General features: G+C 45.6%; 2 protein-coding genes across 3 annotated transcripts; both read right to left on the bottom strand.

Annotated features, from left to right (window-relative positions):
• Positions 1-14,839: 14,839 nt before the first annotated feature.
• Positions 14,840-70,891, bottom strand: LOC119433195 (dual specificity protein phosphatase CDC14C-like). Of its 2 annotated transcripts, none has more exons than XM_037700342.2 (12): positions 70,262-70,889; positions 62,176-62,348; positions 58,487-58,579; positions 55,462-55,541; positions 54,663-54,729; positions 52,995-53,145; positions 50,137-50,366; positions 48,405-48,544; positions 47,494-47,794; positions 45,382-45,509; positions 42,195-42,410; positions 14,840-29,529 (listed from the first exon to the last, which is right to left on the bottom strand). In XM_037700342.2, the coding sequence occupies exons 1-12, from the start codon at positions 70,311-70,313 to the stop codon at positions 29,490-29,492; spliced, it is 1,671 nt and encodes a 556-aa protein (XP_037556270.1). In that variant the 5' UTR covers positions 70,314-70,889; the 3' UTR covers positions 14,840-29,489. The 2 variants fall into 2 exon arrangements, with proteins under 2 accessions (XP_037556270.1, XP_049514992.1); XM_049659035.1 differs by lacking the exon at positions 14,840-29,529 and adding an exon at positions 38,537-39,459 and having other exon boundaries at positions 70,262-70,891.
• A 7,478-nt stretch (positions 70,892-78,369) lies between these two features.
• LOC119433515 (RNA exonuclease 1 homolog) lies at positions 78,370-118,343 on the bottom strand. The gene is made up of 16 exons (XM_037700757.2): positions 118,141-118,343; positions 110,938-111,067; positions 109,244-109,425; positions 106,638-108,247; positions 104,141-104,233; positions 102,327-102,434; positions 99,465-99,614; positions 98,500-98,634; positions 95,927-96,227; positions 90,590-90,733; positions 89,883-89,996; positions 88,790-88,863; positions 87,714-87,830; positions 85,470-85,585; positions 83,854-84,113; positions 78,370-79,715 (listed from the first exon to the last, which is right to left on the bottom strand). Exons 1-16 carry the CDS (start codon positions 118,238-118,240, stop codon positions 79,624-79,626), a joined length of 3,726 nt encoding a protein of 1,241 aa, XP_037556685.1. The 5' UTR covers positions 118,241-118,343; the 3' UTR covers positions 78,370-79,623.
• Between the last annotated feature and the right edge of the window lie 8,382 nt (positions 118,344-126,725).

Raw genomic sequence — 126,725 nt, forward strand, 5'->3', positions numbered from 1 at the left:
CTTGGTGTTGCTGCGCCACTTTTAGTCTCCTTGTACATAGTGTAAATAAACACCCTTTTCTGTAAATCTCCCCGTAACAATATTCACTACAGCAGACCCACCATATAGTCACAGCTTCGCTCTTCACAGTAGTGGGAGGGCTCTGAAATTTATGCCCCTAACACTTTTCCAGTCAACTTGTGTCGCTGGGTGTGGGTAATACGTGGTCTAATACATGGGTAGTGCATTGAGCTGCTGTGCCGGTGGATGAGGGTTCGAAAACAATCGTCGGACAAACTTGGGCCACTGCATACGTGTCACAAGGTATGTACCGCTCTTCAGTGAATCTCTTTGAGGCCAACTTGGGTAACTGACAATGTGTCACTATGTGGCGCACTTCAGCGACAAACAAACAAAAAATCTGCAGAACCCATCTCTCGATGACTATGGACGGTAATGCATTTAGCATGAATCAATATAGCAACGCAACGTACTGCCACCGTCGAAACGAGTTGCGTAAGAGGCGTGTGCTACAGCGGGACTCGTTTTTCGCGCTTCCCTAAGAACACTCGGCGCCATCTAGCACCGCCGCCGCTGAGCCTGAGCCTGAGCCTCCGAAATTTATGGCGAGCGGGTGCGTTCGAACGCCGAGAAACGCGTCACGCGGCAACCGGGCTTCTCTCTCGTGCTTCTTTCTAGACACCGTGCGACATCTAGTGGCGCTGCCGAGAAGTGTGCGCGTGGCCTCTGAGACGAAGAGCGTGGCACGCCGGTGCCTGCGAACGCTAATAATTGTTCCGTCGCTTACCGCACACCCAGTGGCGACTCGGTGACCCAACTTGACGAGAGTTTCATTAAAAAGCGGCACATACCCATGCAGTGCGCTTGTGGCGCAGCCTGCCAAAACGTCGCGTTGCTGTCCTTGAGGAACCCTTGTAACGTGGGAGCAATTTAAATGATCTTTTTTCGTCATTGTAGAGCGGCACATTCCTCATGGCACATACCTAGTTACCCAAGTTGGTGTCAAAGACGCTCATTGAATAGACCTCTTCCTGTTTACAAACAGTGTGACGTCACCGCGAGTGCCCCCTCCCATTTGACGCTTCACCCGAAAGGCGAAGCGTCAATTGCGATAGCGAATTATTAGAGAGCTATACGGAGTAAGGATAGTAGTTTTATCAGCTGTATAAACTTGGACATGCAGCAGCACCAGCAACGCGCAGAACTGTTGTCGACGCCGTCGGCGTTTTGCCCGCGTTCGCACCGAACGCGCGCGGCATTGGTGACTGTTGCCGGTGCCTCTGCGCGGCGGCTCGGAGGTTTTCGATGAGATCAGAACGGGACACTCGTCGAGCATCGTCGCAAGTGTTTACCACCTTCTCGCCTAGCAACGTTTTTATTTAATTACGCATTTGGTGCCGCAGCTGAACGTCGATCGCCTCCCATCTTCCCCTCCCGTCCCCCCACGGCCTTTCGCGCGACGGAAGTAGTTGCCTTTGCTCTCTCTTTGTGTGTGTGTGTGTGTGCGTGTGTGTGTGTGTGTGTGTGTGTGTGTGTGTGTGTGTGTGTGTGTGTGTGTGTGTGTGTGTGTGTGTGTGTGTGTGTGTGTGTGTGTGTGTGTGTGTGTGTGTGTGTGTGTGTGTGTGTGTGTGTGTGTGTGTGTGTGTGGTGTGTGTGTGTGTGTGTGTGTGTGTGTGTGTGTGTGTGTGTGTGTGTGTGTGTGTGTGTGTGTGTGTGTGTGTGTGTGCGCCCGCGTGCGTGCGTGCGTGCGTGCGCGCGCGCGATGATTGTAAAGGAGGAAAGAGATGCTTAATTCTGCATGTGCGAGTGTCGCTGTGTAACTTAGGGATGTTAAATACCATAACTTATTAAATTATCAGTCATGGTCATGCATGTACAAAGCAAAAGCATACATAAATACACAATCCGTTGCGCGTTAACTTCGCCGTGCATGTCTCATGCTTCCCTTATTTGCTGCTCTCAACTTGATAAGATCCAACTTTTGCATGTTTATGTGCATCATCACAGCAGAAATTTCGTGTGGTAAAGGTAACTATAAGAACAAAGAAAAAAAGAAAGTTCAATTTCACTTAAGACCCATGACATCTGCGTTAAAACGCAATAATTTCAGTGGTTTGCCTTCTGTGCATTACCCGTGGTGAAATGTGCGTATACACGCAGCTTCAGCAATTATCAAAACATGCTAGGGACTAATTTATAGCCATACATTTCAGTTAAAAGATTATGCTTAAACGAATGTCTTTTTATTTGGTTATTTTTTCTGCCCACAGCGCAGATGACCCCAAACTACATGCGCTCACTCCGATTCGTATACTCACACCTGTTAAAAATTTACAGGTGTTGATGTTCTATCGGCGCCTAATCACTGCGACTGGCCTTAATACACCCGACACGCGTCCACAGTCTCGCAAGCGAGATGTACTGTTCATCGCGTAGTACACCACACAAACGCGCACGCACGCACGCGCGCGCACGCACACATGCACACACACGCACAATGTGGTCCGTTCGTCTACGCAAAGATGAGCCGATATTGTGGCTGTTTTTCGCCGCGCACTTTACCAAACAACAAAAAATCACCGTCCAAGCACTCCGTACAGATGGTTAACCAGCGAAGCTGAAACGTGCGGCCCCGGTGTATATCACACTGGGTTAATCCCGACGGTTCATTAAAGTTTTTCTCAATTATTGATTACGTCTTTGTGTTTCTTAATGAGGTTACATACACTGAAAAAAAAACAGCGCAAGAAAGGCGAGGACATGGAAGAGCGACACGCACACAGCGCTGACTTGCAACAGTTTATTCATGAAGACATGAAGATCGCGTCTGAATCCGTGTCCGCGGCTCTCATGTCATCATGAACCAACTGTTGCAAGTCCGCGCTGTGTGCGTGTCTCCCTTTCAAGTCCCCGTCTTTTTTGCACAGTTTTTTTTTTTTTCAATGAATCACCAATCCGCCCAAGCTTCCACGCTAAATTACATACACGTTCGGCTGCGACGGAGAGAACGACGTCACTGACGCTATGCCCGAAGTCCGCCTTTGTCGCTTTGTCCTACACTCAGGGTTGGCGGCTCTTCGCTGACGTTTGGCCTCAACATCGCGCTCCCGCAACTCGGGGTCCACGGCTCTTCACTGACATTTCGCCTGGGCTTCGGAAGCCCTCACGCTAGAATCGGCACGTCGGCGACGAGTCTTTTCTCGAGCGTGTTCGCGACACCGTTGCTAAACGCAGCCTGCTCCTCGGCGGAACGCACCACGAGGGGCCTTCCCATTCGGGCGCCGTAACTGATCTGAGGCGAGGAGAGCGGCCCCGGGAGCCAGGCGTAGCGCGCGCCAACCCCCTTTCCTTCCCCGCGACATACCAAACGACCCTGATTGGTCGCGCGCGTCACGTGATACGGTACCGACGCAGATTCCTCGCACCTGCTTTCTTTCCTTCCTTCTTTCTTTATTTCTTGTCCCTGACTCATACCCGCTTATCCCTGGTTCATACCCATATATCTAATGCGGGTATGAGCCATAGTAGTTTAGCGTTGCATCTTTAGCCACCTTCTGCCGCCGATTCTTGGCCTATCCCCTTCAGTGGGTACGAGCCATGATGGAGGTTCATCATCATCATCGTCATCATCATCGTCGCCGGCGCAGGCTAGCGTATGCAAGCTTTGAAAAAAGGAAACGCGCGTCCGCGTGGCGCTCACCAACAGTAAGCACTGTGCTACTGCACCACGCAGAAAGCCGGCGGCGGCTGTGTTCTGCCAACCAGGGTCGCTGCACGTGCACCGGTGACGTCACGGTGTGACGTCGCCGCCGCGGTGTTACATACCCCAGGAGAGGTCTATTGACCCTTTTCGCGGAGCAGTTTTTTTTTTTTTTAGAGAAACGAGATGGCGCTCACGGCGGCGCGCCATACCTCTCCTCGGCGACCACGCACGAATACGAAACCATTACCGCTTCTACCTTGCTTCTGTGCGATCAGCTGTCGGAAATGCAACTGAGTTTTCGCTAACACACTGTGCTCCAATCATGCTAGATTGAATCATGTTGAAGGCGTGTGCAGTAGTTGGCTGCAAAAATAGTGACTGGCATGTTAATGAATAGAATGAATCCGTGTGGCCAAGTTCGCGGACCGCTGCTGCAACTGTCCGAACGTGTTACCGGCACTTCGTGATGTACGGCTTTCCTCGAGGAAACAGAAATTTGCTCATCCGCCAGCCTTGTATCGCTAACCTTCAAAGAAAGGGCTTCATCCCCAGATCGTCGGCAAGAGTGAGTACCACTAGTTAAACAATGACAAAGGGAGTAGCGCCACTTCCTGTCATAGTAAGTTTCGCGCATGTTATCTATACACATCTGTCCCAAATGGCAGGAAAACTTACGCCCACTCGATCGCTGACGTATCAAGAATAAGTGAATGGGCGCCCACTTGAATATATGCGCATTGTATACGCACAATAAATGACGGACTGCACCGATGGCGCTCGAATGGTCGAAGCTGAATGTTTCGTGGCGGTCCACAAGAGTAAGCGAGTTACTAGCTGTAATATATATTTTCTACAAGGTATTACAATGTACAAAACAGCTACGTTTCAAGCCTTGTGCGCAGCAAGAACAAATCTATCGCAACTGAGCACACCCGCGAGCGATTAGGCAGAAAATAATCAGGTAGTGGCCGCACCGAGGAACTTCAGTAAGTCACAAACTGACAACCCACTGCTTCAAATTATTTGCCGAATAAAGAACAAAGAGCAAAACACACTAATCCTGACTGAATTCATAATCGGAAAGCTTGGATACCTTCGAATACATATTTAGCACCGCTTTTAGAGCAAGCATCATATACGCTACTTGCGCCATTTGGACATAGCTTAATCAGCTCCGAAATCACTTTTGCATGTTCTCTGAAGCTGTAATCAAAGCTTCGTGTCGTCCACCTAGTCACTGTCTACGATATCTCTGAAAACAGAGGTTTTCTAAGCCGCACCGGCGTCATACACTTCCATTGTAGACAAGGAGGCAACGGAGGCAGTTGAGGCAAGCAATTGGCGCGTCACCACGTGATCAAACATGGCAGCGCCCAGGGGATCGCCGCGAAAAGGGTCAATAGCGGCAGACACCCAGGAACTCAAGTTGGCATCAAAAAGTCGCAGTTTCGTCCGAAAGGCGAAGCATCGATTGTGATAGCAATTTTGTGGAACGCTCCTGACACTGCCCAGGCGGCGCGGCGGCGCGGCGATCGTCAGCGCCTCTCGCAGCACCTTCCATCAAAACTGATACTGACGGACCACGCTGCTCAGGCTGCCCGCACGGATCTGCCAACGTGATCGCATGTCCACGCTTGTTTTGAAACGAACAAATGGCGCACATTTTGCTGTGTGGTTTCAAACCAATCTTAAAACCAGATGGTCGGATACGCCCTGCCATTCGCCTTAAGGTGGCGGTTCCGCTCCGGCGGCACGTGCCCCCCGTTCTCAGTGCTTTTGGAGCGGCCGTGGCGGCTTTTCTACTTGGGAAGTGGAGTGGTGGTATATACCATGAAGGGGCCTGATTCTTGTGGGTTCCAACTATATATTATATAAAGAAGTTTATTATTGTGATGTGGAAATGAATGTACAGGGACGGGCCTGAGATGCGTGGTTTTTGCGAACTGTGTCTCGGTTGTGGCCATGTTTGGGGGGAGTTGCTGCATTTGCTGTGTTGCGGCTTGCTGTGTGGCTTTAGGACGTATTTGTCTGTTTCCTGGACGCAGCAAAGTGATTTTGAATTTTTGCTTTTTGCATGGTTTGCTTTTGAAGATTGCCAAGTTTCGCGGATTTCTCTTGCGGGCGGCCCGGCAACTGCACGGTCGGGGAGGCTAGGTTTTGGATAGGTTGGAGTTCAGGGAATTTTCATCTGGTACGCGGGGTTTCATTGATGTACCTTCATTAGTTTTCCTAATAATGCGGCCGAAATCAAGTAATATTTAGAATTCTGGTTTTACTTTTGCCCATTTTTGCGGGAAGGTACTAAAGCTACGAAGCTGCGGTTTAAAACTAATAAAGGTACAAGAATGAAATTTTGCGTCCTGGGTGGAAGTTGCTGGAACTCTAGTTTGTCTAGAATTTGGTTTCCTTGAGCGTGTGCTTGCCGGGCTGTTTGCAACAGGGGTTTGCGATGCTTGGCGGTCTTCAAAGGCAAATTGTCCAAGGGGTAGGGGTTCAAAATTGTTTTGCTGCGTCTGGGAAACGGATGAGTGTGTCCTGAAGCTGCAGAGCAGGCTGCAATGCAGTGGGTGCGCTGGTTCCTTTTCGGTATGGTCACGGCTGGGACGCGGTTCGCGGGAACCATGTGTCTCATGCTTGTTCTTGAACATTTATTTCTAGATCAAATTATTCAATTTATTTATATTATATATGGCTGGAACCTGCAGGACTTTGGCTTTTATGACGTATACGACAACTTTGTATCCTAAGTGGAGGAGCCGTCACGGCTGCTCCGGGGGTGCTGAAGGCAGGGGACTCATGCCGCCGGAGTGGGACCGCCGCCTTAAAGGGGAAAAGCTCTATGCTGCCGGGCACGTTCGCATCGTGAAAGAAGTCGCCGTTGTCACCGTGCTAGCGAAGTGTCACTCTCAGCAAGGCAAACAAGCAAGTCTTTGACGCAGCAGTACCGCCTTCCCCACGCTTTTTTTTTTTTTTTTGTGTCTTCGATGTCTTGCACATTTTCCATCGTAAAACAGCGGTATGAGAACGCTCACCTGCAGGACGGCGGCACACGTGGTTCAGAAGTTTTGTATCACACGCGGCGATAACAACAACACGTTTGTCAGCTGGATTCCACACCGTCGACTTTGGATCAGTACCAGAGTTGCGCTTTCGCCGCTACAGGTGGCGCTGCCCTCGCCGGCAAAGGCAAACAAGCAAGTCTTTTATCTAAGCGAGTCGAGGTGCCATTTCAGCGCAGCAGGAGCAGCGTGCCAAAAAGATAAGTTTTGTTATTTTATATTTCACTTTTTGGTTTTTTTAGGAGGGTTAGCTTAGCCAAACAATCTTTATAAATTATTTTAATGCTTTCTCACTTTCTTGGTCTTCTCGCTTAGATAAAAGTAGGTAAAGAAATTTTTTTTTTTTTTTTCCACATCTACGCCTTGTTAGTACGAGATGATGGTTGGTACTAGGGGGAACCCACGCGTGCGTTGTTCTGAGTGCGAGCGTTCCTACGCGCTGGAAGAAACGCGGTTTAAATCAGCACGCGAAGCGAATGGCGCAGATTTTATCTGTAGGATGTGTGTGCTAGGGTCGCGGCTAGACCGCCTAGAGCAAGACAAGGATAAGTTAGCTAAGCGGGTTGGAAAGCTAGAAAAGGAACTTCAAATCGAGCAGAAGCAGAGGAAGAAGGCAGAAGAAAAGCTAGCTAACGCAGAAATCCAGCTGAGCGCCACCATTCTGCAAAGCAATGATGAACGCATCGAGGCGAGCACCACGAACGGAGCTGGCTCCGATGCGAGTGCAGAGACAGCCGAACCCGCCACGCCGGGAAGCAGTGGCGGAAACGTCAGTGATAATCACGAAGGGGATACCACTGACGCGGCCGGGGAAGAAAACAAAGCCAAGGGCAAGAATAAGAAAGGAGGGGAGGGCATTGTGACTTCGGGGGCAGCTTTCGGCGGTGAGGGGGAAGGAAAGCGTCGAGTTGTCTTTGTTGGGGATTCCAACATGCGTAAAGTAGAACCGGCGATAGCAGAGAGGGTAGGGGCAGACGAACGAGTCCAGGTTAGCGCGCTTCCGGGAAAGCCGATTAGAGAGGTGATCGCGAAGGCCAAGGAACGCATGTGGGACACTAGGGTGCCTCGATGCCCACCGCCGCCGTCCAGGGTGGAGACAACCCCGCTGGCGCCGCCATATTGTGTCACACGAGCTGAGACTCAGCTACGCTTGCGTTCATAAAGTGTTACTCGCGGCGCGCTTCCAAGTGCTTTGCCTTGATGAGGATTTTTTTATCGGTGTCCCATCTGCATATCTTTATAACCAATAGCCGTTAACTCGTCGAAGGTCGAAGACGTAAATGTATGGCGCCGGCAACATGCCCCAAGTTGCCTAATTCAATCACATTTAATATGCCGTGTGTATTTTTAAAATACGCACTTTTTTTTTGCGCTTCGATGCTTGGTATATAAGGTTTGCGACCCCCTGTGTGTGGAAGTTTTTCTTTTTCGCTGTTGTATTTTGGTTTACACGTCACGCCTCCTTTACCGTAGCCAGCCACTCGCGCACGGCGGTTAGTTTCCCTTGCAACGGCGTGCTCTTCGCGTTCGTTGCAATTACTTGACGATATCTACGCGCAATTTTGGCTTTTTTTGCCCACAAAACTGCGTGCTGACAGGATTAAGCTGGTGTAAAAATAACTGCGATGTGAAAATAAGGTTTAGTTAGTGCTGTAGAGAAAAATGTAACGTAACTTGTCTGTGTCAATCTTGCGTAGTACACACAAGAAATCAAACGATGCACAAAATACATTTACTTATAATGTCTAGTACAATCAATCATGAAAGACACATGTACATGAAAAATTATATGTATTGTGTGGCGCCTGAAGGTTACGTTGAAAGACGAGATAAAAAAAATTAATTCGCAAGGTAGGCTCGACACACAATTCGGGATAGAGAGATTTTTTTTTATTTATTCATTACATTGGGGGGGGGGGGGGGTTCAAGTGAGTACATCAACCTTATTACACACAATATAAATCGAAAACAAGAATGCAAACAAGAAAACGCAACCGCGGGTAATATTAATCAAGATATCCAGCCAGATATCCAGCCAGAATACATACATCAGCTACCATCGAATACGTCGCATCAGCCAAACACATCGATGGCGAGTACAGAACATTTCATAAATAACCATTAGAACACTGATAACTACATTGAAAAAATAAACAACACTGCATACATATCACGTACAAAAACCGTAAATGAAACTAAGACAGTCAAATACAGATTAGCAATGTTTTTCACTTCGAAAATATAGTCCATGATGATGTAGGGCTGTTGACTTTAACAGATGGCGCCCATCCTGTCGATTTCCCTCGTACTGGTCCTCTTCAAAGTGTTTCTAAGTACAGGTAAAACAACAAAAGTGATTATTGATATGAAAAGTTGCCTTGTAAATACAGAGAACCCATTACAGTGCTTAAAAATAAATTTTAGCAGAAGCAATGCTGTATTACCTCGCTTCACACGTTTCGAAGAAATGCACAGGCTACAACAGACACCATGCCAGAAAGCGCCGAAACATTTTGGTCCCATGATGCCCCTTAACTCTACTACACCTGAGCATACCGTGCACAGGCATTTAAAGACCGTCACAGTACCCACTACGATCGGGAATGAGCACGAATGACCATCGGCTTACGATCATCACGCTACAAATATGTACAAGTCTAAAAAATCAGCTATGTAACGTAACACCCTGAGGTCCGCAAGATATCTCCTGAGAAATCAGAGAAAATCACAATGTTTCGCTTACCACGTACAAAACAGCCGCTCTCCCCAGACGAAGCACTGCGTTCTTTAGTCCCAAATAACCAGTACCGAAAAAAGAAGAAAAAAAAAAAAGAAACAAGAGACACACACGATGTGTGCTTCCCGTGAAAAAGGAAAATAGGTGGCTTACGTGACGATTCGTAGCTAATGTAAGACTATTTCGCGGCTAAGCATCTCCGTCAGTCCTTAAAATAAGGGTACAGACTGCGCCCATCAAAACGAAAAAAGCCTATGCGACGCGCGCTCGCAAACCATACGCTACTCAGACAGCATCGGTGCAGTGCTTACTTAGTCGGAGCGAACGTAGGTACGTGAGCGAGGATCAGATAATACTTTCTTATTTAAATGAAAAACACGGTGCGGTAGTCTAAACATTCTTGACACTTACCTCGCAAATGCAGGAGTTATCCGTTGCCTTCCAGTGATCGCGCTTTACTTGGGCTTCCCATCTCTTCCGTCGCTCTGGGTCCCGGGGGAAGCGAAAACAACGCAGTCCTTTACGCGTCTATCCGGCCCACTTGGGAACATAACAGCCCGTCATGTCGACACGATGCACTTGATAGCTTGTCAGTCATGCGGCTGAACACTGTCTAGCAAGTAGAAGCGTCAGCGAAGCATCCGCGCGCACTGTGCCTCGAACTCAGCACCGGCACCAAGCAATCGCAACGGCTCGCTGTGACACAATATGGCGTCGCAGCGAGAAAGCGGCGGCGCGGGGGCGGTCAAAGGTTGGCACCACCCTGAACGGCGGCGCTGGCATCGAGGCACCCTATGGGACACAATGGAGGAGAGACACCTAGTGGTGATAATGGGCGGAGTGATTGACGTACTGAACGGACGAGGAGCAGGAATCACAAAGCAAATAGCCAAAGGGGTCACCGACCTGCGGAATGTTTCAAAAGAAGTACAAATCGCGGTGTGCACGGTGCCAGAGGTTGAAAGGCAGGGTTATAAAATTGAAAGGGCAGTTCTTGCAGTAAACAGGGAAATTTGGACTCTAGCTAAAGCAATGAATTTTACGGTCATTGACATCAACCGTGAAGTGCACCGAGCAGGCCGCGAAGGCGCTTTTGTGCGTGACGGGATACATTTTAGTGAAAGTGTAGCAACACCGGTCGGAAATCGATTCGCGGCACGAGCTGTAGCTTTTTTAGGCGGGCCCCAGGCAATCAGGAAGCAGGATTAAGTATTGAACATAGCGAAACACCAGTAAAGGGCAGAATTAGGCGACCAGGAGTCAGGAAAAGACGCAGAAAGGATAAGAATAGAGAAGGTAAAATTTGCTACATTAACATGCAGGGTGGTCGTAAGCAGGAAAAATGGCTGGAAATTCAAACGCAACTGAATGATGAAGCGATTAGTGTGTACGCCTTGACCGAAACGCATCTACGAGATTTGGAGCAGCCGCCTGTTATTGACAACTTTGTATGGGAAGGGTGCAACAGAATGACCGGGTCAAGGAAAGGCGGAGGCGTAGGCGTACTAATTAGGCGAGGTCTGAAGTGGCGAAGGGTAAACGAGACATGTAAAGAGCATTTATGGATTAGTGGTACATGGCAAGGTAAAAAGACGTGGCTGGGAGTAGCTTACCTGTGGACAGGTAGTGATAGCAGGGAAAAAAATAAGGAATTGGTCGATTGCATTAGAAGCGATATTAATGAGTTCAGTAACTCGGGCCAGGTGATATTAGTGGGAGATATGAACGCGCACATGGACGATTTAGACGGATATACTGATTACAACGGCTCTCTAGTGCTGGATTTGTGTGATGAACAGAACCTTATAGTAGTTAACAGGGAGAATAAGTGTCATGGACAGGTAACGTGGCAATGCGGAAACAGGCAGTCATGTATCGACTACGCCTTAGTCTCAGAAATGGTCTACGAACAACTGGACCAAATGATAATAGACGAAAATGGAAAAAATAGCCTGGGAAGCGATCATAGACGTTTAGCATTAAAGTTTGGGAGAGATACCAGCGCAGAACATGAACCAATAGCCTCAGAGTTTTTAAAAATGAATGACGAGCAAATAACAGAGATCGCAAACAACATAGAGAAGAAAATTGAGGCTTTTCCTACAGCAGTCTGGGAATATAAGGAACTGGTGGAGGTTATGCAGCATGAAATAAGGCGGACACGGCAATACAATTGTTGGATTGGAAAGAGGAAACCACGTAAGTGGTGGAACAAGGAAATTAAACAAGCTATAGAAGAGCGTAAAGAGGCATCTAGGGTTCATCGAGAAGCCAAAAAGTTGGGATTACAAGAAGAAGAGGTGCTCCTTAGATGGAATACGTACCGAGAAAAGAAAAGGGTTGCGAGTGAGCTCGTGCAAGAGAAAATTAAATGCGCAAGTGAACGTTGGGTGCATAACATTCACAAAAGAGACAAAGGCGCCCCAAAAAGATTCTGGAACCATATAAAAGCACTCGGAGCTCCAACTAGAAACTCGCAAACGGCTATAAGGGATGAAGACGGTAACATCTATGAAGGCGATGATGCGCTGCGGTACATCACAGACGTTATCAGGCATAACTTCGGTACGAGAAAAAGCGTAGTTCAGACAACAGATCCAGCAACAACAGAGAGGCCTGAGAGATCAAAATTCAGCATAGAAAGCTTTTATTGGAAAAAGGCAGCAGAAAATGTCCCTAACAACACGGCAGCAGGACCCGATGAAATCCCAATACAGCTAATCAAAAACCTCGGTCCAAAAAGCAAGGCACTGCTGACTAATGCCATAGAGCAAGTGATTAGAACAAAGAATATTCCCGTTGGATGGCGTGAAAGCAAGATGAATCTTATCTACAAAGGCAAAGGAGATAAGGATAAGACGAGCTCGTACAGGCCAGTTACAGTAACGTCGGTGATATATAGAATGGCAATGCAAGCCATAAAATTAGAACTGTCGAAGTGGGTGGAGGAAAACGGTGTATTGGGGGAACTACAGAATGGGTTCAGGCCAGGCAGACGCTTAGAAGACAATATGTTTGTACTAACTCAGTGCATAGAGATTTCAGTAGCTCAGAAAAGACCTTTATGGATAGCATTTCTAGATATTAAAGGAGCTTATGACAACGTAGACAGGGAATTGTTGTGGGATATTCTTCAATACGAAGGCATAGATGACGATTTCGTGGAGCTGCTGAGGGAGATATATCGAGACAACCAAGTACAAGTGGCATGGGAAGGCCGAAAAGGAAATGAAATGGTGGGAATTCACCAAGGATTGAAGCAAGGATGCCCTCTGTCACCATTGTTGTTCACGCTTTACGTCAAGGGCATAGAAAGACGACTGGAAAACAGCGAATTAGGTTTTGATTTATCCTACATGCGTAATGGACAAATGGTGCAACAGAAGATCCCTGGACTGATGTACGCAGACGACATTGTGCTACTAGCGGACAATAAAAAAGATTTACAGATACTTGCGAATATCTGTGGGAACGCAGCGACAAATCTAGGCCTTAAGTTTAGCACAGAGAAATCAGGGATTATGATCTTTAATGAGCACACGAGTAACTTCGTGGTGTCAATTCAACAGCAAGTAATACCCATAGTGAAGCAATATAAGTACCTCGGCGTACACATAAACGAAGGAAAGAATTACTCAATCAACCACCAAGATAATCTGAAAATAAAGGGGAAGCGGAATGCAGCATTAATGAAACACAGAGCACTGTGGGGCCACAATAAGTATGAGGTGGTGCGTGGAATCTGGAAAGGAGTAATGGTGCCAGCGCTAACATTCGCAAATGCCATTATATGCTTAAAATCGGATATATTGGCGGGTTTGGAAGTTAACCAAAGATCAGTAGGCCGGTTGGCTTTGGGAGCACACGGTAATACGACAAATGAGGCAGTGCATGGAGACATGGGTTGGGCCTCTTTTGAAGTCAGAGAAGCACAAAGCAAAATTAGTTTTGAAGAAAGGCTCAGGAACATGGATGAAAATAAATGGGCAGCTAAAGTGCACAAGTATCTCTACATGAAAAGCGTGGACACAGAATGGAGGAAGAGGTCAAGGAAGTTGGCAACCAAGTACAGGATAATCGAAACTGTAAATAGACAACCAGGGGTCATCAGAAAGAAAGTGAGAGAAATAGAGACCGTGAATTGGATGCAAAGAATGGAAACGAAAAGGACAATGGAGATTTACAAGAATGAGAAGAAAGAAATTAGAAGGGAAAATCTGTACGATAACACAAAGGGCAGTGCCTTGCTATTTGAGGCTCGAGCCGGTTGCCTAAGGACGAAAACATATCGGAACAAATATTCGGAATTAGATGAGACATGTGTATGCTGCAGTAAAGATCCAGAGACCACTCAGCACATCCTAATGGAATGTGACGGGATCCACCCAGCGAGAACCGTAGGTAACGTGCAACTCCCAGAAGCGCTTGGGTTTAAAGTGGAAGGGAACATAAACAGATCAGCCGTAGAGATCAGCAAGAGACGATTAGAGTACTGGTGGAAAAAAAGTAGGGAAAAGATGGATGCGACCTGATCTCTTAAAATCATAGGCAGCGGTACAAGGTAAATTTTTGAAAAAGAAAAATAATGATAGGTATACAAAAATGCAAGATAAAGAACATGTATAGTATACCTGATTAAATCAAGCAGGCTAGGTGACTATTTGTCGCCGCCCCGTTTCAAAGGGGATGCCAATAAATCATCATCATCATCATCAACTCCACTGTCAGGAGCGTATACGAAGTAAGGATAGTTTTATCGGCCGCGTAAACTTGCAAACATAGGCATACTAACTAAATTAACAAGCATGATGTCATGCGCGCACAAGCAAACACGAACGCATCTCATTCGATGACCGCGGAAACTCGCTGTCAAAACGCTGCAGTGAGTAAGGGCGGCAGCAGCAGCGAGCTAATCGACCTTCGTCCCGCCGCTTGCATCAACGCGAACTAAGCCGCGAAAACACAGCGCAGGGAGGAAGGACTCTGTCCCCGCTGCAGGTGGCTTTCCAAATACAGTCGCCCAGCGGGCGCGAGCGCGGCAATTAATATATTGGGAATATGCTGCTCCCTGAAGTTAATAAAAAAGTCGGTTTGATGTGCGATTCTACAGCTGGGGATTTGCAACATGTGATGCACTATATTGTCCACCTCACACTCTTCAGGCGGACATGTGCAGTACTGAACAGAAAGGTGTTTATTCTACGATGTACTCATATTTTTATACAGGTGAGATAATGGCAGCTTGTGCTGCACCCCTATGCCTAGAGAGTGTGGCACGCCAGGTCAAAATGGCATGCAAGACACGCCAGGACCAGAAATAAAGACAAGACCCCACGAGAGTGTTATTTAAAAAACTAAAATTTATTACACCGCTATAGTTTCTAAGACTCGAAAATCTAAAATAGTACACTTTCTTTCGTTCGCCTCCGGTATGCACAATATTACAAGACGATGCCTTCATACAAACATTGTACACGTATACGTACACGCATATTTATACGTAGCAAGAACAAGAAGAAGAAAACACGTAAACGACACGGCCACAAAGAGAAGCTGCCCAGCTGCTAATGATGAGTAAGTAGCTTGGCACACAACAAAGGGGATCAAGGGCAAAGACAACAGTTAAGGATGCACAACAGAGGTTGCTTAAACTAGCGGCCCTCTGATGGAACAACACTCGGTTTCTTTACAGCATCCACAAAAGTCACGTAACCGACACCGGCCCACAGGCAACACGTCACGTACGGCTTCTACACACTCACGAGTGATGCACTGACAAACGCGTGTTACTGTCCAACAACAGACATAATCGTTGTCCATTCACATGTGTGCACACTTTCAATAACGTAAGTTCCCATCCAGTTTCTACTGCTCCTCATTATGCACACCAAACAGGACACAGTTCCAACATCAAAGTGCGTTTCTACAAGTTCTCACAATATCTGACGAGTGTTTAGGTTCACACAAGCGACTCCTGTTGGGTTGTTTGATAAGGTGTGTTTAAATCACAGAATCATGTGCCATTTGCTTTGGTTGCACAGAGTTAAACATTAGAAATTGGATAAGAACATACAATTAAGGTTACAGGAAACCAGCGTGTACCTCTGAATAATTAGTGTTGTTATGAGTCAAGGTACAACTTTTTAGGTGAAGGCTGTCACGACGGCCATCTGTCAGGCACATAAATAAAACACAGATACAGCGGAAATAAATTTAACCGACCTTCAAATTTTGGCAAAGAACACAAAGGAGTTCTTTGCCTAAGAGGAGTTCTTTGCCTAAGCACATGGTTTACACGGCAGGCCTGGTGTGTCGTATGCACCACAGACAAAAAAAATACAGGGTGGATACCAGCAGCTAGCTACGACAAGATTGCTACACCAAAAAAAGAAAGACGAAAACGGGGTGTGTTTCCACTGCAGCCCATTAAACTGCCATTCATTTTCAGGAGCAATGGCATCGCCAGTGCTCGGGCTCGGTCCTCCTACAGTCTCCAATAGCAAGCATGTTACAGTGTTGTCCCCACAAACAAAGAAATAAGGCTATCAATTCGTACAGAGAAACCGTTGGCAAGAGGAGATGAACAAGCACAGAGCCCTGTTGCAAACAGTCTGCCCAAGAAAACTCACTTTATGACTAACAACCTATTTTGAAGCAACATTCCTTAGAAATAATGTCTAGCACAGCACCCTAGTGCTCGATAAATCGGGCCTCGGCAGAATACTGTGAGTTCGTCCACCAACCTCCCATTAGGTACATCAAAGAAGAACACAGAAAAATCCAAGGAACAGATTGCTCTAACAAACCCTCAGGACTTCACCGGCAGGACACTTAAAACGCCAGCTCCCTCTGTCAGCGTCTGTGTGTTTTAATCTCATCAAAATCTACACTGAAGCACTTTGAAAGAGCAAAATACAAAAACCAAAGAATGCAGACACTTTATGTATGAGCAAACCGGAAAAGGAGAAAACACTCTAATCTCAGCGTGGGCACTCCCTTGTTTCACTCACCGGGTTCCCAAATATGAATGCATCACAAATCAAGAAACACAAGACCACAATCAAACATGCTTGTAACTCATCACTTCTCTTTTGCTTCCTCTTTAAAACACATTTCTGAGATGGCTCTGTAAGTTGGCCCCTCACACTAATGGTGCAAGATTGAATGTGGCCACACTGGAAGACACGGTCTTCTTATGCGAAGCCAAATGCAGCCTTTCATTGCCATGGATCGGCTAGTCACAGTGTGAACAGCTTAAGTTATAATGCAGGAAAAACAACAAAAAAGGACACTCTAAGCCACCATCGCCAGTGCAAGCAAGGCCTAATGCAATCTTCATAGCTCACAGATTTATGCAGGATGCTACCCATTTCGCATCAATACAGGTGTGGCCTATGTGCCCTCAAAGAAGAGCACATTCACAGCACATATTCGTACTAAGCAGCATGAAATACCACAATGCAGAATTCAAAAGATGCAGTACTTGTGCGATTCTTTGTGTAGTGTGTTACATCACTTCCCACTGCCTCGACGAATCCAAGTTCCTTTGTCCAACTGTTGGCTCCAACCTGAGACATCCTTTGTTCGACCACTGTTCCATCACGTCAAGTCACCATCTCACTGTGAACCTCCTGTCTTGTTTGGATTTCCACAAACTATTTCTCTCTTGTTAGACAGTTCTAGTACTGTAGGGCTGTACTGTACTGTACTGTAGGGCTGTACTGTAGGGCTTTTTCGGCTTTTTACACAGACACATGCAACATGGCTACGGCCACGCTATACACATGTCCTCGATGAGACCTTTAGTAGAGCTCTCCACATGGCAAGTGTATGGCCAACACCAACTGCTGTGGCACTATCTGGTATATAGAAATCAAAGCACTCTCGCAGCAACGGCGGCATCTTTTGTTAGGCCTGGCAGCGTCAGAAGAAATGGCTTATCTCACTAAGCTGAAGCTCATTTTACCATAAACATTTTGTTGCTGCAATGAAAAGCAAGTAACAAGGCTAAATTCGGATTGAAGTGGGCAACCTCGGTGTTGCCATGTTGTTACACTAGCCACACTAACCATGCAAAGCCTGCAATACTAAATCCAAAAGTTGGCATGGGTATGTAACTTGCAAACCTCTTCGTAACGTTCGGCGGATGCGTATTTTGTACCATTATTTCAAAGCGTTTGCAAGGGTTTTGCATATGCTATACTAAAACTGTCTTTGACTGTCATTTATGGCTCAATGAATCTCTCTCAATAAAAAGCTCAATGACTATTCATGTCTCTCAATGAAACTTACTCACACTGCGACCAGTTTAACATAAAAAATGTCGTGAGAGAGCCCTCTACTTTGCCATACAAGCAAGTATCCCAACAAGTGGCACTTGTCAGCAGGAAAGCCTCGTTTCTGTTTAAAAAACACAGCTGGCTCAAACAGAAGAGCTTTAGAACCACGTTTTGTACCAACCATTAATATATTCAGTGTTACAAAGAGCAAATCAATATCAAAGTGCTCTAATCGTTGTCAATGTACAGCGTTTTTTCCTTACGGTGTACATTGACAACGATTAGAGCTTTGTGCTCTTTGCACATAAAGTGGTTTGAACAACTGTAATGAGGCTGTGTTTAGGACAGAAACGGGCTTCTAATTCTGCCAGAACCCAATAGGCTATCAGGCAGATGTTGGCCTTGTTTAGTCTTATTCAGTTGGGTTGACAACACCCTGATTAGCAGCTTGGCACATATAAAATACATGACAGCCATAAGCTTAAGTTGTACACTAATTGTTGGACTTAGTACTATAGACAAAGGTCATTAAAAAATGTTGACAAAATGCTGCCTGCAACATTAGCCGACACATATCCGAAAGATGGATGTAGCTTTCACATGTTCAGTTTGTGTCACGATAAACCAACACATATGCAGACAAGCAGTCAACTGTCAAGCAGGCCAGTGCTCATCAAGTCGATATGCGAGGGTTCACAATAACGTCTCTAAAGCCATGCCAGTGGCAAGTTGAAAACCTCAGTGTGCGCTTTATTGTTGAACAACATGACAAAGCAGACAGTGATGGAGATAAACGTCGGGACAAGAAGTTCCGCAATCTGGCACACAAACAATTACCTCGCCTACCTAGCAAGCATTGCTCGCTCCACAAACACTGAATTCCAAAAGTAGCCCTGGCTGATGACATCACCTTGGGAAAAACAGCAGGATCTCATTAACTGCATTCAAAGCCGAGTGTGTTCTGTTACTCAATAGAGCGATGAAGAAATGTATCGGGGAGCTGTACCATTGTTCTCAAAAGCCTTCAGGCTATACTACAATCTAGTTGTACAAAACAACGTAAATTCAACTAATGTTACCTCGATGCCAGTTTTCAACTGTTTCACGATACCTGTCATGGGGGCTCCATGGCTACAGCATCCTGGCTGCCATTTTGATTGTTGTTACAAACACATTCCGATAGGGAAGGATTCCAACAGCATAAAATATTTTTGTACTTAGATTAGAAAGCTTGTTAAAAATGTCAGATGGCTGAAATTAACCCAGAATCCCCCTTACGGCATCCTTTTATTCTATCTGTTGCTTTGGTGCGAGAAACTCCACAACTTAAAATTTTGCCTGATTCATAATTAAGCCATTTGTATATGTATTCAAACATATCCAAACATTTCTGTGCCTGTTTCTTTCATAACACTGACTCCGCCACAGAATTTCATAAAATCATGCCACACAGAAATGAGCTGCGAGTTTCTTATGTCAACAACACATAAGAATAAATATAAATGCATTCCTAGAAGCACTAATTGTAGAAACATTAATAAAATGACTCCCACGATCGCCGTAAGCTAATTCATTATGTCAGTAAATCACAAGCCCAAAGAAGCAGTTCATTACACTAGTAAACTGCAAGAAGGAGTAATTTAACACTGTACAGCCTTTGCACTAAAGACACTGGTACAATTTCCTAAATGTCTGCGAGATAAGCAAATAATGATGCAGCTGATGTGTTCCGGCATTGATGACTGTTTGATCACTCATCAAAGCTCATACCTGTCAACAATTTGGAAGCTTCAGAAATGTGTACTCAGCTAAGGTACTGCGTAGCAGCAACGACAGCTACACACCATAGTGACCAATACCAATTTGTGCAGCCATGGCAAATTCACATTATTCACCCGAAAAGGCCACATTAGCAGAAACTGCATGTTGTACGAATTAAAAAACTGGACATGATCAAACTAAACTCATTATCAAGATCAGCAAAAAATTAATGACTGGAAAGACGCAATTTAAAAGGTTAACCGAGGTGATGGAGATCATAGGCGATAATAATGTTGAGTGGATGGATATGCACTGTGGATGGAGACATCACATCAGTGATATGTGCGCACGACAAAGTCAAAATGGACCAGAGTGGAGCGAGAAACAAATATTCACTGCTAAAAATTTGCACATGCCTCCCAGACCTTAAATAGCAGCAAGAACTCAAGGTCGCAGAGGCTGTGCCCTGTTCGCCCTAAACTGAATACAAAAAAAGAAACTTGTAAAACTATTGGTGTGAAGATGACAATTGCAAACATGCTTTAAAAATCTGGCATTTTATGATAACATCACAAGAGTTGGCAGGTATGCCCTTGTATGTGAAGTTACAATTGGTAGAAGGCCTCCATAGTCATGAAGGATCGGCCTGTTTGGATATTGAAACACGTGGTAGCTACGGGGGAGATCCAAAATGGTAACTGAAAAACCAAAAAAAGAAAAGAAAAACTGAAGAACCCAATATGGCAAATATCCTGTTAGGTTAATTCTGCTGTAAACTGGGAACAAGTAAAAAAAAATCATTAAATTGTTGGTGTTATTACGAAAATCGTAATCAAGCTCTAAAAACCTGGCAGTTTACGATAAAATCTTAAAAACTGATGCATATGTAGTAGGCTAGCACTTACATGGAAGCGCAGCGCCAAATTAACAGATAACTCAAGGCATTGGAATGCTCAATATGGTGAGTCAATTCCATAGAAATCTACGTGGGTTTTCTTTGTGGCTTGGTGGTACCATTGGGTGGACAAGACAATTTTTCCTTTTCGCTGAAGAACTCTGGCCACAGCCACAAGAGCTTTCTACAAAAACCCCTAGAGGAAACTTTGGCGCTAGTGTCTATGGCGGCAGCAAGAACAACGGCTTATCCTGCTTGGGAATGGTGGTTAGTACACGGATTTGTCTAAATTTTGTACTTCTGGCTTCAAACGGCTTTGTCACATCTAATTGATGATTTTCGAACATCAGTATTGCACTATAAATGCAATGATTCGCAGCGATTATGTGTGTGTGTGCAGGAACCTGTTGCCTGCAGGCCTTTACAAAACTACGATTGCTTGGAAATTGAGAGAGAGAGGTGAAGTGCCATAAATAACGCGACAAGAACGTGTGAAGCCACAAGGACAAACATTAAACAAATCCATGCACCAGCCACCATTCCCGCGGTAGCTGCACGATCACAGCGCCACAGCTCCCTCTAGTTACTTTTGCAGGAAACTCTATGGCCACAGCAACACTCATCTAAGGACAGTCCCACAGATGCACTTCAGGGCCGAGATTTTATAGCGATGCCTTATGACTTATACCCCTGTCAAGCGGGCAAGTTAAGTGCACTTACGGGGAGTGTACTTCGGGACCTTGAGTGACACTTTAGGCTACGCGGTTCTAAACGGCAAAACAGAGTGCACTCGCAGTAAAAAAATGGCGACAGACTACGAGCGCATTTTGTGAAAACGTAGATTAAAAAGAAAAGTACTTCTAAAAAGTGATTGTCTTACATTGTATTATTAATTAAAACAAACTTAATCTATGTTTTTTCAACAAAAAACGAAAATATTTTTTATTTAAGAGTGTGGCAAGTCAATGCCGGCCAAGAAAAATGCCTAGCCAATCCAGAACGACATAGCGGCGTGCGACGAGGCGGCATTTGATCCTGCTCGAGCAGAATATGAACGCGTTTTAGGCTATTATTTGTGTGCAAGAGCTGTTCAACCACTAAAATGAACTTCTGTGTCCTTTCTTTATGTATTACATGTTATACCATTGAAACCGCTGGCGACGAAGCTACGCACTCGGCCAGCAAAGTGCATTCCGTGAACGCACTTTGCTGGCCGAGTGCGTAGCCTCGTCACCAGCGGTTTCAATGGTATAACATGTAATGCATAAAGAAAGGACACAGAAGTTCATTTTAGTGGTTGAACAGCTCTTGCGCACAAATAATAGCGTAAAACGCGTTCATATTCTGCTCGAGCAGGATCAAATGCCGCCTTGTTGCACGCCGCTATGTCGTTCTGGATTGGCTAGGCATTTTTCTTGGCCAGCATGGACTTGCCACACTCTTAAATAAAAAATATTTTCGTTTTTTTTTGAAAAAACAGATTAAGTTTGTTTTAATTAATAATACAATGTAAGACAATCACTTTTTAGAAGTACTTTTCTTTTTAATCTACGTTTTCACAAAATGCGCTCGTAGTCTGTCGCCATTTTTTTACTGCGAGTGCACTCTGTTTTCCCGTTTAGAACCGCGTAGCCTAAAGTGTCACTCAAGGTCCCGAAGTACACTCCCCGTAAGTGCACTTAACTTGCCCGCTTGACAGGGGTATTATTCTACACTAGTCTTATCATCCACCGCTCACGGCCGGCTGATCCCATTGATAACGCGAGCGGACCGTCGCTCTGACCACTGACAAAGCGCAATAAGGCATTATTACCTGAAAGGCATTGCTACTAAATACCGGCCCAGTGCTCGTATGACATTTTAGGCCTCACATGAATGGACGCCATAGATTGCTTTCTATGAAAGGCTGCCACCACTGAATGACCATAGACACACTACTCCCCTCACTGAAGAATCCAAACTACAATTAGCAACCTTATCGAGAAAGCCCGAGACAAGGAAAGGAGCAGAGAAGAGGTACTCGGCTTGACTTGAATCTCGCGAAAGACTAGAGCAAAGCCAATGGACAGAGAGAACCGGGACGCAATGTGTGAAACGAGGGAACCCTGTCTGCCTTTGGAAAACAATCGTCAATGGTTTCTGTGACCTGAAACTACAGATATGTTCTGTTTCTGGGTTCTACTGTGACCACAGGGATTAACGGAGAGCTTGTTCCAGCAGCTCTAGCCGCAACTTGCCCCGCACTTGGACGAATTTCATCGCTGGTTGGTGGCAATGTGCCAACAAGGTGAGAAATGTATAGAAATTTACAATGAGGCCCAAGAAAAATGAAGAAAAAATGGGGACAAATTTGAAAAAAAAAAAAAAGGCAGTTGCACGGTGCATCTGAGTGCTGAGTGAATCTGGTGAGGAAACCCTGTTTGTTGGTGTTTTTTGTTTGTTTGATGACAGATGTGAATTTCTACAAGAATGTTCCCATGCCTTCATCTCAAAAAGAAACGAAAAAAAATATAGTGAACGGAATTGTTCACAGGTGCTGTGTCACGCCTGTCAGCCACTCACAACACTGCGCCTAGAGAAGAAGTTAGCTGTGTCAGTTCTGAAACGCCTTTTTAATGGATCTACTCTGGTTCTGGTGATGCTCGAAGCCCGAAATGAATGAGATAGGCGCAGTACCACCCTCCTTTTGCTCTAGGCCTCTCAGTATGACCACTCACAGGATGGCACCGCCGCCAGCAATCTGTGACAATGGACAGTGCATCGCCTCCCTATGATTGGAAAATGATGCAGAATTCATGCTTTCAGGTAAGAGCCTTGCAATGGTTCAGGCGTTGTGGAGAAGTTCACAGCACTGGTAAACAAATAACCACACAATACAACAGGAGTTCCGAGGTAGCATGCACTACAGCAATGTAATCCAAAACATCCATCCAGTGGAAGTAGGTAACAAGGTTAGGAGAGGTGCATAAATTAGAGTTGCTGCACATCGCTTTGGCGTAATCCTAGCAACAACAGTCATCGAGGCATCTTTTAAGGTAGCACCACAACGGCAGCAGAACACTACAGAAGTGCTACCACTAGAGAAGCTAACCTCTGCATTCACAAACTCACCTCAGCTCGACACTCTTCCTCAACTCTGCCAAGTGCATGAAAGCGCTGGCTATCAACCCAAGCAGTCACCGAGCTTCAACAACACTCCTCGGCGATTCCCAAGATGAGGAGAGGAGTTGCTTAAGAAACACCCCTCCAATCCTGTGCCTTTGAGTAAACGCTAAAGAGTGCTATCACAAAACTATACTTCAAGAATCACTGAGAAGTGTTACTAAGGCACAGTGACCACTTCAATTTACGGGTTGCGCTGCCCTATGCAGAGTCAATGCAGAGTCATTGCAGAGTCAAGGCCACGTTGAAGCACATTCGTGAATACAGCCTCAAGCGTCACAGAAGTCAAGGCACCGCACACGACCGGTGGAGACTGCAGCATCTGTCTTTAAGAGCTAAGTGTTGCCTTTTCTTTTGCTTGTCTTTCAATGTGACATAAACAAAAGCAATGTATCAATCTTTTCCACCAACCAAGAACATAATGCCACCATGTTCTTCTCGGCTTTAATAACTGTGGACTACTTCAGCAGTTCAACTTGACGAGCCCATCATTTTTCCCCAATTCTTTCTTCCCATGCTGCAGTAGGAGTGTGTGTGAAGATAGCCACCTTCACAGAAAGGCCACAGGAGTGCCCCCGAATCACATGAAGCCAACAGACAATGAAACCAAGGCGAAAGGGCAGGGTAAATTACTAATTACTTGCTATTTACCCTATGCTCCCCTCGGTTTCCTTGTCTGTTGGCTTTGGACGATAGTGATTAACAAAAACTGGGCCCCTCGATTCCCCTTCTTCCCATTCAGGAGCGCCCCCTGGACATTTCTATGGGAGCACTGGCTTCCTCAGCCCACACTGCACGGGCACTTTTTTTTTCCTTTCTCGGCATAGATGACATGGACAGCACGTAGACAAAGGAAGGCACACACCTATAGAGACAACAGACAATGAGTAAAATAGTAAGAGACAAAGACAACAGCCTGAGGCAGAAATTTGCCACAAACAGCTACAATGCACAAGGCCTCCAATTCTACATTGACCCGGCAAAGAAGCCTGCCGCTGCTAGGAGAAAAATATGATACAAGTCACAGACCAACTAACTCGATTTAATAAATGAACATCGGTACAAAGTGGAGCTGCCATACTAATGCAGAATGGTTGATGACTGGCCTGGCCTGCAACCCTGCAAAGCACCGGATCTGGCGGAAATGAGATGTGTCCCGCAAAAAGTGGACAGCAAACTGATTTACAGCAGGCTTATTACTCAGTTGTTAGTCGACACACAAATTGTTAGTCCAACAATTTCATCCCACTGTCTGTCCTGAGCCATGACACCCACTCTTTCATGTGTCTTAACTCCTGTTTTGTCCTTAATTTGCTTTTTTGTTTGCTTATTTCTTGTTTGTTTTTGTTGTTTGTTTTTAGGAACCAGCCCTCCAACGAGCACCAACACAGTGCGTGGAACCCTCACTGTTTCATTCTAGTTGCCTCTTTAAAAAAAAGGGGGGCAAACTGGCCAAACCCGCTACCCTGCTGGGTCCTGCTATTCTGCCCCTGCAAGTACACTCTCTGGGCTGCCTGCATATTTGACCCATAGCCACTGTCCCAGATGGTGGTTGAGATTAATCTCTTTTCCAACACACGGAGGCAAGGGAAGGACACACTGATACAGAAGGCATGTTCTTCTGCTGCAGAGATAGCAGCGGCATGGTACAATGATCATATTGTGGCCCTGCTATGCCAAGCGCCTGCGTCAAGCAGCGCCCTCATCTGATCTGCAATGTCTCAGTGGAGGAACAACAAAATGAGTCGTGGGTGGCATATACAAATGACCCAAACAGTGAATCTCTCAATGTTATCTAAAGATGTGAAAGAAACAGGTGGTCTCTCAGTAACCCACATTGCAAAAGTGGGCAGTTAACAGTTGCCAACACCGTACTTTGTCCCATCGTAACTCGGCAAAGTGCAAAGGCTACAGGCGCAGTCAAGCAATGGAGCTTGCAACGGCGCATTACTCCCCCTGCTACGCTGAACCAAAGCAGGAGCTGTCGTCCGCTCCAAGAAGCGTCGTCTGCGTCGTACTTTCCGTCATTGGTGAACTACATGTTTTCAACCAAAGTGTTGCATGCTTGCCACCAACCGACTTTTACCACTTCAGAAAGGCCCTACCCACGCGGTCATCCTTACGCAAATACTATTAATTATGTAGTACCACTCATAAAAATATGGAGACATTCACACAACATATTACTCGCTTGTTGTCCCCCTGCACCAACATGCATATTTCTAAGCTAGAACCCCAGGCGGTGTCACGTGTAGGTCGAATGAAGTTATTTTTTTAAAGGAATTTTTACTTAATAGAAGCAACCTGCAAAAGCTGTCTGAAACAAAAATTTGTGGCTGTTAATGAAATAAAATCCATTAGCTCTCTCACACATGAAGTAAGAAGGTCCCACAGCCTTGCCTGTTTGCCGAGTCATGGTGAGACTGAGTATATCAGCCCCAAAGCATGAAATGAATGTGATGAGTGAAACATTATCTTCGGGACATCCACGCAGCAACAAGGATCAATGATTAGTATGGTTCTAGAAGCACCCTCAATCTGCTTAGGGCAACAGTATCAGCGTCATCGAGCTCACGAGCTCTCTGTCCGCTACAAGGACGGGAAGTGGTTGGGCGGGATGTAGCGAGGGTGAAGAGTGACAATGGATGATAAGTGACGATGGGTGATGAGGAAAACAAACCGGGAAGAATGGCACATCCAGGCTTCTCGGAACGACACACCTGAACGTGCCTGCAGACACTGTAAATGTGTCTGATATACATAAGTGGGCTCAAACGCCACAGCAATGCCACTGTTGCGAAATTGGCAGTGGCCTGCCTCCCAGCGCGTCCCTCAAAGCTCGCTTGTGAGATTCTGTTGCTGCTACTGCTGCTGTGTCAACTGAAACACACAATGCACTGGACGTTACTTGAAGGGCAATTTGAAGCAACGTTATTACTGCCTGGTAGCAAATAAAATTCATGCTAACAAACAAATCATTTCATTCTGCCTTGCCAATACAATACATTCTGCCTTGCCATAATTTACTTCAATCGGTTTTCTATTGCCGTGATGAAAACAAGGATGCAAGAGCCAAGACAGTATCAGTTACAGCGAAATGAATCTTTGTTCGCTTACAGCTCAAAGCATGCATTCATTCTAGTAGCAAAAATTAAAACACTCCGAAAGAGCAACTTGAAATGGCACATGCAGGTCGTCCATGCGTGACTTGGACAGCAGCTTGGCGTGGCTGTCCCACACAGCAGGCTTGCCAACATGCTGATCCCATGTGATCGCACAGATTGCAAAGCTGCACATTAACTGTGGTGCAAAGTATGTGTTTAATTTTTCATTGCTCACGTGCAACATATTGGCATGGCAAGCCGACAACGAGCCATCAAAATCATCGGGAGATTCTTTGCTGGCCTGTCAGAGGTATTGCGCTTGCCTTTCTCTCGCACGGACCTGACTGTGCCTAATTTTTTACAATGTCGGCATGTACACTTATAGCAAATACTGAATATGATGAAAGTATTTTCATGTCAGACGCAACTTCATTATAACAAGGTTTGACTGCACGAAACCTTCAGTGAATGGCTGCCCGAGCAAAGCAAGCATGAAAGAGCAGGCCTAGCTGGAACTGCACTGCATGCAGAGCTACTGCTATCACAGCAAGTCTGGGTGCATTTAGTCGCCTGACTAGCAGGAGTCACAGTACAGTGTGGAGTAACACAAACGACAGCACCCCTCTGGCGTGATTTTACCGTTCGTGCCTTAAGCTGTGACCAAACATCATCGACTGAGTTTGCTGACAAACTTCACATCATGAGTCAAGAAATGTTGCCAAATGGCATTCGATGTGCACAAATTCAGAGACAGAAAGGCCTGCTATATGTCGCTGCATGTCGTCAAGTGTCGCTCGATGCAATGTGATATCCAACAGTACATTGTTTGGTAGGGTCTCACTCCTTCTTGAGTGATATTTACGACTAATGACTCTCAGCATGACATTCAGCGCAACATTTTGTCTTATGTGCTCAAGAAACACACAATGCAAGAACAGTGCTTGTGTGGCAAGTTTCCACACGTTTTAGCACATCTGCTTCCGTCGCCTTAGCCAATCGACTCGCTCTGAAAGTGACACCACCGAAACCTGATCAACTGGGAACGTGGCCATTCCTAAGCTATGTGTCAGTGACACAGCAGCAGCACGTTTGTTTGCAACGAGGAGGCAGCACTTAAAAGGAAGAGTGGAGCCAACACCAGGTGGGAGTCACAGCCAACAGCTTTCACAGTATTGCAATTGGCTTCACGAAATAAAATCTCATTGTCAGTGTTTCACACAACACAAATAAAAACCACTGCAACGCAGCTTTAAACTAGTAAAACCAGTGGCGTTGCTCCGTACCATGTAACCAGTTCCTGGCCTCCGCCAAGGGAAAGCTGCAGTTCAACAGTAACAAGAGCAGCGAGATGGCTTAGCCCTGGGGCTGCAGTTTTGTGCAAATCAACTCAAGGCAATGTAAAGAAATCCACAACAGAGCAAGTGCATGTGTTAAACTCAATACCCAATTAACCGGACCTCTTCAAACTATGACAGGTTAATGAATGCAGGTGAACTAGGCTGTACAAGCCACAGCCCACAGGTACGGCGTCATTCTCTCTATTTCAAGACTTAGTTCCCCACCTCAAACTAAAAAAAAAAAAAATCTGTGCTATGGGCAATCAGCTACAGGGTTGAAAGTGTCTGGCAAAACTTCCAACAAACCAATTAGCAGCAAGTGCCCTTAGTGAGAATTAAAACCGCTACAGCGTATTACGACTGCACACTTTAGAACAAATGCCACGCATACTTCCAGGTGAAACTTAACTAAAAGTACTGGCATGAGGCCAAGAGGTGCAGAGCGAGCACCTCCAAGCACTCCCAGAATGCACCACTCCCTTTTTCTCGAGTTCAACTTAAGTTCAAGTTACACATGCAGCGCTTCCTGGAAAAAATAAAACTTCGTCCAGAGACTCGCAAAACATCTACCAGCATCACGGCACCAGTGTCTCGACTCTGGGCAACAATGCTGCACTCAATTCTGGTGAGATATGCACAGGAAGCGCCTGCCAGGACGCTGTCTAGTCATCATCATTGTTATTTTGTTTGCCCCAGAGCCAGCAATTCTTGCCCAGTAGGGCAGGCAGGCACGCCATGCTAGCATCTCCAAACTACAGGCAACAGAATGTTGTCACACCACTACTGCTTTGCCACTACCGGCACCATTATCACCTCTTCCAGCAATCTATCTGTACGTCTAGGGCACAATACACAGCTCGTACACAGGTACACTGGTGCACACAGCTGGTACTCTGGTGCACGGCTGGTACCCAGGTACCTAGGTGTCGGCTGGTATGAGCTGGTACCAGCTGTGCATTGGTACTAGATACAGCTGGCACAATGGTGACGGCAGAGCACTGGCAGTATGCTATCGTGCTCTAATGTTGCACTCGGTTTTGATGGGGTACATGTACGAAGATGCTCATTTGCGTACCCTCCAGTCACCTTCGCACTCTGCCGCAAGAACAATGGTTCTTGCCTGGAGCGTTAGATAGGCACGCCTCGCCATCCCTTCCGAACTCCAGGCAGTGTCGCACACACTACTCTGGTGAGGAGGTCTATGGGCGGGAAAGTACCTGCCAGTGACACTGCCTGGTTATGATCACACCGCATGCGACGGAACCGGTGATTCTATCCTGGAGGGGTGGACAGACATGGGCGTGTCGTGCTAGCAGCCGGCCGCGGAGGGGTTCGTCAGCGGTGGCTGGGGGTGGAGGGGTTGCATCTCTTGGGCCTCTTCCGGGGGGAGCGCCTGCTAGGGGGGCCGGGGGGCGCCTCCGCTGCCGCCCTCCGGAGGGCCGGCCCCCCTCGTCACCTGGGCATGCTGCCCGACGCCTGGCGGCCCGAGACGCTGAAAGACAAGTGCGCACAGTGTTCAACAGCACTATTATAACTACATACTATAATAAACAACGCTACTATAAATTAAAAAGTAAATGAGAAAATATAATATAAAGTGCAGAAAGAACAGAAAGGTCAACCCGAACGCAGCAGGAATTTCTACAAGCCACTATCCTTGATTTTATGCTTGGATGTAAGGTGAATACAAGGACAAGAGACAAAGTGAGAGCAAAAACGCGTGACACCATCTAATTGAGAGTTTTAGCTTGACTGCAAACACCTTACCATTTATGAATTACCAGGTTACTGGCAATTTAGAGGGCATTAGCAAAGCTGGTTGCAAAATCTTGTAACACTTTACCCAACTTCAATGCATTTCAAGAATTGTTGGGTCGTACGACTTCTCTTTGAAGGAATATCATAAAAGGACTTCATATTAATGACTATGTATGTCACAACTGTTACTGCAGCAGTGACTTTGCGCGCTCTCTGGTTATACGCTGTGCCACGAGATATTGCTACCAGCGTTGTTGCTGCCGTGTACCACACCGATGGCCAAGTTTTGCGCAAACGTTAATATGCTTACGGACAAGCTAAAGCCCTCTAATATCCTCTACACCCTTCCGTGCACTATGCCTCCTTTCCCTCCTTCAGCAACTAGTATGCAACACACCACTGCGTCTTCTCCCTCCCTTTGGACTGCTGCGCATCGTCCTGCACAGCTCTAGAATGCCCCTCCAACTCCGAGCAGCAGGTTGCCATGGAGTGTCGGCAGCACAGCTGTAGCAACTTATGAGCACGGACGGACGGACAGGAGACATAAGCCCCACGTTCAAGCTACAAGCTTGCTGTTGCAGAAAACAATTTAGAAGTGATGAAACATAAAGGTGTGATTGGCTTTTCTCTGTAAATAGTACTGTAGTTTACGACGAACTTTAGATCAACTAGGTATATAACGCCACCTGCCTCAAGTAGAATCTTACGACATTTCTGTCCCGATTTGAATTTTTCTGTTCATATTTCATTTCTCTATACTGGGCATGTTTGACTGCTCATTTCAGAGCACTCTGGCAGTGCTGCAAAAGTCGTGAAAAAGAGCTTTAAAAATGTACTATGAGACTGAGCAGGTCTAGTAGAGATAATCTGGATTTGCCATTGCCTGTAAATTGCATCTATGCTCACAGTAAAATGTAGTCACTGTCTTATAAGACTTTCGTAGTGTGGCCAGAGTCCTCTGAAACTACCAGCCAAATATACCCTACGACTGTTTTAGCTCAGTGCTTGAAGCTGCAGCGAGTCATGGCCTGATGTCACAATGAAAGGAAGCTGCGCCTCTGCGTTTTACAGAAACTTGACACAGCCCGCGGCAGTGCTCAGTCACTATTCCATATCCTGAGTCTCAGCTGCAGTGGCTTGTCTCTGAAGGTGGCTTTCACAGCGACAGCTGTTACGGACCCTTCAACGGGTCGACATGAGGTACATGTTATGAACGCAACCAGTATCAGCCACAGGATGAAAAAAAAAAAAAAAAAAAAACGTAATGCCTCAGAATTCGATCTCAGATTTCTTGCATGCTAGCCAAACACACAATTGCAACACTGTGCCAACTGCCACCTAGCGTGCCGAATGAAAACCAGAAGAATGTGACATCAGCCCTTGTTTGCTATGCAACATGTTGCTTTGTGAACACTAGCTGCATCTGTACTCAATGGACCGTGTGCTTCTGGACATGTTGATTATTTAGACTAGTGTTGAGAATTCTATACAAGTCTATATACGATTCTATATACACGGTTATATAGTTAGACTGTCACTGTCCGTCACATGTCTCGTGCTATAACCTCCCATATTTAGACAGTGCTCATTCAATCATTTCCAGACAATGATGGGCTAATAAAGGCCCTTTTGCATGAATGTAACAAAAGATTTTTGCCTTAAACTACCTGCTTAAGAAGACACCTCGTGTTTTATTTACAACTGCACTTTGAATGTAATTGACATTTCACAGCAAACAGCTGTCTTTGCTGCACTCAACCCCAATCGTGTCTGCTTTCTGCTTGTGCCTCGAAATGATTTGTAAATAAAGCTTCCTCACAATTTCTTTCACTAAAATCAAAGAAGTCACACCAAGACGCACAAGGGCAGTCAAAGCAACCATGATGAAATTGCATCATTAGATCACTTACTTTTACCCTGAGGCCAATATTCAAGCCAGAAGCAAAGGCTACTCGAAGCTTGACATTGCCCAAATGGACTAATCTTAAGTTTCCCTGTCCTACTATTGGCCTAAACATCCCTGTCAAATTATCATTTGGGGTCTCTGCGCAGTAGACCTCTATTAATTCGACTGTGGTTAATTCGATCTCCTGTTTAATTTGATTTTCTGGTTAATTCGATCCCGACCACATGAAGTCCCGGCTGGTGCCCATGTAATCCTATGGGCCCAAATTTTTGTTATTTCGACTCTAAAATAGGCCTTTGCCGGATAATTCGAACTTGGCCAGTCACTACAGACACACCTGATCCTTATGATGACTCCAATAGTGGCTCCTTTAGTGGCACTGTATGTCTCAGCGAAGCTTAACAGACAGTGAAATTGTTGGACACACATCATATCCCGTCAGAGAACACCTATTTTCGGCCTGCCTTAGGAAGATTTTCAAGCGATAACCGTAGCTCACAATGTCTGATTACGGTACTTGACCGATTCCAACTTACTTTTCTTTTCAGTAAAATTAGGCCAAAAATGGCCTGCACGATGCAACTGAATGCAAAACAAAAACCACCTTCCCAACATTTGTTAGGTTTTACGGCTTAACAAAGATGTATTGAGGCAAAGCTGACTTAAGAAAACCAGTCGCCATTGTGCGTCACATGTTAGACCCTCGGTCATATTTCTTGGCAAAACAACGGGTGTGCATTAGATTTGTACATTTTAACAGCGAAGCTGTTTAAGCCGGCCGTAATTTGTGGTTCGTATCAAGAAACTATCATCATCAGCAATGAAGAAAGAAATAAACTTTCTTGCCGAGGCGGGATTCGAACCCGCATACCCACGGTCCCAAGGCAAGCGTCGTAACCACTAGGCTATACAGCCACGCTTGCAAAACATGCATTTATGCGAACCATATGATTGCGTTCGAGCGTCATCGTCTTCGTCCATCCACAGCTGGCATGCACTCGTGCCAATGCTCTGCGAGGTGAAGAGGTTTTGTGCACTATGCTCGGGAGAGAGATAAAGAAAATGAGAGCTAGAGAGAGAGAGACGCATTCACGGAGCGGGTCGGCTGGAACGCGTTGTCGGCAATGGAACACGGTGTGGGTGTTGGAAGCTGCGCTATGCAACGCGCAGTGATGGCCGTAAGTCCGAGACGTGCGAAAAGAAAGTGTCATCATCATGAGTAATAAGATGAAAAGTTCGCGTGGCACTTCTGGAAAATGCTGGGCTACGATCGCCCAGCTTCGCTGTTTCAAGCGTGGTGTGGCCGAGTGCAAGGTTAGGCATTTCTTTTTTTTTTAGCTTTAATGTCATTTTTATGCTAGTTTTCTACTTTGGACACATAAAAAGCAGATGCACGTTTGTTTCGGGGGCATGTTAGAATCCAACAAATACTGCCAATCGGTTTGTTCTGGCATATTTTTTTTCTGCATCTTGTTCAATTCGACCCACCGGATAATTTCATAAATTTTGTCAGTTCTGTCAGGGACGAATCAACGGAAGTCTACTATATTTGACTTTTCTTTTCATGAAACAAAACGATTACCGAGTTCATTTCTATTTTCATTCTGTCTTTTTCTTTTTTTTCTCTCTCTCTGTCTAAGACTGTCCATTTTACTGAAATTAATTTATTAACCAATTCCTTTATTAATGTGCTGTTTCATTATTTGTTCTTAATACTTCTTCCATTATTTTGTTTCAGTTAGTCTCACAGCTTAATTACTTATTACTTTTTCCTTATTGCCAACTTTCATTTTAACTTCTTTCATTTGTCTCCCAAGAGTAATTATTTGTCTTACAATTTCTCCTACCGCCCGATTCTTAGCCTGTCCCACTTACCATATTTAAGGATCGTCATCATCATCAAAAGCCAGCGTGAAGGAATCAAATAAACACAACAAACCATAATGAAAGAAGTGAAGCAATAATGCCAGCTGTTTGTCGTCTGTGATGTGTGGCTGCTCAAAGTTGTGCAGACCTCCCCCAATTTTGTTTTCCCCTAGCCGGACAGATATGCCAGCCACTCAATGTCTTAGGGAAATTATAGGAAAATGGTGTAGGAAAGTAGTAGTGAGAAGAGGGGGGGGGGGGGGGGGAGTGATGAGCAGAATGAAGGAAAGGCAGACTGCAGAGCCGTCCAAAGATGTTACTACAATGCAAGCCGTGCAGACGCATCTGCCCAAACGCACACGCAACTGCACATTGAGGTCCTGTTGAAATACCTTAAAGGGACACTGTAGGTAAAAATTAGGTTGAGCTAGACCGAACAATTAGGGTGCAGTAACAAAGAATTTGTCATTCGTAGTGAGGACAGAGCTTTCGCAAGCGAGAAAACGACAAAAATAAGAAATCAGGGTGGCACCACCTGTATATAGACTACGGTACATCGCACGTAACGTCAGAACTGGCTGATTTACAGAGCACAGCGTGCAGGGAGGTTGCATGAGGATTATGTCAATTTGTCCGCTTTAGAGCAAGCGATTTAAATCGAAGAGCAGCAGCAAGACCTTCGTTGTCAATTTTCTAAGCAACACAAGTCATATTATTGGCACACAGAAAATGATGACAACCTTCTAGGTAAATAACCTATTGATCCAACTCCACCTTTCCTTTGGTGTCCCCTTAAACGAGCATACACATGAGGGACGGTTTCGCGGGGGATATATGGGTGGAGTCGTGTGACATCAGCCGCTGCAAAAGATTCCCTGTAGACATCCCCCGCTCATCACGGGTGAGGCAACCGGGGAGGGAAATCAGTGTTAGCAGACTACTCTGGCGGCTTCTACTCTCGACACCACTCTTAATTTCTACCAATTCACCTTGTTGTAAGCATCAGATGTAGTGTCCCAAAGGCACGAGAATCGTTCAACCAGCGAAAAAAACGAATAAAGTGGCATCATGTGTTTCTCTCTCTTGTGTATGTGTTTATGACTCCTCCTTAAAACCATAAATCCTTACTAACTCGCCAGCTTTCTGCCGAGTGTTTGCAAGGACACTTTTCAATTGGAATTAAAGCTTGGTCATACTGCCTAAAATAAGGCACTGACATTGTAAGCTGTCATGCCGAAAGAACATCGCAAACGTACATCATGTTGTTACCACTTCAATGTAGAGAGATGATGTGCACCATGACATGCACCCGCACAGGGCCTGGCGCATACATTATGGTAGCAGATTGTGCACAGATCACAGACCACCTACTGATATTCCCAGCAACCCCACCAAGTTTCATTTAGCCAGCTTCAATGGCTCTTTCAATAAATTTTCAGTGAAGCTGTAATACGTTGGAAAACGAAACTCGCTTTAAACAGAAATAACATATAAACGGAACAAGGGTACCAACTTTGGTTGGCCGCCCTTACGCACAATGTGGTTAAAAAGAAGCACTGACATTAAATTTTCGACTATTCATTCCTTGCGTTAAATGGAGGTCCTAGACCTCTAAACCCTAGAAAAATTAGTGGCAAGCCTCAGAGCAGCATTGATAATTTTACACAATAGGTTTTTTATAGCCAGTTTCGGTTTCGTTTTCAGGAGGATACCGTGTCGTGATGTCACGACACAGTATGCGGTAAAAGGGCATTGCAATGTTTTGACACTCGCTATGGCTCATCCGGTCACCTTGTGTGCTGCTACTCACTGTGACAGCCGATATAGCAGCATAGCAGAAGGCCGAGCGAGCCGAAACGAGTGCTAAAATGTCACAATGTCCCACTTCGACGTGACCATATACTGCGGTGGGACGTCACGACACAGTATCCTCCTAGGAAATGAAACCAACACTAGCTGTAGAAAAGCTATTATACAAGATTATCAACAGTGTTCCGAGCATTGTCACTATTTTTTCTAGGGTTTAGAGCTCTAGGACCTACATTAAACACAAAAAAAAATGAATAGTCAAAACTATCATGTCAGTACCCCCTTATATGAAACAGCTTTATTTGTGAACTCCGGCTAAATGGAAGAAGCGAGACTTCCACGCACTTCATATGCCGTCATACCACATGCAAAGCATGAAGAGTCTGAGAACCGTGTAAAATGGTGATTCTAAACAGCCATGAACATCAAAAACATCAGGCAGTTAAGATGCCATGGCGACAATGGCTGCCATGCAGTGTTCGTACTGCTTGTTTTCACGTCCCGTGCTTCGTGATAGCGCCAGTCAGAAAGAGAAGGCACAATGCACTCACACTAACTACAAAAATGGACATCATCAAAGGCATCAAGAGTGGCAGTGTCTCGCGTGCTAATGTCCTCATTGTCACGGATGAAGAAAAGATTAATGCAGCCTGGAATGGCAGCTTTATGAAGGACCCAGATGTGAATGCAAATATACCAACTCGAACAAACAGAAAAGGTACTGTTCCTGTGGCTGAAGCGTTGAAAAAGAAGGCAGCAGAATTTGTGCAGTGGTGCAACAGCAAAAATAGGATTTGGAGCAATTTTTGGAGCAGGAAAGTCTTGCTTTTGGAGCAGGAAAATCCAAATTAGGAGCAGGTTACGGAAAAAAAAAAGAACTCCGTTTTGGAGCTCTAAATCCCAAATTTGGAGCAGTTCCACAAAGAAGACTTACTCATAAAATGCCATAAAATTTACCCCGCATAATAAACGCACCCGCGAACTTTGCATTGGATTTCTGGGGAAAAAAAGTGCGTTCACATTAGCAGCGTAGGTGATGGCAGGGGCGCAATCGGAGATGGTTGTTCGGAGCGCGCGTTCAGTTTCACCGTGCACGGTTGACCTAGGCTGTGCCTGGCGAAATTTAACGTGCACTCCAAACAAATACGGCGAGGATCTTGTTGAGACCTCGATCACGCCCCAGCACTGCATGCAACTTTTTCCACCAAACATGTGGAAAATACACATGCATTTTTTAGAAAGTGGTTTCCTTTCGAGTATTTTTTATTTTTTTCCTGGGGATAGTCGAAATATGCAGCGACTGTTTGACAATCTATTGCCGTTTCGGCGGTGTACAGCGAAAATCAGCACCGTTTCATTAACAATGTGCCTGTTGCCGCATGGAACCGAACCCTTGATAGTTTTGTGCATTGCGTCGGCTACAAAGGTCATGCCGTCAGTGCCGAGTCGCTTTCTGTACAGTACAAGCGAGTTTCCCGTGGAGCATTCGTAACCGCTCCGCTCGTGACCGCGTGCACGAATACGGCGAGGATCTTGTTGAGTCAACGCGGCAATGGCGAACTGCTTTCGTTACTGCAAGCAAAGCGCACTCCTTGTCTCCGCGAGATTTTACTGCATATACAACACGCCGCACTGCAACCAGCAGCGAAAATATTCTTCAGCACCCACCATCAAACACGACGTCGTCTCGTCTGGGCATGTGTTTAGATACGGTGGCTAGCGTAGTTTAGATCCCGTCTGCGCTTTAGATCTCGTCTGCGCTTTAGATCTCGTCTGCGCTACTGGATCAGACTAGATCGGATGACGATGTCCAAGCTGCAGGTTGCTAACGCGGCCTTTGTTTCCCACTAAAACTAGCGTAACTGAGAAATTTAGCGGCTGGTCGGGTGTTTTGGCGCAGCGTGGCGCATTTTCACCATATATCACGGTTTTGGCACAGCTCAGCGCAAAAATACGAAATTGTATCAAAATGGCGCAATTGGCGCAGCTGTTGCACCCCTGTTTGTGTCTAAAATCGACGAACTGTTTATGTGCGAGCAATGATATTCGAAGAAGAGCACAATAACTATGGTTTGTTCACAGCAGTAAAATTAAACTCCTCCAAACTTTGAGAATGAAACAATTGTTTTTGATTTTTGTTTCATTAGCTTAAATGAAACTTCAGATAAACAGAATACTTTCTTCTATTCCTTTGAGTTCCATTTAAGCAGATTCTACTGCAGTATCAAACACTGTCTATTGCGCTTATTGCAATAAGCAGCTTCATTATTTCATTTCGTTGTCTTTTACATGGTTGTCTTTTAAAATGCCTCAGAACGAAAAATTAGTTGGCAGCCTTTTATGCAGAGCTGTGCTCTAGCTAAATATTATCTACTTGAACATTTTGTTACCGCCAAGGCTACAGGATGAAATTGAGAATGTGATGGAATCCTTTCAGGTCGGGATGGAACATGATGAAATAAAACCAGACACAAACCACAAAAGGTTTGGTAAGGTTAACGTTTCGGCTCCCACACGGGAGCATTCTTCACAAAATTGTTTTGCTAACAAGGCTCCCATATGGGAGCTAATAAATCTTTTGTGGTCGGTGTCCTTGTTTCATTTCATCAAGACTACAGGAGCGTTGTCACAATAGTATGAAGTGCAGATGTCCCAAACCATCTTGCCTGCTCGATGTTGCCAGCTTGGGTTGTGCTGTGCAAATTCAGATTGGAGCTTAATGTCTACTTGCAAGCTTACCCCACTCCATCCAGTAAGCGCAAAGACAAACCTGATAGGCGCACTTGAGTAGTTGAGAACTGTCTGCCCACAGAAACAGATGCCTCTTCTTCTAGTGCCTTCAGTCAAACCCCTGCACGTAATCTTAGGCCCGATCGTTGAACAAACATATGAACATACTAGCAGCAAGCTGACTGTGACAATTTGCCACCCGTCACCATGCTGGCCAGTGGCGAATTTTTCATGTCTACGGGTGTTATTTAGCAACTGAAGTTTGCTGCCAAGTTGACAAAAATTTATTCGCTGCGACTAAACAGCACTCAGAATGGCCTTATTGTCTGTTGGCTTCATGTAGTTGTAACTAATGAATTATCTATCCCCTTGGTTCTCCCCTGCCCCCCTTCCTGAATTCTCGCTCAATTAAGTAAATTAAGTGCCTTGTTTTATGCACCTGTGTTCCTCTCCAAGAGTGTGCACAACTTCTATGCACAAACTTTTAGTTTGATAAGTTAAGCTTCTATATATTCAACATGCTTATAGCAAATCATTGCATATTACAAAGTTAATTTAAAATTAAGAAATCCTTTTGTCAATAGGCATGTGTGCTTATAACGAATATTCGATATGACAAAGGTAGTGCATTCGAGTTTGAAGTTTATTGTCACGTCATAAGTATCGTAGCATATAAGTGTTACAGGAGGAGGTCCCAAAGTAAAAATTGTCAGGGGGTGGACCTCTCATCGGTACGGCATCAGCTGATTACAAGGTAGATGTGTTTAAAAGCAGCTGGCGTACAAATGAATAGAAACCATAATTGAAATGAGCAATACGAAAAGAATAGTGCAGTAAGCATAGATTCAAACACTTCAGTAAGGAATGTACATGCACTGAACAAAAAAAATGAGGGGAAAAGAAACAAGAAAGGAAAAGATGCTGAATATCGATTCCTTAGTTTGCGAGGAAGCGGCATTGGAAATGCGGATCAATAAATTGTAACAATACACAAATAAATAATCTACATGTTACACAAAAAGCACAAGTAACGTACAATATGCAAAACGTACGAAATAAATTTTAGACGAAATTGCTGCAATGTGTTTTATATGCACTCAGCCCAAGTCAGCTGCACCAGACTCGACTTGGCCTAAGCAGGAACTGGATTTTTCGGGCACGTTCAGTAATGTTTAGTAAGAGAGAAAAGAAAACAGCAGCAGCAAAAAAAAAAAAAAAAAGGGATTAAGGCAAGCAGGCACAGGTGAGGCAGGTGACAGGCCAGGCCAGCAGGAGGGGAGAGGAGGAGACAGGAAATTTTGAGAGAGGAGAAAGCAGGCCAGGTGGTGGAAAGGGCATCACATGTGGCCATGGCTGTGCAGAGACAAAGAAAGGCACGTGCAAAGTGAGAACCATGACACAGACTCAAAATTCTGCAAACAAGAGAGATATGCAGCTGTCAAGTTCTCCTGTATGGGCAAGTTGATGCAATGTAATCAAAAAGTTAAACAGCGCTGGTCCTGTGTGTGTGTCTGCCTGCTCTGCTCGGCTACTGTCACTGATAGCAGCCATTGCTTTGCGGGTGCAGCACCTGCAACTGCAGTGCCTCTGACAAAGATGACAAAGAAACCGCAAACAGAAAAACACATGCTTTTGTTCTTGGCCGGTCAGGACGCTGCAGCCATCGCTTCGCTTGCTGCTTTGCCTTTGCCTTTCCAAATGAAATGTGGGGACTACGGCACGCCTTGTCGGCTGCCATTACGTTGTCCTACGTGGGTTTATTCTTTAACTAGTCAACTGCGTGTGCCCCTCTTTTTGTTGCCCACCAAGCAAAATCTGCTGTCCACGCAACCACGCGGCAAACAGTGTAAACAGTTCAGGTATGACCTGGCCTCTGAAGTCACATGTATGTGCCAAATCTCATAGGCACAGCCACACGTTGGCTGCAATCTTGTCTGCTGTGCCAATGGCCACAAAGCCACCTTGCTGGACACAATAGAACGGCGGGTACTGATATTGGAAGCCATGCTATGTGCAACATTTCTCAATCAACAAGGCAGCATTGGGCTACGGATCTCGCTGGACAGGTGAGGAAGGCAGCAAGAAGGGGACATGCACAGTGTTCCAAGGCAGAGGTTGAAAGCTGACAAAGTATAATCTAGTAATGCTGCAGATAGTGAATCACACTTTCTTCTTTAACTGTGTAATTTGTGTTTTCTGTGTTCTCTCATTGGTTACTTCAATGTGCCTAGCTTTGCAGCCACAAATGCTGGATCTCTTTCTAATACTGGTTTCCCGTGTTTCATGGTCTACCATTCACTTATTCAGGAATTAGGCAGGACTACTACTGCAGCAGTAGAAGCAGTAAATACTACTTCCATGCTTCCTTTCATGCCTGTGTCGTGGCATGAAAGTAGGCCAGTTTTATGATTACAAAAAAGAACTGACTAGGAAATAAGAGGCTTCATTAGCCCTTTAATTACCAATCCCTGGCTGCACTTGTCCTTGCTCGTTGTACAGTAGAATCTCGGTGATACAATCAGGCCTGATAGAAATTTTTCAGAATCCCAGCCGAAGTCCATTAGCTTACAACGTGCTAAATTTTGAATGTTGCTTTTCGCGCCGCAGCAGATATGAATAATCGAGTCGCCGCATAATCCCCCGTGCTGTTAATGCCAGACACTGGCTGTTCTCAAGCTGGCAGAGCAGCTGCGCCAGTCGCATTACAGTTGCCAGGGCGACCTACATCATCCCGCCATGACCCCGCCCCCTCCTCCCTAAAAGAAAATGCTTTTGTTTTGTGCGGTATCATGCAACTTGCTGGCCATTTTTTGTAACTTTATCAGAAGCCAGCAATCACACATGACCCAGTCTTGCCACGTCAGCGAGATTGTGGCATTCGCTTCCATGGGTAGCCTTATCTCTGTATTCCATGCCTTCTTTCGTCTTCAGCACCTGATGACAATTAGAAACTTTTCTACCTTTTCACCAGTCATATCGAACAATACAAAGTAGTTTCGCCGCGACAATGGAAAGTTGACAGATTCCCTTATCTTGCACAAATCATGTCCTTATCACCATCAGGCAGCAGCTTGGACGCAGCCAATATAAGAAACTTGAGATAACCAGGCAGACCTTGCAATGTCGGCCTCGGAACACGCGATCAAAGTGCGGAGCTTGCTGTTGCCAACACGTGCGTGAAACAAGCGCATCAGTGATTCAAATCCACAATAGCCCATAAGAGAGCGCCCTGCGTGCCACGTGATGCAGTAATGAATCGCAACGCTAGTTTTCCCCTTTTCGTGCTCGCTTTTGTTGCATTTATTTCTGCATGGAGAAATACATCACTGCGAATAACTGAATCTCCGGTCTCGAGTGTTAACGGCGATACCAAGATGGCTATACTGTGTTAACAAACAGCCACACTCACGCGATCAGCAGTGAGATAGCACCTCCCGAAGCCAGATTTTGTTCCCAATTTCGAAAACAACACACTGAAAAATTGCCATTTTCTTGAATTCTGCTCCTTATTTCTTCCAAATATTTTGCCATGTGATAAAGGAAGGTTTTAGGATTGCAGAAACAAAGCTGAAAAATTTCAGGGACAGCCCATGTCATTGCTGTGTCCCCGCTTAATTTCCAGATCTTCTGCCTTTTAGGGTGATACGAATTTTTTGGAACAGTGCAAAAATTTGTATCATTGAGATTCTACGGTATCAACACTGTCAAGGACAAGCCATACTCATTCGGGCGACAGATTCCGCTACTTTGCTTGCCAAAGAAAAGCCGTGCTCATCAGCTCACTTCGTGTTATGCATTTCAGTTTCTGCACTTGAACACGTTCTTCCAAGGCTTTCAATTCCTTTTGTTATTGTCTCTTCAGACAATCAGATTCGAACATTCATTACACGCGTGCCGAGGGAAAGTCTTCGTTTCATGTCAGACGCCCTTCATTGACAGTTTGGGTCATTATAAGAGATAAAACCGCACATACAATGTATTTTTAAAAATTCGGATGCAATGTGGAATAATTTTCCAGGAATAAAATGTTTAACTTCGTACGCTTCTTTACAAAAGAACTCGGGAGTTGAGTTAGGAGACTGACTCACCTGCGGGCAGGAGGCGAAGTGGGGGAGCGGCGACGCCCCGTCGTGTTGACCGCTGCGGCGGGAGTGCGGCTTCCAGTGCGCAGGGACTTGACCGGGGAGGCATAGCCCACCGACGATGCAAATGGACCCCCCGGGGTCGACACGGGGGTGCCCCCGCTGCCTGCTATTTTCAGGGGCTGAGAGGAAGCTCGCCGCTGTGGACGGCCTTCTTCGCCACTGAAAGGCAAACGTTCGCACCCCCCTCTCAGCACACACTCTCTCCACTGTGTGCACGCACACAAACACCCATTTTGAACACTCGTGCTTCTCTTTATTTGCACATGCATATTTTTCTGAAAGCTTGCCCTAAGCATACACTTTTTGTGGGACACATACACACTTAACGATCTACCTTGCATCAAAGTGCATCGAAGCAGCGAAAAAGGATTAAAAAAATGGAAGGCAGAGGACCCCTCAGAGGGTTATTAATTATTAATAAAATTCTGGGGTTTTACAAGCCAAAACCGCAACCCGATTATGAGGCAAGCGATAGTGAGAAACTCCGGATCAAGTTTTGACCACCTCGGATTTTAAGTATACGAACATTTTAGCATTTCGACCCCATCGAAACGTGGCCACCACAGTCACTATAGAACCCACAACCTTGAGCTTAGCTGCGCAACACCATAGAACGACTAAGCTACCGCGGAGAGTACTCCAGGGCTATTGCACAGGCATTAACGAAACATCCACATCCGACTCACTCGGGGAAATGGTGTAAGAGAATGTGCCACAAGCTGGCAAGATAAAATGACGCATCACAATAAGAAATTCTCAGTGGATTTTGCCGACAAACGCATTCCGTAACGGTCATCCGTGCCACGGTGGTGTGGCTTGCACAGCAAAGACGTACAAGCTTTGTTCAGAGATGATGTACTCGAGCGATCACTTATGATGACACTATCACCTTCGCGAAGATCTCTCATGACTCGGCAGTGGACACAGCGAAGCAAGCCACCAAGAGCGCTCCTGGCACTGCGCAAAGTTAGCAAACTTGGCACATGCCCAAAAATGCTGTCAGCCACTGTCAGTCATGCGAAACCTAACCGTCAGTCCCGCGATACCTCGGTAAGTAATCGTATTCTTGATAGCGATAGCTTCTATTCAGCGAGACAGCTGACAACAACATGCCAAAGTGCAGAGAGGTAGACAAAGATAGGCTAGCTTTAAAGCTACATAAGAAGCTGTGCTTGCGGTCTATGAAATCTTGCACTGCCATAAGATGGCCAGTGAAGGTCCCATCAAAATGTTTCTTGCACAAATTTTTTTAAATCCTCTGCCGCTCCATTTTTCAACACCTTTTAGACATTTTTGCAAATAGAATTTATTTTTCGTAAAACTTGATTTGAAACTTGAAAAATTGTACGGGCCTAAATTTGAAAAGTTTACGAAAAATTTCAGGGAGTTCGCAGCTAGGCATTTGTGCTGCCTTAGGTGCCCCTTCAAAAAAATACTGACAGAAAAGTTGTTTTTATTGCTTTATTGCAGCGTCGTCGACCCAGTAACTATGCTACGGGGTCTCAATTACCCCAGAAAACAACAAGAAAATTAACTACATTACCTTTTAATGCAACCAGTTCATAACACACGCCAAGTAAACAGTCATCGCGTCATCGAAACCTGTTGCGTCAGTCTCGCGGTACCAGATACCACTGACACATACACACACACAAAATGACTGTGCCGTCATAAGCTGAGTGTCCATTCAGCACCAAGGCATTCTGGAATGAGGACGCCTCTCCAAAGCTGCATTTACATAATAAAGATGTTTATTTGCTCAGCACCTCCCGAGACAAGAGGGGAGAGTATGTCCCCCTACGTTGGCAGCTTAGGGTGATACAGTCATTCTACCGCCTTCACTCACCGCATTGAGCTGACTGACGGACTCTTAAGTTGTTTAAAATAACACGTGACTGCCGCCTCTGTTCTCGGTGATGTAATAAGACTCCTTTTTCATGCCCAAAGACCATGCTGCTCTTGATGAGAGTTTTGATTGGGTCATATAAAACGTACTGTAAGTAAGGAAATTGGATGATGGTAAGCGAATACTATGTGAAATTTTCTAACAGCAAATCAGTGTCCCATTTGATTAGGTCTTCAAACTGAATGGGCACTATTCGTAAATATGAATATCTTTCAAAGTGTTGTCGAACATGACAAAAAGTCAACTGTTCCCAATCAAACATAAAATTGGATAATTTAAGTTTATCCAAGCGCATTGGACAAGGACAACAGAATGGACACACACACCGCTGGAGATGTATTCTGGGCCATCAGGTGCCATCAGGCGCGCGCTTGATGGCACCTGATGGCAACCAGCTATCAGGCGCGCTGATTGGCTGGTTGAACAAAACCGGATGAGCCGATTGGCTGGTTAAGCACTGTCACGCGAAGGCGATAGTATCGCCGAAAGTGATCGTCCGAGAATACGTCCCCTGATTTGTGTCCACATTCTGATGTCCTTGTCGAATGGATTGGGAAAAACATGGATTATGCAGCACAACCTAGCCGTATGCTCAAACTTGGTTTAGAACTGGTATAATTATAATAAGGTATAAAATTATATAACTGGAGCCAAAGTACAATAAATCTTACACCCACCGGCATAGCATAGGCATAAAACATGTGACCTTATGTAGTGGAGCAGGCTATGCTGCTCAAGGACTTCACCGGCTATACAGTCAAACCTCGATATAACGAAGTTGAACTTGCTGCAAAAAACTTCATTATATCAAGAATTTTGTTATATCGAGGTTCCATTAATTCAATAGGACTAAGATGGGGAAGTAAAAATAGTTTGTTACATTGCGAATTTCGTTAAATTGAGGTTCGTTATATCGAGGTTTGACTGTACAGCAATCATTTGCATTCTTTAGAGTCCTGCGTTTGCGAACGAGCTGCTTATTTGCTTTCGTTATGAATAGAATAGAATGTGAACACCGTTTCATGTGTAATTTTGAAGTCGGCTGTTCATTATTCTATTCAATTCAGTTTCAAATATTACTATTCGCACACCCCTAGAATTGAAGCTTCATACCATGATTATGGAATCAGCAGCCACCTAAAAAAAGCAAGAGAAGTGGGACACAAGGTTTTTCACGTCACTACCTCCTTTCAAGAAACGCCCACAGAAGAGCTGGGCACTCACGTGAGCGGAGTGCCAGCCGTGAGGGAGCGTGGGTGTCTCCGCTGTGCCTTGATGCGCATAAGCTTGTCGCCCTGCGTCAGGTCCTCCTCAGAGTCGCCCGCCATCGTGTTGTTGTTGGCTCGGTCCACCTGCACAGCGAAACAAGACTCGCTGCTCAACGAGTCCAGCGGCATCGTCCAATGCTCAACATGAAGCTGCGTCACTCTTTGCCTACCAACACTGTTAAGAGGAAGCTTTGGCTAGGAAGCTCTATCTAAATACATGGTAACGGAGAAATCATTCTTCTCGACAACCACTGTGCCAGTTTTGATAAGGCTTGTTGCGTATAAAAGGAAAAGCTATAATCTAGCAGCTGTAGCAATTAGATTTCGGTTTGGTGTTCTCCAAATTGAATTTCCAATTCATGACACAAATATTCTTACAAAAATTCTTAAACATAGCAAAACTTCAAGAAAGTCTCCCAAAAACAATGTCACAACAGCATAAAATGCCATTTAATAATAGTATACATCTAAAGCGGATAAAATTGGCCTTTATAGTACACCGCTCTGAGATATGCAACTAATTTATGAGTATCACATGTGTCCACTTGAGATGCTCCAACAGACTAGCACGATATCTGTTTTTTGTGCAGGGTTATGAATTTGTAACTTTGTGCTTCCACTTTGTGAGGGCTTGCCAATTTTTGTAAAAAAAATTCGAGGTCCTAAATCAAATAGCCGTTGGGAATTTAGCTGCTTGCGATGATGCTGTATGATGATATTGCACAAGCGTGAGCAAGCAATTTTTCACTGCTTTTGACACAAGATTGTAGATTCCCTGCTGCATGCAGTGCAATAATGCTCGACTCACATGTTCACAGGGGCCACGTCAACAAATCAACAGCGCATTTTTTTACTATGTTGAAAAAGAGTTTCAGGGCACCTTCAATGGGTACCGACCTGCTTTCTTGAGTTATGGCAAGTTATTTTGGCTCCTATGACGCTTGCCAAGTCAACACTCATTTAAAGGTCAACTCCACTGAAATTTTAAAATGTAAAATTCCTGTTTCAGATAGCGTAGACAGAGCAGCCTCTGTGCAAAATGTTCCATTTTAAATGTGAGCGGATAAGTCTCAAGTTTTTGCTAAAGATGACAGTTTTACCAAATATACTCGTGTAAGGGCGGCACCCCAACTTGGCAGCCCAAAATTTGGAAAAAAAAAGATCCCAACAGAGAAGCAATCTAGTTCGGCGCCCCATGCCGCACGCGCACGCATCGGCAAATTTTCGCACGTTACGCACTTCCACATGCCGCTACTAGGTGGCGACAGCCATCTAGTAGTGGCATTTAGTATCTACAGCCATTAGCCCCCCAGAGACCCTTACACAGGACCAAACCAAAAGGTTTGGTCCTGTGTAAGGGCCGCACCTTGTCAAAATTGTGAATAAAAAGTGCGGCCCTTACACGAGTCTATACAATAATACTAAAACTGGCAAAAAAAAAATATATGATGTCATTACTGCTTGCAGGAAATGGCACACAATCCAAAACGTTGAGAACCACTGGGCCTCCCCGTCCTCAGCATGGCCTCCAAGATTAGATGTCCGCCTGCAGCAACATCTAATCTCGGAGGTGATGTACCAAGATATGCGTCACATCCGCTAGCCACCAGGTGCATGCATTTGTCTGCTGAGGTGCCATTTCAAGGCTGGTAATAAGAAAATTAGACCAGCCCTGCAGCTCTGCCACAATTGCTTCAATAATAACACGTTTTTCATTTATAACTAATTTAGTGAAATTTTGTAGCGGTTGCCTTTGAGGAGGAAGTTGGCAGTCACCTTAACATGCGCTAAAGATGATGAAGACGCCGGCACGCTCACGAGACATTCATTACATTACTTGACATCTCATCTCATTCGCATGCATTGCTACTTCCTATTACATCGCCAACGGCCTTTTCGAACTCCAAAAATTCTGACTTGTTGGTTATTCCGGACTTCACAAGTGCACTCGTCAGGGTTCCCATAGAGCTAGTGCATTTTCACAACCGACTTTTCGGACAAATTTAGGCCCAGGAGTTCAATTTTCCGCACTAAATAAACGCCACAACAGTCAGTCTCCAATGGTCACCTGCTGCTGCTGCTGTGTCCTCTTGTCGGTCAAGTGGAAGCGGCCCAGTATGTGGCTGACCGTGCCCTCGGTGTCCGACGGCATGGCGCGCCGGGGCGACCCGCGCCGGTTGTTGCTCGCCGTGGCCGGTGGGGACACACTGCGGTTGTGCGGCGACAGTGAGCGGCGTGCGCTGCCCGTGGTGGGCCCTGTGTTGCCATTGTTGTTGAGGTTGTTGGCGTGCTGCTGCTGCTGTTGCTGCTGGCTGCCGCTAAGCTGCGACCTGTGTAGGTCGCCCTGTAGCCACAGGTAGTGCTGCTTCCTGAAACGCACGGCCGCACACTTCCATCAGCACTGCGAACACGGTGCATGCTCAGCGTAGAGGCCAACTTTTACAGTGACACCTGCTATGGTCTTTTCTGCAGCTCAAAAACATGTTTAGTAATGGCTGTGGATGGACACAGCGCTGTGTCCCGTCCTTTCTGTCTATGTCTGTGTGTGGTTTGCACTGAAGTGTACATGAAACCATTCTTGTTGGCCTGTTCATGCGTCCAGGAATCTAGCCAGCTGGCTTTGATATCAGATGGCTGCTGCGTAATTTTTTGCCTAGAGAGCTCGTAACAGCTATCACGGTAAAATAATAGTCAGCTGTCAATAACAAAGAAGGTTAAGACAGAAAGCATGAGTCTCTTGGCTTGGCCGGTGAATTGCCAGCAGTTTAGTTAGCATTCCACACAAGAACAGCCTCGTACAAGTTGCGAAGGCAATTCTTGAGATAGGATCAGTGCAACGCAGGGCCACTATATTTAAGTTCAAGCCATTATATTGAGCAGCAAGAACTATTAATCAAGGCACATCCAAGCTGAAATGCATAGAAATAACTGCTTTAGGTCGGCACGAAAACAGGCATAGGATGTGGTAGCCCCACTTACTCTTCGAGCCAATGCTGCTGGTGGCCAATGATGGAGCCTGGCCGGCAGATGCGGATCCAGGCGATGGCCTCGGCCGCCGTGAAGCGGTAGTGTTTCATGATGTAGCACGCTATCAGGGTACCCGTGCGGCCAAGGCCAGCCTGCAAACAGCAAGGCAACCTCCATGATCAAACGTGCAGAAAATTCTAGCATGCACAGGCGAACTTGAAGAACCCATCGCTGGAAAGTTCAGTTCACAAGGTCAGCACACCTCTAGTCAAGAAACGAGTAAGAGACCAAGCAAGAAAGCAAGTCATGCTGCCAGCCGTAGAGTTTCTTACAAGAATTACCAGAGGGTGCTGCGGTCGTTCAGCTACCGTGGGACGTGGATTTGTCTAATCTTCGTTGTTATGGCTTCAAGCATTCTTGTGGCATTATTTATTACAGTTCATCTCTTTCTAAATTTCCAAGTCCTCCGTTTCCTAAACACACAAAAGCAATGGCTCTGGGCGCATGCACAACCATTGTGAACCACTGAATTTACAAGGCTAGTATACATTGTTTAATATGATCAATACTTCAAAGTCACAGCTGTTCGAAGCCAGGGGGACATAGTTTGGGCAACTCCATGCACTAACCATCATTCCCACGGGGGCTGATCAGCCACACTCGCAGCTTCTGCACATGCCAGCACCAGAGTTCTCACTAGTAATTTTTGAAGGAAACTGTACACTGCCAGCAGCCACACATTTCACTGCAATGTTGATCGGCCAGTTTGTGAGTTAAAAATTGGAGTTTGCCAGCCCAGCATTTCAGCAATCACGAGTGTCAAAGAGTCCAGCAATAGCCAAGAAAGGACAGGCAAGACAAGCGCTTTGTGCTGCAATTTTTTGACGTGTCCTGTCCCTGTCCTGCTGAACCCTTACGTAGCCATGCACCATCCAGCTGTAGTATTGACCATTTTAAGTCTGAGCAAATGGTCTACATAAAACATTTTTTCAATATACAAAGGTAACCCAAATATTGAGATGAATGTCAATAAAAAATTGTAAAGATTCCTGCTAGTCTAAGTGAGCTGTTAAAAGAAAATTCTATCACAAGCAGGCAAGGACAAATGACAATATTGCTTTTGGTTCGTGGGCACTTCCATCTATGGCTGCTACAAACAACTTTTCAATTTTGTGCGCACTGATGTCGAGACGACATGGCCATGAAACTCTTAATGCATCTGTACAACCGTTATCACGCACAAGAATTGGCCGTAGTACCATGCACTGGTTGTTAAAAAAAGATTAACAGCCATGACAGTGGCACTTTAATGCCTCTAGAACATAGTCAATAGTTAGTGACAAGTTCTCTGGAAGTCATTGACAGCCACTGACAAAAAAACAAGACGCAGAGATATCATACACGTATGCCATTTATAAGCGACCACAGATACCCAATCACAGCATTTACTCACAGTACCATCCAGTCCTCACATTGCATGCTTCCTCACAAAAGCTGCTTACGGCTATGCTGTAACACCCCTGTCACATGGGCACTTTCTAGCATGCTTCAGTCGATAAGATAGAACTCAATGCAGATTGAGGTCTGCAACAGAACTTTAAGCATGCTTGACTTCAATTTTGCTATAGTTGAAGATGTAACAAGCTTCAAATGAGATTGAAAACTTTCAATGCAGTTTGAACTTATGAGGACTGAACGTGTCTGGGAGGCACTGATCAAACGAAAAATGGAAGACCAGGGCTACCTTGCAATGGACTGCAATGGCACCAGGGGTGTTCTCGCTAATTTCGATGAATTCACGCATGATGGCATCGCTGGGCGTCGAGCCGTCCACGAAGAACAGGTCCTTGTGGTCAAAGCCCTGGTCAGCAAAGCGACGGGCGTCGTATATCTTCTTGTTCAGCCGCACCACAGTGCTGACGTTGTGCTCGCGAAAGTACGGGAAGTACGTCTCCGGCGAGTGGAACGGGTGGCCTGCAACGGTGTGGGCAGTTGCTATTTTTTCAGCTCACCAACGTCAATGTACACCACTGAAAGTAACACTAAAGAGAAGCTAAGCAGTACATTAGTAAACTGCCCTTCAATAATACCAGAAAACATTACCACAAGAGGGAACTTGGTTAACTAGCAAACACGCAATACCCCTTTTGGATGCTTTCCATATCAGAAAGAGAGGCACGGATTGTGTCAATAACACATCCACCTGCCTATTTGGAAGTGAGCTTCAATTTTTAGACTTTCTTTGCTATGCTGAACCTGAGCGCATGCACAATATTGTGTTTTTTTTTTTTCTTTTTTTTTTTCTAGGCTAGGGGACTCCAATAAATCAGTTGAGCCTGTAGCGCCCCTGGTGTCCAGGCCTCCTTTGTGTTGGTTTTTTAACTGCGGTACAATGGCTTCACCAAAAATGTTGCTACAATAGGAAACTTAGTTAACCAGAAAACATGCAAATATGAAACGTCGATCATAATATCAACCCAGCTCATTATGGTATTATCAATTTGACTGCCTCTGCTTGGGCCTTGTTAACTTTTCATACTACAAGATTCTACATACTACACTGCATTCCGAAAAAACCAAAGACAATTTTTTTTTAGAATTTTTACGATACCACAATGGCCCACATAGGAGAATATACTCTGAAACCCTTGACACTATGCTAACATAACAGCACTGGGGTGCCAGCATGAAATTCAGGAAATGGAAGTTTAGCCTTAATTTTCTCATTTAGCAATCAAACTCTTAGCACAAAAATTTATGAAAGTAGAGCTTGAAGAAATTATTGGTCAGTTTAAACTGATTTAGTATTTCTCCATGACCTCAAGAACTTTTGTTTATAGATCAACAATTCCATCAGTAAAACTGTTCCTTGCCAAAATTTGAGGAGGTTTATGTAAGGCCATTTGCACCAACGCATTACTGTGTCAAATTCAATATACACAGCATGTTGAATCAGCCGCAAGGCACAGCCACCACCACCAACAGTGTTACAGTCGAACCCGGATATATCAAATCTGAAGGGGATCAAAAAAAAGAGTTCAATATATAGGTAATTCGATAAATAAAGTAAACATTTTATACAAAAATTTTTAAGGGGATTTTACTGCTGTTCTTTATACACAATATTTCGTTATATGTGGGTTTCATATATCCAGGTTCGACTGTATCACCCTCACAAGAGGATAAACATTTCTAGCCGAGATCTGGAATTACCTGGCACGCATAATCCGAATGGGCCCGCTACTGAAAATATTTTCGCAATCACACCACTCTTTTAATAACCCGACACCTTCACTGCATCTTACATTAGCACCGATTTCACTGCTGTGATAGACCAGCCTGTTTTATGCATTACATGTCGCGAACAACTCTGTTTAAACAAACATATCCACACGTTTGATCGCTGTACGGTATAAGGCAAGTTCTAATAACATTCTTCATTTGGAAGAATGAAAAAGAACAGCTCTGTGGTCAGCATAAAGACATGTGCAAAGCTCTCTGCCTGGCAATAATAAATAACAAAGGCACTGCAGGCGTGTTTTCATTGTGTACCAATAAGGACAACAGGTTAATCGAGAAAAAAAAACTAATTGTTGTGTTGTCTAAAATGGCAACTGTAAAGACATATCACAAAAAGCAACAACCAGGGCGAAAAGCAAAAACATCCTACACGTGTTGGTGGTTCTTTTCTGGCAAAAAAAGAACAATGTTTACGATACAAGTCGCAACTCCTCATCACCACTACTTTTTTGCTAGTCTGCACAGAAACCAAATGCTGTGCTTTCTGCGTTTCAACCAGTGCTGGCTGCACATGTGCGTGTACTGTAAAGGTAAAATAAACAAACCCATACCGTCAAGGAGTAGAGATGGTGCACAGACCAAATGCAAGCAGAAAGGCCAAATGGGAACGACTGAAGAACAACTGAACTGTGTTATGTTGGCGTACAACGAGCTGGTTGTAGGCCTAACGGCCAGGCATCCGTAGCGCACCAACACAGAAGATAGTGGAAGCGAGAGACTACCGGCCGGAAAGAGCAATTATTTATCTTGGCGAACACTTTTATACCGCTGGTAGAGGACGCGGCGCGATAGGAGGCTGCCACACCAGCAGACATTGCTGCTAAACTATGAATGTGGCATTAGCTAGCATTGGCATGCTGCACCTGAGTGCCAATTGATTGATTGATTCATTCATTCATTCATTCATTCATTCATTCATTTTATTTATTGGATGAGCTTGTACCCTGCGTAAGCACAGCCATCAATCACAGATTCAAGTAATACTGCGCAAGAGCGTCGACAGGGATAAGCTGGTACATATCGGAGTCAAAGCAGCACAAAAGAACTGGATAAAGCAAGAACACAAAATGACAAAGCGCTGCTCCGCTATACACATAGACGTGCCGTCACACATTCCAGAGCAGTCGATGGCATTCCCACCAGTTCAGGAATGTACTAGCGTTTATGACATACGACAACGTCCCCACCTCGCTATCTAACTGACTGATAGTTCTAATGCAGGGACGATATGATTAAGTGATTTGATGAAAGACAATAGCCACCAAAGAGTAAAAAATTGCTGCGCATACGCACAACACATACCGTTTTCAATTTTGCTCTTGGGGTGGGGCCCGCAGAAGGCGATGAACTTGTTGGGCACGATCCAGTTGAGGTCGCCATTCTCCACCCGCTCGTAGTACTCGTATTCTTCCAGGTCAAATGTCTCAAAGTCGAGGAATTTGTGGAGAACCGCCTGCATAGTGGTTTATACCACTCATCGCGCACTCTCTAGGATAACCGATCCTGGAGATTAAATGAGCACCAACACTTATTTTCGAACTTGTAAAAACTCCAAGTCCTCAGTTTTCTTGCCACGCTGTTTTGGAACACAAAACCCAGAACAGGACACAGGCAGTAGCATGGACTAACAGTTTTATTTCGGCCACATTAGCGTTACATTTATACGAATAGGTAGATCATAGAATGAGCCGCACCCCTCTATATCACACATTGCCTTTGCTTTCTATCTTGATGCACCACATTAGTTCTATTCTAGCCGGGGTTAAACTTATGGATGGTTTGCTCACACAATCACCTTCACAGTCGATAACACATGAAAAGCCTGGAGAATCGCTTTTATGTTGACTGTACTGAATTATGTTGACTTTACTGAACTGTGGCATGCACGAACACCTGTTGACATATGCTACAAGATTTCCCGGGTGGCTCATATTCAGCAAATCATTCTGGAAACTCTACCACAATCTTCATGCACATGAGAGGATGACACAGCAATGTATGAAGATGTATTAATTTCATAGTAAAGTTGGTCTCGAAATGCCAGATCAGGTATCATGAACATTATAGTGATGTTGTGAAATGGAGCAATGCTTGGCAATGCTGTGTGGCAATAGGCATGGTGACGTTGCTCAAAAAAAAAAATGCAAGTGCTGCAGAAGTTTCTTGTGATTGCTCACATGTGGAGGCTGCAGCAATTGCAGGAATGGAGTGAGGCCAGTTTATCACGACATCGTGATACATTCCTTTATTTCATAGCAAGTTTTTATTGTAAATTTTATAGTAAGCTACTCAGGGCATCTAGACGCTTGCCAGCATATTTTCTCAGGTTGAGAGGGCTCGGACCTTTGTTTAGTACAAACACGAAAAATGAAAAGTTGAAAATGCCACGTCAGTATCGCATTAACTAGAGTGAAAGCCTCGCCACAAATCAAGCAAGGCAAGAGCCAGCACACCTGCACACTACAAGTGTCCCCAGTCATTGCCCAGCCTCGATGATCACAAGCACCCATCATTTTATGCAAAGTAACTTTGCAAAGTTGACCGGGCTATTGCCTGCCTCTCAAAAACCTCATCCGCACATAGTGTAGCTACCTCCCAATAATCAGAATTCTTTCGCTGCCAGCATCAGTCAATTTATATGGTGAATACTCGTATCACAGCTTTTGTAAGGTGGCAAGTAAGGTTCTCTGGAAATAACACTCAAGCAAGATTTCAAGCATCTAGGCCTCCTTGGTGATGCCCCATGCTTCTTCAAACTTCGTTTTTTTTTTTTTTTTTTAACTACTACCGCTACACCACGACATCATGCCCACCTTTCTTTTGTGGCTTGAATTAGAGATGCCAGTCATTGGGGGATGAATCAGGACATTACAGTAATCAAGCTCTTCTAGTTCATGCTAGACCAGTGAATCTTGCCAAGTTAGGTTAGTGAGCGTAAACCGCTAACACAATCCACTAAGGCACACCCACCTTCTCGACGGCCCGCAGACAGTTCAGCAAACTCAGGTTGTACGTGCAAGGCCCAAACGACGCGTCCCTGCACGAGAGAAGGCAACCGGTGGGCGTCACAAGGGGCTCTTGTGTCATTCATCAAACTTTAACGCAAACTCCTTTTCCAGCACTGCCTTTCTTTAACTCCACATCCAGGACTAGCCTAGTTCAACAGCGACAACCATGAGTTACAATGTCAGCACTCAGATAACGCCACATAAAATACAACAGTGCCACATAGTAACGGTGAAGAACCAGACATCGCTGAAAGTGCAAATCAGGATCTAACTCTTTATTGGGGAAAAATGCACCCAGAAAGACAAGCAATAAAACCAATAGTAGTGGTAATTATGGTAATTACCACTATAGTGCCGAGCACGGTGGTCAATCATAAAATCTAATCAAACAGGTCAAGTACATCTGCTGCTTATACGTCTCAACACACATTCCAGGGTAATCACTGGTGCTCACACGTTTGAGATGGTACAATACTAGACGAGTCGCGTGCAATCCAATTAGGAAAGTCTTTTTTGCTAGATAAGTGGCAACAATGTTCGAGAAATTTCGGAAACAGCATGCACCATCTAGCACCAAGTGATAACTTAATTACAGTAATCAGCAATAACAGTTATTAATAATAACAGATACCTGAACAATCTGATGAAAAGTGGCCACGAGCAAAAAACAGTAAAACTTATGTGCACGTGACAATATGCAAGCCAGTTGCGCGCGCATCCACCACTGATAATAAAGTGCAGAAAGTTTTTTGAGAACTCACCTGAAGGAAATGTATGGCGTGATGATGCCTGCACAGAGAGACTTGTAAGCTTGCTCAGCCGTCCGCTTTAGGAAGATTATCTGCATACGAGAAGAAAGCCCCGCTTTTGTTTTGTTTGTATTTTTAGGTTATTTACTCTAAAGGCCCATCGGGCATTACATAGAAGAGGGGGGGACATTTTGGTACAATGAACACCCAAATTTAATCAGCACAATGAACCGTACAAGGGGTGCTAAAAATTTCTCCAGTACGAAACATTACAGCATAAGACAAAGCACAAAAAAAGACAATATTTGTTCATTTACAATGGTATACAGCATCACAGAAAAACACTTGCATTTTGGAAAGCACAGACAGACACACATCCTCATTTGCAATGGTACAACGATGGTAAACTTATGATGCCTGGTTATGTTAGGCAATGTATCGTTACGCTGCCATTGCTCAAATCACATATTCCAGGGTCCATAAAGAGAGCTCAAGCGAGTCCCTCAAGTTCTCTCAAGGACACAGATGAGGATAATCATCCACGATTATACTGACTCATACTCGCTTCACACTTATTTCACAGGTACAAGATAAAGCATTAGCGCGTGCCAGTGAGTTCAGTGGATGCTTGTATGAAAGTGAATGATTGTCGGCGGGCGAGAGTTGACGATAGTATGAGCTTAAGTGGGTTCCTGTAAGTGCGAGTTGAAGTGACTATGAACACGTGAGTAATGGTGAGTATGAGTGGGCATTAGGAGAAACGTGAGTGAGTGCAAACAGGTGTGACTGCACATGAGTACAAGTACATAGCCTGCGAAAATAATGGTGAGTTTGAGTGAATATTGTCTTATTCTGCCACTCTATGCTCATCATCATCACCATCATCAGCCTTTATTTTTATGTCCACTGCAGGACAAAGGCCTCTCCCTGCGATCTCCAATTACCCCTGTCTTGCACTAGCGTATTCCAACTTGCGCCTGCAAATTTCCTAACTTCATCATCCCATCTGGTTTTCTGCCGACCTCGACTGCACTTCCCTTCTCTTGGTATCCATTCTGTAACCCTAATGGTCCACCGGTTATCCATCCTACGCATTACATGGCCTGCCCAGCTCCATTTCTTCCGCTTAATGTCAACTAGAATATCGGCTATCCCCGTTTGTTCTCTGATCCACACCGCTCTCTTCCTGTCTCTTAATGTTAGTCCTAAGATTTTTCGTTCCATCGCTCTTTGTGCGGTCCTCAACTTGTTCTCGAGCTTCTTTGTTAACCTCCAAGTTTCTGCCCTATGCTCTATGCTAAACTCTATGCTCGAGGACACCCAAAAGTTCCATCGACTAACCCCTAGATTTTGCTGGAGTACGCCGGACAACACTCCAAAGAGGCACCACTAACAAGTGCCATCTATGGAAACGAGAAAACTGTTTGTCAAGGGATTTGCAATGGGTGATCAGTGTGAAGTCGCATTCCTCGCTTTATTGAGGCTCATGTTGAAGTCAAAAACATGGTTGATAACAAACTCGACTCCTCCCTCTTGTCTGTATTCTGAATAAATTTGAGAGCCATCTCTGTCTCACTTTTGTCATGTGTAAAGGTGTAAGACGCACAGCTGTGAGTCATGTTGCACAGTGCGTAAGGCCATGTGTCCTCTCTCCGAGCACAGGCGTCCACTCTGCTATGGCGGTGGACGATGGCAAGCACCCTGCTTTCGACAATATCCCCTTCTTAACGCTGCCCCTCTTTCAACATTACCCCTCTCCACCGTCCAGCCACGAAACATGGCATCAAAACCCATCCACACTCCAAAAAGTATGCACCCCATAAAGTATGCACCTGGGTCAACAGATTGAGCTGCATATAATCTCTGCTAATAGCCTGCCTGGCTGTTAGATAGCCCATGTCAAGGACATCAAATGCAGCAGTAGCATGCTTATCATGACTTGTGTTAATCCTCGTGCTTCTTAGAATAAACATGATGAAAACAAGAATGAAGTACAGTAGAACCTTGTTCATACGATCCCGTTTCTTACGCTTTCCCGGTGCCAATGTTCGCGATCGAGAACGCAAGAAAATGACCTGATAGAGTTACGCTTCTTTTTACCGATTAATACGTTCCTGGAAAACAATCTTTCGGCTCCAACATACAGCATATTGGCAAACTGCAATCGTATGGTAAGTTTTTCAGCCCCTAGATCCCGTGCAAACAAGAAAACGGTGCGAGGCACACGCAGTTGAGAGTAACAGGCGCCCACAACGGGAGGCTTCCTCACAGTGCTCATCGTAAAAATGCCGATACGCACTCAGTTTCCTCTTCCAGTACTACCAGCAAATCTGACCTCGAAATCTCCTCACAGGCCATCGCACGTCGCCATTCACCCCCAACTCATTGCAATAAGCATTTTCACCTATCTGTTTAACAGCACATGTGGCATAGTGCCGTTGGAAGCGTACTGCACACTTTTAATAGGTGATAACTCAAACTTGCTGCTGCTTCAGGTGGCACAAAGTGAGCGAGTGTCATGTTTTGCTCTGGCGGCATCGTATTGCTGCCCACCAGCATGGTTTTGTTTCCATTTTGTCTTGTTTCGTCTCATCTCGTGGCGCAACGATTTATGCAATGCTTCGCATTACGTAGATGTAAACCACAGTTGAGTCTGCCAAATTTTTTTGTCACTTCAGATCATGTTTTCACGGTTAGTACATTTTTTCAAACGTTTTCTTTTTAAATAACATATGAACGACATTCTACTGTACTAAACAAGTTGGAACAGATTCACAATCTACAGTGCAAAATAGACGGTGCTCACATCTCCCCTATTTTTTATTTTTTTTTTTTGTCTCCGTCTTCTCTGTGCTGCAAATCACGAATCAGGCCAAAGCAGCTAACAATGACAGGTTGCTAAAAGCATAGGGCCAGTAAACACCCACCTTGACCAGTGAAAAGGGGCACTGCAATTCACACTGCAGTGAATTGAAGCACACACATGGCAAGCTGCAAAAGCTGCCACAAAAAGTGTACCAGGGGCACGTGCACTTACGGAGTAGGAGCCCATCAGAAAGGCCGCATTGACCCGCTTCTTGCCATCGCTGGTCGTGTAGTGGATGATCTTCTTCTGGGCCAGGGCATACGACTGCAGAGAAAGGAGCAGTGGTTTCCAGATTGGTTACAAGCACTGGGGACATCAACGGGGAAGTTTGCTTTTCAGGGCTCATAGTTAAACGTCACTTCTGCCCCATCCCCTGTCAGAACTCTTCAATAAGTTTTGGGGATCTGTCTGCATATGCATATGCCATAGGTTTAACAGACACAGGTGCAATCACACCCGCATTTACCATAGAAGCTGTGCAGATGACATTAGCATGGCTTATGCGTAAGCCACTGTCCTTATCGGACAAGGAAATGAGCTTCCTGGGAAGTACTGGAGTGTGCATAAGGCAAAAGCATTGTTCCATAATTTTTTTAACCATTCTGCACCATCTTTTTGATAAAAATGTTTGCTAATTTTTGTTTTGTTAGACTACTAGTTATATCCATGTTTTGCCACAATAAACCTCAGTTGGAAGTAGTGCTCGTCTGTCTCATTGTGTGGTGTTCCTTAAACGGTATTCACATCGGGGGGACTTCTCCTGGGGCAGTGAAGTCCACCTGTGACACTGTTTCTGGTGAGCGTCCTCTCCCTCCCTGGAAAGCACCAAGGTCGCCTGCCACCACCAAACAGATGCACGAGTGAAGGCTGGGTACTTCTCCCTCCCAAGGGATGGGGGAGCATTTTCAGGGGCTGCGCCACTTGGCGAAAGCTTGGCGTAGCAGTCATGTGGCGCGCTCTTCGTGCCATGGGGAGGTGGATTCTCTCCCTCATGTGAATACCGCTTTAGCTTCGCGCCTACCATTCTTCACAATAAACGTGATGTATACCAACTAGAACAATCCGCTACCCTTTTAACAGGTGAGCTTAGTACTGCCAATGCTTGGAAAGACTCTCTTGCTGATGTCAAAGGTTAATGCTTTTAACCTTAGCCAGCTTGTGCTTGAGGATACTTTTCTCCGCATCCATTTCTCAGGTCAAAGTCTGCTTTGGTTCAAACAAATGTATTTCTATGACACGTAAACCATCCCTTAAAGGGACAGTAAAGAGGAGCATCAAGTTAGGCTGTACTGGTAAATTATGCTTCTGCAATAGAATAAATGGCCACTGTTAGCGCGAGTTGGGGCTTGGTAAGCCAGAGAAATGCAAAAGTTGGAAGATAGATGTAGACACTGCCACAAGTTTCCTCAACAGTTGACTATGACCTCGTAGTATCTTTCAACTGTCTATTCGGGCCTAGATAATTTTTTAGCAGCGGAGCTGTTTATGCCGAGTGTAATCTGTCTGTCTTAGACAGAAACACGTGGGCCAATCCTGGAGGTAGTACAGAAAGGGTCCAAGCACAATGGCACATACCCCTGTGAACTAGCGAAGCTCAGCCTGGCTAAGTCTAGCTAAGCATGGTTGGGACTACTTAAGCTTAGTCAGTCATTGATAGCCAATCAAAACCTAATCGATAATCGATCAATAATCAATAAATTCCGGAAAATGCTGGGGATGACTTAGTAGTGCATAGCCTAGCCAAAATATGTGGCCAATACCTTGCGATAGCCAATCGATGGCCAATCAATAGCTAATCGATAATCATTCAATAATCAATAAATTACAGAAAATGCTGGGGATGACTTGGAGTACTTAGCCTAGCCCAAATACGTGGCCAATACCTTGCAATAGCAAATCAATAGCCAATCAATGAATAATCAATAAATCCCTGAAAATGCTGGGGATGACTTGGTAGTGCGTAGCCTAGCCCAGAAGCCAGGTCTAGCTAGGTGTCCATCAGCTCCACTGTCTCTAGCATTGAGCCTCCAGTGCAAGCTACAGTAATTTTTTTATCAGTAAGGAAGGATTACAATACATTCTTCAAAAAACAAAGATCCAACAAAGTGAGTTTCCAGGAGCAATAATGAATTCGGCACCAAATACACGATGACAAAGAGGGGAGGACATAAAGGCAGGACGAGCGTCTTTACGTCCTACCCTCTCTGTGATCGTGTTTTTTGGCGATAAGTTCATTATTGTTTGACATGCACTAAGTAGCCCAACAGCAAGTACTGCTAGAGTTTCCAGGAGTTCTCCCTGCACCAAAATGGCCCCTAAGTATGAGAAATCAGTATGAAACCCATGACAGCACACTCACATACTGATGCTTCTAAGGGTTCCGCGCAGAACTGAAGAAACTAATCTACGGCTGTCACGTTTCTCGCCAGTAATCAACCTTTTCCTGAGAGGCAGCCACGGTGATTACAGGAACTGAGTGAGCATTTGTGTCACGACGCAGCCACCTTCCGTGTACCGAAATTGGTTTGTAGAAACAAGTACTATGGTAACTTACGGTATCTTTGACTGGTTGCCTCTGAGCGCTCTAGATCGCTCTCGCGAGCGGTGTTATCTTCGGCTGGTTGAAAGAGGGTGCGTGCCTTGCGTTCGGCTGGTTCTTTTCGATTGCCCTCCTCCCGCGTCGAGCGCTCTGAGGCGCTCAGCGCCGTGTCGTCGGAGCAGTCGACGAGATGAGAGCGTTTCCAGCAACGTCATCACAGCAAAGCGTAGCCGTTTTTGGCGACCGTCCACCGTAGCATAGGCAACCTAGGCCACAGCATGCTGGCGGCTCAACGAACGGTCGTCCCACCGGCGCATCCGCCGGTTTAGCTTAGGATAGGCGAAACATCGGACGTTAGCAGTAGTCACGTGGTTTCGCATCTGCCATTTCGCCCTCCGAGAGTGAGTCACACGTTCGGCTTGCGTGCTTGTCCTCTACCTCCGAGTTCGGGGAACGGCGGATCTGCAGGACTCTGCTTCGGGGGATGGATGCGACCAGTCGAAGATACCATTAGAGTGCTCCAATGCTCGCCAGTATTTCTTCTAGGGTTTAAAAGGCTTGAATGTTCAGTTAGTGCAAAAAATAATTGCCAAGTAAGAAATGTCATGTCAATCGCAACTTTTTTTTTTTTATAAAGGGCCTCTCATCAGGCCCCTTTGCAAATTTTGGTTATACATTGGAAGTTGCTGGGCACCTTTTAGGCAGTATTTTACCACAAGAATTTTTCAAATTGGCTCATTATTAGGGGAAATAGGAAAAATGGAAATGTGCCACGAAGCGAGCTTCACTGTCAACGCAGACACTTTGCCTAGACTACCTCCGCAAGCGACATTCCTTCCCTTGCCTTCTCCCATACCGGAGGCCAAGGGACGAGTCACATTTACGTCCTGAGCGCCAGGGTTTTTTTTTTTCCTTTTTTTTTTTTCCTTGTCTACTTTTTGCCATGCGGTGCACTTCCAGTAGTGGTACTGTGCAATCTGCATTGGATGATTTACTGAAATCACCTGCCACAATCAGTGACGTTGCAGGCATAATCTTACATAGAGGCATTTGTGTGTGTGACCTTGACTCTCAGGCTGGATGCATAGCTACCTCGAGCGGAAGGGCACGCAGCCTTCTGTTTGAAATTTCAACCCTTTTGGCACCGTGCAGCTGTTTGATGCTTTGCAGGCATGATGGCCACCGCACTTGTCTGTTGGCAATGCCCAAACCTGGTGAGGGGCCCTCGAACAGTAGACCATGCTGTACATTATGCCTGTACAACTTGCATATCTCCGCACATGGCCCCAAGTATTGGACGAGAATGAGACAGTGCACTCACCTTCAGCTTCTTCTGCAGTTTGACGCAGTAGCGGTAGAGCATGGCCAGGTTGAGAGGGCCGAAGTCGGCATAGAAGCTCTCGTAAACCAGCTCATCGTCGACGCTGAAGAAGTGGTTCTGGCCACCCGAGACTGGCTTCACCGTGCTACGCACCGTGGCAAAGTACAGCCGCTCTGCGACACAGATGACAACAGTCAATGCACAGGTCACAGCAGGCAGCACAGGTGACAACAAGCAGAGGGCAACTCATTTCAAATCAAATCATTCATCCTGGGAAAAATGAAGATGGTACCAAAATTGAACTGCCCTCGACAGCAACTACAATAAAGACTGAAGGAGGCTAAAAAATCATTTGTCAAGCAATGTACAGAGCATGAGCGACTCAAAAACAAAATGCTTAAAGTAAATTCCCTTCAATCAATAATAGCACTATCAATAGTACAGACAACTATCAACATTGAATAAGTGAAGAATAATCCAAAAGAAAAACTTCAAGGGGTAATAAATGTGAGAACTGATAAGGATTCCAATGCATCTGATGAACTATATTTTACAGTTTATTTGCCTTAAATGCCTATCATTTATTCATAATTAGTGCACACTTTCGGAAGTAATTGGCAGTGAATCTAGTGGAGTTATTTATCATTTACTACCAATAGACATGTATAAAAACCGATTTGCAAATACAGACCTGCCAACGTTGATATATAAAAACACCACACTGAAAATCTAAAAAATACAAAAATTGGTTGATTATTCAATATGTTGACTCAATGTTCATTGAATATTCACAGACCTTGCCCTGCAGGTACGCTATGAACAGCCACTCTGCTCTATATAGTAGCAGCAACAATGATCTGTGCCGCAATTTATTAACGAAATATTTGCGTAATGGCTGTTGACGATTCGGTTGCCATTATACATTAGTTCTATCAGTTAATGTTGCTGCCATGCAGACAGGTCCGTATTGTCACGTGGTAGTGACTGTCAAAACTGTGAATGACGAAACTAACTCTTTATTGGGCAAACCTGTGCCCAGAAAAACAGGCTACACTCAAAGCACAATGATAGCGGTGAACACAATTGGGCGATCGTAGAAATCTGATCTGCGGGTCAAGTGCCTCGGCTTTTATACATGAGTCATTGAAGGTTCCAGAGTAATCATTGATGCCCACGTGTCTTCCAGAAAGTATTACATAATTCGCGTCGCACAAACATGCAATCAGATTACACAAGATTCGGTGGCGACAGCGGATAGAACCATCGATAACATTCGAGAAACTTCCGACTACATGCAGGCAGCGTCCTGCGTTGAGCGATAACACTTGTTAAGACGGTGAAACGCGGTCACCCGAGAAAGATAAACAAGTACACGTGTCAACATAATGAACGGGTTTGAAAAAGTTTGAAAAAGAATCACTCTCGCCAACTGTATTTGACATTTTCGAAATTGGTTTAGCCCTAAATATATGCAAATAAAAAACTGATAAATATATGAGTCAGTACGATAATCATAAACAAGCATTAAAAATCAAGCATTTTACGATAAAATCGTAAAAAGTGGCAGGCATGTAAATATGTTATAAATTATGAGTGGTAAATAGTCATAAAAATATCATATACAGACAATATCTTGCAATCACATCATCTAGAATTAATATCAGAAGCATGCAACTTTAAAATATCAGAAGCATACGACTAACAGTTCCTTGTGGACAAATTTAAATTGCTCAAGTTCCATTGCTAGCATGTGCTTCTGAAATAATGATACCCACGCTGAGATAAAATGTTTCCTCCTCCATAAAGCTTTAGAAACAGTGTAAAACCGTGCGAAATACAGATGCATCACATCATCCTTATGTAAACAACATTGGACACACAACCTTCACCTCCCTGAAGCAGGCCTATGTGAAGTCATAAGACAACTGGCTGAGAGAAAGGTCGGGATGACATAACTCTATTCCGTATCCTTTTTCTTTTTGAGCTAAGTCAGTGGCCCGAGCAGTGCTACATCTTTGTTTTCGTCAGCATCGACCGTTCATGAGCGGTGGATGACAAGAAAGGAATAGAATCGAGATAAAGGAATCGCTACATTATATTGACGCAAATAATTGTTATAAGTTAAATGAAAAAGAAATGCCATGTACCAGCAGAGTGTCATTAAGCCACTGCAAGATGCCAAATCACTTGCACAGAGCGTGAAAAGCGAAGCTGCAAGTCAAGATTCCAAGGAAAATGCAATGCACTTTGAATGTTAGCTGCAAATTTTTTTTTCTCATTATGCAGCTGCGAAAGTGGCCATCTGTCATAAAAATCTTATTAAGCAGGCACTCAGCTGTCTATTTTATGATTATAACTGCATCTTGACACACCTATTAACCTATTAATTGCGTGTTGATGCAGTCCGTGGCAACTAAGTCTGTGTTCATGCAGACGTATGCACTCTTACTGCATAATCACATAGTGAACACTTCGTTACCAGCTGTCTGCCTTCACAAAAATCTACATACCGAAGATAATATTTTTACACTGTGACATTATGATGCATGCATGATGGAAGAGGTTAAAAACTGTCAACTGAATTACAAAATAGCACATGTCTGTGTTAAAACTAAAGCTGCACCTTTATTTCCCAACACTACTGCACATATGACAGTGCACAAATTTCAAGTAAATCCACAATAGCTAACGTGTTAGTGAAAGAAGCACATAAATTTGTCCTTTTACACATTAAAGAGAATGACCATCTAATAAATTAAACGCATTAAAAACATAAAGGGACTGACAATCATGAAAAAAATACATAATTAGGTTATGGTGTAGGTGAATGAATTGTGCCATGCATTGCTTGAAATAAGCCCCATTTTATGGGATTATAAGAAATTTTGTGTGTTAATTAACAAAGAAAGATAGAAATTATGACATAAGGGGTTACTTTGCTGAGAACCATTGTTCATAAATCCTTTATCAGCACAGAGAGACAGCAGAAAGTTATCTGAGAGGAGATTTCAGCCTGCATCAACAATGTCGCAGTCCATATCATATGACCTCACAATTTTTTCACCAGTCTTTGCTTTTGCCACTTTGATATGGTTTGTGTATATTGTGGATAGCTTTTACATAAAAGTGGCCCTGTCCTCATTCCGCATATTTTCACACTGTCTGCTACACACGGCTCGGTGCCACCTGGCATTTCAGCTCAAGAGATAATCCATTTTCTCTCCTTCCCTTTTCAAGACTATTTTGAACATCTCCACTTCTGACTTCCACAAATAATTTTTCTCGCCTTTCCTTATCTTTTGGCTCCCTCAAAGATAATGTTATGAATATCTCTTCCTCTTTAGACTCCCTCAAGGATCATATTTTTGTCCTCCTTCTTCTAGCCTTTTGACTGTCTCAAAGATCATTTCGAATACTACCCCCACTTTTGACTCCCTCAAATATGATGACCTTTTGTATCTATGATTCTCAATCTTTGACTGCCTCAAAGATTACACTTTGCATTTTTCGTTCCTTCCCAGCTCTCGACTACTTCAAAGAGTAAATTTTGACCATCATCACCACTTTTATTATCTCAAAGATTATTAATGCATTAGAACAAGGAATGCCAAAATGGAAGTAAGTGTATGTGCGTGAAGTGTGAGAAGCAGGTCACACGGTGGAGAGGGGATGGGCGAGCTTAGACGAGAGAGGGTGAGTGAGTGAGAAAGAGAGAGAGTGGGTGTGTTTGTGTGTGTAAGAGATTGAGTGAGTGAGAGTGTGTGTGTGTGTGACAGTGGCCTGCTCCAGTTCACTGTCAGTTGCACTTCGCTCCTAAAGGAGGCAGGTCATGTGTCGAGTGAGCAACTGAACAACACTATACAATGTGGTGAACGCGGTTTAAATCATGGATGAGGGCAAAGAGGAGTGTGTGACGTAATGCCCAACGCATTTCTCTTGTATTTACCACTAAATCGGCAGAGAGTTTTTTTTTACACCTTACCATCTGCCCTTTTGACGCCCTCAAACTTATGCTTACCAGCCACAGTGACAAAGTAACCCCGGTATCTTGCTGGCGAGCATGAGGTTTGATTCTCAGCCGCATTCCAGCAGGGTCGAGCACGCGTGTAACTAGATTAAGGTGCATGTCATAGAGCCCCGGGTGTTCAAAATTATTTTCAGCATTCCACTACAGTAGTATTGAAAGTCGGGCAACTTGGTGTTGGTTCATTCGAGCGAAAAGACGGACAGGACAGCCTAACTATCAAGTGAATTTTTATTGAAGAAATAAAACAATATATTGTGAGCACAATGTTCGCATCTCGTCTTCCTCATCTGTACATATCATCATCATAGTATAGGGCAACACACATTGGTGGTGAACAAATGTACGAAGCATCAACAAAAACTTTGACAACACTGTAATATTGTACAGGATCGCAATCAAGAGATGAGGGAAATTATTGAGGCTTATCTTATCAACAAGGAAGCTGAATTCTACATAAGCCAGACCACCCTGTCAGATAATAAATATTTCTAAAAGTGTCATGGCCTTGAAGCTGCAGTAATGCGCCTGTTTTTTTTGGTGGTTTGCGCATTTTTTTATCACCACCAATATTGTGTATCACCCTGTAGTATAACACCGTGTACTTAGATTTAGATGCACGTTAAAGAACCCCAGGTGGTCCAAATTTCCGGAGTCCCCCACTACGGCGTGCCTCATAATCAGATCGTGATTCTGGCACGTAAAACCCCATAATTTTTTTTTTTTTTTTGCCCCCCTATAGTATATAGTTTCCTCTCTCCAACAAAAATTCAGTTGACAGCCAGCACTGTCTTGTATTTTGCTTCTTCACGTCCCATCTTTTAGCGCTGTTTCGAGAATGAACATTACACTACAGCACTTCTCATAACCTCAATGCACGTTGCTTTGGCAACCCCCTCTTTTCAATCAATCAGCACCTTTCCTTCTCCCCTTCCTGCCTCCCTCAAAATCCTCAGAACCTTTCATCCACTGCTGGCTCTCTCAAACATTATTTGCTTCTACCTATCTCAAAGACTTATCTTTGCATTCACTCGTCGTGAACACTTTCTCCAAACACCTGTCAGTGGCACAAGCCTACAGCGAGTACCTGGTGCTGGGTTGCATAAGAATGTTGCACCAAAAGAAAGGAAAAATTTGTGTATTTCATTTAGCGCAGAAGTTATTGTGGCAGCATATAAGACTGCAAACACATTTCCCACAGAACATTTTTAATGTTGCCAAAGCTATGTTAGTTTTTGCAGTGTCCCATAGCACTAAAAAATACATCAGTGTTGCAAGGCATCCTAATGCTTATTACAAGAAATTTTATAGAAAGAACATTATTTCCGAGACTTGTCAGAGTCACTGTTGCAGTTAGGCACTTTCGATAAGTCTTCTGTTCAACCACAGAAAAAAAGGGGGTCACTAACATTCAGTTTTCATGGTCCTCTTAATGGCTCTGTAACTTGTTGATAGAATCACATTTTTTCCTTGCCCATATAGCATAAGTCACCAGAAATTATGTAGTGTCATGCATGTGAGCTATTGATAGCCCCATTCTACAAAACAATGGGCTCAGCCTGCACTTATCACCATTCATTTCTCAGTCTCTGAAATCCAGCTTTTGCCATTCTATTCAGGCAGCAGTACACAACACACATTGATCACTTCACCATACCGATGGTGAAAGCACGATGATAATTTGAAAGTCCTCACTCTCAAAAATGTCTTGTTCAAGCAAGATTAAACATATTCAGATGCAAATCTGATTCCTCACACGCACACTACCAGTTGCAGTAGTGGTGGTTTAGTACATAGGTGCCACTTGGGGGCTGAACATCAGTCAGTGAACTTTAAAAAACATCTCCCTGTTGTATGCCACTAACATAGAAAAAAGTGCATTAGCAGAAGGTTTAGAAGAATTCAGAAGAATTCAGAAGGTTCAGAAGAATTAGCAGAATCAAGCGCTCGTAAACAGCCTACATTGTCTTTTGGCCAAAGGGAAGTCCTGCAAGTTTACAGAAGTAATGAATGTTTCCTTCATTAAAGGCCTACACCCTTTGCCAGCAAAACTTAAATGATGCAAGTCATTTACCCTTTATGTGCACCAACTGCTGTATGAGCATAATGAATTAATTTGTTCATTTATTTATTCTTTTATATCTTTTGTTCATTGGTTTGTGAATGGGCCCCAGAGAAAATCTACAGGAAAGTAGCAAGAAAACAAGTACAAACTGACATCAAGCAGTGACAGCCTGCAGGTTACTACATCTACATCAGCATGCAGTGAAGAAATAATGTTTCAACCATCCAGGACATAAGAGAAAACAAATACTGTAAACAAATCAAATACTAGAAAACGGTATTACTGGAAACATCTAGATTTAGCTTGAAGCAACCAGTAGGAAAAGTATTAACATCATGGGCTAGTGCATCATATTTCACTAAGTAGACAGTATAAATTGCAGGTTCTGTTTGATATACTTGTCTTTAACAGGAACTAACCATTAATTTGTCTCTTACGTCCTAGGAATACAGTTTGCATGTCACTTTAGAAGGAGCCTTGAGATGTTCAGAGACACTATAGGTGCATAGAATCTCAGGGAATATATTAATCTGTATTAAAAAAAGAAAATCAATGCTAATAATGGTGTGTTGAATCAATAGTTTATGCATATGATCTCTGTAGCTGAAGGTCTTATGGCTCTTTTTTGCAGACTTAGGAGCAGGAAATCATGGTGCCAGACCCACAATCTGGCAGTAAGCAATACTGAAGGCTTGCAATAGAGAAACGCCAGTCACCCATAATCAGATGGAAAATGACTAACCCCAAAATTCCAAGCTGGCCAAAAGCAGCATCCCACTTCATGCCTCAACCAAATAAGTGGGGAGTGACAGACTAAACAGAGCGAATAATGAGTGAAGTTTAGAGTGCATTTCAAATTACTGTTGTTCAACTGCTCCCACACTCTCACCAAGAAACGTCTGCTAAGTGCAGGATGCACTTGTGTTGTTATGGCAGCATTGCTGTGTGCACATAAGGAATGTCAATATAGCCAATATAGTCTCTTAATTAGTACCAATGTGACGATGAAAACCCAGATCACTTTACCTACCCCTTATCTCGATCCTGCTGTCTGTGCGTTACTGCTTTGCGGCGTGCATGCACTGCACATGAATATCGACCTTTTAAAGCAGTACACACTATATTGGCTAAAGGTAAGGCAGGCCACTGCCTCCTCAAGATTCAGATCGATCACTAGGTGGTTTGAGCTGTCAGTCTAATAACCTACTAGCCAACCAAATAATAACCACGAAAACGAAAAAGAAACTAAAATCGGGTTTGTGCTAACTGCTAATTGGACCACTGCATGCGTGCAACGACAGAAGCTGTGAACTCCGTAAGGTCTCTCATTTGCAACGGCAGAAATCAGCTGCCTGCAGAAATAAGTCGGTTTCTCGACGTATAGACTACAGCTGTACCGAAACTACGCCTCCAGACAGCAAGAGCGCCGCTGCAGCGCACGGGCCCCGTTGAGTCTTCCAACCGCGACGGCCTTCGCGCAAAACCGAGCACGCTCCGTGATCGCGGTGTCAGCGAGCTCCCGCCACGTACTACCTGGCCTCGATGCGGTGCCCCGCCGTGCAGCAGCGCATCGCCGATCGTGCACGATTCAGCAGCCATTCTCTTTTTGAGAGCTTCGCGACGCCGATCCAGCGCTACCTCACGCTAAACTAAAGCTCGAGGATGCGCGCGATTTGCCCCAGGGGTGTCCCTGAGCCGAGTAAACGGCACGCCTCCAGGAAGAGCAACGCGAATGAGCAGCAGCCCGTGTTATGACACTCCGGCCTTTTGAGTCGCGACTGACGTCGTGTCCACGCGGCGCAGACCGCGGAGCGACCCCGTGTGCTGGCGTGCGCGGCCATCGGCCAGCGCAGCGCGACCCGCGAAACCCGAGCGCTGCACCGCCGTCCCAAAACGGTCCGCGGGCCGATGGGCGTGCGCGAGTCGCCCTATCTCTTCTCAGCGTCACAAGCGCCGCCAAGTTTGACGCGACCGAGAGGCCAGCTGTCCAGACTCACCCGTGATGATCTCGGCGATGTGGAGGACCGCGTCACTCTTGATGTCCTCCATGGCGCTCGGGAGCTAGCCGTCGTCCCAGCGGCGGCGGCGACGACGACGACGGGGTCGCGCTGGTACTGCCGCGCTCAGCTGACGGCGGCTGCCCGGGAGCGCATCACCCCTGGCGAGGGTCCGAAACTCCGAGGGGCGGCGGTCGCGGCCGATTTTCTCGTTGCCCTCCCAACACGGCGACCGCACGACGCAGCCCACGCGAAGCCCGTAATTTGGGGCGGCCTGTCACCCGCCGACGGTGGTGGTCGCTGGCTGCAGCTCAGCTGGCTAGCCCCTCAGCGCACGGCCATCTTTCCACCACCCGCCGCCGTCATCGGGAGAAATTTTCAAAGGGCCCGTGAGCGGGTTCGAACGAGTGCCACGTGACCCGGCGCGGCCAATCGGGAGGCTGGCGCGCGCTCTTCCTTCTCCGGCCGCCATTACCCAGTCCGAATACGGCAGAAAAAGGAAGAAGAAAGCCGACGCGAAGGGCGCAGGTGTGTTGGGTGGCCGAGTAGTGGCCGCCGTACACGCGCCGGTGATTATGCGGCGGCGAAGGGGGGTAGCCGCGGGTAGAGGTCCCGCCGCCGTGGCCGCGCGCCCCCCTTGCGCAAAAGGGCACCACGCAGGAGAAGAGCGAAAACCGGTAGCGGGCCGCTGCGGCAGTTTCGGTTTCGGCGGCACGCCCAACTCGCTGGCTGCGGCTGCTGCTCGCAACTGCGCCGCGCGCAACCCTTTGATGCGCTTTCGGCCTTTAACACCGAGCCCGAAACGTGCGCACATCCAAGTATACCGACTCGGGCACGTAGTTTCAGAGCTTCGAGTGTTTGGCTTATCCAAATAGGCTGCAAACGAGCGCCTCGTGTAACGACGACACCTTTCTTTCGACACGCCAACAGGTTAGTAAATTAAAGTGAAGTATTCCGAGCCGCTACAAGAATATACGATTATTTGTAAACACGTGTAATTATAGTTTTCGTCACCGGCAACGGAGAGGCTGCCTCTTGAAGAGCCTGCCTCATCTGCTTCAGGTTTAATTGAGTTTCGCAAACGCGCGCACGAACTCGTCGTGTTCACGCTTGCCTTTCGCCGAGGCAGTCGTCAGGTGACTTACGCGGCCCGCGTGGGCGAGTATGTGATGAGGCTTCTTCCACAACGACCGATGAACGATCGTGGGTGGGATGACGATACAGCTAGCTGGCACACGTGAGCGTCGAGCACGCGACGGCGTTCTATAGTATGGATGGCGACGCGTACGCGTCGCGGTTGCCGATTCATTTCTCTTGAAGTTCGGGAGAAAGGCCGATTCGGTAGGCGTGCAGCCGGTATATTCCGGAGGCCTCGGTGGCTGCGGCTGCCCCTTGGATGGTATAGCCTAGATAGATATATATGGTCGTTGCGTACAAGCGCGCGGAACTGCAATCTAGTATATTCCAATTATTTTATCATTTCTGATCAGACTCTTCGTCCGTTGCAACAGAACAACACCACCAAAGGCACAAAATGATGAATTAATTATGGTAACGAGTCAACGACGGACAGCACACGTAACGTTGATCGATATTAAAACATTTTATTCAAGAAAAAATATAATTAATTAAACGAAGCGTACATATACACTTGATCACACGCATATGAGTAAACAATACAGAGTAAAAACTATATATACCGTTCAGCGCACATTATTCATGCAGTTATATATTTGCCAGGAAACCCTATAGCTATCATCATTCTGTTGACACTTTCTGATTCTTTGTAAATAATCATTACATTAAATTCAACTCTTTCCCTATTTTCTTTACACATATAACATAACCCAACTAGAATTCAGAATAAGAACAGCGGCCCAACGTCCACCGCGAGTGTTCGCAGTGGTCAGGGCGGTCACGTGCAGCGCACGTGGTAGACGCTGAAGCGACTGAATGCTACGCATCTACGGGGTGCTCATTTTTAAGTTTTACGGACTTTTTTTTTAATTGCCTGTTGCAGATATCATATATAATTCTAGTCATTGATCCAATTCAGAGTCATAATCCAATTCAGAGGCGCGGACATGACTTCCTCCATGCTTGCAAGAGAAAAAGAAACACATTTCCAACTAATTAACAAAAATTCACTAATTATAACCAGTTCGGAGATATGCGCCATCAAACTCGCTGTAAAAAGGCACTGCTGTTCCACTTAGCTTTTTAACAAAACGTTCTTTTATGCGTTGAAGCACAAAATTAACTGGAACGCCCATGGATGTATTTCGTCCCACACCTTGGAAAATAATAGCTCGAAGCTGGTCTACTCTCGGAAATACATTTCAAGTGGGTACGTCTTGCAAACTGACCGGCGATTCGTAAATAGAGATATGTGCCGTAAGTTATAATTAATTAAGAATTAGGTTAATTAGTTAAGTATGTGTTTCGGTTTCTCGTGCTAGTAATGGCCACCTCTTCGAATAGTATTTATACAGCTCAAGGACAAGTATTATGCTATCTGCCATCGATGATTCTGAAAACTTCCGTATAACTTAAAAATGATCACCACGCGTACATCACATGCATGCAATCTGTCGCGTGCAGAACAGCAGACAAAACGCGTGCGCCGACTCCCGCACGCGGCCTCATGAAAGTGCAGTGGGTATAGGTCCCTTCTTTAGCACCTTCCGCCTGGTAAACTAACTGTTCAACTAACTAAGTAATATTCAACTAACTATAGCTTTCAAAGCCAATGCTATTAGAAAACACGAAAGATATACGTGTATGTGTGCGCTTCAGATGTTATCATTATATGAAACATGTTTCTCTTTTTCGGCGACTGTAAGACCGAACCTCTAGAATGCCGATGTGTGGGCCGAAAGAAAGGCCCGGGTGTGACGTTCTCAGGTTGACATCTCTGGTAGGATAAGCTATAAAGTATAAAGTAAACTTAAAGTGATCACCCACCTGGGAAGCAGACGCACAGACATCTGGCATGCCAGCCTACTGATGCACGCTCGCAGAAAATATTTCGCATGTTGATTTCGCATCCCAATCATGCCGATTAAGACGTCCCTTGATTGGAAGTCCAGCGGATGTCTAGACGTGTGGATCTTTTTGGGTCGCCCATGGGACTTTTTCTGTCGTCCGAGTACCGACATTTTGTATCCCTCGATCCCCTTCTAAGGTGTGTACTGTGGACTACGAGGTTATACATAAATTAATTCATAAATTGAATTGTATTCCGCAAACGTATTCAAACATCTCCTCTCTGTCTATAACGCACCTGCTATTTCCCACCCATCCCTCGACTCCATCTTACGTTTCGTCTTCGCCGCACAACACCTAGGCGCGAGGGTGTAGCCAGAGGATGAGAGAAGCTGTACGTATGGTTTTGTTGGTCGATCATCTTAAAATTTGTTGCACAGCGCAAGCACAATGACAGGAACACAGAAAGGCACATTCGACAACGCAGAGCGCTAATTTCCAACAACAGGAAATGTCGTTGGAAATTAGCACTGTGTGTTGTCTGATCTCATGTCCCTTTACATATGTCCGTGTCGTTATGCCTCATGCGCTACACCAAATCACAAGACGTAGCCAAGGGAGCGTTTTGGTTTTGGTACACACTTCCAAAATATTGTCAGTGCCCGCGCTCTAAAAAAAAAAAAAAATACACTCAATTTGGAGCTTACCTTAATTGTCCCCAAAACAATAATCTTCATCTATCTTGCGTGACTTTCATTTTTTAATGCTACTTGCCCGGTAGTTCCAGGTCACGAACAGCGCATGCGCCTTATTAGTGTGACGTAGCGTTCCTGACAGGAAAGTAGCGAGAACATAGTTTTCAAGAAAGGAAACGCGAGCAAGAGAGAATACGATGGAGACAATCATACGCCCCAAGGGGTGTAAACTTTTTCAGAATGTATGAGAACACCTTGGTAGGAAAAAGAACGCCTGGAAAGTATACACTCTAAAGAAGGTTTACACGTTTTGGAGCGTATTTTGTCCTCAAGCAATAGGGAGTTTTATAAATAGCGCACCCAAGTGTTTTCGCGTTCCCAAAGCCCCACGACCCACTCGCGTTGTTTTGTATTCATTTTGTACTCATTCGGACGATAATAATTGGCTATAATTCAAGTTGGGAGAATATTTATTTATTTACTCTCAAGGCCGAACCATTACAGAAAGAAGTGGAAAAATGGGGGAAAAATACAAGTATTTACAACAGAGAGCCAGCACAATATTCGTTATCGATGGCTGACGTGGTGACGTCAGTGATCGAAGCGACGGAGGCGGGCAGGTAGTTCCATTCAGTGCTAGTTTTCGGGATAAAATAATCCGCATATAAGTTGGTGTGGCTGAAGACACGCCTACTTTGAAGACGTGGTCATTGCGGGGCTGAGATGCATATGTTGTGCAGGGTTCGGTCCCTTGAAAAAGGTCGGTCCACTGACCGAAACTGTTGGGTAAATAAACCTAAGATAACCGCGAAGTTGTGCTTCTCATATATATATATATATATATATATATATATATATATATATATATATATATATATATATATATATATCTTAGGTTTATTTACCCAACAGTTTCGGTCGGTGGACCGACCTTTTTCAAGGGACCGAACCTAAGATAACCGCGAAGTTGTGCTTCTCATTTTCCTAAATACGCTTGGCCCATTGAAAAATCCAGTTACTACTATATATATATATATATATATATATATATATATATATATATATATATATATATATATATATATATATATATATGTGTGTGTGTGTGTGTGTGTGTGTGTGTGTGTGTGTGTGTGTACTGGTGGGCGGAAAAGCAGGTCTCGGAGAGTTGGGCTAAAATGATAAATGTTATGCAACAAAGAAAAACGCGATATCTTTCGACGTAGCCATAGATTAGGCAGGTCGATATACTTCTTTTCATTTCGTTGACGCTGGAAGTACGGCAATAGTTAGACTAAATAAAGCGAACGGAACGATTTTGTAATGTTTCAATATTATTTATAACTGAAATGATTTTCGGGTCCCACGTGCTGACGACGCATTCTCGAGTTTAGAACGTACTAAGGTCTTGTGATGAAGGAGTTCGAAGTTAGCAGAAGCCAGAGATTAAAAGTTGCGGTGAGGATACCCCTGCAGTGTACGGTTAGCATAGTTTAAAGAATATTTTCAACGTGTGTTTGCCAGGAAAGATTTTCAGAAATGTGAACCCCGAAGTATATTTAACAACTATACCCTGTGTGTGTTTCTTTTATTTAATTTCTTTTGTCGTTGTGTTTCTTTTAGAAAGTTTACAAAACTGAAATTCTCCAGAAAAAAATTACAAAGCGACTCATACAGAGGTTGCGCGTTTGGTTCCCATGGCAGTGGATAAGTCGGCTTTTATTCCATTTTCATCTCCTTTTCATTTAATTACTAACTTAGTTTGCCAAAAATCGAGCCCCTCGGTTCGTCACATACGTTCGCTTTTCGTGCGGCCGCATGCGTCACGACAGTCCGAGTTGGTGCTGGAAGCTCGCTTGCAATCGAGGCACGGTCGCATTAACAATTTCGCAAGACCGCGTGCGTTTATAAACAACATTGGGCGGGGCCGCTCACGCTTCTTCGAAAATGTGAGCAAGCGCGCTTAGCGGCCTGGCACGAAAAATACTAAATTGAAAAGGCGACAACGGCGTGAAAATTAAAGGAAATATATATGCCACATCGGCGTATACATGCCGTGCATATTAATTACTTATGCAGTTCTCCGTTGCCACCGTGGTTCAGATGTGTCCGCAACATAATTCTACAGTGTGATGCAGCTGTTACGTTGAGCTCATTCGTGTCTTACTCAATTGTCGCGTACCATATCTATCTGCTGCGGAGTAGTGCGCGGTGATGTTCAAAGAATCGGCGCACCAGCGGACGGATCCGATGGACGTAGCAATTAAGTTAACAACTTGCAGATGTATCGAGCAGAATTAAGTCCTTTATAAAGTGGGTCTAGGCCTGGAAATCCTGTGAGCCCGCTTATTATAAACAAAGCTTGCGACGGACATTGGAAGCGCAGTACGATATCGGGCACGTTCTGCTGAGAAAAGTTTCCGGTTATCCAGCTAGGCGTCGCTGCTTGGGTTCCGTTAATTACCAAAAGTGAATAATGCTGGAGTGCGGGCACGGCCGGACCAGGGGCAGGTGGGTATATATGCCCTCGATCTAAATCCATTAGTGGTTGTGGCGTAACAGTTATCGCCCGTGAACTTAATACGGAACCTCATGGCGACGGCAGAAATGCGCCTGGAGTGTCGATATAATTGCTATCGCAATAATAAGCATTTTTTTTTCTGGGTATTTATATGCCTCGTCCTTAAAGGGTCAAGAGTGGAACGCAATAGCAATCCAAGATCCCTGACTGCTTCTTACGATTCCCAGCAACTGCAGCTTAATTATGTAACCGTACATGTTCAAATTTACCGGGAAAAGCTGGCGGCAAATGCTATATGCACAAAGGCGAGCTTTCTGGTAGAAACGCGGCCTCTTGCGTGGGTCGATCCCGGAGGTAGTGCACAGCCGCGCCAACAAAATTACATCACATTCAGGTTTCTGTTATTGTTTCACACGTTTAATATTGCAGTCTGAGAAGATTTAGCATAAAGGGCATGCGCAGTCGGTGTTTTGTTTCACGACATTCGTTTGTGGGAGCTGTCATTTCAAGTATACCAAGGAATAACTTTGTCAAGAATGAGACAAGGTGTGAGCAACTTTAGTGATAGAATGGTGTGGCAATATAACCTGCATATCATATAGCAAGGCGTGGTATATATATAATGTGGACCTCGCGTGAGTGCAGCTAACAAGCTTGCACCAAGGCCTGGTGCACGGAGTGCTGCTTGCCTATTACGTTACCGATGATCACGTGCTCATGGTAGAATTCCCGGCATCCCCTTGGATTCTCCTTTTCTGGCTGGGCTTCAAGGTTGGCACGTGACGCTCCTAATCTCTTCTTTACTCCATGGCTATTAGCACGTACTGTCCGAATGGCCTGAAGAGCTTCAGCTTCAATGCGTCTCCCTTGGAGGAAAATGCCTAATTTTTGTATTTTTCAACTGCAACAAAGAAGTTAGAAGTTTGGAAACTGACCTTGCTTTGTCCATTGTCCGTCCTCACCACCCATTATAGTGACAGATCCAACGGACTTAGTGCAATTGGCAGCTGGGGAGCTATTCTGGACACAATCAAATTCCGCCATATGTTGCGGTTCTTGAGCCAATCAGAGGCTGTATAGCATCCTTCTGAGCCAACCAGCGGTGACAAGATAGCAAATTCCACAATACGGCGAAATTCCAAAACCTCCAGAAAGCCATGCTTGCTATAAAAAGGTGTCGACAGCAACACACAACATTTTCTTATAACTTTTTAAAAATTTCTTGTCAAGAATGACTGTGCAGTACAGATGTATATGACATATTGTGGATGAACAAAAGGTCACATATATATCACTACCAGTTTTGTGGCCTAGTTCTGTCTCCAATGTTTCCGTATCCAGTGCAGCCAGAAATTGTTTTTTCGAGTGAGGGGGGGAGGGGGGCCACCCACTTGTCCGTGAACGGGCAGAGGGAGCAAGAGGAGGGGGGGGGGAGCTGGGAAAGCCACATACTAAGAGACAAGAAATTTCGAGGGGAAGGGGCCCCTCGCTACGCCACTGCCTTCAGGGGTCAACCTGAGGGCAGTGTGATGGCTCCAGCAGTGCCAAGACAGATGCTGGAAGCGCACAGTATGAGTGTCGAGTAGCAGCTGACAAGTTTTAAGGGGGAGGGGGTACGATACCTACATATAGCCATCTGTACGTGCTCTGGCCCCTTACTCATATTTTGTAATCCCTCCAGCTTCTAACTTCTACTAATAGAAACTTCTAATTTCACAAATGGCTGCTGCATTTAGGACAAAATATGCACGCACACGCACACGCACACACACACACACACACACACACACACACAGAAACAACCTCACACACATTCCCAGATAGCTTTTGAACGAGAAAGTTTACCACAATGGATCCAGCTGCAATGCAAGGTAGACAGGCGATTTCAGTGAGCGAGATGAGGCCAGTGACTTTGAAACAACATGTTTATTGGACGTGATTCTTCTTGTATTGCTCACAGTTAAGGAGAAGAGAAACAAGCGCAAGAACAGACAACGGTTTGTGCCATATATATATACATAAATATAGGTTACAACACCCCCCTCCCCTTGACATTGAGAAACTTCCGCGCGTGCAGGGAAAAACACGTTGGCCGTGCTAACAATGGGACGTGGGTGCTCTGGTCGGCGGCGTGCATACCACAGGCGACCAGCACTAGCATGCACGCCACCTAGGAGAAGTGAGGAGCGTATCCAAAGATAATGAAGGCAGATACGGCAGTACTTCGTGTGCGCACGAGATGAAGCCAGGCTTGGCAAATGAGAAAAGGGGCGATTTATTTCTCTCTCACTCTTATTCAGAAGTCCTGAGTGAACCACAAAACTAACTTTTCTTTTTTGCAACTATCTTTAATTCTGCGCAAATGGGCGAGGTAAAAATTGTTATATTATTGTCTAACTAAGACTCTGCCTTGCTCAAATCTAAACACTTGTGACCTTTGGGAGCCTGGCAAGGAAAGCTTTTTGACACGAGCCTTGTAACTAATGCCGACCCGGCTCGAAGCTGTTGCCTACCATTTTCTTTTGTCGTTGGTTTGAGTGGCAGCTTTCTTAAAAATCAGAGGCAATGCTAGAAAGCCGCCTGTCCTTAATCAGTTTTTCTAACACCAAAATGCGTGTTGACAAATCATAATCTTTTGTTTCTTTATTTTTTTCAAAGCTCTTATTTCCTGTTTGCCACCACTTTGCTAAAAGTTTCCAAATTCGTTCAACACGTTTCATTCTTCGCTAGATGTTGTGTAGTAACATGCCAGTGGGCCTTTAAAATGCAACATGTCTGAACCATCGTTTGAATAGAGCTAAAACCTGCGGCCCAGCCTTCTTCAGGAGCAAAAGGATTGATCTCCCTAGCACTAAGCACGGCCAGCCTCGAGCTCAGAGCACTGTAAAACCCGCTAGCGAACCTTGCTCTCGCAAGGCGGATGCCCAAATCCCCATAGATCCAGGGTAGTCCGAAGCTGCTGCAGGCACTTTCCTGGTGCTCCCAAATTTGTTCGTCGCAAGTGAAGCAGTGTGTCGAAAGGTGAAAGCCATCCCCGCTTAACGTGCAGGCTTTCTAGAACACCAGAGAACATGGTGTGCCTCCTTGACAGCCATGGCGAAGCGTATCGAGTGCGTTTCTTTTTGCGGCTATGTTCATTACTGCTGGGGGCATCCGTGCCATCATCGGATGCCTTTCTTGAGGTCGTCGCGCACTTTCCAGAGCATGAGTTCCATGCAGGCGGCCGCGTCTTCCTGGCTGTCGTGACCGTCCACTGCGCACAATGGAAAGTGTCATGTGATCATTTGTGTGCACAAGTACAGACCTCTACACTCTCGCCTAAAGTGCTTGAGCACCATCTTGCAAAGCAAATAAAGAGTAATACAGCAGAGCCTTATTCATACGTCTCGCAAAGAAAAATGTGAGAAAAAACATACTAACTGAGAAAATGTGTAAGATCCGAAGTAACTAACAAAAAAATCACCGCATATCCACGAAGTGTATGATGATGAGTGGGCGAAGCACCTGGGGATCATTCGGGTAACCGTGAATCCCCCGTGTGTGTGTACTGTACATGTGTACAGTATATACAGCGCTTATATAGCCCTTGTACACCGCAGCGCCCCTAGCGGTCTCACCAGAGCTACGGACAACGGATGACGAGGGACACGGCTCGACCCTAAGGTGCTTCGCCCCTAAAACTTGGTGCCCTTCCACTCTGTGAAGGACGAGCAGCGAAGCTGCTATGTGTTCTTCTAAAATGACGAAATTATACATATGTATGAGTATATACAGTTAAACCTGCTTATAACGAACCTCCATATAACGAATTCCTGGATATAACGAAGTTTTTGTATTCCCCGCCGTGACTCCCTAGAAGCACGTGTATTTGAAACCTCTACGTAATGAAGTGGCAGCTGGAGACCCCCTCGATATAACGAATTTTCCCCGCCGACAACCTAGAGATTTCGCCCCAAATTTTGTCATTTTTGTGCAAGCAGCAACCGGAAGCACCTTCTCTGCCGCGACGGAATGCGAAGCGGCGGCGTCGCGCTTGGCGCGCTCGAATTCACGGCGCGAGAGCGAGCCCACGTGTGCGTGCGTGCGAGCATGCGCGAGGCGGGCCTGCATCCCTCGACCCGGCGATCTTGCCGCCGTGGGCGTGACCTTTCCCCTTCTCTTCATTCAAACCTAACCCCGCCAAGCCGGCAATCTCTTTTTCCTGTTGATGTTGCCGAAGGAAAAAAAAAACGACTTTTTGTTTTTTTTTCAACGTGCTGGCTGCGTCACTCTCTGGTTACTGCGCAAATCTCTGCGCTTCACTTCACTAACTTGACACTAGGTGACACTATACGACGCTACGCCGCCATCGTGTCGCTCACTCTACGTTTCCGACGCCTCGCGCTTGTGCAAAACGACACGCGTCCGCGCATCCAGTACCTGGTGTGACATTCAAAGGATGAGTGCTTCGGCGAAGAAACGCGAGATATTGACGTTGTCTGCAGTTCACTTTGAAGATAAGCCCCCGCAGGCGCACACTTTTTCCACATCGCAGATGTCTTTCAAGATACGGCGGCCGCCGCCGAAGTAAACGCCTCCCTTTCTCGCTCGCCTCCCCCGCCGTGCCTAGCGCGGAAGCGCGCTTCCGCCCCCCTCCCCCCCTTCTCCCTCGCGTGCGTGACATTGAGTCGGCTGACCCCCGCAAGTTTTCACTCGTACACACAGCGCACGGCGCGCGGCGACGATGTTGCTGTGTTTGGACTTTACACGGAACCGCAAAGCGACGTCCACGGGACGGCACAAATGCGCTTCGCAATAAAATGTGCTTCTGCGCGGTTACTACTCCGACGGCGACAGCGAATTCGCACCCCCTGCCGGCAGCTTCTCTGCGTTACCGGGAACTTATCTCGAAGGCCATGCTTTTGTGCGTGGGAATTGGCAGAAAATACGTCATGGTGGCCATGTTGTAAGTTTACTACTCCGACGGCGACAGCGAATTCGCACCCCCTGCCGGCAGCTTCTCCGCGTTACCGGGAACTTATCTCGAAGGCCATGCTTTTGTGCGCAGAAATCGGCAGAAAATACGTCATGGTGGCCATGTTGTAAGTTCACTATCGCTGGCGACTGTCGTCCGGGCGTCGCAACTCGAGAATCGAACGTCTGCGCACATGAGATTTTGCCGATTTTGTGCCTGTGTGTGTAGAACAAGAAAAATAGTACGCACTAACCATTTAGTAGGCAATGAGCGACTACGGCTTAAGCGGTCAGCCAATACATCGGGTTCAATGGGGGCTGGGTAGGGGAATCTTCGCGACTACGTTTAAATCGCAATTACGCATTAAGCGGGTACGTATTAACGAGGTTTGACTGTACTATCCTTACTTTGTATAGCTGCATGTCTGCTAATTTGCTATCGCAATTGCAAAGACCTTTGCCTTTCGGGCGAAACTGGGACTTTTTTGTTCATCGCAACTTAAGCGTATTGGGGGTAAATCTTGAGCGATAGTACATACGGTAAGCGTTTCTTTTTCCAGTTTTCGTGCCGAACCTGCATATAACGAAATCCTCTTTATAACGAAGTTTTTCGGGAATTTGTCAATTTCGTTATATCCAGGTTTAACTGTATATGCAACTAAAGCATCAAGACAGACACTGTAATCTACCTTAATCCACCCTAGTCCTCTTTAATCTACCTTAATGCACCCTAATCCACCTTATTCAACCTTAATCCTCTTTAATCTACCTTAATCCTCCTTAATGCACCCTAATCATCCTTCATTCACCTGTCTTCCTACTCCACCTTAGTCGACCTTCCACCTTAATTCACCCTAATCCACCTTAATAAACCCTAATCCTCCTTAATCAGACTTAATCCACCCTAAACCTCCTTCATACAGATTAATTGGTGGATTGGTGGGTAGACTACCTCCGCCGCAGGTCGGCCCAGTATTACACTAACTTCGGGATCGGCCCACTGTTTTCTGTGTCGACGCGACTTTTTTCTACACACCCTGTTGACGCATGCACTTTTGGTCAGAACCTAGCCATATACAGCTTCGCTGTAAAAATTTGACAGACTCAACTGTATTTGACATTTATGCAAGGCGAAGCGTTGCACGAATCGTTGCCCACGAGGCACAAGATGCCAACGCGTGCCGCCGAGCTGGTGAGGCTTCGGCGGTCCAATGACAGGTTTTGCTGTTTGCCTATTGCGCAGTGTTTAAAGACGGCGTCAGAAAACCGAAACAATATCGGACTGGCGGGTGACGCCGAATGCTGCTGGAGTGAAATGTGGCGCTCACATTGCACCGCCTGCAGCAGGGAACGGAGGCACGTTAGGATTAGCGCCTACTAAAGGCGTGTAGTACACTACCAACTGCACTACGCTCCACGCGCTGTAAAACAGATAGGTGAAGATGCTTATCGCAATAAGTTTGGCAGCGACAGCTGTCAATGCGGCGTGCGACAACCTGGGAGAATTGCTGGTACTGGAATAAGAAACTGAGTGCGCACCGGCGTTTACACGCGAGATGGGCGGGCGAGTATTGCGGGGAAGCTGCCAAGGTGAGATACATACACACTTTATTAATAATAATTTACCATTAAGACGCAGCACACAAGCAGCAGCAAACTTGAAACAGCACAAACTGACATTCAACACACTGTTATTTTTTTAGATCGCAGTGACTTTTTAAGTGACTTTGTTATTGTCAATTTGGCGCCTGTCTCACAAACTTGTATGAATAAACATGCTAGAAACAGCTACCCCTCTGGTAACCAGAGACTACAACGTCCAGCTCACAGCGTTTTGGCTTGGTGCCTAGCTCTACACTAATGCAGAGTGATGCAAGGCCCAGTTGATGCTAGTATACACACTGAATTTATGTTGGTCTTAAGGATTTGCAGTGGGAGCCATGGAGGCGATTTCACAACACTTGCGTACTTAGATTTTTTTTTATTTATTGAGTTCTGGGGTTTTACATGCCAAAACCCCAATTTGATTATATGGCAGGCCACCGTGGAGGACTCCGGAATAATTTTGACAACATGGAGTTCTTTAACGTGCACCCAATGCACGGTACACCAGCGTTTCTGCATTTCTCCCCCATCAAAATGCAGCCGTGGTGGCCAATATTTCATACCGTGCCCTCGGGCTTAGCAGCACAGTGACATAGCCACTAAGCTGCTACAGCTGGTGTACTTAGATTTAGGTGCGTGTTAAAGAACCCCAGGTGGTCAAAATTAATCCGGAGTCACCCACTACGGTGTTCCTCATAATCAAAACGTGATTCTGGCACGTAAAACCCCAGAATTCAATTAACTTTCTTTTTAAAGATATGCAGGTGTAAGGTTAGCACCCTTCTAACCAACACGCCTGTCAAAAGAGACTGAACAAAAGAGTTTGCAATCACCTCCGTTCTGGATGATCTTGCTCAGGTGTTCGGCCATGAGGGTGCGCAGGGCCCGCTTGTAAGGGAGGCCCCGTCGGTGGGGGAACACGGCGGCCGTGTCGACGACATACCCATGCACCAGCCGCAGGGCGCGCAGGTCCGAGTCCAGACTGTGGCCCAGGAGCAGGGTGTCGGCCGAGAAGCGGGCCAGTAGGGCCGCCTGGACGTCTCGCAGGTTCGTCGTCACACCCACCATGTCCTCTTCCGTCAGGCCGCTGAACCTGTGGCAGTGGCAAGTGACAAACACAGTCAGCTGTGCAGCAATGGCAGTCGGCAGCATCGTGCGACGGGAAAATTTTACTGTTACTTGCTGGTGTATACACAGTGCCTGCTAAACTATGGGCATGTTTCAATTCGTTCCAGCAAGCAAAGCTGTCTAACCCGACATCTAGAAGGCAGCTTCTTCTCTGCACCAGTCTGCGTAATTGGAACACAAGCATACCTAGACATCTGTCCGCCACCTAACAAAGTTAAACCCTAAGGTTAATGTGAGTAATTTTCTTTAGAAAACTTACTAAAACTAAAAATAACTGAGGTATTTCACACATTTTTTTGATTCTATGGTGCTCCTTATCTGCATTATTGCCGACAACATGATAGTCCTGTGCAGTTTGACGACTCGTGCCCACCACTTTCCTAAGCCTGCTTTTTTCATCTAGCCTAACCCATCACTTACGCATACGGTTTCACACAGTAGCCACGTCCACGGGCCTTCCACACACAATCGTAAGTCATGTTAACTGAGCTCGCTAGATCCGACTCCATTCAGCTGCTCCTCATAACAGAATCTCGTCTGTGTCGTCTGCTCGTTTACACAGCAAAGTCATCTGCATCCTCTTTGACTTCAATGCTGTCTCCTTGAAGCTATCTTCTTTGCCATCTAACCACACATTGAAGCAGGACTTAAGATGGCGGCTGTCCGGCGAAGACGGTTGAGTAGCTGTTCGCAGAGATTTGGAGCACAGTCTACGTACTCCAAAATTTAAAAAAATCCGGCAGACACAACAAAGCAATGGAAGAGGGCATGAACGGCACGAATTATTTAAAAGTCTGCCACGAACACATACCTTTCGTGGGATATACATATGCACTTTATTACCAAATAATTTACCTCTCAAGACAGCACATAAGCATCAGCAAACTTGAAGCAACACAAACTGACAAACACCATACTGTTTTTAGATCGCGATGACCTATTTAGCGACTCTGCTGTCGCCAATTTTTCCTGCTTCAAGAAATTGTCAGAATAAAGTTGCCCTAAGCAAGTACTGCTCTGGTGTCCTTTAACAATCAGGCGGCCTCTAAGGGTATGGTCGGAGACTGACGAGTGAAACTTTTACAAGACCAGAATTTATTTCTCATAAAACTAGGCGAAACATTCATAAAATTGTAGAAAGAGGTTGAATTCATAAACTTGAAGGAAATTTCTGGATGGCTGGCAGGTAAGCTAGAAGCAAGAAATTATTGCCGGATGTGCCCATTACGTAGAACGAACCGTTCGGTTGAGGGGGGGGGGGGGGGGGGGGCAGGGTCACTGATAGTGAGTTGGGCTCACTGTGAACCACTCACTCACTCACCGTGTGTTGTAGTCCAAGATCTTTCCACGTGGCTTGACGAGCGTCTCGTACACGGGCTGCAGGTCCCAGCCAACCACTGTCACTCGTGTCAACTCGACACCATCCGAAGTGTAGCACTGCACGGACGACAACTATTTCACAGGGGTGCCCTTGGGTGGTGGTAACATGTGCCATGAGGACTGTTATGTGGTTAAGCCTTCGTATAACGAACCTTGAAATATTGATATTCATAATGAAGCAAATTGTTAATTCCCACATCTTTGTTTAGGGGTGTGTGCGAATAGTAATTTTGAGACTGAATCAGAGGCTTTTCGAATAAAAAACCAGCCGTTTTCACCATTAACAGTAAGCATGTTCATATCCTACAGTAATGAAAATGTTAGCAAGTTTCTGTTATAACACTGCACGTTATGAAGCGCTGTTCAGTAGGAGTCCGTTCAGTAGAAGTTCAGGGCATGTTCGTATGAATCCCATGCTTATGAAAAAAAAAACAGTGGAAAGAAAAAGAAAACACGCAGGAGGTCACAAAAAAGAAATTGACAACAGAGCCACCGGGCCAACAGCAGGCTTTTCTACACACTTTGGCTTAACCAGGATGGTGGAACTCCCACTAGCAGCACTGTTAATAAGAGACATGTTCTGAAAGTTTGGTTGGTGTGATGGACATGAAAAGGAGCTCAGCCCATCAGTGTCGTATAATCAATGGTCTGTTCGATTTGCCTGCACTTTTTTCGTGAGTTCATTGCACAGCTCCAAGCCCGTGCAGTGCCAGTTCCGAAGGGCAGCCGCAGTGTGACATTAGGGTGTATCTCGAAACTAACGCAAAAGTGTAGATATGGTGTAGGTTTGCCCATCATGTACTGTGAGCCTCTGACTGAGTTGCGAATGTCCATTTTTGTGAGATTCGCGGCTGCACTGCCGTAAGTAAAATGATAAACAGTGGCTCGTTGCCAGTGCTCCGAAAGTGAAAATGGGTGGTACAATGGTCATCGCTGCAATGCTGGAACATGCAAGCTGGCGAGACAAAAAAATCGGAGGGAGAGAGAAATAACTCTTTAATTGGCGGCAAGTTTGTGGGGTGGGCCAACCCCGCCTAGACGGCGGCAGCCCATGGATGCCTCAATATTGTGAGGAGGTGGTAAGAAACTGCTTTGAAAGAAGAGCCATTCCTGCCTGTCTCGGAACACATTTGAGGGCCATGTACGAAGACAGCTTCTCTTGTGAACACAGGTGCCGTCACTGCCAATTAACGGTGCAATTTGTCGGTACGCCATTCAGCAGCATGGCCATATTTATTGTAGCATCGCCTGCTGCCTCGTCGCAGCCCGACATCGGCACTGACAATCCCAGTGGTGCAGAAAAGTTCAGAAACTAGACCTGAACTTTACTTGCACTTTTTGAAACAAAGGGTGCCATTCAGAGGGTACCATGCTTGCAAAGCTGAAACGAACGGCAAAGTGCAGCACTGCCTGAGCTTGTTCACAAAGTGCAGGCAAATCAAACGGACTTTAAACTAAATTGTGAGGTTTAACATCCTGAATATGCACAGCGGTATATGAGGAATGACACACCAGGTGGCTTCGGATTAATTTTCATCACCCAAAGTTCTTTAAGGTGCACCCAAATTATGGCACTTGAGCGTTTTCGCATTCCGCCCCCATCGGAATCTGGCTGTAGTGGTCTGGAATCGAACCTGCGATGCGACCACACGCTCAGCTGCAGATTGCCATGGCCAATGAGCCGCCTGCAGCAGGCCCGAGAATGTGAGAACAGTCTATCAGACGCTGTGACGAGACGAATTATTATTCTGAGCCTTTACTGTGTTTTAACTGCTACCATACAGTCATACCGTGGTTACTGGGCCACTGTGGCAGTTACACAATCTAACACATTTTTGCTAAATTTAGCAATCCTAGTTTCACTGAAGACCACGTATTTACCACAATAGATGATACGCAAAATCCTGTAAGCAAGCTTTCCCATGAATCTAACTAGCCCCAACCAAAATGCTGACCACTCACTGTTGAAGTTGAGCTGGAAGTTGAAGTTGGCTACATACATACAGTACATACAGTGGCTGGCAAATTCCAACTACAAGAACTGAGATTTGGGCGAGTTTGTATGTATGCATGTTTGCCTTGATACTGTGAGGAACACATTGTTTTTCTCTTGTGTTGTTGTCTTCCTTGCGCTATTAAGGCAAACATACAAGTAGAACCACCAGTAAAAGGTCAAGGCACTTGCCATTTCGCAGTCGAGTGCGTAGACTCCCGGACAGCCCCCACCAGGTGGCGGGCTCTTGGCAAGCGTCGAAACAAAGCCAGTCAGCTGGCTCGGCTCTGGGCCCTCGTGCACATGACCCTGTGACACAAAGTAGGTACAACTGAGACCACAGTGTATGCCAGACAGAGCTTCTACAAAACTGAAGGCATGTGCAAGCATGTGTGTGTGTGTAAAACTGCAGCCTGAAGTTTTGAATGGAAACCTAGCGGAAAGGCGGAAATGTAGATGGAAATCAGATAAGAAGCTAGCACTGAAGGTGTCAAACTACTGCAGTAATCCTGGTTAGTAAACTATGGTAAACTGCAATAAAATGTCAGCTTGGCTAAATTACTTATAAATGAGCAGTATATATAGTAAATTGCATTTGCTCTCCGTTTGCTCTTAAATTCATATCTCCATCTTTATGTCTATTAAAGTGCATTCACACGAGCAATTGACAAAGGTCACATGACCTACTGTGACTGCCAACCAAGGGATGACTCAAGATGACCAAGGTTCACAACATGTTGGCAAGCACGACATACTCAAGGCCACAACAAAATGCCTCACGATTGATGCCATTCACACCCGCTTGCACTGCCACCATTACGTTAAAATATGTGCCAGCGCATACCCTGGATAACAATGTCCATTCTCCTATGCCGTTCATTGGTCTAGCAGCTTTGCTACTTCAGTCGCAGAGCTGAAATATTGCGCAGCAAGTGACTTCCTGAAATTGGTTGCTTTTCAAACAACGCAACCATTTGCAACCGCCGCTTTGCAACCAACTTGGTCACACTACCTCTGCGACTCAATGGTGTGAATGCAGACAGTTATGTGTATATCACTTTTTGTGCTGTTTTGGCTTTTGTTAGGGGACCACAAATGGTCTCCTTCGCTGGGAATAGTAGAATCCTCTGCATCAGGTGCACCTATCGACAAAGCAGCTAATGCATCTCTGCAGATGCATTGCCTTTCCTAGGCAGCATTGTCTTGGCAAGAATTAAACTGGTGGGGTTGTAAAAAGGGGTGTCAACGCCCTCCGCTTCTCTTCTCACCTTGGCTACGCAGCAACCGTCCGATTCTCCATCACCCTCACAGCAGCTGTAGCGACTCTCCAGGGCTCCCGCAACTGCAAGGAAAGACCCACTGTCACATAACACTGTGCCACCTGGGTAGCATCGAGTCCTTTTCTGACTGTGTACGGAGCACCAAGATGCTAAAGGGGCAGTAAGGAACAACACCCAGAATCTGTTTATACTAGTACAGTGTTCTTTCAGAACTAATTTCAATAATTTGGCGACTGAGGGTTCAGTACTATGGCAGATTCTCGGCTATTAATGGCTTTGTTCTTGTCAGCTCATACTGGATATACTTCGTATTCTATAGTAAGTACAACCTGCACCCATCTCAATGGCTCTGCATACAACATACCTCCGAATATAACAGACCATTCTTCATAGCTAGTTCGATCTTTTTAATTCATGCAATGAATTTTGGGCAAATTTGATGAAGATGATGTGTATCATCACTGCACTGCACGCAATTTTTTTCGGCTACTTGTGGAAAAGTGTGAAAACACACCTTCTCTCAAGGAACAAATGCACAAGCAGCAAGCTTCTCGTGCCACGTGACACTTGCGGCGTTCTTGCGATGGCCTTTCGGGTTCCAATTCCCCCAACACTAGATGGCAATACAGGTCAAAGTTCCCCCATTTCACAACACACTTTAAGAGGCCATTTCTTGGCTTAGTTGGTGGTTGCTGAGAGACATATTTGCCGCAAATAACACACACAAAAAAAAGAAAGACACAAAGATGATGGCACGGGCGGTTCAGCAACTCTGTCTTTTCCACAACATGCTGTAGCGCTAATTTTTGAAAAAGATACAATGGACCTTTCTTGTTGGATTATTACAGTCCATTGTAACAAGTGTCCCTGTGACTACAATTATGCTTATTCTATAATCACACTAACACATCCCTCATTCTTTGCACCTCAAAATTCTTGCCCCGGCGTCATGCTCCTGGAAGAGTCATATTCGTGCAAACACAGTACTGCCGAACGCCACGCACACATGCAGCGAGCCGAGCCGAAGTCGGCCTGGTGAGGTACGACACCATAATGAAGCGTAAGGAGTAGCAACACTCACTCCTCTTCTTCCAGAGGCGACCCCAGTGGTGGACGCACTCCTCCGAGCGCACGTAATCGCCGTCTTCCGTCAGGGAGAAAATGGCGCCGCACCGGCTGCATCGCAGCATCGGGTCTGCGCATAGAAGCACACACGCACTTCAGAAAGGCAAACCGGCCCCTCCTCTGCGCTCAAGGTGCCCGCTTAGCGGCCATGCCACCACCAAGCGCACGTGGCAAGAGGTTACTGAAACTTTGTCGACAAGTGAATGATGCCTTTCGATTTCTTGTCCACGTAATGTCCGCCTCTTTGAATAATCTAGCTTAAGGACTCGAGTTCTGCTCTCTGCCACAGGCAATTAAAAAATCATTTCGGCAGTCTTTGCAGAAACAGGTGGTATGTAATGTTAACAAGTGGCATTTTATTAACTGTTTTCAACTAACTGATATCAAACATAGTTGGCTTAGTAATATTCACATGTTAACATTGATAACTGGTGCCTCCAATCATGCACTGGTCTTCAATCTGCTGTCAGCGAGCTTGTGCTGCTATAAAGCAAAAGTGCTAGACTAGCTGAAGTTTACTGCAATTGCCACAAAATACTCCCTTTGGTCAGAATGATAAGGAATAAGACACAGTTGATGGTTTTTCTAAGCAACATGTGCAAATAGGCAAGGACACGAGAAGAATGCGCAAAACTTCGTCTTCAGCCAGAGTCACTGACTCACCATTCAGTTTGGAGTACTGACGTCCGTCGGTTCCCTTAAAAACCGCGCGGCCCGGCTCCGTTGGATGCGGTCGGGGGTAGTTGTACTCCACAAGCTGTTCTGTGGTTAACCGGTATGCCTCCAGCAGCTCGTAGAAGCGAGATGCTGCAACCCACCCCACCAGAGGTCATGCAGTCATCAGAAACTGACATCACCTAAGTGCCTTATGTATACAAACATCCTGTATTGACGACCTGCCAATCTTAGAAAATTCAAATAACACAACTATAAAAGCAAAAAAAAAAAAAAAAACAGTGGGGAGCACCAACCACTGGTAAATAGCAGATAAACCTGTTTCATTACACCAGATGTTGACTATTCATTAAGAATTTCGCAGTCTTTCTTTTGGGGGACGGTTCGCAAGAAGGCACTCCAACCTACTGTGACAGCTAGAATCATCTGCAACACAGACAAATAGGAGTGCCCAGGAAGTTTATGGATGAAACATTCATGTAACAGTGCTCGGACCTTCGGGTGTCATTGTGCGCTGGTTTTATGGAGTGCATGAAGGTGCTGCAGGCAAGCCTGAATCCTGAAGCACATGCAAAAAAATGAGGCTTTAAAGAGTCAGCTGGCAACTGTATTGTGATCTTTCGACATCAGTTTTGCTCTAAACTTTATGCAAAAACAAAAAAAAAATTTTTTTTGGCATTGGTACAGCAATTGTAAACACATTCTAAAAACCGGACATTTTGTGCTTAAATTGTAGAAGTTCGCCAGATGCTCTTGCCAATACAATAACACTTGGAAATGTCATCCACTCCAACAAAAAAAGTTGCAGTTTCGCCCGAAAGGCGAAGCATAAATTGCGATAGCAAATTAGTAGAGAGCTATATGGAGCAAGGATAGTAGTTTTATCGTCTGCATAAACTTGGACACATTCGCTTACTAACTGAATTAACAAGCATGGCGTCAGCGCACACAAGCAAACATGAATAGATCACACTCAATGACCACGTACAACCACTGTCAAAACGCTAGCATGAGCAAGCGTTGAGCAAGCGCAGCAGCAGCAGCGAGCGAAGGTTCGTGCAGTCTATCGCTTCAACGGAAACTGAGCGGCGAAAGCACAGCGCATACAAAGGTAAGAGCCGTGTGGAGATCGCTTTCAAGATACGGTGCGCGCGACAGCTCGCAGCCGCACAAAGTACAAGTATGCAGTTGCTAGAAAAGTAGAAGCCGCACCCCCTCCCTACCGTGCTGCCTTCCCGCTTTCTTCCTTTCGCGTGGGAGATTGAGTCGCCAGTTCCCCTTGCGCCAAGTCGCAAGATACGCATTTGGTGCCGCAGCAAAATGTCTCCTCCCCTCCCTCCCTCCCATGGCCTTTCGCACGACGACGTCGCCTTTGCCGCACGCTTTCACTCGCACATACAGCATACGGCGCACGGCGACGATATTATCGCCCTTGGACTCGACGACGACGGCAGAAATCAGCTTGGAGTGTCCATATAATTGCTATCACAATAAAACCTCGCATGAAGCAGCCTTTTAGCGGTTGCCTGCACCCACTGTAGTCACATTATTGTAGTGGAATTGCTAGACATTTCTCCTCACAAAATCAAAGACAAGCTGTAGTCAGTGTCAAAAGTTTATGGACCTCGGGATATGAAGAAACACTGAATCTATTACCAGCCTCGTATTCAGATTTCCAGCCTGTACTATGTATATATGGTGTATTTTTCTAGCTGCACTAAACTTTTAAAAATCACCTGTGGCTGATAGCACAATTCTAACGAGCAATCAAATGCATAATTGACGAATTAACAAAATTTCACTAATTAAGTTATTTACTAATTAATTTACAGCGCATATTGCAATTTATTTATTGTACCTAGTGACTGTGCAAATTGGAACAAATTCTGAGGATGGCACAGGCTGCGAGATATGCGCCGTTAAACTTGCAGTAAAAATGTACTGTTGTTCCACTTACTTTGGCAAGAAAACGCTGTTGAATGCATTGAAGCACAAAAGTAATTGGAAGACCAATGTATTTCATCACACACTTCGAAAATTAATATCTCGAAACTGGTCACTCTGAGAATTCGTTCAAGTGAATACACCTTGCAAACTCACCGCTTACCATTCGTAAATTGCAATATGTGGCGTAAAGTAATTATTTAAAAACATAACTAGTGATTTTTTGTTAATTAGCCAATTATGCATTTTGATTAATCATAGAAGTAATGTCCTCCTCCTAGAGTCATAGAGTAATTTAGTTCAAGGGATAGAATTGTGCTATCTGCCACAGGCGATTTTTAAAAAATTTGGTGTAGCAAAAAAGGAATGCAATCAACATACCAGTCGTACAGTTTTACTGGCTACGATCACAAACTGCTCGGAAATTTAATGTGTTCTCAGATCCCTTGGTCCGCAAACTGCATACTGTATACATACAGTACGCAGTTTCACGCACTCTTACCCAACATTATGAGAGAGTGCTGTTGCGATAGCAACACAACTCTCGAATATTTCGCCCTCTTTAGTATGTACTGTATGAGATCTCTTACGCTTAGGCGTGCTCACTCCTTCACTCTCTCCCCTCACAGTGACGGTTCATGTCAGGCAAACATACCACGCCAGCAACTTGCAGACAGACAAGTTCCTCTTGCAGACCAAGAATAATACGCCAATCACACGGGATTTCGATCAGGATTGGTAATTTACGCAAGCTGTGGAATGGTCAAAAAGTTCGATCCCGATCAGGCGACAGTGAATTGCCGCCGACCCTTACAATGGCCTCAAAGATTAGGCAACACGGGCAGGCCACATAGATAGGATACTATAACGAAACACCGCGCATCGGCCAATATTGTGAAGGTTATATTTCAGCTGTTGCGCTTTGGCTCCAAGCGAGTGACGCAAAAGGCTCCGCGACCGAACCGATCCTACTTTCCCGCGCACACGCAAACATCCCGACTGCGGCCACCCATATCCTGAACCAACTGTCCACAACCCTCCCTAACCCATGACATTCTGCATGAAGAATCCTGCAGCAGTGTCAAATATAAACCTAACAGGCCCGCTCGAAGTATAAAAAAAATGGGCTGCACAGTTTAATGTCCCCGACCTGAACAATGTGTTGCGAGAGCGTCAATAACCATCATCTGCCTTGCCTGTGTTTACTTTCTTGAAAACTATGGACTCGCTACTTTCCTGTAGAGAATGCAATGTCACATTGATAATGCGTGTGTTGTTCAAGACCGGCAAGTACCGGGCGTGCAGCGCTATAGAAAGAAAAAGCACGCAAGACAGGTGACAGTTATTGCTGTGGCACAAAAGAAAATACACCCCAAATGGTGTAAACTGATTGAAGAGTGCTACAGGTTAAGATTAACAAAAAACGGTAGTCTGTGGCCTGTCGAAAAGCGTGCGCCTGCTTTTGCAGCTGCTTCATGGTTCCACTATAAAGCGGCTGAAGACAACTTTGGACTTTATGGACAGCAAAGTCCAAAGCGCACCTGTTTTGCAAAGCAGCGCCCAGTACCAACCACTGAAGTAATCGGAAGCCATGGCATTTCGTCTCACAGGCACACAGCCATGAAGGCAGCACACACCGACCGAATCAACGAGATATGCTCACCTCGCTTGCATGTTTGCTCGTTAAAGCTTCGGTGAAACCAACAAGACTGCAGTAAAATGTCTTTTTCTTTCTCTCTCTCTCTCTCCGCTTGTTTACTCCACAGATGTCAGATACGCCTCCTACCATTTGCCTTAAAATCATGCGGATTCCATACACTGTGGGGGGTCGGTCTAAGCTGGCAAGAGGAACAGTGCATTTCGAAAGCACAGTGGATGAACACGTCCCACCCCTGTTGGCCCAGGCTAACCTTCAGACGCCATAAAGCTCTCGCACGACAACACATGCACCTCAAAGAGCTAGTTGGCGTTCGGTGATGAATGCGTCTCCTGCAACTCGGTTGCAGAACAGCGTGAGCCGTTTCCACTAAGAAAGTCTGGTCATTGATCACGAGAACGAGCGAAGGGGCCAAAGGAAGTTATTTGCTTTAAAAAATAGGGCATCACATGTGAAAGAAAGATATAGCTAGATGTCATGGAATTCACTGTTAACATTAAATCTCATTGTGCATTGCAAACTATCACATAATTGTTACATGATAGCCGTCGCAGATCTGAATCTATTTACCTCCGAGTGAATGCAACGACATGTTTCTGCCACAAGTAGCCACAGCGCACTGCTTGTGCTCGCGACCAAAACATGGCATGTCGTACACTGGAAGACGAATAATGTGTAATTCAACATTACCATCCATAAGTTGTACATTGGACTCACTTCAAACAGAACTTTAAGGGACCAAGGAAATAAGTTACGTTTATCAAGAGTTCCATTTATCAAGAGATTGCGCTCAAGGGCGCACAAGAAGCTCTCTTGAAAGGGGCAGATATGTTACTGCCAACAGCAGATAATAGGGTTTGCCGATTTGATTACAAAGCTTCTTTTTAGAAGGTTTATACCTGCGCACAGCTGTCGACTAGAGCTACTAGCACAAACCGTAACTAAAAAAAAAAACTCATTTCTCAAAAAAAAAAAAAATTCCATTTTAGAGAAGCAACCACTCTCAAAGACATCGATAACTTTTATCTTTGTCTCCACTGTGAGCGCATTGCAGCGGCATTTTGCCGCCATCTGAAGCGATAAGCAAACTAGCAGCATACCGACGTTGCTAACACAAAGAAACTACAGCTAGACACGATCACGATAGAGCCACACTACATAGCGTCAGGAAAGGAGCAAAGTGTGATGCATATTTGAAATACTGCTGAGATCAGCTGCTCTGTTTTGTTTTTGGTAGTACATTTAGTTCCGCTTACCCACCCTAGGGAAGTTCTACGGAATCAGTTCTACAGAAGCCTTTATTATAGAAATATTTACGAAAGGGAAAAACTGTCGTCTACCAGACTGCAGCACGAAACTACAAAACTTTCTGAGAAATTCGTAGATTAGATTAGATCATGGGGGATTACATGCCAAAACCACAGTCCAATTATGACACATGCCGTAGTGAGGGACTCCAGAATAATTTTGACCACCTGGGGTTCTTTAACGGGCACCTAAATCTAAGTACACGGGTGTTTTCGCATTTCGCCCCCATCGAAACGCGGCCGCCGTGGCAGGAATTCGATCCCGCAACCTCGTGCTTAGACAATTTTTTTTTTCCTTTCCTGCCAGACATCACACTCTCTTGTAGTATTTTGCCTTCGTCCACGACGTCGACCTTACAACATCTAAAATTTACAGCTAAATTTCTCGTTGCACAGTGCTTTAACTCCCCTGCTCACCTGTCAGTTCCTGAGGTGGCTTGCGGTAGCGGTTCTTCTCGATGCTGAAGCTCGTTCGCGCTGCACGGGCGCCGTGCAGCACCATCTCGTGTGAAACCACCCGGTTGGTGGTCTGAACGGGCGCCGCCGGAGCAGCAGCAGCAGCGGTGGCGCCCGTTCCGGAAGAGCCAGAGCCAGCAGAGGGCGCACCCCCATCTTGGGCCACCTCTCGGCGCAGTCGCTTGAGCGTGTTCACGGCCACATTCAGGTAGATGGCCTTGCTGGAGCTCCGGTCATAGGTCTGCTTTTCTTCAGACAGTGCCTGCAATGGCGACAGACGTCAGCTGTAGATGCAGTGAGTCCAGAGGCCGCACTCTCGGTTGATCGCTTCTGAGGACAGCGCTTTCAATGCACGTTCATTGGCACAGATTTACGGTAAGGAAAGGCAGCTGTACAAAACATGGACGCAAGAGGAATGAGAACGACAATACAAATTCCAACTATCGACTAAACTTCTGAACTGCCTTTCTTGTGTGTGCATTTGCATGACTGCTTCTTCGTACCGAGAATCCCTGCCAACTTGGGTTCTTATTTTGTAGTGATGCCTTTTCCAGTGCTATTCCTTTTTGCTCTTCGTCAGTGGACAGAGTGATGCTCACCCACACGCAAGTTTCGGATTCTCCAAACACCCGTGATCGATTTCCATCTGTCTCCGCACACGTGATCACTTTCCTTTTAAATGCGGCATCATGATGAACTCGGCACTTCAAGCTGATAGAGCAAGCGCTGAAAACGGGAAGACAGACGGTAGACTAATGCCTATGCACCTGTACTGCAGCACATGGAGGAAGCCACAGCAGCTAGGCTGGAGTGTAGCTAGGATCGAAGCGTGTACGAGGCAGCCATTTTGAAATGCTGATGGCTGTATGGTAACGCAGATTTAGGGTCGTACTCGATTTTAACGCGCACGCAATTTTTGGACCTGTTTTATCGGAAAAAAAGTGTGCGTTAGATTCGATTCTAATGGGCATGCAATTTTTGGACCTGTTTTACTGGAAAAAAAAAAGTATGCGTTAGATTCGAGTAAATTCACTATGCCTCACCCTCATGAAAGCATGAAGCGAGCCACCTTATCAAACCACAAACACTGTGGGCTGATTGCGCCTGCTCAAAAGTGCTGATCATCTTGCCCAAGGTCACAATTAATATGGTGTGACCACATTGATGCGTCACTGACAGCGTCCTAAGTGAAAGGGGAAAAAAAGAAAGCCTGACTCACAGCCCACTGCGTGGGGCTACAACAAAGAGGCAGCGAGCAGTCAAGCAAGTGAGTGCGAGCGGTGATAAAAAGAAGGGGGAAAGATAAGCGGGGGACACGTGGCCCAGCATGGCGTATGGCTTGGTAAGCAAGATGCCGCTGTGTAAAAAAGCAATGGCAAGCGACAACACCGACACTGAACAGTTGCCTTTTTCCTGGTATTTTCAAAGTAGAGGTTTCTAGATATCCGTAGTCAGGCGCAAGAACTTATCGAGATAAGAGGTGAAAAACACATGGGTAGAAACCACGGCAGGAAAAAAAATTTCGACTACACCGAATTTCGAGATATCAGAGTTTGAGTTAACGAGGGTTTACTGTATTTTTAGTGCGTATGCCTTGGTTCGACTGCACAACAGTACCGACATTGAAGCTTAACAGAACAGTGTTAGGATCATCAATAGCTGGCCCTTACAACCAAACCTGAGCAATGTACAATGAAAAGCACAAGGTGCAGCAATGCACGACAGGACACCATTAAAGGAAATGCAGTGGTGGTCCAGCCAGTTTAAGAATTGAAGCAATTTTTGGAGCAGGAAAAAGCTGTTTTGTAGCAATTTAGGAGCAGCCACATTAGCATTTGTAGCAGTTCTGTAGCACAAAATTTTGCGTTTTGGATCAGTTGGAGCAGGAGAAAAGCAAGTTCATGACATTTGGTGCAGCTTATTACTACTGCACAATTGTTAAGTACTTCTTTAGAGCAAATGGACACAAGCAAGACAGACTGACGCAGCCATTTAGCTCGGGTGCCCTCAGCGGAAAACAAATACAAAAGTGACTAGAAATGCATAAAAACAATTTTGTGCAACAACAATGCCTAGCCGCGGGCCCGAGGAGTCGACGCTCGAGGTGCTTAGTCGCGCAGTCCGATGTGCCGATGCGCGAAATACCTAGCCGCGGGCTCGAGGAGTCCACGCTCGATGTGCTTAGTCACGAATTCCGAAACATCTAGTGCTGAAAGGCTTAACTGCGTGTCCGATCGATGATTCCGTGCGCGAAGCTTGGTCGCAAAGTTCGCATTGCCGATGCTCGGAATGCTTAGCCGCGGGTCTGTCCACAAATGAAGGGATCGGCTACGCTACTGCGATGTCCGCGTGGCGCCCAAGGCAAAGGTGGCGCTTTGGCACACTTGGCCCGAAGTTGCACTTCAGTGAGTGCAGCAAGGCACAGACAAGTAGAATTGCAGCAAAATGGCGCAAATGGCGCAAATGGCGCAGTTGGACCACCACTGGAAATCGCATCAAAGTCTGGAGCTGTCACCAAGTGGTTGCCAACACACCTTCTCAATGGCTTCATCTTCGGTGCTGGAACATTTAACACATTCATCCAGGAATAGGTTGAGGTAGCGCTGACGCACAGCCGTGGGAACTCGGCTGCCGTACTCGGCTGGGATGGTGGGGCGCTTGGACAAGACCTGCGTGATTGACAAGGCATTCTCAACTTGTCATATTTTGCGTTGAATGAAGGTTCAAACCCTCTAAATGCTAGAAAAAGCACTGGTAAGAGTGAGAGCAGCCTAACCGTTTATTATAACACCTGTTTCTGTAAACCAGTTTCAGTACCCCAAGAGGTGAATCTGTCATGACATCACTACACACTAGCCTGCTCCGCTCTTGCAACTGGTGTAGTTGCCACAAGTGAGTGTAGACTGAAGAAACATGCACAGTACTCCAGTTAACTTTTTCTTTATACGCAACACCATCATACCTGGCCTTTTTGCTGCATGACACCATAAAATTTTACTTTCTATCTCGGTATCACAATAATGTCAATGACGCCAGGTCCGGTATTTTGAGATAACTTTAGTATCAAATTAACATACTGTCGAATTACGTTTTCGCCGACTACATCGTCTACTTTACCATATGCTACTTTCGCCTACAACTCGTCTCGGCGCAATACCACCGGCTATTCACCGTTTTATCTCCTCTGTGGACGCGTACCTAGTTTGCCTCTGCGTGCTTTACTTACTGCTGCTCTAAGCTCATGCACTGTGTACGTTTATGGCGCCATAGTGCCCGTAACAATATCTTATAAGCGTTTATACTTGCTAAATGTCATGCTTTGCGTGCGACAAGCATGACTATGACATAAGAATTACTAGAACTTTGAAAATGTGTGTCAGAGCTCATTTAAGGAACTCTCATAAAACGTGGTGCCAGATTTCCCTTCACTGTGTTGCAAGAAACCTGGCAAGTGCTAGCAAAGGCTGGAGACGAACACACCCGAACAAGGTCCACTCACCACGGCCGGAACGTGGGCCACCCGTGGCTGGCCCTTGGGCTGGGAGGCCACCACGTGGGCTGCAGTGCGGGTCCCCTGAGGCAGCTGGGCTAGGGCAGAGCGGCGCGCCGCCGCCAGCAGCGGCGCATTCGCCACCGGAGCCACTCGGCCCTGCAACACAAGCAGTGAACACAGCTCACCCTAATTGTAGACAAATACCGTATTTTCTCGCATATAACCCGCACCAAAAATTGAATAAGAGTGCTTAAAAAGTGGACGTGCGGGTTATCTGCGAATATTCGCGAAGGAGAGGGGGTGGGGGTTGGCTTCACAGGCAACGCGCGGCCTGCCGTGCAGAGTCCGCATTGTCCGCATGCCTATCGACATCGAAGTGTATTAAGCCAATAAGAGGCAAACACAGGTTACTTGCCTGATCACATTCATAGTCTGGTTAGACGCTTTTTGGCATGGAGGAAGAAAAATGCTTTTCGGTATGGGTGTTCTGTGCTTTTCGCACGCTTTTCGCACGAGTTAGGTGCCGTTTCTTGTACGCCCAGTTTGCACAGTTGGCCAGCCTTAGGCATCATGAATGTGTCTCGGCGGCAGTCTTTCACTGTGAAAGAGAAACTGAAGATCATAGCTGCTGCTGACGAAATCGGCCACAGAGCTGCTGCAAGATGGTTCCGAAGACAATTACGTCTTCAAGAGCGGCGACGAAGCCTCAGATGGCAGCAGTGAATCGGACGACAGCGCTGACAACGTTGCGGTGGTCGTCTTGAAATACATTTGTTTTGAAAACGAAATGATGGCTGCGCGTAGTTATAACTTCCTAGTCCTCATTTTTTTCGGATAAGCGTGCGGGTTATATGCGAGGTTATTTTTTAATTTTTCGTGGAGTTCAAAGTTAGGGGTGTGGGTTATATGTAAGGGCGGGTTATATGCGCGAAAATACGGTACTAGAACCATCCGTCACTTTGTGAGAGCAGCCAGGTACTCGCCACAGTACACAAAAATGAAACGGGCAGAGTGCACCAGCAGGCCAGTTTCACCCGGTTCAATTCAGTACTCCCACATGGGAGTACTTCCCAGTCGTGTTCTATATGTGACTATACCCGACTATAAGTACAGGTCCATTTTTTCTTGCGCTAAGTATAGTAGGACGCCACAGGAATGGAACAGACACTGGAATGAAGCGGACACGAAGTGACACCCGTGTGTCACTTCGTGTCCGCTTCATTCCAGTGTCTGTTCCATCCCTGTGGCGTCCTACTATACTTCGCGCAAGAAAAAATGAATGCACACCAACTAGCCCAATTCATAGCTCTTCTAAATAAGTACAGGTGAAACCCACAATAATGAAATCGGCGGAAAAAGTGAAAAAAGGCACCTTCGCAAGAATTGTTGTTACAAAATGAGACAGAACAGAGAGGAAATGCGTGTGAAACATAACTTTACTGACAAAATTTCGTTAGCTACTTTTGCAGGCCTCGCTCGAGGCTATGAGTTAAACTGCCGGCAACACAAAGTGCACCCCATGAGTGGGCCAGCGACGGCAGCACTGCTATGGGGTGGTATTCTCAGCCAATAACTTTCGGGGATGCAATCACTTCAAGAGATTTCGCGTAACTCAGCCTTGGGCATGTCAGCGTATAAGACCAACAGCATTCCGGATAAAGATTTGCCCAATGGGGCCGTATCCTCAACCGATCGCTTTCAGCGATACGATCACTTTTGCGAGATTTTGCATGACTCAGCAGTCGATGCGTGGGCATCTATGAGATGTGTTCCACGCAGAAGCAGCGCTTTAAGTGCACACTGTCTCCTGTAGATGTCGATGTAATCGGTGCCGTGTTACATGTCACATGATGGCTAGTGAAAGTGATTGTATCCCTGAAAGCTGCTGGCCTAGAATACGGCCCCATTGGGCAAATATTTGCCCAGCGACGACAAATCCGTACATGATGCACGATGCCTACTCGGCGGTACCGAAACCAGCGTACTTGAAGTAGGGGATGTGTATTCTGGGACGATAACTTTCAGGGTCACAATAAGGCCCCAGTTCTCGATTACAGCCGGAGGACATGGCAGCCCACACTGCAGCCACCATCTCAAGAGCCATAAACCAGTCCACATTGGTCGGACTTAGATTTCTTTGTTGTTGCTGCGCTTTGTTTTGTCACCAAGCCGCAAAGAATGCACTGTGCGTTGTGCACAAACACAATCATCACATATCAGTAGAGGTCGATGGTGAAGCGGGCATGGCATCTGAAACAAGCAAGATGGTGGTCGTGACATGCTTCCAGCGACAGCGATCGTTTCTGGAGCATTGCTGTTTTTTGAAAACAAGAATGGCAATGGCCTCACAAGCGTGCTGTGATGGTATTTTATGGAATTTAAAAGTGAGGAGAAAACGCATTTTGAGTACTTGTAGTAATCTGATAATGCTACCCGGGCAGATAATGCGTATTTCTAATGTTCCGGCAGATTTTATTATTGTGGGATTGCAGTTAGGTGACTTATTGTTTTTGAGAGCTATGCAATGCATTGAATCCTTGCTTGAAAAGTGACTGTTTTGGGTCAGTTACACGCTGCTAAATTTTTTCGGCGCGTGACCGCAGTTGCAAAGCTTCTAAACCAATCAGCAGCGCAGAAAAGGACGCCTGCAAACACTGACGCTTTTTTCACACAGCGATAGCGGTAAAAGCAGACGTGAACGGCATCAATCACGAGACATTTCGGCGTGGCAATGGGCAGTCACGCTAGCAGGTTTTAACATCAGTCGCCACGAGTCGCTCCTTGGTCACCAGTCATGGTTGGTCACGTGACCTCTGTCGACCGCCGGTGTGAACGAGCCCCGAGAGTGCGGTGAAAGTGGCCACTCACCTGTCCTGCTGCCTGGAAACGTTGCTGCAGCTGGGCAAAACGGTTGTGCATGGCCTGCGCAGCAGAGACGTGCGCCAACAGGCCTCGTGGGGCTGCTGCTGCTGGCCGCTGCACAAATGTGAGCACAACCCGTGGTTATAACTTAGCAAACAGAGTATGCACAGATAGGTCCACTGTTAAGGGGAACACACATTAGCGGAGCGTGAACGAATTTCACTCAGTGCAAAGTTTGGAAATGTACAGCTCGAATAATATCAAGTGGTATCTAAGAGATTGCCTTCAAGAGGCTGCAGTGGCTAAACGCATTTGTCCAGCATAAAAGGGCTCTGTGGGACTAAATGTTCGATGACAGAGCTACTTGTTGGATATTATAAAGTTTTTAAATTCAATTTTTAAATCAGATTTATTTCAGCATAAATACAAAGTATGCATGCGCCGGGAGCACAGGCACAAAAGCCTCGAAGGCTTGATGGGGTCTGCACTCTGTAAGTGTGACTTTACAGCTGTTCTTGCAACGTAAAGTGAAGTAAAATTTAAATGACATACAATTTTAGGTGTGCCGAAGCATAATAAACAAAACATATAGCACTTGATAATGCAACAATGCCTTTAGCTTGAAGATTACATAAGCAAAATTCTGAACATCAAAGAATGTTTTTTTCTGTACGATTCCTGCAACCAAGAAGGTGATTAAACATTAGGATTGCAAGAGGATGATACTAATATAGGCTCCTCTCTCGTAAATATTAGTTGGTAATGTATCTTTGATCATTTGGAGTCTGTAGTTTGTGCAACTGCATGGCATGTCAGATTTGAATACGCACACCCCGAGTAATCGCTGCTTAAGAACAAATTCAGTGTTCCCTCTCACATTTCCCATGGCTGTACTTGTATGGGCACCTATACATGATTTTTATTTGTTCCCTCGCACACACCTTTAACATAATATATAATATAATATATCTCGTGTTTAGTGCCAAAAAAAGGTGCTACAGTGGACACATTTCTTGACTCCCTTTTACATTTTACAATAAAGTGCACATCGTCTTTCTTCCCACAACTGCAATAATGCCTTAGGGCAATATTTGAGAACCAGAACAAATACTCATCTTCATTTGCAGGGCAACTACTACGAGAACACTGCAAGTGCATGGTGCCAGTTTTCTGTTTATTCCCTGCAGCAATCGTAATGCTTGTGTTTTAAACATCCGATCCCCAGATCTTCCTTCCACAATTTCAAGATGTGAATCGTATGCACTGTTTTACTAAGTAATAAATGCCACCAGAAAAGAATGTGGAAAAACCTTGCTCTTATTTAGAAGCCAAATAAGTCAGAGAGCCAAAATTGTTAAATGTGTTTTTCTTCCTGATTATCATTAAGAACAATATGACGAAAAGAGTCTCATTAGCACACTATATTTATAAATATAAACTACAACATTCAGCTCATACATTCCATTTTGTATAAGATCACTGTATGCACAGTTTTGGTACTCAGATATGGCTGAATGCTTAATGCACTGCTGTTTACTATAATTCACTGCTATTTACTGTAATTCACTGACTGCCATTGTGGAAACCCTTTGCTTACTGTCACAGTTTTTAAAAAGCAAGAAGTCTTTTTCTGTGACCGTGTCTGTCCCTCTGGCATGGAGGCAACACATTGGTTGCAAAGTCAGCCTCCAACATATAACAAAGCCCACTATCACTGTATGCCAGCTGGGTTGTCACACTTCTCAGCAATTGAGTGATACAGGGCCACAAATAGCTGTGCCGAACTTTCCGAGCCAAGCACAGGTGATCGTTGGCCTCACCCGAGCAAGATCTGGGTTGTGGGCAACGCGCTTCTTGGACGGGACAGCAGGCTCCAAGGTCGTCTCAGCTGGCCGCTTAGTGTGCACCCGCTCCTGAGGTAAACAACCACAGGGGCAGACCAGATGGTGAGGAAGCCGGTGTCGGGCAGCAAGTGGTTGTTGGTAACACATGACCGGTAAACTACTTATGCTTCACCTTTAATTTCCAGTAACATTAGATTGTAACATAGTCACTTTGTTATGCAGTCAACAACAAAAAAAGTTGCACTGCTACAGTTATATCAATGCCACAAGGGCGCAAAAAATTACGTTTACGGTCATTTACAATCAAAAATGCCTTTAAGTCTAATGGCAATCACACGGTGACACATGGACATACTTCATGGCATTAAAACTTTAGATAAAGTCCATTCTCGTAACTCTATCAGCCGTCGGCTGCGTACACTAGCTCGCAATGTTAGCAGTCATGGCTGCACATGAAAGACATTTTTCAAGTGAACTGAAATCATTCAACATCGAATATGACTACAGTCGACTTTCGTTAATTCGACTCTGATGGGAACGACGAAATTCATCAAATTATCTAGCACGTCAAATTAAACAAGATTCACAAAAAAAGTAAAAACACACAATTTGGCAGCATTTGGCAGATTATAACATGCCCCTGAATGAAATGCATGCCTGCTTTTTATGTGTCTAAGTAGAAAACTAACATAGAAATGACATTACAGCTCTTAAAAAAAGTAGAAACCTAATGCCACTCATTTTTTTTTTTGCAAAAAATATGGGCAGAGGCCAAATATGTGTTGCACAGTGGCGGCCAGTTTTTTAAAATCAGCTTCGCCGCATGCATTTTTAAAGTCGGCTTTGCTGGAATACACCCATGTCATGCAGCAAAGCATACAAACGCCGCAAATGCGGTTTTCGGTCCAATCGTACTGGGAAAAAGAAAAGGTGCGCTTTAGAATTGGGTACATACCGCAATCAGACATTGCCACCTACCGCTATTGCTTGAACATGTTCCTGCCAAAATAGGCGTTTTTGACAGGAGATGACGTTTGTTCTAATGCATTCACTGTCCCCTAGGCTTCGTTGAGACATGCTGCTACTAAAGAGGTCGTTATTGGGGTTAGGCGTATGCATGCTCACTGGCCAAGTTCGAATTATCTAGCGATGGAAAATTTTAGGATCTAAATAACGCAAGTTTGCACCCACAGAAATGTATGGGGGTCGGTTGGGCCTTTCGGTCGCAATCGAATTAACCAAAAAATTTGAATTAACTGGAATAAAATTAACGGAAGCCTACTGTATTAACGTTTCTAGTGTATTTCTTCAGCTTTTACCCACCAAAGGACACAGGGTGACTTGACTATGAGCCCAGCATTATCCACGAAGTTAGTTTTATGTAATGCATTTTGCCTAAGCTACCGATAGAGTTGAGTCTATCTTCAGTGACTAATACAGCATTATTCCACATGCAAACTCCACAAGTAAGTAAATATGGCACGCGCAAGCTAAAATTTTCTTTTAACCTTGCACAGTGAAAAGAGCCATTTTCCTGTGAAGAAAGCAGAATAGCAACTTAGCCACATGGAGCCACAGCCAAAGTGATATGCTGATGCGATTTGTATTTTCTGGTAGTAGTCATGTCAGCCTATACAGGTCCATATGGCAGCTTCAGTTTGTGGAAACAAGAACTTCTAGAAATAAAATTTTACCTTAGAAAGGAGACATCATTTTTATATTTACAACAGCCAGGTTCCAACCTTTTGCACACAATCTTCTAGAGAACTTAAAAAAAAAAAACACCTCCCGGCATGCTAGCCAATATGATATGAAGAATAGGAAGCATAGGACAAGCAGCTCTGTGACCCATGCCTTACCTGTTGTTGTGCAATGCATACCTTATGTAAACAAGCCAAATCTTCTAGAATGCCAGCACATTTTTACGACACTTGGTTGAAAATATGTTACAGTGGAATCTCGTTGATACGATCTTCACGGGAACCGGAAAATAAAGCATATCATCCGAAAATCATATCACGCAACGAAATCGTATTATCCGGAAAAGACAAACAAACATACTGTCCCGAAAAACATATTATGCAGAATCGTATCAACGAGGTTCCACCGTATATGACAGTCCTTTACAATGAGGCTTGCGTGCATAGAGCACAATATGTTGGAAACCTGCTCGTGGCACCATCTGCTGTCATCCCGAAATACAGCTTGATGGTGCCCACTGAGACTACTACTACAATCATAAAACGCCACCTTTCTGTACAGGTAGGGGAAACTGACTATTGAAAGCATGCTGCACCACAGTGTGACGTGAGCACATTTTACAGGATTGTTCTAGTTGTGCTCACAAGTTTCTTTGCTAACCTTAAATAACTGGCACTTATTTGCTTCTGAGCCATCGCATCTGAAAGCCAGAACGGCTGCGGGCCCTACGCCGCCCTATACCCCTATGGCACCCTACCTACTTGGCCATTACCTGATTTGCCATCGCCGGTGCACTGTTGGGCTGGGAGGCCTCGTTGAATATGCGCAAGCACTCCTCTACCGTGTCCTCCTCCTCTTCCGACTCCAGATCCCACTCCAGCTCGAACGAGGGCCTGTCCGTGCCCGGTTCCACTTTCACCCCGTCATTCTTCTTCCCCCCGTCGGACCCCCTTTCCCGACAGGACGAGGCGTCTGAAGAGGAAGCCTCCGTTTCGCTGGATGCGGACTTTGCTCCCTGCTTGTCAGACTCCTCCTCGCTGGCTTCCTTCTTCCGCGACGAGGAGCTGCTGCTGTGCTTTTGGCTGGATGACCGCTTGGACGAACTGTGGTGACTAGATTTGGAATCGCCTTCCTTCCTCTTTTTAGATGGTGAGTGGTCTGCGGCAGATGTGGACGAGGACCGCTTCGATGAGTGATTCGATGACGAATGCTTTGACGACGAGTGTTTTGAAGAGGAGTGATTCGAAGATGAGTGACGTGAAGAAGAAGAATGTTTTGAAGACGAGTGATGCGCAGAATGCTTCGAGGACGATGGCTTTGAAGATGAGTGTTTCGAAGACGAGTGCTTCGAAGATGAATGATGCGAAGATGAGTTCTTTGAAGAAGAATGTTTTGAAGGGTGCTTTGAAGAGGAGTGTTTCGACGATGAATGCCTGTCTGACGATTCTTTAGAAGGTGGCTTCGACACTGCCTTGGATAAGGAATCTTCAGAGGAAACCTTTGATTGTGATTCCTTGCATGACTCCTTGGATGAGGAATCATTTGATGGGGTCTCTTTTGGCGGGGATTCCTTAGAGGGTGACTTCTCGGAGGAGATTTCCTTAGGGGAGGACTCCTTGCAATCGGAGTCCTTAGCTGAGGGCTCCTTAGATGACCGCTTGGATGAAGACTCCTTGGATCGTTTGGATGACGACTCCTTGGATGTCCCCTTGGATGAAGGCTTTTTGGCTGATGATTCTTTCGATGAACTTTCCTTAGATGATGGTTCCTTGGACGATGGCTCTTTGGATGATGACTCCTTGGATGATGACTCCTTGGATGATGACTCCTTGGATGATGACTCTTTGGAGGACCGTTCCTTCGATGAGTGCTTGGATGATGAGTGTTTAGATGATGAATGCTTAGACTGTGAGGTTTTGGAGGACGAGTGCTTGGTCGACGAATGATGTTTGGATGATGAATGCCCCTTGTTGCTCGATGATGGTCCTGAATGATGCTCTTCCGAGCTGTCCTCCTTTTGAGCTTGTTCCACGATCTCGCCATTTGCCATGCTCTCATCCTCTTTTTTGACTCTGCTTGCTTCACCCTTCTTCTCCTCTACTTTCACCTCTTCCTTCTTCTCTTTTTCTGCTGACTCGTTCTTAACCGTCTCCTTCGACGCTTGGTCGGCACCCTTGGCATCAGCAGTGGCTTCAGCCTTGGAAGAAGGCTTAGCCAACGAGCCGTCCAGTCCTCCGAGGCGCTTGTCCTTGAGCTGAACGATGGCATCCACTTCCTCCTGCACCATGTCCGCATCGTCATCGTCGGCTGCAGCACTGCCATTCACCTGGCTGCCCCCATCACTGCTCTGTTCTGGGGATTCGGGTTGCTTGGCTGGCTCGGCTAAAAAAAAAAAGATAAGAGAGGCAATAAATAAATTTGCGATGGCAGCACATCTGACCCCTCTATTAAATATTCTGCCTAGTGACATTGCACACCTGGCTGCGGTGGACAATGCCAAACAAAGCTGCCACTGGCCTGAGTGCTGCACCATCTATCTACATGAGAGGGCAGTAGCACTAGAGAAAAATAAGAGCACCCCAAATGGCTTCCAATGTGTGAAATTAAATGTATCTTCCTTTGAACCAAAATGCCCAAGGAAGGACATTCCACTTGAAAATTTTACTCTTTACTTATGGGCACATTTTGACCAAACTTGCATCATTTATGTATTTTGATATGCTGCTTTCGAATATACAATATAATTTCCTGTGCCAAGTAATAGTTTTAAAAATATTAGAACACTTGTTTTTTTGGAGGACTACTGAGTGAGCTGTGCATAAAATACTGGTTGTTATAGAGGAGACTGGCATATCAGAATTATGTTGAATGATCAAAGTGTGAAATGCTGCAAGAATGAATGCTCCAGATTGATTTGGGCCAGCATAATAGCATGTCAAACATTTCAGAGTAAGAACCTATAGTAACATTCGGGACAAATTATTACTTTTTAAAACTTTCTGTAATAATATTCGCTCATATTTCAGGCTTACTTCACCCTCTAGTTGTGTACCTTTCTGACAAAAAGAAATAGAATTATTGCAATAGGATAAGTAGAACCAGAGATATCGTCACTCAAAAATTGCGACACCAACTGAAATGCTGTTTTGAGAAAAGGAGGAAAAGTATTTCATGAAATGTTCCTGGTGATTATGGCAAAGGCAAAATTAATCAATGATGACATGGCAGTTCAACCCCACAAAAATAAATGCTCTGTGCCAACCTGGCGCAAAGGAACACGAAAAGATTTTTGGGCAATTTTTAGCTCCACAGAACAGCGTCTCCCTTTATGAGTAGATGAATGCCTGTGGTGCTGAGTCATGCCCACGTAACCCTCACCCGGTGCCGCCGAAGCCGTGCTCCTCGTCTGGTTCAGCTGGGTTGGTGCGCGGACGGGCAGGAGGCGACGCCTGCGCAGCTCGGCCAGAGGTGTGGGCCGATACTGGGGCACACTTTGGGCTGGGATGTAGCGCCTCGGCTTTGGTTCCGGCGGACGTGTGGCCACGGGCGTAGGGACGTAACTGCACAAGGAGGCACGGTCAGCTGCAGTCTTCTCCAAAACAAGTTTTATTTCATGCACTCACTCATTTCAAGCTGCAAGCCCTGCGCAGGCCCTGGTAGGGAGTGCAGTGCAGAAAGATGAGCAAACAAAAAGATATCAGGCATGCTTGAATCAATGGCAACGTCTTTAGACACAAGTTATAAAGAATGCCTTTAAATTGTGGTTCTCAGCAGAAACGAGTACTTGAAAGCATGAGTGCTAGCGAAATATGGGGTTATGTAATGAGTGCGGCCATTGGTGACACGTGCGTCTCATTGTTAAGGATGACAAGTGTGGCCAGGGGTCACGAGTTGGTAAGAGCAAGAGTTCTAGATCATTCTTTTTACCTTTGTTGTAGCCAGTAGCTCAGTGCCATTAATTTCCATGGCAACAAAAACGAAATTCCAAGTGTAATGAATGAGGAAAGCAACGGGAGCGCTAATGTTGGTGCGCGAAACACGCCACATGCAAGCCAATAACACCATCCCTGCAGCTGTTTATTCATGCACACATGTCACATCGACACACCAGCCTTAGTCAGGAAAAAGGAGAAAGACTAATAAGAGAAAAAAACTCATTGAGTGTGTGTAGGTGCATATTTGCGAACGGCACAAAAGATGCAGGATGAGCAAAAGAAACAAATGGACACACACATGCACACTGCTAAACGCACATTTAATGAAGTCAGCACGCCGTTTTTTACGGTCACATCTAGGGTCAATAGCTGTGCAATATACACTGCTATGCTCAGCTGATTCTGGTGCAAAAACATGGCAAGATAACCAGCACAACACTAACATTGTATTCTTCTGATGTTAGTGTCACGAGCAAGCGTGCAATTTCTGCAACGAATTGTACACTTATGGGCCTTATGACTACTGATGAGCACCACTATGAGTTTGATCGATTACACCTACTATAATAGCACAGTAAGCTCTCCCTAATGCAACAATTTCTGCTCGGATGGACAAATGTGCTGCCAAGCTACGCCTCTCTGAACGCCATGTGCGAGGTTAAATTTAGCTGTGATTGCGTCATGCGTGGCACGAGAACGGTGCCATCTGTGCCCGTGACAAATGCATGATTGAGTGAGGCTTCTTTCCTCTAGATAACATCAAAGTAAGGCACGTGGGCAGCACAGTGGTAAAAATACAGTTAATAATGCTATGAGATGTTTTCGTTACATGCAGTTTTAGTACGCGACTCCCTTTGATCGTTTCTAAAGAAGTTTCACGTCAAAATACGGTGTGTTGCCTTCACTAAACTTTCAGTTGCGATTGCGCATCTTCGTGTCGATTCATTTCATTCGTCCCATGTTTTTTGCACAAAGGGATAGATGCCTAATGTGAAGAGCACGACACGACAATCACACACTTCACTGTACTGCACGTAAACCCCATCTGAAAGGACCTCACATCAGTGCAATTATGCAGGTTACACAGCAATGCACTAACAGCGGGATTGTGACCAAGACGATCAGTGCTACGCTCACCCAAGCGAGGAGACTTGAGCCATGTCCTGCCTGACACGGCGCAGGGCGTCGTTGACATACTGCAGCAGCTGATTCGACTGGTCCTCCGTTGGCTGGCCGGTGGTTGTAGGGAGAGCCAGGCGAGAATCTCCTGAACACCAAAGCATGCACACAACTGAAACTACTGTACAACTCGAGCCCAATGCACACGACCACACCTCACGCGACGCTGCATTACATCCAACAAAAGGTTTACGGTGTAAACAAACGGCAAGAAGGCATCCTATTCCATGTTCTGAGTTCGGTGCAAGTGTAGGGAAGTGTAACATTAAGAGACAGGAAGACAGTGGTGTGGATTAGAAAGCAAACGGGAGTTGCCAACATTCTAGCTGAGAAAGAAGTGAAATCGCAGAGACAATATAATGTATAGGTGTCGATAAATGGTGGTCAATGGGAGTTATAAAATGGGTGTAATGGAAGGCAAACACCGCCGAGGACAGCAGTGAACTTATAGGTGGCATGATGAAATTAGGAAATTTGCAAGAAGGATGCAGCCAGCTGACGCAAGGCAGGGGTGAATGAAGAGTGCCGAGAAGTTAGGTTGCTGCTGCTGCTGCTGATGATGATGATAGCAGGCTTTTGGAGCTATTTATGCTTTACCAACTTTACACAAAACACCAAGAGTGCAGACCGTCTATGGCATAGTGACAACTTGCGCAGCTTTCCTTTTCATTATCAGTAAAAATCCTGCCAACATTCAATCGTCTTCCTCTGACAACAGAATATTAGGAGGTCACTGATCAGCTTCTTTTATCTTTCATTCCTCCCATATCATGCACATTAGTTAAGACTTACTTGATGCACCTCGTCTTCTATGACCCAGTTTTCCAACCCTGCTCAGAATGCCTACATATTCGTCATCGGGTACTTGCATTCCTCAAAACACGGTATGCAGTATCAAGCATTCGAATTCGTACTTGCGCTAGTCCATTCAGTGGTCAGCATACATTTTAATTCTGCTATCATACCTATCAAATGGCAAAACTTGTTGTTCTTCTCTTACCTTATGTCTTGAGGCCATAACTAACATAATCAACAGACTTGAGCAGTCACATTGTAAGTTTCATGATCAGAGTAACGTTGCTGGATTAGGAAGCCACAGACCAGCCTGAAAGCTGGTACTGTGCACAGAATGGAAGCAATTGGCGATCTTTTTTTAACCCATTCACGGGTGAATTTTTCGTACATAGCGCAGAGGTTTACTTATATGATTTTCCCACAAAACATGGTCGCAAATGTTCCCTGTAAAAATGTCAGATTTTTTTCAAGTAACATTTGCGGACGTACCCTGGTTGTAACTACTCTTCCCACTGTTTAACAGGTGCACCGAATAAAAAAAAAAGGAATGATTTGTTTTTCGTAGTACTGCAAAAACTACAGAACAATTGAGATGCCTTTCCGAGGCTCAGAAATCAAGAAAAAAAGAATTCTAAGAACTGTTCTTCACGCTTCATCATTCTGCCTGAAGCAGGGGCTGGCACAACTCTGCCCCGGCAAGTGTACTGCGTCTGCATCTCTGCTGCACACATGCCGCAGTGCTGGCACCATATTCACAACAAAACATACTCGCAGGAAAATCCGAATAAATTGTGCTTTGTCAGCGACGAAAATTTCTTTTCTTTTTTTTTTGAAAGCTTTAACACAACTTCTGAAGCCGCAATTCACGCAAAATGATCAAGCAGATGCCATCACAGGGATCGGCTCAAAACGAGGGAGGTACTGCAGATCAATTTTCGCGGCAACAAAGGGCACCCCTGAATGTTACAGCTGCACAGCGCAAATAAAGCCCTCGTCCTGTCTTTTCTTTACCTTGTGTCCTTGTTGTTTCATGCTGTGCAGCTATTTCTTTCTGTATTTATTTATTACATACCTGCTTAACCCTAGTGGGAATTAATTACAGCAAGGGGGGGGGGGGGTACATAACAAAAAGAAATACAAACCAATAATATCAGACGTCAAATTGCGGTCAAATCGTCATTGTCTTCAATACTAATAATATCAGGCTTTGAAAAATCATTCCATTCACTCATGGATCACATAAAAAAGAATACCGAAAGAAGTCGCCCTTTAAGGAAAGTCAGACCTTTAATGCATGGTCGCATCTCTTCGAGATATAAGATTGCGACTTAATGTACTTTTCTCCGTGAATCCCTGTTTTAGAATAATATACCTTGTGAAAAAATTTCGACCTAGGATCTTGTCGGCGGTCTTTTAATGCTTGCCACGACAATTTATTTTTGCTATCTGTCCCCCTTATTTCCTGCCATAATTATCAAGCACAAACCTCACTGCCTTATTTTGCACTTAAAGCTTATCGGTGAGATCGGCAATATATGGATCCTAACAGACGCAACCGTATTCAAGAAAACTGAACATGAGTGAAATACAATTGTTCCTTTAATGTATGCAGTCAATTGTTTTTTACCATGCAGTCATACAAAATCACTCAAGCTTCCGTGCTTCTAAGTAGCACAGCATATATTTTTTTTTTTTAATTTGCGAAGTTTCAGTAAGATTGCAACACAGTCATGTGGTGGGAAAAATGCTTCCCACGGCCTTGTTACACACATACAGCAAGGTATACTTCCACTGCCTGTGAAAGGGTTAAAGGTCTTTCTCTACAGAGTTTTTCACTTAACTTAGGCCAAACATTTAAAATATGCAAGCGGTACGCAGCTGGACAAAGCCAAGGTAATGTTGTTTGCCATCGCTTGGAGATACTCAGATTATTTTTTGCATTCTGCTTAATTAGACAATTAGTCTTGATTAATTAATCAACTTCTCAATTATTGCAATTGGACAAAAAGTGCAAATGAGAAAATTGTTGAGCGACATGAGGAACTCCTCATGCAGCTTTCTGTTGCTCAATACATGCCACATAAAAGTGTTTTTCCAGAGTGGCAAGGATGCCCGCTAATACACGCAAAGTGCCTCGAGCGGCCAGTCGCACGGCAATTCTGCGTGTATTCGTGGTCTTTTTTTCCTGCTCTGAAAAACACTTTTATGTTGCACGTGTTGAGCAACAGAAAGCTCATTTTGCTCTACAATTTTCTCATTGACACTTTTCATTTAATTATAATAATTGTTAAGTTTATTCATTAATTAGGACTAATTATGTAGTTAAGCGGAATTAAAAAAATTATCTGAGTATCTTCAAGCGATGGCAAACAACATTACCTTGGTTCTGTCCAGCTACGTAGCATTTGCATACTTTTAAAGTTTGGCCCAAGTTAAGTGCAACATCCTGCATATACATCAATGGAAGTACCTTCGTCCTGCAGTGGGCTAGATGGATAATAAAGCAATCTTAAATTTTAAATGTAGACTGTGTTGTGTAAGTCACTAATGCAGCCTTCTGCCACAGGAGAAAGCTCTAATTTATTTATCGAATTGAAAAGCGAAAGGACAGACCAGTCCTCTTAAGTAAGCACGCTGATCGACGGCTTTATGCGAAACTCAGCCTCGCCTTCTTTCAGTAAGGTTTCCTGCAATGTGAAATATGGACTCGAGATAACGCCTTTACTCTGCCCGAGGAAGTGAATTCTAGAACTATGTGACAAGCCTGATAGCCTGCATTTGTATACACCGGAATGAAGTAGTCTGTGTGCTGGCACAGGGGCCTTGACATGCAACACTCAGTCTCCAGCGTAGGCCTCCAGTGCGCACTCGGGAGACACTTTGGTCAAGGAAAGAGCAATGTGCCACATACCATAAGAGTCTTCTCGCACACTTCTTTTATGGGCAATGCCAGCTAAGACAGTTATGAAGCAGAGGCTAAGCAAAAGCATCTAGCGACTCTGGTAGCACCTACTGTAACATAGTTATAGCTTGTCTGCAAGCATATCACAGTTTACGGACTAACCATAAGAGTGGAAAGACAAGCCTGCGCAGTAAGTGCAGGTGGCACCACCTTGTGAAAGCTGGCGTCAACTAAAGCGAACAGTACAAGTGCAACGACCATGTTCTGTCTGTCTGGTGGTTCAAAAGGCGTCGGAGCAGTAATCACTAGTGTAAGGTGCTTTCTCTCTTTTTCCCTCCCCTTCTGCAAGAACAACAGCACAAACCATTTCTAATGTGTTGTGGTTGAAGAAAATGCCACAAGATGGCGCCACCGGAGCTGCCACAAAAATGTGTCTTTTTTCAGTATTTCATAAGATGTAATACAATTTATGCACAGACTTTCTAATATCATCAGCAGGCTCCTCACGAGTGGTTTATATTAAAGCGCAGAAAGTACAAAAAAGGCTTTTTTCAACCTACACTTTTATGAAACATACGGCTTCAAAATTAGAGTAAGGATTTCAAAATGTAGTGTAGGGAACTGGAATTCAAATTTTCTGAAGCAGTTAAGGCACAAAGTGATGTATAAAATCCATTCAATTGAATGACGAAGACGACGGTGAAACCACATAACCGATTTGGTTACATATCTTCCAAACTGTGAACGTTAAAATTCTTAAAAATCCCATGGACACAATACCGGAAGGAAGGAGAGGGGCCCCATGGTATGCATTTCTTCTTGTAGTTTATTCACCTCTAGGGAATTTACCTTTAAATGCCAGGCACAAGAAGCAGCAAACTAACAGCAACAGAGACTGTCAGGCGACACACAAGTTTCTTTAGATTACAGTAACGGCTATTTTGCTGTTGATAATTTTGCTTGCTTTTAGGAACTTGTCTGAATAAACTTCCTTGAAGTAAATACCCCTCCATTGTTTTTTCGTCAGCTGAAGACATCCAGTGGTATGGTCAGAGCCTGCCCAATTAAACTCTGTCCAGGTGTATTTCTTCACAGTACTAAATGTCTGCATGCATTGAGCATTACTTTGAGAAATTTACAGCATCCCCACATTATCACCGCTATCCGGTGAGACCTCAGCAATCCATCCAAAACCTCAGATGAGTTTCCTTCTAGTGCCTATTGTACGACACAACTTGGTTTGTTCAACGTGTCCAACAAAAGTTTACGTGCTTGTAAATTTGACAAACTCAAGTTCAGCTCAACTTTTGTAAAACCTCACGCTCCATTCGTAAAATTGTAAAATTAGGTCGAATAAGTAAACTTTACGGACAACTCGGAAGAGTTGGCCAGTATGGTCATTTGACAGACCCCACTACAGTAATATGCTTCGACTAATATGCGTTGAACAGAAAGTACACAGCCACTATGCAAGCAGCAGCCATGGGAAGTAAATGTGATTTGGTTTAATTATTTCGATTGACTGATATAGTCTGATGTTCCAAAGCAGCACAGGGATGATGAGAGATGCTACTGGGAGGGCTCTGGAATAATTTTCTATACAAGGGTTTTTAGTACGGGTGTCATGCGGTGCACTTTCGATCGCGATCGAGCCCGATCGGGGTTAGATTTCTTGGTCACGAGTGGCCCCTTTGCGCAAGCTGGGGGAGGCAGCCAATCGCGTTCAAGGATTTCAATCCGGACCGGCCTCAATCGCGATCAAATGTGGCTGTATGACACCGGAATAAAAGCACTCGCAGCTTCCTACATGAACATTTTTAGAATGCAGTTGCCGCGGTCAGGAGTCGAACCTGTGAGTTTGTGCTCGTCAGCGAAGTGCACACCGAAGCAGATCAAATCAAACGAGTGCTCAATATATGGCTTTGGACAGGACTTATTGCACATACTGTGGGTGTGTAAGGGGTACATCTGCCCAGAGAATAATATAACTGCTTAACTTTTTTTTTCGTGCTGGGGGGAGGGAAGAGAGACAGAAACACAGGCAGACGGCACAGTAGGGAAGTGTTCATTGCGTGTATGCCATTATGTGTTTTTCACACACTAAAGTTTCAAATGTTTAGTGCTGTTATTAAGCTTTCAATAGACCAAAACAAACCTGTCAGCCATTTGTATGGAAATGTCATTCCCACTTATTTGTATGCAGATGTAGATAGTAAGTGTTTGAAAACGGTATTTGCATTTGTGGGTATTTGTAAACAAATACATGATGCATGCATCAGGTGTCTGTAAACAAATACCCAGCACATAGATGCATCGTAAATTTGATACTAGACATTATCTATCATGTGTCTGTGAACAAATACATGGCAATACTGTCTTTGTCACAATATAATGCCCCGGTTAGAGCTGCAGAAGGCATTCTCTGTGCCACTTTTACACATAATCATATGACAAGACATGCCCAGTGATGCAAGTTTAGAGTGCCTGGTGGAAAAGCTTCACAAAGTTCAGAAGTGCAAAATTATTTAGCCTTTCAGCTTGAAACACTGTACGCATCACCGTGGCCACTTTGTGCAATGAACACATCTTGAAAACGTATGGGCCATGCTGCATGGAGCCTAAAAATTTCACCTGCACACCATCTTTGGAGGACCTTACAAAATAATTTAGGGTCCACTAGGGGAAACTTAATGTAGGGTTTTCCCTAGGCAGCCGCGCAGCGTAACATGTTCGGGCATGTCAACTTCCCACAGCTCACAATAAACGTTTTCAACATGAGCCGTGAAGAGCAATTGCCACAAGATAGTGCTTGTAAACTGTTGTTCCTTCAGATCACATGTATAAGCGCTAACGGTGACGATATGTGGACCCCAGAACAACCGGCGTTATGTCGAGAGAGAACTTGACGGCATTTCTCACCCTACGCCCATACATTGAATGGTCGTCGCATCGGCGTCTCTAGCTTGCGATAGCCTAACTGTTGGGGGCCGCTAAAGGATATCCGCCTCGCAAATGTTTCATCACATGCCAATTGTTTTTGTTTTTACTCCGACTTAAGCCCTTTCGCAACGACTGTTTATGAGCGGCGCCTCGAAGCACTTCGAGAGCCGAAAGTGATCCTCAAGTTTAGGTTCACTTCTGGCCCGAGACAGCGACGCTGGTCTATCACAATCATTCACAAAGCGAACAACAATGGCTTCGGCGTGTTCGTAGATCGTGCGTTCGCACGCCGCGATGCCTCTGCGCGTGTTTTTCAAGGCGCGTCTCAAGACGCTGTGTTCTACGCTCGACCAGAGAGGACTGCTGCCGAGAACACAGCTGCGGGAGATCGGCACACAGACTGAAGTGTATTGGTAAACGCGCTGGTGATGTTTGGGGGACATCTCGGGGCCGCAGTGGCCTTTTCGAGCCGCATCTAAGGACGTCGCGCAGGGAGCCTTCACCCAGCACCAAAGGGAGCTCACCCTTTTTCTCATGGCTGAAGTGGCAGTGAGGCCGCTCGCAGAGTCCCGACGCGAAGAAAGGACACGGCAGTTTATTAAAGAAGCCGCACGAAGGAAGCATTGTCGCTGCTTCGCCCAAACACAAACATAAACATCTCCACCTTTGGGAAACGACGCTGATACAACCGCACGCATGAGAAGAAAAACTCTCGTCTGTAAATGAAGGTCCGCGTTGCCAGACGGGCTGCATAGAAACGCGCGCAATCTAGCCCGTAAGGGATATTTGACGCACGACCAGTGGGTCGTGATTTGACGCAACTGTATCATACGATAAATGACTTATTTTCTTTCAATTAAGTTACATTAGTTAAGTTAAAATCCTAAAATTGGTCTTTTTTTTTTGGGGGGGGGGGGAGGGGGGGAGGGGGGGGTTATGTACAAGCGTCAGCACAGTGTAAAAAAGAGCATGGAGGTAAAAAAAGAGCGTCAGTTTGCCTTTCCAGTACAGTGTACTAGAATAGGGGACTCTTCTAGTACACTGTACTTTCCAGCCTTCGCCATTCTATGCCTTCGCGCCTCCATAGTCCCTCAATACTTTTAAAAAGCTGTTAAAGGATTATGGCGCCAGAGAAAATGTTTGTCGTCTGCTTGAAGAAAATATTTGCAAGGTAGATATTCGTAACCGTTATTTATATTTAATGCGAATTCCGAGCGCTACATCTTGGTTATATATATGGCTTTAGGAGATTGATGTCCCTATTCAAATGCATATGACAACAGCACCGGAACCGCGATTACATTATTTATCAACGGTATCAACGGTACAATCTGTACGAACGTAGATCATCATTACATGAGCCCGGCGTGAGTGGGTCGAATCAGAAATGGTCTGACCGAGCACGACGTGACCGCGTTTACATGGGCTGTGAACACGCTTCTAACGAGTCTGGACAACGACGGTACGCAGCGTCGAGCCGACATCAACGCGTTCCAACTGGGCCTCCGGCAACAGCTCGATCTATTTCATGCGTATTACCAATACTATGAGGTTGTACTGTACAATGCTTGTCTTTGCTTTGTCTCGATACTATCTCCATGCACTGACCCTTTTCGCGGCGTTCCCGTGGGCGCTGCCATGTTTGATCACGTGGTGACGCCGTCCATTGCTTGCCTCAGCCGCCTCCGTTGCCTCCGCGTTTACAATGCAAGCGCGTGACGCTGGCGCGGCGCAGCAAACCTCTGTTTCGACGTGTATCGTAGACGGTGACTGCGTGCGCGACACGAAGCTTTGGCCACAGGTTTAGAGGACACTATAAGTGCTTTCAGAGCTCATTACGCCTTGTCCAAACGGCGTGAGCAGCGTATACGGTGCTTGTACTAAAAGCGGGGCTAGAAATGTATTCCAAGCTGTCCAAACTTTCCGCTTATGAATTAAATCGGGATCAGTGTGCTCTGCGTTCTTTATTTGGCAAACATTTTGAACCAGCGGCTTGTCATATTTCTGACTCAGTAAACTTCCTCGGTGCGGCCACTATCTGATTGTTTATTTTCAGCGTAATCACTCGCGGGTATGCTCTGCTGCGATAAATTTCTTCTTGCTGCGCACAAAGCTTACGTATGGCGCGTATAGGGGCTTTAATGGCGCGCGGCCGAGAGCGCCATCTCGTTCCTCCAGAGCAAATTGCTCCGCGAAAAGGGTCAATAAATCGCGACTTCACAGCGGTTCCGCGCAAGTTTTAGCGCTGGCTGGCCCGAGCCGTCAGCGCTTACAAGCACGCTGCAAAAGGGTCGGGCTGGGTCACCCCCGGGTCTACCCACGCCACGCAGTCAACCCGACTCGACGCTCGTTCAGCCCGACCGGCTAGCGTTTATATGGAACTCAACAAATCGGCTCGACCCGCTTCTGTCGGGTCGCCCCGATTGTCTTGCAGTCGTATTGGACATAGTATCGTAACAGACGAAAACCCGAAAAGCACCCTGGTGCAGTTCGAATATATACCGCGAAGACGAAAACAGATGCAGCATGCAACCCACCAGAGCTACCGCATTTATATAGTTTGCACGCGCGTCACTTCCGCACCGGTCCGCGAGCCTGTCCGCCATCTTTAGGCACCTTGCGCGCCTGCGGAAGCGTGCTGGAGCAGGCTGCGCGCGCTGACGCGTTGTTGATCCGAAGTTCCTTGTCGCGTCGTGATCATGCCAATCTGCGCGGTTTTCGGTTGCCGCACAAGTACCACTGCCGCGAAGCCGAGCTACGCAGACCGGGCGTAGGTCTGCACCAAAAGTAATAGCATGGCAGTGCGAACGCACAAGAATGCTGTCGAAGAAACGTCGGTGCCTGTGGCTTTCCCGGGTAAATCGGAATGGACCTGAACAACGTGCGTGTCAGCACTTTGTTTCGGGCGAGTATATAACACGCCAAAACACTGCACATCACGCATGATCGTAAAAGGGCGGCAGTGAAAGCCCGGTACTGGTTGGTGGCCGCCTGCTCGCACACGCATGGTCGCTTTTACCGCTCTGAAAAATGCCCGTGTACTTGTGTTGTAGTGCACGTTGAAGAACTCCGGGCTGCCAAAATTATCCCAGAACCCTCCACTGCCGCGCGTTTCATAATTAGATCGTGATTTTAGCACGGAAACCCCCAATTTTGCTTTTTAACGGCCTGCAAATTGCTACGCATCGTCATTTCTTGGTATGTGTGCTTCGCTTAGCGATATGCCAAGCAATATTTGAATGTCTGCATGCTTTCAATGTAATGGGCTACTTCTATTTAACGCAACAAAATTCACATGCACGGACATGCACCGAACATGTAAACCAAAACTCACAGAAAGAATTAGCGAACACACGTATTGAAGCTTGGGGGAAAAGTGCATATGGGTGAACCTGTGTGGCAAGAAAGCTGTCCCTGAATGGAGCAGCACAAAAAATACTGTGTTTTCGCTGCCCCACGCCAAGGAACATATGCATTCATTGACACACTTCGCCGAGGCCGATGACAAGACCCGACGACAGGCGCTTCGCTGCAACCTTCCTCACCCAACCACTCGTGAAGTAATTGTGCGCCTTCAGCGATTTGTAAGCATTTATTTCGTTCAGCGTGACGTAGCTCGTGGACGCGACAAGATAATAATATACATGTACGTCGTGGCCGGGAACACCTCGGGGTCTGAACTGGTATCCACGCCAATTAACGTGCGTAGCTAGTATGGGTCCACGTCGTCGCACATTCCGACCTTTTCTTTGTAGCGAGCCCGCGTCGGCCCTACAAGCTCGTCCATGTGGGAAGGGCAAAATTCAGGGCTCCTGACTTTTGCCATCGCAAAGCTTTCACGACAGCAAAAATGCGGCGCTGACACGTAGAAGCGAACACCGAACACAAACGCAGCGGGCCAGCGGCTAGTAGCGAGGTGCCTAGCGATGGCGGACGGTCGGGACAGGTGGCTGATATGACGTCACGTGCAAACTATGTATATATATTGTTACGGGGAAAAGATGTAAGAAATATATTTACACTGTATTTACAATTCTGGCAGCGGCTGACAAGATCATAGTTAGCTCGCGAAGTCCAGAGCGTCGTCTTCTTCAGGGAATCTCAAAACGACTTCTTCGTCGGTCTGTCGCATGACCCCCGGCGGCTGAAGCACCGATCCGGTGCTGGTTAGGAGCACCGTGGTTAGGAGACGGTCGAATGATACGGCTTAACTCGCGACGTGGACTACGTCGGAACGAGGCTGAGCCACGGTGGGGTCCAAGAGGGGCGATTTCGTAGGTGACGTCGGTTACTTGACGCAAGACGCGGTAAGGGCCAGAGTAGCGTGAAAGCAACTTCTCCGAGAGGCCAACGCGTCGCGACGGTGACCAAAGGAGAACCAGGGGCGCCCGGCCGGTGCGCTGTGGGCGTCACGATGGCGGGTGTCATATAAGCGCCGCTGATTTTCCTGCGAGTTCACAAGTCGACGTCGGGCAATATGGTGTGCCTCTTGTGCCTTGAGTATGGCTTCCCGGGCCTACTCCGATGTGAAATTCAGGCAGATGGCTGTCGAAAGGTAGCGCGCGTAGGGTCGCGGCCAAACAAGAGGAAGAATGGAGACACGCCTGCGGTATCGTGGCAAGAAGAATTATAAGCAAAGGTAACGAACGGTAATGCAACGTCCCAGTCGCGATGGTCAGCGGAGACATATATGGACAGCATGTCAGTGAGGGTTCGGTTGAGACGCTCAGTTAGACCATTCGTTCGTGGATGGTAAGCAGTAGCAAGTTTGTGTTTAGTCGCGCACGAGTGTAGAAAGTCATTAACAACTTTAGAAAGAAAGTAGCGGCCTCGGTCGGTGAGAAGCTGTCGAGGGGCACCGCGGTGAAGGATGACGTTCTCTGGTAGGAAATCAGCGACATCGGCTGCACAGCTTGTCGGAAGAGCCCGTGTGATTGCGTATCGGGTGGCGTAGTCTTGCTACAGCAATCCACTTATTTCTCGAAACAGACGTAGGCAAATGGCCTAACCCAACGGAAATTGACCGACGCCGATCGTTGGTAAACAACTTGGCAGCGCTCGGCAACCGGTGTTCTCGGCCAACCAATGGCGGCCCAAGGTGGGCCCTGGTTGGCTGCCAATTACGCTGGTTATTAGTTGGTCAAAGACTACAAGTATGGCTTTTTGGGCTAGTTAGTTAGATACATCAGAGGTGGTCATAGCGCTAGAAGGCATGGACAAGAACGAGAGAACAGGACGAGCGCTAACTTTCAACTTGAAGAACGTCTTTGACCATCAGAGGTGGTCATAGCGCTAGAAGACACGGACAAGAACGAGGGAACAGGACGAGCGCTAACTTTCAACTTGAAGTCAAGTTGAAAGTTAGCGCTCGTCCTGTTCTCTCGTTCTTGTCCGTGTCAAGTTGAAAGTTAGCGCGCGTCCTGTTCTCTCGTTCTTGTCCGTGTCTTCTAGCGCTATGACCACCTCTGATGGTCAAAGACGTTCAGCCAGCGGTCGACTAATGATAGGGGTTAGTCGGCACCCAATGCTCAGGCGACCAAACGTGGTCTTCTGTACGGCCATGGTTTTGTTCAAGAAGCTCACAATTTGCATTCTTTTCTAATGTCATCTGCGATATATCGTCTCTCTTTTTTGCTTGTTTCCTGTCAAGATGCCTGCACCTACAGAAATCTTTACAGCCGAAATGCAGATTTTAAGCATAATGTGGGTAAGGTAACCATAACCAGTAACTGGCCCGATTTATATCCAGCTGCGCACCAGCTGATGTCTGCAAGGTCGGCCGACGGCCTTGGGCCTATGTTAGCAGCCATAGGTCGGCCGGTGTAAGGCCAATAACCAGTCCCGACCTTGTTGACCAAGCTTGGGCCGAGGTGGTCCAACCACGTTGGGCCAGCATAGGGCCGAGGTCGCTTTTTCAGTTGGGGAAAGGTCAATGCCTACACGGAAGAATGGTTCTGATGGTACGTCAAGTGGCTGAAGGCGGCCAGCAGGGAGTGTGGTCGGCTTTTTTCGTCGTTGACAAAGGTCACACGCAGCGATATAACGGCAGACGTCACGGTTAAGGCCAGGTCAAAACAAGCGCCGACGAACGCGATCATAAGTCCGTGACACGCCAAGGCAGTCGGCACATCATGAAACTGGGCGAGAACAGTCCGGCGCAGATGCGCAGGGCCAACGAGTCGGTCAGGGCCGTCAGGGCGCATGTTACAGTGGTACAATATGCCATCGTGGAGTTCAAACATACGAAGGGAAGGGTCGGGCGTCGTTGAAGTCAGCCGGTGAATAAGGTCTTTTAAGAAGTCGTCCCGGCGTTGTTTCGCTCCGATATCGTGAAAAGCACTCAAAGAGAAAACGGTGACAGGTATATGCCGGCCGTAGAAACGTCAGGTGGGTCGACAGGATGGCGCGACAAGCAGTGCGCATCTTGGTGTAACCGGCCGGTCTTGTATACAACTGAGTAGTTGTATTCTTGAAGGTGCAGAGCCCAGCGGCCAAGGCGCCCAGAAGGATCTTTCAGAGAAGAAAGCTAACACAGAGCGTGATCAGTGATGGCCTGTTAATTGCCGGCCGTACAAATAAACGGAATTTACCCACTGCCCAAACGATAGCCAGACATTCGCACTCAGTGATAGAATATTTGCGCTCAGCAGAGGAAAGAAGGCGGCTGGCGAAAGCAATAATACGTTCTTGCCCTTGTTGTTTCTGGGCTGCAGGATAGCTCCAATACCGCGGCCGCTGGCATCGGTACGGACTTCTATTGGAGCTGATGCATCAAAGTGAGCAAGAATGGGAGGGGAAGTAAGCAGCCGGATCAGCTCAGTGAAAGCACCAGCTTGCTCACGGCCCCAAATGACGGCAGCGTCTTTCTTTAGCTGAGTAATAGGGCGTGCAATGTCCGCAAAATTGCGGACAAACCGACGAAAGTAGGAGCAGAGGCCCAAGAAGCTGCGAACGTCCTTGGCGCACGTTGGCACGGGAAAGTCCTTCACTGCCCGGATTTTATCTTGATCAGGGCGTACACCAGAAGAATCGGCGAGATGTCCGAGCACAGAAATTTCACGACGGCCGAAGTGGCATTTGGATGAATTGAGTTGTAGCCCCGCCCGACGAAAAACAGATAGGACCGTCGATAGGCGTTTCGAGGTGCGTCGCAAAAGTCGGAGAAGAAACGATCACATCGTCCAAGTAACAGAGGCAGATGGACCACTTGAAACCGTGTAGGAGGGCGTCCATCATTCGTTTAAATGTGGCCGGGGCATTACATAACCCGAAAGGCATCACTTTGAACTGATAAAGGCCGTCAGGAGCCGTTTTCTCACGGTCCATGTCATTGACGGCAATTTGCCAGTACCCGGAGCGAAGGTCTATGGACGAAAAATAGTGTGCTCCATGGAGGCAATCCAGAGCATCGTCAATGCGTGGTAGCGGATTGACGTCCTTCTTGGTTACTTTGTTTAGGTGCCGATAATCTACGCAAAATCGCCGACTGTTGTCCTTTTTCTTAACTAGTACAACAGGGGATGGCCATGGGCTGCAAGAAGTGTTGGATCATGTCTCGCTCAGTAGGAGAGACGCGGTAGGGTCGCCGATGGATTGGGCTCGCATCCCCGGTGTTAATGTGATGTTTGACAACAGATGTTTGTCCGAGAGGACGGTCGCCAAGGTTGAATATGTCCCAGTACGTGGCAACCCACGAAAACACAAAACGTCTTGAAAACTTCTCGGAATGGCTACAAACGGATATAGACGTCTTAGTCTACGCGAAGACGTTAAACAGATGTTGTTGGAAACATTATGTATATAGCAGGAAGTACGGTTAATCAAATATGCTATTGTGTTCAGCTGTGGTAACAGCTCACCTCTGCCGTCACCGGAGTATACTTTGATGAACGCCTTGAGAGCGTATAACTCAAGAACTTTTTTAGATGTTTTGTCGGAAAATGTGCGCGTGAAAGTGAAAGTGAAAAAGATTTAAAATGCGCGTGCCCGACGCGCAGCGTTACATTCCGTGCGACTTTAGCAAGCCATATGCAATCCGTTAACGTCGCATCATATAGCCTTTCGCTGCTATCCCCCTTTTGGGTGAACAAGCAGAAAAAGCCTGCGGGGTCATTTGATTCCTTTCCGATTTTTTTCACTCGATGAGTCTGTCACGACAGTCAAAGTTTAGAAAAAAAAAAAAAAAACGGCCGGGCGCACACGTGCGCGCCCGCTCAGCGTCCTTATCAGAGCCGTGCCTTCTTGCCCTTTGCGTGAACAAGCGGTGAAGAAGCCGGAATTGCGATATCACCAACAGATCTGGCCGCGCGCAGTCGCAACTCCATTTGAGCGAACTGCTATCTGCTCTTGGACCACGTGTCTTGGAAAGCACCAGGGGGGCGCGCTGCATGAAGTTTCCGCGAGCGATTCAAAGGGGCCGTGCTCATAGCTTGCAAGCGTTCGCTCGCCAGTGCTCATGCTTCTCTTCCCAAGTCTTTTGCTCACGTTCAAGCCTTGACCAGCGCCTGCAGATACGGTGCAGTTCCTTACGGTACGTATACGTTTACCTGCTACAACTTGCACGCCACTTTTGTTTTGGCGGGCCCGTGCTGGCGCGAAGTTTAGACTCGAATATATTTGCATGCACAGTATGTAGCAGAACGTTCTTTTGTGATCTGGGACGTAAACATAATTGGTTAAATGAATTACAGAAATTTTAGCTGCGTGTGGCCTTTACGATGGCAGCAGCGTGCTGCATTGCGTAGTATATAGGGACTTTGCTTTCTTGGCTTCTCCTCTGTGTAGCTTCCAGCACGCTAGCAGGCAGGAAAATAGTCTTGCATTGCTGTGGTAACTTCACTTATAGTTGGACGATTGGAAAACTTTTTGCGGCATGAGATTCGAGAGACGACGTCCTTCAATATAGTGAGGCCATTCTATGATTAGTTAAGTGTTTAGGGTCCCTTTAGGAAGAGAATAGTTTTATTGACATGCGGTACAATACCGCAGGGATATTGTAAGAGACACTCGGAAGGAGCAGTTGCCGGCCTTGATTGTCAGGCTAAGCCCACCTGTTGCTACAACTCACACCACTACTTAAATAAAAGTAGCATACTCTTGTAAGAAAATT

The sequence above is a fragment of the Dermacentor silvarum genome, chromosome 11, assembly GCF_013339745.2.
Source record: "Dermacentor silvarum isolate Dsil-2018 chromosome 11, BIME_Dsil_1.4, whole genome shotgun sequence".
NCBI lineage: Eukaryota > Metazoa > Arthropoda > Arachnida > Ixodida > Ixodidae > Dermacentor > Dermacentor silvarum.

What these genes read in the sequence shown, in the direction of transcription:
- LOC119433515 (XM_037700757.2), bottom strand. Translation starts at nt 118,240, where the DNA reads ATGCTTCCTTCGTGCGGCTTCTTTAATAAACTGCCGTGTCCTTTCTTC. An exon ending in CACGGCTTCGGCGGCACCGG is followed by an intron (nt 108,248 to 109,243) that starts GTGAGGGTTACG and finishes TTTTTTTTTTAG; the next exon opens with CCGAGCCAGCCAAGCAACCC. An exon ending in ACGCACTCGACTGCGAAATG is followed by an intron (nt 85,586 to 87,713) that starts GCAAGTGCCTTG and finishes TCGTCCGTGCAG; the next exon opens with TGCTACACTTCGGATGGTGT.
- LOC119433195 (XM_037700342.2), bottom strand. Translation starts at nt 70,313, where the DNA reads ATGGAGGACATCAAGAGTGACGCGGTCCTCCACATCGCCGAGATCATC. An exon ending in TTCTGATGGGCTCCTACTCC is followed by an intron (nt 55,542 to 58,486) that starts GTAAGTGCACGT and finishes TCTCGTATGCAG; the next exon opens with ATAATCTTCCTAAAGCGGAC. An exon ending in GGACACAGCAGCAGCAGCAG is followed by an intron (nt 45,510 to 47,493) that starts GTGACCATTGGA and finishes TTCGCTGTGCAG; the next exon opens with GTGGACCGAGCCAACAACAA.